Consider the following 144,179-nt stretch of genomic DNA (forward strand, 5'->3'; position numbering starts at 1 on the left):
TGCACGCAAAGATCTTAGAACTGGATCGCAGGGAGGAGAGCACGGTGGCTAAGATCCGTGCCCTGGAGAACGAGGTAGCCCTCCTGAAGAGGGATGGTGCTGTTTTTAAAGAGAAGCAGAAAGTTTAAAAGGGTGTATATCATCTGTGCTGGTCTGAATTTTTACAAGATGGAACGAGATGTTAATATATTCTTACAGTTAATTTGCTTTTGTAGACATGTTGCAAATGCTTTCATACAAACCTTACACAAAGCACACCAGAAGACGCTGCGCTTCAGTCATATGTCTGCTGGATTCCTTAATGCTGACCTGAATTTATGCGTACACACATAATAAAGTCAGACCAGCCTCAGACCATGCATATCCTCAAAGGATGAAGCCATGGCTGTTTTAGACAATTTAAACACAATTTCTAACAAAATAATATAGCAAATACCTAAAAAAAAAAAAGAAAAGAAATGACAATAATAACAATGTAATATATATTCATGTATTCATTTACAGTTTTAAAAATGTATAAAACTATAACACAGAAATAAGTGTAATGCATTGAAGAATGAAGAAAACAAAATATGTTTTACATAACACAAAAATGGGGGATACCTTTTACACACCTGTGATCATATCCCAGCTTTAAGTGGTTAAAATGGGGGACAGATAATAATAATAATAATAATAATAATAGTAAATAAGCATGGGATTGATGTGCTTTCATCATTGGTCCATTTATTGCGTCTTTAACATCAAACCTTTGTACTTCTGTCTGAACAGAAGCTTATATGATGTGGGTTTTTTCTCCTCTTTTTTAACCATTATGACTGCTGTGAACAGAATTCATGTTCAGTAAGCTGACAGCTTTCTCCACCATACACATCACCGTCTCTCCACGCATTCCTATATAGAGAAATGTGGGGTGGAACAATGTGGCACATGCCTGTTGGGTTATTATCAGTATAGTGATGAGGAAAACTGGCTGGTGTCCATGTTTGATTGAATGAATGAAAGAAGGCCATTGTGCCTCATTTTATCCAGCTCAGTGTTCTACAAAACAGTTCCCTGCTTCTGTTATTACACACGTGTATCAGATCATCTTTAAGGTTCCACCTGCTGGAGCTGGATTACAGCTTCTCAGTGCTTTGTTACAGTGCATAATTATTATTATTATTATTACGGGATGCAGTGCAGAAGTTTTAGGAACCTTAGATGTGGTATCTGAACCGACCCAAATTCTGCAACATGACTGCAATCCAGAGACATAAAGAACAAGAGCCCTGCAGCAGATGCGTCTGAGGTGCTGCAAAAGAGCTGGGGCAACTTCTCTGAGATGCTTGGAACGGCCTTTCTGCTGAGAAGCTTGAAAAACTGTGAAAGTTTTCCTGTTCTTGCTGTTTCAAAGTTGGCCACGCCAAAAATGCATTACTGCACTTTATATAAGTTTACTAAATAAAAACTATTATTTGCGAGAATGTTTAGTGCCTAAGACTTGTGCACAGTAATTTTCTACACTATCTTGTGATCAGTTTTAACTTTCTAACTTATTAATGGTTATTTGACTGCTGCCCTATGCAGCGTTGTTGCATTTCACTGTGTGGTCTGTCGGCAGCTTCCTTTGTTATACTCAGTTTGTTTGCTGCACAAGATTTAAGTGGTTTACATTTAATGTACTGGTGTGCTGCTTAAGTGCTACATGTTATACAATTAGTCATTTAATTGTGTTTTGTTTTAAGACTGAATTAATATAAATAGAACTGGACAAACTGTGATACCTTGATGTGCTGCTGGTAAATTCTCTCCATTTTAACTCTGTTGTATCAGTGCATTCATTCTTTTTTTTTTAAGTTTTTTTCTTCAAACATTTAGTCTGCAAAAAGAGTATTAAGTGAACATTGATGCAGGTGTATTGTGATGATGGCAAACTAAGCATATGATTCAGTTTTCATGCAGGGGCATTTTTTGTGCAGTGTAGATTCAAGTGACAAGGGTCAGGTGACCACAAGTCTAGATTTTCTGGGTTTGAAATTGAGCTGAAGACTACTGACAATGTGTTCATTTGTTTTTCTCCTCATGTTTTGAAAATGACGGTGATCCAGCTTAAGTATATCTCTTTGTGCTTCAGCTCCACCTGCTGGAGAAAGAAAATCATCATTGCTGTCTTTACACGATGCTTTACACGATAGCTGGCACCTATTTAAGCACAAATTGCTGCTGTTGCCTTTATGCCTCTCAAACTGGAATTGAAATAATGCTGCTGTGCATTTTCAGTATTGGGATACTGCTATATATCTCAGAGATATCTCAGCTTTCTTCTTCTTTGGTGGACCACAGTAAAAAGTGTTTTGAGTCATTGTTACAGCCTGCTTTAGCCTAAACTAGTAAAAGTCTGAAGAGGTACTTCAAGCCAGGTGTTTTACTTTCATCCAGCCATCCATCGATCCATTATTTTAATACTTATTCAGATTCAGGTACCACGGGCAGCAGTCTAAGCAAAGACATTACCACCCAGGCATTCCCAGGTCAGTCTAGAGACACTGACGCATTCCCAAGTCAGTTTAGAAAGCATAAGTGTTAGGGGTTCATTCGATCCAAGGGGTCAGTCAGTTCAGGGTTCGGCAGCTCGCATGACCCAGGCTCATCGTGCCCAGTAAAAAAACACATTTTTTTTTCACTAAGAGGGGTTCAGATCTGCGCATATGAAAGTACCTAGGGAACCACTGGTTAGACACCAGTTCCCAGTCCAGTCTGTAGACAGCTAGGTGTTACCAAGCCAGAAATGCCTCACCTAGGAGTCGTCCAGGAGGCATTCTAGTCAGATGCCTGAATCACCTAAGCTGTCTCCTTTCTATATGGAGGAGTGGCGGCTCTACTCTGAGCCCGTCCCAGGTGACCAAGCTCCTCATGCTGTCTTTAAGTGTGACTCCAGCCACCACACTCGTGCGCTTTCTCTTTTTTTGAAAAACAAAAAACACTCAAAAAGAAACAAAGGCAGACAGAGAGAGAGTTGTCTATAACTCTACAAAAGCTGTGCAAAAACAACAGTTACACATCTTTTGAGATATTATATATGCTATCAATATTCTTTTTTTAAACATCAGGATTATCTGCAGCATCATGACAGGTGAACTTTGTCCACGCTGTTCTTTTGAGATTAAAATGATAAAAGATTATAAAAGATATATCTAAAACTTATATCTAAGTTTATTTGAACACTGACTTTTTAAGTGTCAGCGAACCTGTGTGTGAAGTTCTTAAAACTTCTGTTTTAAGATGAAAATAATCATTTAAAAATGTCAGAGTCTCTTTAAAATGTGCAGGTCGATTGTTTTGTGTTTGACCTTGTAATATCTGCTATGACTAGGGAGATTTTAAAGGTTGTGCCCATATCCTTAGCAGACCTTGGAAACTCAGCGTACAGATAAGCGTCTCTCATAGGTCCAGACTTTTTGCATTTGTGATTTAGATGAGCAACAACTAGACAAATAGGATAAGCTATTGCTTTTTGGCTGTCCTGCTCCTCAAACGGCATCTTGTAAATTTGTTGTTGCTTAAAACAACCGTTTACTGTATGCCAAAATGACCTTCAAGCTACTGAAAAAAAGTACTAAATACCACGTATCTTTGTCTTAAAAAGGTTAGGTTTTGATGCAGTGACTTGTACTAAGAGCTACTAAGTAGTCATGCATATGGCTTGGTGGTAGTTTCCCTGGTATAATCAAAAAACAGCTGACATATAGACTGAGGATAATAGAAAAGTGAGATTGCATAAGAATAGCAGTAGATTATTGCCCCAAAATTAATGAATATAGATGCCTTATTGTCAAATAGACCCTCCAAAAAATCCTGCGAACAGAGTTTTTTTTCTGCTTATGTTTTAACAGAAGGGGTTCTTCAGTCTAAAAGTTATAAGTCTAAAAGTGTTTACTGTGAAACCATCCATATTGGAATGAGCTAATAGTGCAATAGTGTCGTGACCAGATCAGTAACATTACCTCAATTTGGAAAGATAATTTAAACCAAGCATTAATAAGAGCATGAGATAACACAACCTTAATGACTTAACAGAGATTCATCACATTGACTGAACCAAACATATTAAGTGAAAAAAATATTAACTGGAGAAAAAGAATTAATTGTTAAAGAACACAAAAAACCGTTTATTTGAAATTTCTTTTGAGACATTTAAAGAGACATCACTTATATCTCAGTCAAAGGGCAGGGGGGCTGTCAAGAAGCCATTCTTAATGAAGGGAAACAGAGACATAAGGCTGATGTATGCCAAATTACACAAGAAGCTTCATATGGGGTTGCCACAGCAGATGGATCCATAGATTTTTATACCAGGTGTCTTTAATGATGCAGTCCACCCTGATATTGTGCTCAGTCTTGTACCAAAATGTTATATGTCATGTGTTAAATATATTTGTTAACTACTAGGCTATTGATCCACTATCCTACACATGAAAAACCCAACAAATGTGACATTTTTGGTTCAAATCTTTGTCTGTATGTACAGAAGAGATGGTGGAGGCTATGTCATGGTTTAGAGACACACAGGGTGTTCCATTAGTTTTACCAAAATGAATGAAATAATGGACACAGAAAAGTAAAGATCATCAAAAGATTTTGATCCACCGTGCAATACCACCTGGAAAGTATCTGACTTTTTTCAACAAGACAATGATCCCAAACCTGTTTCCCTGTGCTGTCTTTTTCTTTCCTCTTTTCTCTTTCCCCCACTTCCCAACTGTACACGACAGACCCTACCTGAGCCTGATTCTGTCAGGAAGACGTCTCTTCTTGTTAAAATGGAGTTCTTCCCTCCACATTCGCAAAGTGCTTGATTATTGGATTTTTTTCTCTAATACTGCAGGGCCTTTACCTTACAATATAAAGAGATGACTCTTGTTGTGTTTTGCCACCATAGCACAGTAAAGAGGGTTTTGTTGAAAAGGAACTTCCCCCTTACTCTTTGTTGTCATTTTCGAAATGAAAACCTGTGGCTCTCAAAGGATTTCAAGATTTTAACTGATGTTGTAACGCTCCTCTTATCTCCTTATTCCTAATGTGTTTTTACTGACCTCTAGTGGCACACCTAAACCACTGCAGGGGAAACGGTCCGTTGAACTATGCCCACATGCGTAACTTCCTCTCCTCTTCCTGTTTATTTTTTTCTAAGGTACAATCCTCATACTGAATGAAACACTCCAGGAGCTCTGGGTTCCAGAAGGTGAGGAGACGATCTGCTCATGTTGCTATCACCAATAGTGTTAGAAAGGTAGGTGTTTTATGTTCACTAGTATTGCTGTCAGGTACCAGCGGGGTCACATGTTTACGTTTAGACGTCTGTTTAGTAAGCTAGCTTTCAGAAATCATGGGTCAGGTGCTTATTCCTTCACATAAGCGTGTTATATAAAATAAGAAGCTTTCTAGTCACTAATACGTTTGAATTGGTTCTGCTAACGCCTAGCGCCAAAACAAACTGTACAAAGCGGACCCAGAGAACAGATAATGGTCGTTATTTAGCCTTTTTTGTGTTTCGAAGTATGTGTGGTGGGGTGCTAATGAAGTTTAAAAGCACCGTCACAATGCAGAGCTAACACCCAGGAACTTAAGGAGCGATATTTTTATCTGCTGGGTTTAAAGGTCTACCATTCGTTGGAGCAAAGTCTTGTTCTCTATAACGTCCACCAGCCACTTCTCTCTAAACCTGGTCCTCCCCGGTGTGTGCACCAGTTTGTTTGACTCCACTATGAAGCTGACTTCCACTGGTATAGTTTGAGGTTTAACCTTCGATACATCCACGACGAAGTAGACGCTAGCTGTCCCCCGAATTGGCTTCCTCGGTGTTGGGGTGCTGAATCGGGCCCGGTAGTGGTGGAAGGTCCGGTGCTCCTCCTCGGTTGAGCAGACAAAGTCCACACTGTACAGCCAGCAAGAGGGGAGCTCCCACGTTTTAATGTAAGCCCCAATCTGCTTTCCCCCGACATTCACTGTGAAGTCCTTGCAGGCAGCCCATGGGATATCATCCATCTCAGCCTTCTCAGTGCGGTGGTGTCGGTCCAGCAGGGTTTTTACAAGCTGAGCTGACTCTGTTGTTAGGTTCATTCTTGTCCCCCTTTTTAACAGTATCTTGATGAAAGTTGCGGTCATTTGTATTGTTTGTTGGACTGTTTCTATAGTTACCGGTCAGACGGCGGCCTCTGTTGGCCAAATTTACAATGGCAAGCAAGTTAACCAATATCGCCCTGAGCTTCTGTTTGGGATGTTTTTGTTTGTTTTCTGATTTCACCTAGCTGTTCGGAATTAGTTTGAACTGATAAATAAAAGAAAAGCACTATATTTGAACTGAGAACATTTTTTTTTTAAGTATTTCCTCATATCCATCCTATAAGGTATATTTTAGCATAAAACAAAGTCACAGATTTACAGTGTTTAAAACACTTTATTAAGTGCAAAAAAGCCCAAATTTAAGGTTTCCATATGAGGACACTGGGTTTCCGGCTGATATACAAGTGTTCCTCTTTATATAATTTCCTTTTTATCTCTGTTTTTATCTTTACAGGTAGTGTGTTGCAAGCAGCGAACAATAAACTCATGGCAGAAAGCCTCCCAGAATGCTGCTGAATTTGCAAGAAGTTATCGCCTCATCTGTTTGCTTGAGGAAAGTATTTCTCTCCTGCCATCCCCAGTGAAACAGGAGACGTATGTCACGGATTAGGATCACACTTGACAGTGTTACCAAGGCAGTAGGTGGCACAGACTTCATCTCCAAGTTCTCCCGGCTCAAGGCGGGGGGCGGCGGTGGCACAGCTGAGAGCACCCACGCAGAAAAGTCTCGGGTAAAAGCCGAGACAGTAGCCTCAAAGGCCACCGCTTCACCACCTGAAACTACAATGAAAGTAGAAGATGAAGGTGAGGAGACAGATAAGGAGCAGCAGCAGATTACAGAGAAGCCCTTTGTTTCCACAAAGAAGTCCATGTCCACTTTGGATTCAGCAGCAAGTGTTTCTGCCCCGTCCTCTAATGTGGCAAAACAAACTATGCAGCTGCTCCAGCCGGCAGCTCTGTCTACCAACATGGATGAGACCTACAAAACCCTGGCCAACCACATTGACGCTTATTTCGGACCCAGCACAGAAGGAGAAATTGGCGAGAGCAGGCAGCAGCAGCACATAGAAGGGGGCGATCATGTTGCTGGACCAGTTCCTCAGTTTTCCTCTCAGAAGAAGGGGGACCACATTCCTGTTTTGTCCCCAGTAGGAAAAAGTGTTGAGGCGCCAGCTAAAATTCCTGCCTCTGCCTCTTCTCCTTCGCCTAGTCCTCCAGTAGAGGCTCCTTCTGCCGAAAGCGAAGCTGTGGCGACGGCCTCCCCTAGAAAAGGCTTCACTCATTATCTGTCCTACCCTCGGCCCAGTGTTCAGGCTTTTGTCGGCAGCTACATCGCACCACTGGTCCCCAAATTTAGAAGCGATTCCAAAAAAATGGCAGACACGTCTTCAGATGTTGCCGTGGATGATGCCACTCCAGAGAAGGAAGAAGTAAAGACGGAGAGTGAGGAAGAGAAAGCCGACAAAGCAAAGCAAGAGCTGCTAACTCAAAGGGAAAAGGTGAGGTGTTAAATGTGATGTTAATGACCGATCCATGCTTCAGAGCTTTGATTCACATTCACAAGCAAAACAGAACAGGAGAGGAGAAGCAGTACAATGAAAAATTTAAATAAAAGCTAATGCCAAAAACATAGATGAAATGTATTTACACTTTCTTCAGTAAATTAAAATAAGATGGAATTATTCTGGAGCGACGAGATCCTGTCAGAACTAAATAAGTCATGTAGAAGAATTAAGTTTGGAAGTGATCCAATCAGAAGTAATCTTCTTACTTTCCTTTGTGCACATTTGATTTGTCCATCGTAATTTTTTTTTTTTGAGAACAGGACAAAACATCAACACTTGTGAGGAAGAGAAGAGCAGGTATATGGTCACATTTCTAATTTTATGTCAAGGGAAATTAAAATGCTTTATGAACTGTGTATGAACTAAAATTAGACTAAATCTAAAAGAATCCCACTGACTAAGCTATGACCTTTTAGACTATGACTAAAAGATTATGACTAAAACTAAATCTATATTAACACTAGTTCTAAGAAATGAAGATTACACCATGTGGGAAATATGCATCGGTGTGTACTGCTCCCTTTACTGTCTAATGAAGCTGGCAGTTAAGGACACGTGAGGCAACTGTTTCTCAAACTAGAGATCTCTCATAGTCACGTGACTGGATCTTCCTCTTCTCCTCCTCCTGTCTCTCCTTTCATACCGGTTACAATTAGATCACCTCGTTGTGTGAAGGGAGTAGAATGAACTCATCCTTTCCTGCATGTAATAACCTTTTATTTCAAACCCACAAAGGCTGCCCCTCCACATGTCGAACTACCCATAATTATTGCTTCAGCTCCCAGATATATAAAAATGTATGAGGTAGCACAGCGTGTCTTTGGGCATGGAAGGGGTGGTTGATATTCCCTGAAAAATGTTATAAATGATGAGCTCTACTATTTGTCATTGTCATTTAACACATATCCAAACGGTTTCCACATTATTTTTGACCTTTGCTTTATTTTGTCTGCGTTTGTCACCTAGATAATAGCCAGGGTGAGCGTAGACAACAGGACCAGAGCTCTGGTGAAAGGCCTGCAGGCCGTCACCGACGTCAAACTCCTCACTGCTCGAGTGGAGGAGCTTAGCAGCCATCTCCTGGAATTCCCAGAGACTCGAGTTGTGGCCATCAAGGTTAGTGCTGTTTGTAATTTCAACTTGTTCTTGTAACATGTGGGTTGCATGGTCATTAAAGTCATTCATTTTCTGTGTTTACTATTGTGACTGATAGGAGAAAGCGCTGCCCTGCCTTCTACGACTGCGCCAGGCCAGAGATCTTCCTCTTCAGGCTGCTGTGAGAGAAGCGTTGGCCCTGACTGGCTACACCGAACCAGTCAAAGGCAGAGGAATTAGAGTCCTGTCCATAGATGGAGGGGGAACAAGGTGCGGCTTTTGGAAAAAAAGACAGACACTCAGATTATATTAAAACTAATACAGAGTACAAATCTACTGCACATGAATGTAAATGAAACAAACTTTTTAAACAAGGTGATCAGCAGACATCAGTCTGCCTAAAGTAAAAGTGTTGCGGACACAGACTGAAATATATTGTTAAACTGTTCCAGGGGATTGCTGGCCCTGCAGACTCTCCATAAGTTGCAGGACCTCACAGGGAAACCAGTCCACCAGCTCTTTGATTACATCTGCGGGGTCAGCACAGGTATGGTGTTGCCACCTCTTTCTTGTCGGTCTGTTATAAGCTTAATCCATCATTTATTTAATCGATTAAAGGATTTTAGGTGTCAGCTGTCCTCACTTGTTCCTTTCCATTAGGTGCCATTCTGGCTTTCATGCTGGGGATTTTCCAGGTCCCCCTGGAAGAGTGCGAGAAGATGTACCGGGAGCTGGGCTCGGATGTGTTCAAACAGAATGTGATCGTTGGAACAATGAAGATGGGCTGGAGTCATGCTTTCTATGACAGTGAAATGTGGGAGAACATCCTCAAGTTAGTCTGCAACGCTCTTTCATTGCTTATTTAAAAAAAAAAAAAAGGTCTGTTTTTTTTATTTGTACACTTTTTGCATTCTTTCTTTCCTCTCTTCAGTCCTCAGCTTCAAAGACACCAGGATAGTCTAGAGTATTTGTATGTAATTTTGTGTTTTCTTTAGAGAACGGATGGGTGATGGACGTATGATCGAGAGTGCCAGGGATCCCCACTGCCCAAAAGTAAGTGTTTGAGTGCACACCCATGGGATTTTGTTTAACATCTTAATATTTCTAATGTGCCTGTTTAGTTTCATTTTTCTCTTCTCATTGTTTATACCGCAGAGGACTTAGGACTTGAAGGGTTTCATGAAACTGATTTCAAAATTAAAAAGTTATTTTCATGCCCACTAGGTGTCAGCAGTGAGCACTATTGTGAATAGAGGTCTTCCTCTGAAGGCATATGTGTTCAGGAACTATCGACTCATGCCAGGAGTGAGATCTCACTACCTTGGAGACTGCAAACACAAGATGTGGCAGGCTATCAGGGCCTCGTCTGCCGCTCCGGGCTACTTTCAGGAATTTGTTCTGGGAAAAGACCTTCATCAGGTACAACATGAATGTGAGACAACTGGGAGGTGTTTGACTGTTCAGTTTATTCAGTTTATTTATTTATTTTTAACTTAAATTTAAGTCTGAACTGAACTCATCTTGTCCATCCACTCATGCTGCTAACTGCTTATCCACTTCACTAACTAAATCGCAATATATTAATTTAGTAGGGGTGCAACGATACACAAAATTCACGGTTCGGTTCGGTTCGATACTTTGGTGTCACGGTTCGATATTTTTTCGATACAAAAAAATGTTCATGCCTTTTTAATTTGTCATTTATTAAAATTATAAATATATATTTTAACTCAAAAGTACAGTTTTTAAATTTTATGTTGCTGAAACAAAAGTAATTAAAAAAATAAATATATCTCAGGGCTCTCAAAATTTCAAAATCCCTGGTAGCCCTTCGGGCAGGGACTCTTCAGTTTTTGGTAGCCCAAAATAAATGTAAGTAGCCCGAATAAAAAAGAGAGCAATTTTTTGATTAATGTTTTGTTTCCTTTACAATATTATACTTTAATGTATAATATTGTAAAGGAAACAAAACATTAATCAAAAAATTGTTGAAAAACAAATTACAACATTGTATAAAAATTACAATCATCAACTCAAATACTTGGTTCTAATTGAACAGAAATTTCTATGAACTTGTAAGAACTCTGTAGGACATGAATCAGTCTGTGTCAGATCCTGAATTTGAAATTTCCGCTGAAGTCACGGGTAAGAGACAAGTGGAACCAAGATCTAGGCCATTTGCTTTTTGAAGTTTGCAAAGACTGCTAAATTTTGCCAGTGGTAGTTCACTCTTTGCAACATAGTACGCTGTTCTAAACAGATTTTTCAGGTTTATTTTTAGTATGTTATTTGCAATTGGTGTTTGTTCTGGGAAAGATATTGCAGACTGAGCAATAATGCATTTCTTGCATTTCTCATGGCTTCTAATCGGGGCCTTTCTTAAAATGACTGGTCCCAGTAACAAAGGCGCTTGTCGACTCAGAAATCGAGAGAAAACCAACAACACACCCGGCAGAACATTATGTTATTTACACGGGTGCACATAAGTGGTTCGCATGTGCGCATTCGCTGTCAAAATAAAAGACGCGCACCAGATAAGAAGTTGCAACGCGCGTTTGCGTCCATATAAAAAGCACTGTTTTTGTCCGCTAGAGTGGGATTTTCACGGCACATTCCGCACCACATCTCTGTGCGTTCATCATTTGTTTGAAGCCAGCTCACCTCCTGCAACCACTTTTCCGAGAATACGCGCTTCTTTTGTGGTTCGGACTCCTTCTGACATTTCTTTGGAGGTGGAGGAACATCACAGTAATTGCTTAAAGGAGCTTCTTCGACATCTTTAAGAGTTTTAAACAAATATCTGTCCTCCTCCAGAAAATCTTATGTATGCAAACAGGCGTTGCAACTTCTTATCTTGTGCGCGTTTTTTTTTTTTTTTTTGACAGCGAATGCGCACCTGCGGACCACTTATGTGCAGCCCCTGGTTATATAGCTCGTCATATTGCAGCCACAGAAATTCTTTTGTCCATGAAACCATAAAGCTGCACTTTCTTTTTGCCTTATAGTCTGATTTGTCATAACTTTTCCGTTTTGTGGTAAGCTTTTCTTTGGCTGTCACTTCTTCACCCTGACCTCTCTTATTTGGCTCAGCAGAACTAAAATATAAATCCTGCTGCTTTTACACACACACACACACACACATATAACGGTCAGCGATTCTCTGCGCGATCAACCTCTCATATGTTTAAGCTTGCTGCGGGAGATTTCACTTGTCATGTTTGCATAGTAAGCTAACGATTGATAAGACGATGTCAGAGGAATTGGTGCACAAATTATCATCACTCACCAATCAGTGCTGTCGCTCTCTATACACAGTTCGCACGATTGCAAAGTGAAAGCAAAAAACAAGCGCAAATTCAAACGCGATTTCAATATGTCACATATTGACAGTGGCTCACCAATGCCAATGACATAATTACCCAGCTACATTTCCGAAAGAATGCAAAAGCATTGGCATATATTTTTCCTTCCTACAATAGCCCTACGGGCAGGGCAGAGATAGATTTTGGTAGCCCGACTGGAAAAATCGCTAGCTCCGGGATGTCGGGCTAGCGATTTTGCGAGCCCTGTATCTGATTGAGGAATCACTCATCTTTGGAAAAGAGAGTTTATTACAGAGAAATGGCTCTTTCCAAAATAAAAGCTATACTATACGCTTCTTCTGGGCTATATTCTCAGCAGCATATTGTAGCGGGTCAGGGCTGTTCGGGGTTCTGTTTGTACAGTTATGTTTTGTTTATGTTGCCATAGTGACGGGTGACGCCCTCTCGCTGCGACGGTGTGTCCTTCCGGGGTCAGAGGGCGCTCTGTGTGTTGTTGTTGTTGTTGCGGTTGCCGCGCTGAGCAGTTAGCTAGCGGCAGTGTTCTTCTGCAGATGTCAATAAACGGCTGTGCTCCCTGGCTAGCTCACGGGAAGCAAGACCAAACGACACCCCCGTCTCCTCCTTGTCTGAGCTCGCCACATTGGTGTCAGAAGTGGGATGATGGTGGCACCCCATGTTCTGACCCGAGTGACTTTTCCCCCGCCGGTCGTGACCGGCCGGTGCGCCAAAAGAAGGCACCTGGACATTTGCAAAGTGAAAGCAAAAAACAAGCGCAAATTCAAACGCGATTTGAATATGTCACATATTGACAGTGGCTCACCGATGGCAATGACATAATTACCCAGCTACATTTCCGAAAGAATGCAAAAGCATTGACATATATTTTTTCTTCCTACAATAGCCCGGCGGGCAGGGCAGAGATAGATTTTGGTAGTACGACTGGAAAAATCACTAGCTCCGGGACGTCGGGCTACCGATTTTGCAAGCCCTGTGTTACAGGCATGGCCCTTTAAGGATGAAGCCTGATGGGAAATGTATTCGGGATGTGTGTAGCGGGACTGCCTGGTGTGTGTGTGTGAAGAGAGAGAGCGGAGAAGGGGAAAAAGTAACGGTTAGCTACAGAAGAGACGAAAAGAAAATAAATAAAAGGAATATAATAACTCCCTCGACAGCCAGAGTTGTGTCGGCGATGCTCGCTGTGAGTAAACTGTTTCAGCCCACTGTACGCGGTGTTCGTGCCTTAGAGAAGAAATAAAGTTCGGTGAAGCAGTTTCCTACGCCTCCTTCGATCTTTTTGCTAGCGGAGTTGACCTGTATAGTAAGCTGTTGCCGGCTACGAGTCAGTTACGGAACCTTCAAGTAACTGCCAGAGGTTTCCTTACTACGGTTCGGGGCCGCGGATCTGGCGCGGTAACACCTGTATCTGATTGAGGAATCACTCATCTTTGGAAAAGAGAGTTTATTACAGAGAAATGGCTCTTTCCAACATAAAAGCTATACTATACGCTTCTTCTGGGCTATATTCTCAGCAGCATATTGTAGCGGGTCAGGGCTGTTCGGGGTTCTGTTTGTACAGTTATGTTTTGTTTATGTTGCCATAGTGACGGGTGACGCCCTCTCGCTGCAACGGTGTGTCCTTCCGGGGTCAGAGGGCGCTCTGTGTGTTGTTGTTGCTGTGCGGTTGCCACGCTGAGCAGTTAGCTAGCGGCAGTGTTCTTCTGCAGATGTCAATAAACGGCTGTGCTCCCTGGCTAGCTCACGGGAAGCAAGACCAAACGATACCTCCGTCTCCTCCTTGTCTAAGCTCGCCACAATATTAAACATATCAGGTCCCCATAAGGAGAATCATGTGCTAACGGCTGTCTAAATGACTCGGGTAAAGTTTGTAGCATGCTGCATGCTTGTTGTTTTTGTCTGCTTCCACTTGTCTTTGCACTAGGATGATGTCGGTGTAAATGTGCAGTCATATTCGTTGTGTTCCCACTAGTGCTGTCAGCGTTAATCTCGTTGAAATGACGTTAACGCCACAACACGGCAAATCTCCGTTAACGAGCTACCCCTGTGTGGGGCTAGACGGCCAACACGTTAACGAGCTAACTGCGCTAACACACTAGTTCCCACCCATGTAATTGAGCATTGCGTGGCACATCCAACATACTGTTTTACTTTAGTCCATGACGGGGTTACCTTCAGGGTCATACGTCACATGAAAACCAAAATAATTCCAAACGCCAGATCTGAATGAGGGTGGGGGAGGTTCAATTTGCCATGTTGCAAGGAGAGCTTAACTTCTGTCTCGCTAGCTTGCCCTGCGCTCTTCCTTCTGAGATGCTGTCTGTGTTGAACGCTCAGTGGATCTGCGCTCGACAGTGCAGCCTAGGAGGAGTAGTCGAACGCAGATTCACTGAGCGCTCAACACAGACAGCATCGTCAGAAGGAAAGTTGATAAAATAAATTACAAATTTTGTATTGTTCGATACATATGCGTACCGAACCGAAAGCACTGTATCGAACGGTTCAATATCGATACGAGTATCGTTGCACCCCTAGAATTTAGTTATTGTGTCTTGGTTTCAGTTGACCTCCACATTTTCAAAACCATAAAAATAATCTTCTGTCACAAATTAAGCCTAGAATTAAGCCAGTGTTATGGAAGTAACAGGGATTGAGACTGGCATGTGAAAGTGCACGTCTCTAAGAGGTTTGCTTTCCAGGAAATCTACCAATGCGCTTCTGCCACGATGCTGCTTTTTTTTAAGGGACCAGTGCCAAGGACACAGGCACTGCATGCAACAGCAGTGGCAGTTTTATTTACATAGAGCATTTTATTACCCATAAACTAAGCTGCAGTGCATCGTGTGTGTTTGTGCATCAAGGATATATGTGCAGATTTGTTCCACTATTTCAAACTCACAACCTTGGAACAGCCCCATAATTGGCTCTTCCTTTTTTCTGGCTGTCAAGAGCCTGAAGGACAGAGGGGAAAGTCAACAGAATGGGGTGGCGGTACAGAGAGAGAGAGTCCTCAGACCTGGTCTGTGACCTTAAACATCAATGGTATCCTCCTTTTTACACCTCGAGAGGCCTTCCTCGAGGGAAATTGCAAAAGTTTCTGATTCCCTATGAAAGAGAATATTTTAAAGGAACCGTGTCTGTGTGGAGCCTATTCCAGTTGTCACAGAGCGAAAGGAAGGGAAACACCCGGGACAACCCGACAAGCATGTGGGAGGCGAACCCATACGAGCAAAGTGAGAACATGCAGACTCTACAGAGATCATCAGTCAGCCCGTAATATTGCCCAATATGTCATTTAGTTTCTAGTTTGGATTCTTGTCAGATGTATTGTTTTTTTTTCTCATTTTAAAAACTGATTGCTTTTAATGTATTAGGTGGGGCTTAGACGGTGGCCCTGAGAGTTCAAATGTGCTGCAATTTAAGAAAACACACTGGTATTTTGCTGTACTCTAATAAATCTGGAAGTTGCCCAGAAAGACTAATATTAAAGTGTTATTTTGAAGTGGTATTATTAGGGCAGGATATCTTTAGACGATCTTACAGGCAGCAATTATCCTCAAGGCTTAGCTTCATTTTGATAACCTACTTAAGCAAAATTAGCCTTGTCCCTTCTTCTCTCCCCTGCCATTTTCTAATACAGTAGTCCTTGTAGACCCCCCCTTTTGTGTTTTTTTTTTTTTTTTTTTGGCCAATAACAGGTCATAATCTCCACCTCTGGTCTACATAAGCCTTGATACTTGTAGACGTTATTGGTTTAGAACCAAAGGCCTGCTCATTGTTTGCCCGGAGAGCTTTTTTTGTGGCACTATCCCAGCAAACGTGCTCTAATCTTTAGTTAACAAAAGCTAAGCTGTCTGCTGCTTTCTCTCCATTTATTAACAAGGCAAATATGACATGGCTGTAATCTCCCTTTCTATCCAACACAATTACAGTTACATTTCTGTTTGCATGTATAACGTGTGTGTGTGTGTGTGTGTGTGTGTTTCTGTTTGCACATTTCTCTCCTCACTTACACCTCTGCAGAAAGTATCTGTTTCCCATGCACTGGGCTGACAGCAGGGATGGAAAGACACAGACTGAGAGAGTTATGTGCGTTGTTCTCCAAATTCCTCTTGGAGCCAAATAGTGTTTCATCAACATTTTGAGCTACCCTCGCCACCCACTGATCTCACTCCTACTCTAGTTTTCAGCACTTGCAGCGGTATTTCTCAGGAGAGTTCTGCCACTGCAAGGGATTAAAAAAAACACACGAACACATTCAAGTCCATTGTTTTCATCATACAGCATTACTAAGGAGTTTCTTGCAGTCACTGAGATCAGAGGGGTTCTGAATGTCATTTAGTGTCAGAGTCAAGAGGAATCTGTGTGGTTTGTCTCAGCAGTGCAGCTTATAGTATACGAATATATATGAATTGCTTACACCTTTGTCTTAACAGTCACACAATCGGGCTTAAAATGACACTTTTAATGTTTTATTGTACCATCAGAACGCCTTGAGAGCAGAGCAGACCCATTAAGATCAACACTTACTGTGGTCTAATGTAATGTGCGGATAAGTGAAGAGCAGAAGAAAAGATTTTTGTTACCAGGAGCTTTCTGCTTTTGTTTGTTGTCCTGGTGCTACTGACCCGTTACAGCCTACGGTCACTCTGAAGAGTGAAACAGGGAACTCTCATCAGATGACACTTTGAGTCTGATATAAATGTGCATCCTAAAATGATTTCTCTAAGTCTTATGTATCCTTACAAACTAAACTACTGCATTAGTTTCATTGCTTTTCTGTTGCCCCACCACCTGTAGAAGAGTGGAAATAACCTTTTCCCACTTCTCTGCGGGGCAAGATGGAGTGCCACACTCTCACACTATTTAATCTCAGCCAAAAGCACTTCAGTGCTTGGATTAAATTCAAAACTGAACTTGGTGAAAGGCTGACAAAGAGCAGAAGCAGCAAAACGGTTCAGACAGCCATTGAGCTGGATTATTCTCTTTTTCTTTTCTTATCTTTTCTGTCGGCTCTGTTCATGATTCTGTCAAGAATCTGTTAACACTATTTAGTAAAAATGCACACCAAATGGGTAGTGCAAAAGCAATGGGATAATACAAGAAAGTTGTAAGATTAAAATCCTGAAACGCACTGTGATTTACCAGTGAAGCTACATTTGTACTGTAGGTAATTTCTGTCCAAATGATCCAAATGCAACTTATTTTTGAGGGCAGATAAAACCACTGTTTTCCAGGCTTGTTTACTTCGTTTTCCAGCACAGCACATCTCTCGCCCAAAGCTATGTAGCTCCAGGACAGCCTGTCCACTTCACCTCATTTGTCCTCAACATGCTGTCACAACAGATATATTTAAGTTAAAGGACACATACCAAAAAATCTTTCTCTGCACAATAAAAACATGGCAGCCTTTCTTCCTCTCTAGGATGGAGGACTCCTAATCAACAACCCCACAGCTCTGGCCATTCATGAGTGTAAGTGTCTGTGGCCAAACACACCCCTGCAGTGCGTGCTGTCTCTGGGCACCGGGCGATACGAGACAGCGGGCAAGAATAGCACAACCTACACAAGCCTCAAGACCAAACTGGCTCACGTCATCAGCAGTGCCACAGATACAGAGGGTAGGACCACACAAAATGTTGTTTATCAGTGTTTGACATCCCACAAGCAGTTATTTCTAAACGAAAGGTTAGAGGTGGTGTGATGAAAACCAGTATTGGACAAAACAAAAAACATGTCCCTCCATCCTTATTTCAGAAGTACACACCATGCTGGATGCTCTCCTGCCCCCGGACACCTACTTCCGTTTCAACGCCTACATGAGCGAGGACATCCAGTTGAATGAGAACCGTGTAGAGAAGCTGAACTTCCTCAAGAGCGAGGGCGAGCGCTACCTCGAGCGCAACGAGGCCAAGCTGAGGAAGGCGGCTAGCGTCCTGGGCCAGGAGAAGAGCGCCATGCAGCGACTGGCCGAGTGGGCCAAGCTCAAGGCCGACATGTACGAAGGTTTCCCCTTCGTCTCCAAGCTCTAGCCTGGTAGCAGTGTGACCCTAGGGGTTTGTTTTTTAAGGTACAAAGACACAGAGAGGGAGGCAAATAGACCCCCAATGGAATCAATGTTGTGGAAAAGATGCATACTAGGAGACAGTTTGAAGTTAAATGCCAAATGTTTACACTGTTTTACCGCAGCTACCTAACACTAAAAGAAAAGAGCCTTTGGTCATATTGATGTTTAATAATTAACAAGTGTAATACAATTTGCTGTTGGTGGGGAAGGATGTGTCTATAGTGGAGACGGAATGTTCTATTAGAACTGAGCAGGTTTTGACATTACAGCGGAAACCTTTACATGACTGAGGGAGGAGGAAAATGTAAGAAAATGCTGGTTTACTGGTTTTTGGGACGCACAAAGATGGGCATGTGATACCTGTTATACACAACAGTTTACCTATGGTTATTGGGTAAAGGAAGTGAGCTTTGTTTTCTTTTTCAGTAACTTGAATACATAAAGATGTAATTAATACATGATTGCACCGTGAGAACATGAGCGTGACTGTATCTGTAACACTGTACACAAGTTAACACCTCACGCACTTTTTAAAGGGTAATTCTTAGCCTCTCTGTTGAGAATGATGTAAATACATTTTGTGGTAATTATGACATAAGTAATTATGAAGTGTTAGAATTTAACAATTTAAAAAAGTGTGCACATACCGCTACTTTGAAGACTGATACTAAAGTAAAAGAAAGTGTTGTAATCTGGTAAAAAGCATGTCTATCCCGCTTTAAGCAGCTAGTTGTGGCCCCATGGTTAATATAAAGCTTTTACCTTGAACCTCAATCAAGCCTGATTTCTGTTTCTGCACAATTTATAAACTAAATAGACTTGACATTGTGAGAATCCTTCCTGCCCTGACCCCTTCCTTCATTACTTAGTGGAATGCCAAAAATGAACAAAATGTAATGATATAATAAAATTATACTGTCAAACCACTCTTCTTTCTTGCTTCTTGCACACAGTGTTCTTCACTCACTCAGTCTTTGTGTTTACACACTACTTTGAATTTAATCCTTAGTTATTATTAAACCTGACCCTGGTTCTGCCAGAAGTTTCTTCTTCTTTAGAGGGGAGTTTTTCCTTCCCACTGTTGCCACTGTGGGCTCATCTGATAGTTTTGATTTTCTGTATTATTTTAGCATCTTTACCTGTCACTCATTTATAACATTTGGGGTGTTAGGAAACAAACCAACAGACAAAGGAACACCCAGTGTATTGAGGATTGCGTTGAAATCCTATACCATGCAAGAATGGAAAATCATTTTGTTTTCAAAACTGCAGAAATGTCTCTCCTTAGTTCCTAAACACCTAAAGAGCAAATAGAAGTGATTTTGTTTCTCTTTGTGTTTGTGTGTTTGTGTGTGATGTATATCTGCTTTCAGTTTCTGCCTCAGTGTCATTTAAAATAATGACACACGCAAATCACAATGCGCCACACAAAAGACTTGTCAATGAAGAATGCCAAGTGTCGTCTTATGATGAATTGCTTTTCTTTTTCCAGTTGCGCGCATTAGGTTTTTGCTTTGTTGTTTTGATCTCATTGATTGTCGCTTGAAATTCCACGGGATCATTCCTCCCAGTCATGCTGCCGTTACCCCAATCAACATAAACGGCATGCCACTAAAAGCTGCACCTGCAAACCCTCAAAAGCTACAGATATCAGAGTAGTGCAAGTATTTCCCTGCATTGATGTCTCACTCCTGCATTCAGTGTGTCAACATCACAGTTTGACATGCGGATTGATGGACCTTTTATTTTTTTTTCTCTCTTCAGTACCAGCTTGAGATTGACCGTGGCCTCAGCCAAACGTCAGATCCTGATTTACGATCGTGCTGCCTACTCTCGTCCTTGCTCTAGAGTGATTTTTTTCATTAAGTGAACACTGATAACGGGGTGAGAGATCCTGCAGGGGTGTGTGCAGCTACCAGTGTGGCTGAAAGTGTCTTTCTGTGATAAACATGGCTCAAAATACTCTTTGAGTCAGGAATTCCCTGACTGTTTCAAAGTAAAAGTTCCACCCTTTTCGATATATTAACATGATTGATAGAGCGCTGATTTTTTGATTTTAGGTTATTTGTCCAAAATTTGATAGATGGCAGAGAATTCACTCTTCACTACTGTGGAATACACTCACAGCCCACTTTGTTTGGCATACCGGTTCAACAGCTTGCTAACACAAATAACTAACAGCCAATCACATGGCAGGATCTCAGTACAGTTAGGTTGCATGCTAAAATGTTTCAACTGAGCATTTACCCCTTAGTACCAACTGGCATTATTTAAACACCACAGCCTACCTGTGTATTTTCTAACCGTGTCCACCCCTTAATGACTACAGTGTAATCAATCTTCTGATGGCTGCTTCCAGGAGGATAACACACCTTGTGACAAATCTCAAATCATCTCAAACCGGTTTCTTCAACAGGAAAATGAGTTTACTGTACTCAAATGAACTCCACAGTCACCTGGTCTGAATACAGTAGAGCACCTTTGTACAGCAGCACTGTGTGTGCAGGAAATCTGCAGCAACTGTGTGATGCTGTCATGTCAATATGCACCACAATCTCAGAGGAATATTTCCAGCCCCAGTTTGTATAATTAAGGCGCTTTTGAAGGCAAATAAGGGTCCAATGAGTTCCTAGTAAACTGGCCAGTGAGTTTGTATATGAAGTAAAACTTTCATGCTGAAGGTGCTGCAATTTATACCTCAAGGTTTAAGACAGAGAGTGGGTCAGGGTTGGCTGCATTTCTACGTTTTCTGTTTATGTAGCAAATTAAAAATGTTGAAATAATTGCTGTTGCTCTTTGCTGTTCTTACATATGTTTATTTACAGATAGATAGATGGGGAGATAGAGATGGAGATATAGAGACTTGGGTGTCTTTGACAAGGGTGGTCAAGAGAGACAAACGAGGTGAATGTGACATTAACACTCACACGCGATTTTCATTCTGCTCTCTTCGGTGTTAAAGGCCAAAATGCCAGGGTAGAGTGAAGTCCGCCAAGCACTGTTTACATGAAGCGTCTATATAAATAGTTCATACCACCGCACTATAGCAAGAGCTGTCTGTCTCTACGCCTCCTGTTCCTGGTGTTCCCTAGCAACTGCTTTGGTTCCCATTGACAATCTTCTCAACGTATGTGTGCCCACGTTTGCTTAAAATTGCCTCAGATTTTGGCAAAAATGTGTTACGCAGCAGACCTGCTTTATTTCACTGCTATAGAAAGTCATTTGGAACTTAATAAATGTGTCTCTTTGAGTTTTGCTCAGTGTTTGAAGCATGTGCCAAGTTTCTCCTCTTGTTTTCAAGTTCACGCTCTTGGCTTATGTGATTATCAGATCAACGTCTGCCAGGATCTGCCATCTTCTTATACAAACAAAAGTGTAGCATGTGACCAGATGTTGTTACAAGGTGACTGACTTCTCTTTTATCGTGGCTCTACTCTGTATTGAGATTCACAGCCGCCACCCCCTAAATGCGAGATTGCAATCTCTGAGTCTAAAGTAGTTCCAATTGTGTGAGTGCACCCACGGGAAAAGGGGTTACAGGTTTCGAATTCCCTCATATGAATATGAATAAGGAAGAAAGGAGAAAAAAATGCCCCAGCACTCACTCAGTTTTTTTTAAGTGTATTTCCTTCTCACGATTCCCTGGGTTGACACAGGGCGAGTACTCTGAACAAGTTCATATTCATGCTATCCCAAATTACATATGAACTGAACTGAAAAATCCAAATATGAAATATTATTTAAATCTTTGTCAGTATATATGGGAGAGGTAAGGAAAGAAGTACAATAGTGAGTATATGCTGCTATTTGTAAAGCACTGTGGAGGCTCTATCATGGTTTGGGGCTGCATTTCAGCCAGTAGTGTTTGGGATCTTGCTAATACAGGGCCAGTATTGCAGATACCAATACCAGCACTGATATGTTTAACTTATGCAGGGCTGAGCAGTCTGAAAATTACTTATGAGATGAATAATCACCAATTTTCACATTCTGAACACATTTTAATGGCCACTATATCACTGTGATATTTTTTTACTTTCCACTATAATGAGTTAACGCAACAAAACAAACAAACATGTATTTCAAAACTGGGTTTTTCAGAGTATCATATAAATGTGCCTGGAATGTAAAGAAGCCTGTCTCCAAACCACTTTAGATCGATTTCTGTTATTAAAGGTATATTTTTTCATTTCCAAAGAAATAATTTATGCAACACAATTCAGTGGGCTACATACTGAACCTAAAGGAAAGAAACAAAGTATCGATCCAATACCAATACCAGCATTAGTATCGATACTATCAATATTTGCCCACCTCTAGCTCATACTGATGAGTGAGAAGAAGACTCTAGCTGCTTCTCTTCAGTGTAAACATTAACAGTGTGGAAATATATATCTGGTGAATGTTAAACATACACTGTCTTGCCATAATATATCCTGTCCTGTATAAACTGTTTTTAAATCATACAGTGGCACAGAGAAGCTCTGGTGTAGACCCCACTCCAAGTCCGACATATTTTGGCCTTAAAAGATGCTTGGTGATAGGAATACGATGGCTTTCCAGGACACAGAGAAAGCCTCTGATGCATGAAAATATGTTAAAGTACTGCTGCAGGAGTGTTTCTTCCACTTAGTGGTGTGTCTGCCAGTAATGTCGCACTCTTAAAAAAATTAAATAAATAAATAATCTCGTCTCGCCATGTCTTTCGCTGAGCGAAAACTGAGTTTGCACAGTGCCATTGCTCTCTGCAGGTCTCTGTCAGCCAGTTAATATGGAGACACACCTGCGCGCACACACACAAACATCCTACTCGCCCTGTGGAAATGTCAGACATCAGTGCCTGTGCCCACCGTTTCAACGTCTGCACGTCTTTAAAAGGATAATATCAGTCACACCCGTGAGCTGGTGCACAACATTCTCTCTGAGGTTTGAACGTACATGTACAGACACAGCAGCATATTTTTCATCTCACATTAAGTCGTGTTTGTTTTGGTGGTGGCCTTCCCTCAGGCCTTGTCACCATTACTGCACGTTACAGCACTCTGCACAGTGGTGAAGGCTAATGTCCCTCGGCCCAGATGAGTGTTACTTCATGCACATATCGTGGACAAACCGTACGTATATCCTTTTTCCCCCCTAAACAGTGTTGATGATCTGAGCCTGCCCTGTGGGAAGCTACATATGATTAAGCCACAGCTGCAAACTCCAAGCTCACTGTTTTTCTTTTTGCTGACATATAATGGTGAAAATACACTTCTCAGAATAATTAAAGGAACACTCTAAAAACATCAGATCTTTATGGGAGAAAAACCTCATGCTGGATATTATACTGATATGGACTGGATAATGTGTTGGGAACAAAAAGGATGCTACAACATTTGATAGAAATTAAAATGATCAACGTATAGAGGGCTGAATTAAAAGAGACTCCAAACATCAAATTGCAAAGTTGCATTGCAGCAACTCAAAATGGTATTCAGTAGTTTGTTTGGCAATAGATGGTGTCCCAAGGAATCCCCTCCCAGATATGAACCAGGGCATTACTGAGTTTCTGGTCAGATTGAGGTGCATACTATTGCCACGGCTTCTCCAGACTCTTTCATGTCTGGACATGCTAATTCTGGTAATATGGCAAAACACACGGTGCTGGGTAGTGAGCACAGCGTCCTAGAGTAGCGGTCCCCGAGTTGAGGCTCAGGAGTGAAATGTATAGTTTTCAGGGTTTTTATCTTTTTTTTAAAAATAGTTTTTATCGTTAAATGGGTTTCCCTGGGTCTTTTCCCATGTGTTATGAATAAATCTTCTTTTTTGGTACTGGTACAGCTTTTATTTTGTTGTATTTATCCGCGACACCTTAAAGGCCTTGAAAATATCGTTGGACATAAACCGGTCTGTGGCGCAAAAAGGTTGGGGGCTGCTGTCCTAGAGGACGTCGGGCCCCCAAGCCACCCTCAGGAAGTCTGTTTTTGATTCTGACACTGACTCTAGACCAGGGGTGGACAACTCCAGGCCTCAAGGGCTGGTGTCCTGCAGGTTTTAGATCTCACCCTGGGTCAACCCACCTGAATCAAATGATTAGTTCATTACCAGGCCTCTGGAGAACTTCAAGATATGCTGAGGAGGTAATTTAGCCATTTAAATCAGCTGTGTTTGATCAAGGATATATCTAAAACCTGCAGGACACCGGGCCTTGAGGCCTGGAGTTGCCCACCCCTACTCTAGACAAATGCAAAGCTGGTGAAAAAAATAAAAGTGGCATCCACCTGTAGCCTAAAGCTATTTCTGTTATAGGAGTTGTGTCATTGTTGCTCCTTTTTCAGTAACAGCAAAGCAACTGAAACTGATTAGCACCCCCCTCTGCTACTTAACTGTTCACTTCATTATACCATAAGTTTAACTGCTTACTCTGATTGAAAAGTGTTCCTTTTTTTTTAGTAGTGTATGTAGTGATGGTGAGTGCGAGAGAGATAGTGAGTCTGTAGATTACTGGTGTTGATGGCTGCAGTCTATAGAAGACATACTTCCTGTGTCCCTGACATGACACGACCTGAGTTATGTGGGATAGGTGAGGAGTGTTCACGCATACAGCTGTCATGTGAGAAGAAGGATCTGCAGTTTAAAATATGTAGTGGGATGGCGGGCCAGTAATGAAAATGTAATGTGCAGTGGAGTGTTTGACACCAGCAAGGCCTTGTTTATATCTGTATAGGCCATCTGTCCAGTCCAGGCACACGACACTGGGAAACATCTATTAGCAGCACACTGTGTTAATTTTATACTGCATGGAGACTTTTGAAGGTGCCAGTGAAAAACACTGGCAGCAAAGCCAACGTAAGTGCCAATGACTAAACTGCTCAATGTCTCAACATCTAAATCTTGCAAATGTAAGGTCTTTAAAAACAAGAGGCAAAACCATAAAGCAAACAAAGCTTAATGATGATTTACCAAAGTAATGGTTTCAGCGTTTTAGAAATAAAGCCTTTACATCCCGGCAGGACTGTTTGTTTCACGCACCTTCGCCCGCAGGCCCCTCTGCTGCGCTCATTAAAGAGGGGTCGCTGTAGTTGGGTGTTTTTTTTTTTTTTTTTTTTTTTTTTTTTTGTTGTTGTTGTTTTTGTTTTTTTTTAATCTGCGTCACATTGGTAACGACTGAAAACATTAAAGCAAAGGAGTCTCACTCTGATTTAAAAGAAAATAGTCTTCTTTTTGTGAGGTTTTAGATTACTACTAGTTTATATTAGACTAAAATTAATAGATTAATAATATTAATTAAGTACCTGACAGAGTATTTACCTGCCTTAGAAAGCCGACTAATCATATAGGGAGTCTGTGTTACCTTATTTGACAGAAATCTTAGCTTTTACTGTTGTTTCTCCATTACGATGAAAACATGCTGATGAGCTTCTTTTCCTGCTGGGGTAAATGGCATAAAAGTTTTCATGGCATGTAGGCCTTGTTTATACAATGTTTAAAGCACAAAGTCAAATGTTGGGCTAAAGCTTGGTCCCTTTTTTTGTGAGAGGAGTGCGTCATCCTCTCTGAGCGTAGACGATCTCTGTCGCTGCTGGTTTTGACAGCGGTAGGGGAGCTGCTGGGGAGAGCGGAGGACCCGTGTGGACCACAGCTTGCTGTAGCAGCGGCTGAGAGGGGGGGGGGGCGGACACGCACCAGCCGGACACAGACTCTGAAACACACACACCTACCCACAACACACACGCGCGCCTCTCTCAGCCTTTTCAGCAGCATCAACACACATTTCACTGACGGGGTGGAGGAAACAACAGTCGGGTTGTAGAAAACGGTGAGTGTTTCTCATCTCTTTTGCTTCTTTAAAGATGGAGTGGGGGGTGTGAAGGAGGGGGGGTGTCTTTATTCTTTCATCCCCCCCACGACATAATAACGAATAATGGTGCAGCGAGTGTGTCAAGTCTTGTCATCTGCCGCGATGTCCCTGTGATGCTGGCTGGTCCAGGATGCCCAGGTTTGCGGTAATACAGCAATATGGACGCCCGGTATTATTTTGGATGCCGCCGAGTATGAGGCAGACGTTGCAGTGCGTGCACTAGCCGCACTGCATCTTGAGGAGCAGTAGCATCAAAGCCACAGGAGGGGAGGGAAAGCGGTTTGTCGGTGGGCCCTGGCGCTGAATGAAGCTGCTGGTGCAGCAGGGTCGGTGCTGCCGGCCGGTGCGGGCAGGCCCGTGAAAGCGCTGAGCGGATTACTTGATGTCTGCTGGTGATGCTGCCAGCTGTAGCTCAGCTCCCCCCTCCATCCTCCCGGTGTCATTTCAAGTGTTTTGACTTAAAGGGAAGCTTAAGCCGCCCTTGATTTCATATCATAGATTTTGAGATGTAGGGTAAGAGCTCGACTGATTATAGTCGATAAAACGAAACCATTATGAGTTTGGAGGACAAAGGCACCCAGAGACGAGGACAGCCTTTAATATTTTTCAAGATTTGCTTGAAATATACATCAGCAGTCATATTAAACCCAATCTTATTATTATTATTACATCAGCTAAAAAAATGTTGTTCACCTTGCCATAATAGTAGCATTTTAGCAGTCCTTTGTCATTAACGATTAGTGAATATTACTGAGCAAATGTTGGCCATGTTCTAATGAACTTGTGAGTTGGAAGTTTGTTAAAGTGTAGACAGTTTAAGACAAAATGCTGTAAAATGTAGAAATCTATGATTCTCAGTGAGTGCACCTGAATACTGCAAAATGTGCATTTAGAAATAAAGAATACTGCAGTCACTGAAGGATTAGACAGCACTCCAACATCAGTAGGAATGTGAGCGTTTCTGCCATTCATCTAGACGTATTACAATGGTTATGTGAGTGCTTTGTGTGTTTGCACTTTGTTAGAATGGTGTGATGCAGTGTTAAGGGTTAATTAGCGATGGGCCATGATGGTGTAGATGCTGTAGTGATCATCTGCATGGAAGGAAATGTGCAATACAGCAGGGAGTTGTGACAAAGCTGATGTCCTGCCGCAGTCCAAGAAAGACAAGAAACTGAGTTTAGGGCACACTGGGGACGACGTGTGATTTTACTGTGGGGATTATGGTGGGCATGCTAAAAAAATAGTATAATGCATCCAAACAGCTGTCAGTATTATACATTAAAGCGTAGAATCAATACAGAACATTTCTGCTGTTGTATAGATGTAGGCAGGATGAAAAGTAAATAATTGTTTAAATTCTACTAGTTCTGACTGTAATTTAACAGACAAGTTGCTTACAGTGTGGGACTGCAGATGTGAATGTGCTGGAGACTGTTCTGAAGCTACAGTGTGGTCTGTGTCTGTGGATGAGATGAAGGTGGAGCTGAATAAACAGAACGTATTTGCTATAACAGCACAAGTGTGGGAGAAAAGTTGATATAGCATAGTATCGCAGTATTTTGCATGACGGTGTATCAATACAGGAACACCAAATAGCAGTATTTTTTAAAATAAATTAGATTTCTCTGTGAATATTATGAACAAGAGGGCTCATCTCATGCACCGCTATCCTGGGATAATGTTAGTTGAGCAAATTTACTTTAAATCTGCTCAGCCGAAAAACCGTCCCACTGCTGCCTCCTAATTCAGAGCAAGCTAATAGTTCAGTCACAAGTACCAGTTTTGGTTGTAATTGCACAGGTTGCTTGATAGGAGGCAACATTTCTGCAAACAGATGCAGTTTGACATAATTGTAACAGTTAAATGTGAATATCTGTCTATGTAGATATGATAGACAGAAATGTAGATAAGAAATATATGTAGATAGAAAATATGGGATTTTTTGACAATTTATCACAGTTAATTGTTGTATTATCAGGAAGAAATTGCATGAAATTGCTAACGTGATCCCATTCGATTGCAGACTGATATCTGATTGATATCAGATATCACCAAATGTTGATATTTTATTAAATAAAATATCATATCATACCATAATATCATATCATGAATGAACTATTGTGATAGTGTTCTGTTGTGGGATTTCCACCTCTACATAATATAGACTCAAATGTAAATGCAATGTAATGTAAATGACTGCAACCCTGATTTGCTTATTCATTGTGATTTCAAGGAACTGAGCCCAGTGTCCCTGTTATGCAGTGAAAAACAAACAAACAAGCACTGCTCTTTGCGTAGTGTTTAATTAAATGCACACATGCTTGTTCTATATGCTGCAGAAAGTCACTAGTGACTTCCACACCTGGCTGCAAAACAGTCCATGAGTGGGTAGAATCTTTTTGGAGGCAATAAGAATGGCACTGTGTGTCACTGCAGAATTTAAAGTGTGAGTTTTGTGGGGGTTTTCCTTGGGGTACTAACATTTGCAGCGTGATTCAATATGACTTGATGCCGTGTGCCCACTCTGACCCAGGGGCACCACCAAGGGGGGGCCAAGGGGGGCACTGGCCACACCCAAAATTTGCTAGCGCCCCCTGGCATGACTATCCAAAGATGGTAATAATTTTAGTAAATGTGAGCACAAGCGAGAGGAAGACAGCCTACAATGAGTTGAAACATTAACTTGTTATTTATTACTACATATGCAGAGTTTTTCAGAAAAAATTCTGAAAAAATTGACCCTGCATAGGAAAGTACTTTAGAGCACAGAAAATATTTGCAGGTTTAATAATTGTTGCAGTGAACAGGAAGCCTATAATTGTGCTGTGCGAGGCGGCACCAGAATGCTAATATCAACCTGCTAACCTACATTTCGAAAGCTCCAGTCAGCATTTAACTCTCTGTTCTTTTATAATCTCCAGGAAAACACAGCGAGAGCTAAGACTGCAAGAAAACATATCTAACTTTAACTGCCTTTAAGGTTTTAATTTCTTCTAAAACGTACGTGACGAAGCTCTCTGCAGTTATACGACCTCCTGCCAAAGCCAGCCCATGTTAGGCCACTGAAAAAAATACACAGGTGAGAATTAATAGAGAAAAAAAAAAAGATTGTACACAGTTGTAACTGACAGGTACCGAATTATATTAAAGCTTTTCACTGAAAACATTTTGACAAGTCACAGCAAGGAAAAGCACAGGTTTGAAAAATGAAATGAAAAGTCTGAACTACATCAAGACACTTGAATATAACAGTACCGCTATTACATATCACCTCAGCTTTTATATGACGAGTCAACAATTCCTTCAGGTCCTTTTCTCTTTATTTAAAAATGTTACCTAAAATAATCTTCTCTTTTAAAAGTAGCGAACACCGGGTTTGTTTAAATGTTCTTGCAGCTGTAAATAGTGTTATAATAATAGTACTATAATTGTTATCCCATGGCATGGCAGGTGTTGCATGTTGGCACTGTGGGCATGACTGCTGTTGGTGAGCTTTTCCCCCATGAGACATCAGACGACATACCTCCAGTCTCCTGTGAAAACTCCCCGGCCTGTCAGAGCAGTGCCAGCACTGAGCCATTACTCATGGCAGATGCACTGTCACCATCACTCTCCCGCTCTCCCATTTATCCACAGCCCATTAGACGAGAAGTCAGGCGATGGAGCTCGAAGTTTTGGTTTCGGTGTATTCTCATTCTAACCGCTGTCGACTTAAATGATCGAACGATCTATAAACCAGAGACAGGTATGATGTTGTTTTCAGACTGATTGGGGATCAGGGTTCAGGTCAGCTTCCTTATATAACACCAAGGATTTAAATTAGTTTCATTTTCTGAAAAGGTTTTCTTTTCCATAGTATAGCTGTGATTAGAGCTTGAGGTTATTACAGTGGAAAATAACCTCAAGGAAGAATTACAGGCATAATTAGGTCAACTTTTAAAACCAGAAAAATGAATGAAGAAAGAATATATGCGCATGAAGCGAATGGCCACTTTGTTAGATACACCTGTTCAACTGCTGTTTAACTAAATTATCCAAACAGCAAATCACACAGCGGCAACTTAGTGTATTTAGGTATGTAGACATGATAAATGTGACCTGTTGAAGTTCAAATTGGGATTCAGAATGGGGAAGAAAGGTCACTTAATTGACTTTGACAGTAGCATAGGTGTTGGTGGCAGACTGGCTGTTCTGAGTATTGCAGAAACTGCTTATTTACTGCGATTTCCCCCACACAGTCAACTCTATGGTTTACCAAGAATGGTCAGAAAAAGAGAAAAAAATGCATGAATGCACATCATGTTAAACCTTGAAGCAGGTGGGCTATAGCAGCAGAAGACCACAACTGGTACCACTCAAGTCAGCTAAGAAGCTGAATCTGAGGCCATGGTTTGCACAGCCTCACACACACAGCCTACCCGAGTGTTGTTGCTGACCATGTTCATTCTATCTGAAGCCTTCAACCATCTTCTGATGGCGACTTCCAGCAGGATAGCACACCATGTCACAAAGCTCAAATCATCGCAAAATGGTGCCCTGAAAATGAAATCAGCTCACTGCACTCAAATGGCCTCGACACTCACCAGATATGAATCCAATAGAGCACCTTTGGAGAGATGGAGGAGATGCATACTGTGGATGTGCAGCCAACAAATCTGCTGCGCCTGTGGGATGTTGTCATGTCAGTATGGACCAAAATGTGTGAGGAATGTTTCCAGCACCTTGTTGAATTTGTGCAATTAAGAATTAATATTGAAGGCAAACGAGATCCAACCTGTAAAGCAAAGTGCAACTAATAGTAATGATGAATTAATATAGTACATTTAATTGAATTTATTTTATTTTTTTTTACTTTGACATTTTTTAGGTTAATGTGATTTAATTAGTGACAAAATAATATGTTAGCATTATTAATACATTTGCAATTTTTTTCATAAACTTAATAGAATCCCATTGAAAAAAAATTACATTTACCGTTTCCTAATTTCAAATGTCTTTGAATTCCCGTTCTTGTTCTAACAGATCAAATTATTCCATGTAAAAATAAAGAAAAACATTGTAAAAATTACATTTTATAATCATAAACTTTGAAAAATAAACTTCTCTGTTGATTAGTTGTTAAATTCAACTGGAAAAACATACAAGTATCCTACTTTAACTATTATGAGGCTCCCATAGGAGAACTTGTACATTATTACCTCCAGTATGTATTTGATGTGTCATTTTTCTTTCAGAATTGGTGTTTAATATATTGAAATTGGAAACAACAAGGAAACATTGCTTCTTTTGTTAAATTTGTCTACAGAGATTGTTTTTTTTTTCTTGCCAGTACTACATAAGAACAATAAAGTATTCAGGTGCACATACTAATGAAGTCACAACAGGAGCATCTTGGGGTTTTGTCTTCAGACCGGATTTACTCATTCGTGCTGTGGAAGCTGCAGCCGAATGAACACAATTAGCATCATAGTACATCATAGATCCTTCGGTACTCTGTGGGTTAATAGCACCCTGCGGCGATGGTGGGGTGGGAGAACATAAACATCACCCCTCATCTTTGCTGTACCGCTTGGCTCATGGCTGAATGTGTCTGGGTGGCTGTTTTCATTAAGGGATTGGAACACATGAAAATTAGCATCAGTGGTTGAAGATTGATGAATTAGAGAATGGGGACAAGTTAAAGCCAGGGCGGGAGGGTGACACGTAGCTTCTGCTGGAAGGTCTCTGATAGAGCAGATGCTAGTGTTCTCCTCTCCTTTTTTTATACAAGACAGATGGTTTTGTAATTGAGTGTGTGTGTGTGTGTGTGTGTGTGTGTGTGTGTGTGTGTGTGTGTGTGTGTGTGTGTGTGTGTGTTTTCCATTTTTGGAATATGATGTTGTTTCGGGAAGATGGAAGAGACCCAGTTTTGCTCAGTGAGGGGCTTTGAGGACTACAGCAAATAAGCTGTGTGGTGTCAAGCAGATCTGATTTTCTGCAAGACTAAATTCAAGTATTTGATGTCTTTGCTAACATAAACACCAAGCTAGAGCTTAAATTAAAAACTGAATCTCCAGCTAAGGCAGGGCGATATCTTGATTTGCCTTGATATCTTTGATTGTGTCTTGTTTTGTGATCAACTCAATAAGTTGCATCGTTCCAACTGTCGTAGGGTAGACAGTGAGCTAGAACCAGATTTTCATTTAAACAAGTCAGTGCTTCAAGCTAGACATATGAAAATGGTGTCTATTTGCAGCTACCAGTAGGCACCCCCTCCTAAACCTACTTGACCCCTTTGAAAATGAGATGTTATATCTCAAGAGGCTTAATGCATTTTTAACTGCTCAGCAGACTGCATTCAGTGATAAACATTCAGGTTATGAAGGAGACATCTCATGGTTTTCTTAAAGAACTTCAAAAGCTCCAGTGTTGAATGCCATTAATAAAGTGGTTTTAATTCAGAAAAAAATGACGATCTAACAGCGAGTTAGATCAAAATACAAAATACTAAAGTCCAAAAGACAAGTCTTGAACTTATGTGCAGCTTTGAGAGTTGGTTAATTTACTCCTTTTCCACATATGCAGTCTAATTTTATGAACTTTGTTGCCATAGAAAAACAATGGCTAACTTTTGATTACCTGAGAGAATGAAACCAGGTCTTATTATGCAGAGACAGCCACCTACTGGCACTATGAGACTGATAATACTATTCACTGGGCTGACAACATCCAAACCAAGTGGCAGGGACTGTGTACAGAGTTACACACAGAAAACAATATTGTCCTAACTGATTTATGGGCAGGCTGATATTATTGGCTAATATTAAATATTTGCCAATTTGTTGGTGTTTTTTAATGTAAATAATTTAATGTAAAGAAGAGCAAGGAGAAACACCATTCAACCATGTTATAAGGGTTGATGTTGCATACTTTGTCCACAAGACAATACATGTTTGGAATGTCACAAAGACAACAACCAGTAAATCCAAGCAGAGTCAGGCAAAGCATATATCTCTATCTCTATATATATCAGATTTTTTACATCACCAATTATCAGTATTGGTATCGTTCATAAAAAACCTAAATTGATATTGCTCTGCAAAAAAACACAGCTACAGTGCAGAGAGCTTAAAAAGCCTTTTGTGGAATTTGAAAAAAAAAAAGTTAAAAATATTTATTAATTGAATTATGAAAGGAAATGAAAGGAAAGGAAAGAGAAATGGGAAGGCACAATGCTGGAGAATAGAGTGAAGGAGCACAACAAGACTAAGATTAATAAAAGGATGCATGGCATAGCAATCTTGAACTCCTGGCTCACATGTATACACACATATTGAATCCTGCATGTGTCCACTAATATAGTAACACAACAATCAAGGCTAAACGATAATCAATAATGACTTTTATTTGCCCCTGTCACTATCTGCCCCTCAATATTATTTCAGGCCCTTTTGAATAGAAAGCAATCAGTAAGTGTGACCCTGCTTGTAGACTGCAGGTGAGTTGCTTGTGGGGATCAGGTGGGCAACAGATGGTAGAGTGGGTGAGAGCAGATGAGTTGCCAGACTGGTGGTAGATGTCACTTGCTGAGTGTAAAAAAACAAAACAAAACAAAACAAAACAAGTCCAACATGTATTTCTGAAGGGCTGATTTGATTTCATATACTGAGACATATGCACAGTTTATTTAGATACGATTATCTTCACAACATAGCAGATGTCTCCAGATCTCTTAAAACCACATAGATTTCCACTTCTGACAAACTGCAAATTCTTCCAGTTCCTCTTATCCCTAAAGTTTTTAAAATATACTGTTAAGGAAACAAAGGAAGCATGCTCAAATCCCGGTGGTGTGAGCTTAATTCATTGTATAGGCAGCTTAAAAATAAAATTACCCCCAGGCAGCCGAATCTTTGTCACAGCTCTAAAATGATTAGTAAGGATTTAAGTTAAAGAAGCCATTAAAGAACCTCTTTTATCGCACCAGACATCCAATTGGTTCAAGGCACCAGCATCACATGACAATTGTGAACCAACCAGCCTTAACAATGACTATTAAGGCTGTATTTATAGGGTATAATTGAATCTGGCAGCTTTTCACTACATATGCAGCCGCAAATAACTGCATCATCACTTTATATAGGAGTGGAGGAATTTTATCCTAAAGTTTTCATACTTGATTTGCAGAGTGTGTAATTATGCATTGCTTTTTAAGCCCTTTCACTGACCTGAATCAGACAGTGCTCTTACCACACCTACACCAGCCCGAGTAGCCTACACCTGCATGGAAGACTGGAGTCGTTTCCTCAGGAGAAAGTGAGCCCGGTCCCAGTTGCTCGTGGGGGTTACTCTGAAATGAGCATCTGCTAATCGTCAGTATAGGAGTGGTAGAAGTGCTTCGGTTCAATGGAGCCCGCATATGTCCTCAACCCTGCTTGTCTGACCTCGGAGAAAGTCTCTTCTGAGCACTCCCTCAGTAAGAGTCCTCGGCTTGCACTCAAAGAATGGCTTTGTGGAGAAAAATAAACTGTGCAGTGAGCAGATGAGCAGGATCGAGAAGACAAGCGGTTCTCAGTGTGGAAAAGCTATCCATCAGCAGACTGATAAACCTATTAAAGACCCTCAAGTTTGTCGGCCTTGATGATAAGAGATAAAAAGAAAGGCATCTGTCATGTTAATATGTGTGTGTATATATATATATATATATATATATATATCTCTTTTAATACTTGTTTATTCAAACTTTAATTTTATTTGAACCGGATGAGTTATATGCTCAGATGCTTAAACTGCACTATGGAGAGACTGGAAATCCCCATGCTGTTTGAACCAACACAGATCTTCCATTGTCACCACAATAACATATATAAGGTACCGAGTTGCATTTAATCTGCTAATGCAAAATTACATACTCTATTACAATTGCTAGAAAAATTACAACAAATATACAATTTTACCTAAAAATATGCTTTTATGATAATGCTTTTTTTGTGCACCAATCCATTTAAATGTACTTCCAGCATATTTTTTTTGTTAGCTGACTTGATGAAAACCAGGCTGCAGAGTCTGACTTGCCAGAAAAGAAGAAGTCTTGTCCCTTTTTTCTTACTCAGCATTATTTTTATGCATTTGTGTGACTGCATTTATACGTCAGTAGCATTTCCCATCAGCGAGAAGGCTGCAGACTGTGACTCTAGCTGCTCTGACCTCTCTGTCTCCTTCACCTCCATAGCTGCTGAGCTGGTGTGTTTTAGGACTGCCAGTTACTCTGTATTGTCCTTTCAGTGCCAGGTTGTGTTACTCACCTTGGCTGACAAATGCATCATTGGCTATTGTCATAGCACTTTATCTTATTGGAGCTTCACAGACAGAAGAGAAGAACACTTTAATAGAATATGTCTCTAATGTATTGATTTTATATTTTTCTTTATTCTGCCTTAGTTGCTTCTGATAATGCTCATGTGTTCAGCAAGAAACAATTTTGTGAATCTCAGTGGCTGATACTGATCAAAGGATTAAACAGATTACAATCAGGCAGTTTCCTACTAAGTTAGCTACTAGATCTTCTGCAGTCTTTTGATCTTTTGTATCTCTCTTCTGTGGGAAAGAGATAACCATGAGGCCTCTGCTGCAGATATAGTCTGCAGATACTCACAGGAAGATTGAGATCAGACAAGCTACCTCCACGTAAGCAAACTGTATGATATGCTAACTATATATACTATAGTATATATCTATAAGCAAACTTCCTGTCCTATAACAAAATAATAGTGTTGGTGGTACTGGAAAGAGCTACAAAAATTAAATGAAAATGAGCTGTACATCCACCTTTACCTGATATATTATACCAAATAAAAGAAGGTGCAACAGATTTATATCAATATAAATTAAATTTGTATATTAAACATGTTAGTGACTTGCACCATATTCCAGTATAATTTTTACTTCATCAGATAACAGGACATCAATCCTTTACTCTTTTCCAATCACTCCCATAATTTTCCTTGGAACTGCTTTGATCGTTTGCTAATACCGAGGCTGCTGGCTTGTGGCTGGCTCTGAACCCTGGGTAGCTTTAGCCTTAGCCACTTTGTGTCTGTTAACTTCTTTAAAATTTTGCTTTTCAGCTGGGTGAAGGTGATTAGGTTTGCTGTTACAAACTCTGTGTCTTCTCTCACAGTGAGGAGCTTCCATGGTAACGACATTTCTCTGTGACTGTGCACTCTGCTAGTTGTATCATTGTACAAGCCTTACGACATCATCACCAGTCTGGGCTAAGAACACTGGAAATCATCCGATTGCGGTCTCTGCTCGGTCCGTCAGTGCATCTCTATGTACCAGAATTTTTTAAGTTGAAAAAATAATAATTTTAATTTAAGTTATGTAAAGCTTTTTTCCTCCAGCTGATATACGTCATATATTGTTACATATCTTCCTTTGGTAATTCTCTCAACAGAAGAAAAGTAACGTTATGAATTATGGGATTTGAATGCATCCACATTATTTAAACTATAACTACTTCCATGACTGGAGGGACTGCATACATCTCTGCACTTCTCAGTTTGCTGAGCATTCTTTTCCCCCTTGTGTCCTTCCAAGCGTTTTCCCACCGTATGCACACTGCTGGTATTGACCCACAACCCACTCCATCTCTCCTCCACTTTCAGCTGTGATCTGTGACTCACAAAGCCTATTTAACCTTTATTCACTGGCTGCAAGCTGTTTTTTTTTTTACTTGTTTGTTTCTTTGCTTCTAGTTTTTATGGAAATGTTGTAGAATGTGGCTTTTGGCAGAGTCCAAGTGTGTGTGCTGTATATCATGTGGGGCATTTAACCATAAAGACCTTCTTCCCCTTTAAGCTATTAAATGACAGCATAAAAGACCCCAGGTTGTGATAAATGCAAAGGCACAGGAAACCACTGTTGCTTTGTTATATATTATTTCAAGCCAGGCATCCGTTACAGCTATGTGATATACCAGCTGCAAGATAGTCAATCCACAAAAGGACCCTCAATAAGTGGAAGACCAGCTACATTTCTAAAGCCGGTATCATGTACTTTTCCCATGGTAAGCTCGTCTGGGTACACATTCATATAGGCAGGTAACACAAGCTATCAGGTGACAAGGGAGTGTCCTGTCAGGGTTGGATCACATTAACCGTCACTTTTTCGGTCAACAATGATAACAGCTACTAGTGCCATATCAGTGGTGTTATTATGGCCTTAATACCATACTCCTGGATTTTGTTATATTTCCTTATCCATTTGCCAGTGTTTATAATTTCTTTCAAAGCTGGTTATTTGAAAGAAGGCATGACTAAAAGAGTGTGTACCTTACATTAAGATGTAGCTCATTATGATTAAAAGACAGGATACAACACTCTTTGTGACATCACGCTCCTACCATTGTGGATCCTGTGTTTCATAAATATTGCAGCATTGCCTGTGCTCCTCCATCTTTACCTTTGTCTTTGCCTCTGGGCATAAAAAGTGAGAGAAATGTCTTTTACAAGTGTGTGTGTGTGTGTGTGTGTGTGTATATATATATATATATATATATATATATATATATAGCCATTAAAATAACCCAAACTGATTTCATACTGGGTCTTTATGGAACTCCTCAGTTCATCTGTCTGAAACAAGCCCCCCTTTCCCGCTTCCTTTCAGCCAACTTTCTTTTCATTGGCTGCTTTTCACAAACCAAAGATTTGAACGGCAGGTGGATGGGGCTTCAAATAGGTAGGCCCCTTATCTATGATATCATACAGTTCTCTGTACAGCACCGCCAGAGCCAACATGAGGCAGGGCATCAAACAGGCCATGGAGGTCATCAGGACGAGGATAGAGGCTTCTTCACAGACAACAACCCCTGTGAGGAGAGCCAACCAGGCCCTCATCTACTACAAATCAACTACAAATGCCAGAGCCCCCCCAACCCCTGACAGCAGCCTCAAACGCAGAGCAGTTAAACACCCTCTTTACTCAACCTGAGTAAAGAGGGTTCCTCTAGAAACATGAGGTCAGGAGGATGGTGAGAGGCTGGGGCTGTGGTTAAAGCCTGCGCAGACCAACTGGCAGGGATCCTCACCAGGCTATTCCACCGTTTCCACCTATCTGAAGGCCTCCACTATCATTCCCATCACCAAAACGACAGCCTTGATGAGACCTATAGCCCTCATGTCTGTAGTCATGAAGTGTTTTGAGTGGATAGTGTCTCAGCACATCAGAGACGGTCTACTTCCTCTGTGTCCTGAGGAAGAATAACCTGGATCAGAAGCTGTTGCTGGCCTTCTACCGCTCCTCAGTGGAGAGCATGCTCAGGGGTGGTTGGTACTCAGGGCCCACTACTGAGAACAGGAAGGCTGCGCAGAGGGTAATTAACACAGCCCAAAAAAACCATTGGCTGCCCTCTGCCATCCCTGGAGGCTGTCACCAGATCCTCCTGTGCACATTTGACATGAATTTTCATAAGTGCAATTTCCAGTTATATCTAAATAAAAATTATTTTGTGCCTCAGAGAGCAGCTTCTGAGGAGAATGGTAAATGGCCTGTATTTATATAGCGCTTTTATATAGAAGAGGCAGTAGCTCATGCCATGCGTTTTTAGTAGGCTCAGGTTTATGATGATGTAGCCTGTAATGTTCCTGACTTCAACATAGGGGTTTATGCTGTAGACAGCCTAGGAGCTATGACTGTAGCATCCAGGAAATGCAAAAACATGCAAATATGTATCTTATCTCCTTGCTTAGGAGCATTGCTTCTTGGTGAATCAAAGCCAGGCTAAAAGACACTGCACTGAATAATGAATTATTGAGTGCTTTTCCCCTCTTGTCACTTGCACTTGCAATCGTCCATGTTATAGAGGCACATTTTGAAGTGGTGGCGATATACTGTTGTTTGCCTCTCTGTGAAATGGTAGCTGGATACAGGCTCACATTAGGGTAGTGGTTCTGCTATTCTCTGTCTGAGAATATGTTTTTTTTTTTTTTAGTTTTTAATACTTCAAAATATAATCACATACTAGTATGTAGACATTTTCATTAACACCCTTCTGTTTGATGATGTGGACCTGGCATTACAAATCCATAAGTATCAGGACATCTAGTTGCGGATGCATTCAAATCACATCTAGACATGAAGAGTATTGATTCTGGGATTAGGGTTAGGGACCAGGAGTGCATCAGTGCAGCTGAACACTTTGCCCCATGTTTCCTTCACAACCTCATTAACACTGCATTGAGTAGAGTGGGTTAACTCAGTGTGTCTTTGATTGCCCAAATCTTTCCTGCTGTTATTATCATTGTCAACCATATTGCAATGAGCAAGAGAAAGCAGGACTTTCCTGCACAACACACTGTTTTAGTTATTTCTCTTTTGAACAAAGTATTATATCAGGATTACAAACAGCTAGTAAATAGAAGGCATTCTGTTGTGGACTGTCCCAATGTAAACCCTGAGCTGCAATGCTGCGAGCTACACTCATTAGTTCTGACAGCATCTGTTTTTAGTAGTACTAAACTGCTGACTAGGGTCATTCTATAGAGATAGCTACAGCCTCTCTTTTACAGCTGGGTCCATGCTGTTTCGCCTACCATGGGCTCAGCTCCACTCTCCAACAAGGCAGTGAAGCCCCGTGGGCAGAACTGAATAATCTCTGCTTCTTTGTGTGTGTGTTATGTGAGATGTGCTGACAGCATGCTGCTGGGGTCTGCTACTTTGCTAAGTCCAGTAGTCCTAGTTTTCCCTGGTGTTATTGATCTCGGCCAAACAAGTGACTAAGCCCATAAACTCATCAGGAAAGTGTTTTCACAGGACAACACAGACTTCTATAGCTCCTTTTCTTCCGACAAGGAAGCTAGGTCCATGTTTTATTCTGTCTATTGGCAAAGTATGATATTTAAAAGATGTTCAGTTGGTACTAACAGGGCCAAACTGTTACAATAAAATTATAGTATTCTGCATACCTTGGTTGTAATGGGGGGTTATTTGAATTACTGCAGTGTGGCAGTATTATTTAAGTGATTGTGCTCAAATAGTACTAATACTTTTTAAAGTTTTCATCAACTGTTTCACACAAATTTTCCAATGTAAATCCAAAGCAGTGTGCTCAAAGATGCTAAAATGCTTAACAGACTAAGTGCACTTTGCTTGCGTGGATTCATCACTATGTAAAAACTGGCATCTTTACATAAATGTCAGTAAACCATTTGCGACTTTATTGATATAACTACTTTTTTGTGGCATAGTATCCAGTCTGAAGTTACTTAATTTAACAGCCCTAAAATGTCACTCTAACCAGTCAGCCGTGATGTGTGGCCATGGTGAAATACAAAAACAAACTACACTATAGAATACTGAGAATACAAGTCATGAATATTATTAAACCATGCCTAGCTCGACACAGTTCAACAATGGTGTTAATCGTGCTTGTGACTTGTCATTACTCCTACTATGCCCATGTTTCCATTTTACTGGACCATTTGCTTTTTTTAGCAGCACAGCTGCCTTTTATAGTCACAGTGCTGATGATTTGCTGGAATGGACAGATTCGGAGACCTGGCCCAAAACGAGGTTTTTGCTAGTCTTATGAGGAATGATAAGAGGTTTGCAGAAGTGAAAGAAACAACACATGAAATCTTTAAATCTCCTCCATAAGCCATGGAAAGGTGTGAAAAGATAGATATAGCAAGTCCCCAATAGTACTGAGATTGGTGTCAAAGAATGAGGCTACTGGGACACAGACACAGTCTATTATCTACAGTGTCACAAATGTTTCAAAATATCTTAACAGCTTTATCCAAATGATGGCAGAAGTGTGATATTAGCCTGTTTCAAACCTGCCAATGTTTGATAGGTTTGTAGGTCTCAGACTGATGTTTGCTGTCTGGTTTATTTTGTGTGCTGGAATTTGACTTTAGATCAATGGTGTTTGATTAAGAATTTGTTTAATCAAAATCAAGGCAAAGGTAGGAACCAAATAAAGGAGGTTTGCAGTGTGTGTGTGAGCCAAGTGTATGCACTGTATGGAATCATCTGTGTCCAGTTCATGCAACAGTGGTCCTGCACACTGCAGCAAGGAAACAACAGCATCACTGTATCACTGAACCATGAAAGCATCCAAATAAGTTATACCAAGCGTCATAATTTTCTGCACAGGTGAGGGCATGACTCATGGCTGTCAGATAATAGGAAGGCCTCAGGCAAATTTGCACATTAGCCTTCCTTTGTTATCCCAGCTTTGTTAATGTTGTCACATTTACAAAGCCGAGAGCCACAGAACTGAAAGCCATGCGAGCGGCAACTGAGATTTATTTGACCCCAAGGCCAATAAACAAATATAGCACTTCGAAATGCAAAAGAAAAACAGACAAACATGTTAATGCATTTATGGCAAAGCTCTGCTGCTGCTTAGATATCCCCCTGCTTTGTTCTTGTTCAGTGAGAGTGATATGGAGCTCAAGTACACATTTTAGAGCTTTCCCCGGAAAGAGGGGTTCACAGAAAGACAAACCTAAATCTGATTGGTAGCCAGTGCAGCGACTTTAAAACAGGGGTCATGTGAGCTCCCTTGTTCGAACGGGTCAGTAGCCTCACTGCAGACTTTTGAACAACCTGTAGATGAGCTAGCTCTTTCATGTTTAGACAAGTGAACAGACTGTTACAGTAGTCGAGTCTTGTAGAGATAAAAGCATGGATTATCATCTCAAGTTCACTTGTTGACACGATGGATCTAAGTTTTGAAATGTTCCTCAATTGAGAAAAACAGGTTCTTAATATCTGATTTAAATGTTCCTCCAAAGAAAAAGCTTCATCAAAAATAACACCTAGATTTCTAAGGTTATGCTTCTGTGAGGAACCTAAATCACCCGGTCACTGTTTAATATCAGGTATTGCGCTGTCTGGTGCAATAATCAAAGTTTCTGTTTTGTCTGGGTTTAGCTGTAAGCAATTGTTGTTCAACCATTGTTTAATGTTGGTTAAACAGTCAATCAGAGCGGAGAGCTTATTAACTTCAGAAGGCTTAAATGAGTGGTTTAGCTGAATGTTGTCAGCAAAAAGATGATAAGATAAATCTTTTTACATCAGGAAACTGCTGTATTATCTTAAAGGAAAAATATATATTAAAAACAGAATAGGTTCCAGCACGGAGCCCTGAGGAACTCCACATATGAGTTGATTACCTTTACAAAAATATTGAAGGTTCATTTAAAATAAAATGCCTGTCACATACTTTTTAAATGTACCTAACATAAAATATGTCCTATATTGCATTAAAAAATGTAAAAATTGTAAACAAACATGCAAAAAAAATCCACATAGAATTCTCTTTGCGAGTATTTCACAAATGTTCATGAGGCCTGGCTGGCATATCGACTTTTTAAAGGACATTATCGTTCCAATAAGATATAGGCTGGGCTGATATCTTAAATAAACAATTAATTAATAGCTGAGCCACAGCTTGATTGAGTGTTTTCAAATCTTATTTAGTCACTGTTCAGATCCCTGAAGTGGCCTTTTAAAGCACTTAGCCACGGGTATTTAGTCCCTGAACATAATCCTTTTTAACATTGCCTCATTACACTGACTATGTAACATAAATGGAAAAGAATAGGTTAAAAAATAGGTGCTTAATATTTTTATTTTTAACTAGAAAAATCATTCATAACATAATGCTAGGGCACATGTATGAATACCACACCTGCTGTGCTTTCAGTAAGCACATCCTAATAAACACACTAATAAACAGGAGCTAGAGTCTCCTGTGCAGGATGGCTGTTCCTCCAAGGTGTTTGTTTGTCTGGAGTAAGACTGACAGGAGAGGGAGAAATGTGCTTCTTAGTCTGATAAAGCTACAATCAAGCATCAGTCTTCATGCGGTGCCTGTCTTAAACCAAAGGGAAAAAGTGATATCCCATTTGCTTTAATCTCTTGGTTACAGCACACTGCCAGGCAGATCTGCACTTCGCTGACACAGAAAGCCTTTGTATGAGCTTCTCACTTCCTCATCACAGCTTTAAGCCTGAGAACTTTTTTTTTTTTTATTTGAGGAGTTCTAAATTAATGAGATCACTTAGAGAAATCCCTCTCCACTTCTGTTACTAATATTAGGAGGCCTCAATCCTCATCTGTTCTTCTTCTGCCTTTTTCTGTGTGAGGTGGAAGACGTGCAGTCAATATTAGATGTCTCCAAGGCGTCCTATAGGGCCATATACCTCTGCTGTTTGCTCACCCTTTTTTAAACAAGCCTTTTGTTCCTCACACTCTCATTTCCACCGTTCTGTTTCTCAGTGTCCTCCACTCGTTTTCATTCTCATTGCTTAGTTCTACATCTGTCTCCATCTTTGCTTTTCCTTACATCCCTTTTGTGTTGTTGCTTTCGTTAAGAGGGTCTCCGGGGTTCTGGCTGTATGGACTTTTTTCAGCATGTTTCTGACGTGTTGCATCCTACTCTGTTAAGTTTTCATATGCTACTCTGTTTGACACTCTCTATGGCGACACTAGTTAAAGCTCTGTGCGGCCTAGTTTTTTATAGCAGTCATACTGTAATGCATATTCAAGATATTTTGAAACCAAATTGTTCTCACAATGTCCAATACTGGTGTAGACCTGTGCCTCATTCACCAGAAAGGGTGACTAAAAGGTCTCTTTCAATACAAATGTGCAGCTCTTTTACTGCGCTGCTTTACTTGTGATGAAGGCTGTGTTTGTGTAGTGGGGCCTACCCCAAGAACTATATAACCTTCAATATATCATTATATATTAGCTCTAATGTATGCTGAATTGATTAAAGCTGGTCATTTGTTGGTATGCCAGTGAAAATGGTGTTCTATTTCTTTAGTTGCATGCAGGCTTAATAGCCCCAACTTCACTGTCAACCCAGTACTCTTGTGTTTGTGTGGTTTTTAAGCCCTACATTAAGAGCTGTTGTTCAAATTTTCAGCCTTTTGTTAACGTTTACACAAGTTTTTTTAAATGGTGGTTTAAGGTTATTTATACACGTGTGTGACCCATATACTGTAAAAGATATAAAAGATGGGTGTGGAGTGCTGTTTTGAAGCTCTAATATTGCAATTTGTTGAGTGTGAACTAACCGTATTTGGAGTGGATATAACCAACTTGGTTAGTAAGATGCGCAGATAAAGATACTTGCTAATTAGTGCAGACGTGGATAAAATAATACAAAAATTTTACTGACCAGAAAGCGGAGCACTGACTTCTTAAATAGTATTTTTGATACAATGAATGAAACAGCAGATCCAAAATGCTCCAGAAAGTAACAGCACAGAAGGATTTGGTGTGGAATTTGTTTTAAATATAAAAGTAACAAAATCTGGTACTAGTACTTTCAAAGGAAACTGCCTGAAAAATGTCTGTGATGTTGACATGACTCTTACAGTGATAATATGTTATAATTTTACATGGTATTTGATTACCGATTAGAGTTAAATGTTAAGGTTTCAGACATACTATCTGACATAACATGTTTGTTTATGATAGGGGCTCAGCTTGATCTATGCTAGAGAACAGGTAGACTGAAGTTAGCATGCGTGTCAATGAATTTAGCTTCAAATCCAGTACACTCAGCTTTTAGTTGTGTTTTGGGTTTTACCAGGGTATTCTTCAGGTTGGATGCGTTGCCATATCCAGCTTTACATTCTGCAATAAAGATGTTAAAGAAAGCATTTTCTGCACTGAGTTTTGAAAAGTGTAACCACACCTGACATTTCAGTTTTTGGTTTGCCACCGCCACCATTGACCCACGTGTTTGTTTGGTTTCAACATGTCACAGGAGTGACCACACATCCCCTCGCTGTCTTTATTCCTCTAACCCCGGTGTGCTCTGAGGTTTGGAACCAGCTGATTTAGTGTGAAACGGTACTTTAGGAATGGCAGTGGATCATCTACCAAGGTTGGTAGATCGATCCATCGACTTCTTCCATCTACATGTTGAAGTATTCTTACTGAATGTTCAATTGAGCCCGATGCATCCATGTGTGAGTCTGTGCAAATGAGACTTTTATTAGGAAGTGCTTTTTTGGTCTCAATTTGAGAACAAAGGTGTTATATAAGTACCAGCCCATTTACCATTTAAGTTGGTACTCAAACCTACGGCTCATTGACAGATCAGTTTGGTTGAATGGACACCTACTGTAGTAGACAAACAGTGGTCAGCACAGACATGCCCATCAAAAATAATGCATAACTTATATAAGACATATGTAGCTGAAAAATAAAAAGTTGTCATGAAAGGAAATTTAGATTGAGAGATGAAAACTATATTTTGTACAACGCTATAACCACATTTATTTTTCATAAATAAATTTGGGCCTTTTAACAGAAAAGATTAGTTTATGTGAAGTCAGTTTTAAGTGACAACTAAAACAAACCACCATGTTGGTTTCATTCAGCCCCGATGTTGCCGTTTGGTTAGGACACTTAGTGTAAGCACTTAAGTGTCGACCGTGCTGGGAGAGCACTTAGCCTGCTAGACCATAAAAGACCACAACAAATGTAGTTCTTCAGTTTCACACCAAAAAAGGCAAATCCCTCAACAATAACATGGATTATGAAAAAATTCCTGCAATCTAAAAACTCCTATACATAAAGATTTTTGCAGTGTGGTCTTTGCTTTCATGTTCTAAGTTTGTTATTGAAATCTGTAATAATAGTTAATTTAGGACATCATAAGATTCTTGTCAGATTGATAGAGCAGCTGTTATCTCTTGTGGAGTGTCACTGAATAGTAAACTCAAACACGGTGCTTAATTGCATAGATCTGTGGCCTGTGAAGGAAGTAAAATGTTAAAGCTTTAGGGGTAGGAGTGCATGTTTATGTTAAATTAAGTTTTACAGCCCAAATGAGCATTTCCATATAAAGCCTGCAGGAATCCAGACACTCACAACCCTCTTACTGTGACTTGACTGTTAAATCAGAGTCAGAGTATTTCATCTACACCAGTTTTGGCTCATTGGCTCATCTTGCACATCATTTCTTTCCCTACAGTCGGCCTGTTTCTTCTTCTGCTGCTCCAAACACGTTTTTACTCCCTCCCTGCTTCACTCGTGCTTTCATCCTTCTGCTGGGACTTTGAGATGAGTTTGTTGATTGGATCAATCCCCAGAGAGCTCATACCTGGATTTCTTTTTTTTACAGTATGCATCACCCAGCTGCAGAAAGCTCAGTAGAGAATCAGCCAATGAAACTAAAAAGCTGCTTCCTGCTGTTCTTTAATCTTGATTTATCTTTCTTTCTCCTCCGTCTCTATGTGTATGTTTGACATTCTTGATGACTCCATTGTGTGCGCTGTGCGGTGTCGAGTGGGAAAAGCACAGATGGGAGAACTGCCTCTTTAACCTCTGAAGGAAGAAATAAACTTGCGGGAGGTTATAAATCTCTCTGATTAAAACCAGCTCCTCTTTGGCGGCCCTTTTCTGTGTGGGACTGGACTATGTGTGCTGTCTGTCATCTGAAGGATGCTCACAGACTGTTAAAATTAAAAACCCCTTAGAACAGTCATGGTAACCAACCCTCCCTTTCAGTCTGTGTCTCTAGCACACACACAACCATTACAAGGGAATGTATGGGTTTAAATCGTTGTGGGGGAGGCTTCAAAAGCAGTCTGAAAGGTCAAACTGACACTGACTTGTGGCCTTTTTTAATGTAGCCGGATCATAAGAAATACCATTATATAATTTCCATCTGTCTGGACTGCATAAGCTGTAAACTGAAAGAGGTTCAGCCTGACAGGAACTGGTGGTATCTTCAACATTTAAACTGCAGTACTTGTATTAATGGTGGGATTTGCTTAAAAAAAAAAAAAATCAAATACAGTTTTAATTTCTCTTTGCCCAAGGGAGCTATACATCTATACAACACTATGAATCGGTCCACTGAACCCAACCAGGCTAGCATCTTAATAAGGTCATTTGTCATTTTCTGTCTCTAAAGGAACATGTAGACTGATGTGCATGGGCACAATCACGGTAGTAAACAATCACAGCAAAATGTCATTACGCACAGATGGTATGTCTGAAAAAGTGCACAAAAAAAGCATCTATAGATAGACATTTGTCACTGTTCGGGTGCTACATCCAATGGAAGCACTCGTTTTTTGTTGTTTTTTTTTCTTCTCATTTCACAATGAAACCAAAACATGGTCGCAAATACCTGCAACTCTTTCTTATTGTTGTTGTGGGACCGAAAGCCTGTATTTGCTGCTCCCACTCTGGCTTCAAGTCAGATGGTGTGTGGAGATCAAATGCAAGCGAGTAAGACTTGATGGCACACTTGTCTGGACACAATATTTCACTACTTTAAAGGTAGGGAGTGAAGAGGCCAGGCAGTCAGGGCATGTGTTAAGTGTGCTTTTCAGGCAGCTGCCACCATCGCTGATTGCTCTGGCCCCCTTGGCCTAAGGGATTACAGCCCACACTCACAATTTCTATTCATGCCTGGGGTCAGTTATTCTATCACAGGATGAAAAATCCACACACCGATACATTTAGATGCTTGCAGTTTACTGGCTCCCGGTGGATTCATAAACTCAGAAGGCTAATTGAAACAGGAGCTAGATAATAAATCAAAGCGGTATTTCACCAGGCCTTGGCACATATATGACTTTAATAATCCAGAATGGTGATCACAGTTTAGTTGGTGTAAGCACATACGTAGAGAAACAGTGGCCTTCATCATCGGAGCTTACAGTTCACATACATACTGTTGTCACAGAGTTATTTTAGTTTCTTTGAGATAAGATCTGATGAATGAATCATGAATTCTTCTCAAGGTGAAGTGAAAATGTTTACTTAAGACTTTGTTCTGTGTGTGAGGTAACTTGTCTCTTGTCCTGGGTTTTAAAATAATTCCCATTTGTTTAAAATGAAATCAGTGAAGCACCTGGAGAAAACAAATTTTGGCAAATCACAGAAATTAAAAGATAAACAACAATGTGAATGTGAAAAATACAGATTTTTCTTACAGGAGTAAGGAAAAGGGAATTTGGTCAATAACCTCAAACAAAGCACAGTACATTTCAAAATATTCAAGAAAACTGTTACTGCTAAAGGTGGAAACAACAAACTTGTTACACCACTTGAGGTAAAATCACTCTGTTGAGTAAAACCAGGCTACAAAGGTATGCGAGGATGAGATGTTAGCAGCTGGTGATGTGTTTAAGAAAACAAAAAACTCAACCCAGCATCGTGGGATCGCTCATTCATGTGAAAGGAAAAGCAAATGGTGCATTGAAATTACTGATGCGGTTATATATTCTTTGGCTACGGATTTTGGTGGAAACGATGGAAAAGGAAGACTGCAAACAGCTGGTTAAACATTTGAAAATTTAGAAATCCCTGTTTTATGTACTGAGATGTTAATTTAACTTTTTTGTCTTAATTCTGTTCAAATATTTCTAACTAGTACATCTGCTGCTCTGACAAGGATCTTCTAGTTTCTGCTTTTTGGGGGTTTTTCTTTTCTTGTTGACAGGTGATATTGAAACCTCTTTTAACAAACTATTCTAAATTACTGGTTCTGATTTATTTAATGTTCTATTGAATTTTCTATTTCTATTTTTTTCTTTTGTTTGTTTGTTTGTTTTTTTTACCTTTACAAGCAATCGTGTTTCTGTTTGAGCCAAGTTGATCTTATGTTTTGGCTATGTATGTCAGCTGGCTCCACACTGAAAGGAGCCATCCATCCATCCATCCATCCATCTCCTTAACCCAGGTCTCACAAATAATCACTATTTTTACACCCAATTTATGAAGCTATTGAAACCAGATTTACTTTATGCTAAGTTAACTGTTTGGGGGTGCATGTAGGTTTGTGTTCAAAGTTTTACTATAGTTTGGTTTGGTCCCCATATGTTTAAGTGTTTTCTTGAAAGGGAAACTGTATTCTTTATTCTTCTCTGCATGTCTCTTTTTTGTCTCCATGGCAACCTGCTAGAGCATGGGGTCAGCTCTGCTAGCTTTGCTCTTGTAGCACCTCCCAGCTCTCCTCTCCTCTCCTTTTATACTATATGTGTATCTCTCTCCATCCCCCTCCTTGCGCTAAGATGATGAAGCGCTTTTAGATTTGCCGATTAAAAATGGATGCTTCTGATTCCCGCTCTCTCTTCATTTTTTAATGTTTGTTCTTCTTCTCTTTCTCTTAAAGCACTCTTTCCCCCTCATCGTCCTCGCTCTGCCTTTTTTTATATAAGTCTTGCTACATTCCTGCCTCCATTCATTAACATCTCACACTGTTTCTTCCTCTTTCCCTGATCTGTGCCCCCTTTTGTCTCAGTTCAATTTGTTTCAACTCAGCTGAGATAAGATCAATGCAGCTCAGTTCAAATCGGATCAGATCAGTTCACAATGAAAAATTCATTCAGCTTATCCTGACACATTTAAATCAATGCACTTTCAGTCGTCTTCATTAAGATGAAATCGATGCAGGGTTTGTTTAATTATAAGGTGAGGTTATACAACAACAAACTGCCTTCCTTTTTTTTATTGTTTACTTCCTTCAGATCACATTTTGGGCTTAGGCTGGAACATCCAGGTTCTTCCTCTAAGTGATAGCATCTAAGTAATAGATCAAGAACCCTTTCTCATCTTTTTACATCATCTAGTAAATTCAAACAGCTCAACCTCGCTTTATTGCATGACTCACCATCTTTCCCATCTGAGCTAACTACAGTTTTAATGGCTTCACGTCCAAATGTGCCACCGTCCTTTGTCTGTCACATTTGTTTTGCTAATATGAGATGAATGGAGTATCTCTCAGGAGATTATGATAATGCATTCACGGTCACGAAGGGACGCCCGTTTGGGGGAAGCAGAGGTCGCTGCGTGCAAGTGCGTGTATGGTGGTGGGTAACCTTTCATTTGTGCGTGTGTCCCTACTGGAGATAAAAGTAATAAAAATGACAGGAGAGATTTTGGTTATTGATTGAGGTCCTTGTGTTCAGCAATATGCAGTCATTTACTGGGTTTTCCCTGGAGAGATAAGTGGAGGTGCCCACGTATTTATGTAGTGCTGGTGGGTAACACTGGCCTTGTGCAATGAATGAATCAAAGAGGTCTAAATAAGCGTTTGCCAAGTGTATTTAGTTAATTGAAGCTTCTGAGTCTTTTTGAAATCCAAGGTCTTTTTTTGAGAGCAGTGAACACGTCTTTTAACTCCAAATCCTTCCCTCTAACATGATGCTGATTAGGTTTCTGGTCTGAGTTGGCATAAATGGAAGCTGTGATAGACTTTAAATAGACTTATAATTTCTTTACCAAATATTATGCAGTAAAAGCACCCTTGCTACATAATGTCAAAGGAGTCAGCGTCATTCCCCATGAATGCTTAGACGTTAATTATTTATAGTATTTCTAATCTGAGGTAAACTCCTTATTTATAGTCATTTTCGTCTTGTTTTTTCAGGTTGAAATATCCGTTGAAGACAAACAGCAGCTGAGAATAAATCCTCGGAGGTGAGTCAGAGATTGCTTCTGAGTATATTTTGACTGCTTGACTACATTTTCTCCACGATGTGCCAATTTACATTGTTCTCTCTTTAATGAGTGATATATTATTGAATTTAAAAGTAGCATAGAGATGTAAAAAATCATTATATAGGGAGAGGTTTAAGCCATTAATGGGTAGCTAAGATTATGTCATTATGTAGTTGATGATATGGCAGCATGAGAGGAGACAGCAGTCTGAACGAGTTCTATATATATGATGAAATTGTGAGTCTGAATGATGGTTGGTTCCGGTTATTCCAATGTGAGTGACATGTGACATTCTCGGGATGCTGACCCATTCTTCTTCTGTAAATGTGATTCAAAAATCTGTTTGTGTTACTCTTCTCTGAGAACAGGTTGAGCAAGTGGCTGCTTGTTCACATCATTTTCTTAACAATTGTGAAACATCTTTTGAAATGTTGATTTTAAATTTCCTCAGTTATTCTAATTGTTTATGTGTATAACTGAGAGAATAATGCTTCTACCTATAGAGTAGAAGAAGAGGGTCACCCAGGTTCAGTGACTATAAAAAGTGCTTATGCTTTGCTCTGATTCACTTGTAATGCTACTGCAGCTACATGCTACGTGTGCACAATGATGTTACTGAATGTGTCAGCCAGCTTCTTCTTCGAATACCCCAGCCCCAGTTTTTGCTGATGGCATGTCTGTTCTAGTGCTTTTTTTCAGTTGGCATTTCTTTTTATATTTTCGTCTTAGTAATATGCTCCCATTGTGTTAGGGTTAGTATCACTTCAAGGAGCTACTGCAGTTTTTGCAAAGCCATAAACTCCACTTGGTTGCAATTATACGCTAAATACATATTTTTTTCCTTTCTGACAGACGTATATATTACTCGAATGTATGACTCTAACAGACCTACAAATATAATTTGTAAATACACATGACAGATCATTTTATGAACTTTATAAGCGGCTCAATCCCTGGCTGTACTTCAAATAAAAAGGTCAGTTAGCATAGATGAAAAGTGCTGAGTGTTGAGCATGACTCACAGCTGGCAGTGACTGATACCCTTTGCAGTCTTGGCTCTGCCCTGTTTGTATCTGCAGTGTATACAGGGAGTGCAGAATTATTAGGCAAGTTGTATTTTTGAGGAATAATTTTATTATTGAACAACAACCATGTTCTCAATGAACCCAAAAAACTCATTAATATCAAAGCTGAATGTTTTTGGAAGTAGTTTTTAGTTTGTTTTTAGTTTCAGCTATTTTAGGGGGATATCTGTGTGTGCAGGTGACTATTACTGTGCATAATTATTAGGCAACTTAACAAAAAACAAATATATACCCATTTCAATTATTTATTTTTACCAGTGAAACCAATATAACATCTCCACATTCACAAATATACATTTCTGACATTCAAAAACAAAACAAAAACAAATCAGCGACCAATATAGCCACCTTTCTTTGCAAGGACACTCAAAAGCCTGCCATCCATGGATTCTGTCAGTGTTTTGATCTGTTCACCATCAACATTGCGTGCAGCAGCAACCACAGCCTCCCAGACACTGTTCAGAGAGGTGTACTGTTTTCCCTCCTTGTAAATCTCACATTTGATGATGGACCACAGGTTCTCAATGGGGTTCAGATCAGGTGAACAAGGTGGCCATGTCATTAGTTTTTCTTCTTTTATACCCTTTCTTGCCAGCCACGCTGTGGAGTACTTGGACGCGTGTGATGGAGCATTGTCCTGCATGAAAATCATGTTTTTCTTGAAGGATGCAGACTTCTTCCTGTACCACTGCTTGAAGAAGGTGTCTTCCAGAAACTGGCAGTAGGACTGGAAGTTGAGCTTGACTCCATCCTCAACCCGAAAAGACCCCACAAGCTCATCTTTGATGATACCAGCCCAAACCAGTACTCCACCTCCACCTTGCTGGCGTCTGAGTCGGACTGGAGCTCTCTGCCCTTTACCAATCCAGCCACGGGCCCATCCATCTGGCCCATCAAGACTCACTCTCATTTCATCAGTCCATAAAACCTTAGAAAAACCAGTCTTGAGATATTTCTTGGCCCAGTCTTGACGTTTCAGCTTGTGTGTCTTGTTCAGTGGTGGTCGTCTTTCAGCCTTTCTTACCTTGGCCATGTCTCTGAGTATTGCACACCTTGTGCTTTTGGGCACTCCAGTGATGTTGCCGCTCTGAAATATGGCCAAACTGGTGGCAAGTGGCATCTTGGCAGCTGCACGCTTGACTTTTCTCAGTTATTTTGCGCCTTGGTTTTTCCACACGCTTCTTGCGACCCTGTTGACTATTTTGAATGAAACGCTTGATTGTTCGATGATCACGCTTCAGAAGCTTTGCAATTTTGAGACTGCTGCATCCCTCTGCAAGATATCTCACTATTTTTGACTTTTCTGAGCCTGTCAAGTCCTTCTTTTGACCCATTTTGCCAAAGGAAAGGACGTTGCCTAATAATTATGCACACCTGATATAGGGTGTTGATGTCATTAGACCACACCCCTTCTCATTACAGCGATGCACATCACCTAATATGCTTAATTGGTAGTAGGCTTTCGAGCCTATACAGCTTGGAGTGAGACAACATGCATGAAGAGGATGATGTGGACAAAATACTCATTTGCCTAATAATTCTGCACTCCCTGTACACTCAGCAAGTACAAGTAAGAAAACCGAGAACACTAGAATAAACCTTGTGGATGCTGTAACCTCTGAATAGCTACGACAACCCCATTAGCCTATGTGCGAGTAAACTCTATGGGCCAAAAGCTCAAGCTCGAAACGCTCAGTTTTAGACTGTTTTTTCTACTCTTGGCTCTGTATGCTGTCAGTAAGAGTAGATATCCCTAATATGGTTATCTCTGGGACACAGCACCACCCATAACCCTGGTCAACCCTTTTGTTTACAATGGGGAAGCCAATCAGAAGACAGCTGGTTTAAAAGGAGTGTGAAAGTAGCTGAAGTGCCCTATTTTCGACAATTGTTTTGAACTGTGAAACTGTGAATCATGTAAAGCTACTCGAGTGCAAGACATGAAAATTATTATAACAGATCATTTAAGTTTGATTTTGTTTAGAGTAGTATGGTTATCTGAGACATTCACAGGTCAGACACGTGCTATAAAAGGTTTTTTGGGAACAGATTCAAGAGTAAACATGGAAAATCCTTAAGGTCACATAATAAAAACAGCCAAAGTCCCCATAAATCCACAGCCTAAAAGGCCAGCACGGGTTAGTGTAATTACTCAGCAACTGTTTGAACACAGGGGATTGTTTATGACTGGATAAATAGCAGCCACATGTCCTGGCATCATCTGCTGCTCACCTGATAATCAGCACACTCCAGTGCACATGCAGAGGACACACAAACAGACAGGAGCGTGGTGCATTGATGCGAATTAACACATTCAGATTAACAGTGCAGGGAGTTTTACAGTCATTATCAAGTAGTAATGTATAAATGTTAGAAGGCTGGAAAGAATGTGATTGCTTTTGTAATACTGAGCAAATACTGAGGTCCACTTAGGAACGTAAATCTGCATTGCAAGACAGGAAAAAAATAAATAAATACAAAATAAATAAATAAATACTGAGCAGCAAATATAATGGCTTGTGAGTGGCACAGCCAACAGGCCACTGCTATACAGCATTCTGGGGAGCAATAGTCTTAGTAAGTAGAGCACACTCAGCAATTACATAACACATCACTACAGTGTTTCCACCTTCCGGCACTATCATTGTTACCTCAATAGTCCCATGAGAGCCCTCTACTATATTGCAGTGAGCCATAATTTTAACAGTGAGTCATTATCGCAGCAGTTTATTTAACTGAAAAGAAGTCATGGAAAAGTGGTTTGAATTCAGTTATCGCAGGTTGCGATGATGGATCTCCTCTCCTCCCTGCCCTCTTCCTCCAGCTTCCTCTCTCCTCCTGTCCACCCGTCTCTATGAGTAATCCTTGCGAACAGATGGGTGGAGGAGAAAAAAAAGGGGCATGCCAGCTTGTTGCGCAGCTATAACACTGTCAATCAGTCCCCTCCCCCGTCCCATCCTGTCAACATTTCAGCCCGTTCCGCCTTAAAAATTTCCCACTTTCTTCTTTCTCCCTAATCATTTCATTCTCCCCGCCTGCCCCGATCGGACTGTCAGTTAGCCTGCCATCGGTTTGACAATGTGACTATTTTTGTTATGTCACCACTGCAAGAGCCATATGTGGGAATAAGTTAAAGGTGTAATAGTCTTGCCCCAAAGGATAAAAACAGCCACATGCTGGAAACAAAATAAATTATAGGACCCCACACAGTAAGTCATGTCAGAGTCACGTACCAAGGCCATGTGCATCTATTGATATCTTTTACCTAGCAGTAACCCCAGAGGAATACCAATGAATCTTGGCTCGGTTACAAGCCCAGCTGGGTTCATGCCCTGTCACATTGTAGCACTGTATTAGAATGAGACTGCCCATTGATTTTAGGGTCTGTTTTTTTAATGTCTAGTCTTTGCTTTTCAGTAAACACACTTTTTCACACTTTATACAGCCCCACCTTGAAGCAGAAGCCTCTGCAGTGCAGTGCTTTAATTGGTGTCAACTTATCTTTATTTTAAAACACTTTAAGATACATGATTTTAATGGTTTTCTGTGTAGTCGGAACCACTGTTTACTCTTCATTTTGCTAAATAAAACATTGCTTTTCATTTCATAGCTGAGAGATGGTGCAGATGATTTCTTTCCCATTTTACAAACTTAATCATTGATGGTAAAGACCTTGGCAATTATAGTAAATGCTTTGTGAAAGATCATTTTAGAATAAGAATACAGTGATTAGATGAAATGTTTTGGATTAACTGCAAAAAAGATGGATATTCATTACTAAAAATAAAGCAATTAAATGAGGCATTCATTGCATTTCATGCAGATCTTTCTGTAAATTATTGCAGCTCAAACTGACATTTATTGCAGTGAATGAACGAGTAAAATAATATGGCTATACAGGCTGTAAAATCTTTTGTTACATGATATCAACATATTTTTCAGGGTTATCGAGTTTTCCTCACACCACCTGTCACCCACACAAACACAAAAAAAATCACTTATGGATTGAGCCAGCACGGCCCCCGGCTCTGACTGAGCCCATGGCTTTTGACGAGATGACCTTAGACAGGCGAGACACTCGCAACTGATGCCTGCACACACCCAACCAGGCTGCCGGCAGCCAGCAGCAAGCATGTCCCTACGCACACAATATTCCAGATATCACAGCCGTAAAATGTGACATCAGATGAAGCGAATTTTAATGACAGCCATCGTTAATAGCTTCTGATGAGTTATGCATGGATGAGTACCCCCCGTCCTTGTTTTAAGGCAATTATCATTTACAAAGCCTGTATAGTTTAAGTATATAAACTTGGTTTGATGGTACAACTAATATCGTCTGATGTGGGTTTTTTTTTTTTCATGTTTCGATCTAAAAACAATCCCATTCTTAGTGCCATTAATCTTTTTGTCACAAAATGAACGTTGCAGTTTGTTTCCTTTGTTAGGCAGTGTGAATGATACCTTCAAAGTCCTCCCTAGCTATTTTCTCACTCTTTTACACAAATATGCCGGGAGCAAAGCTGTTAGCATTCACGTCTTGCAAAGGCAGGGCTCTTCTCTTTCCCTCAATAGGAAAAAAAGGAAAGACAATAAGATACTCTTTTGCTTTGTTACAGTCAAGCTTTTATATCATGGGATTATGAGGGGTTGGATATGCATGGGAATTTACTTCAACAGGGTTGAATTTGAAAGTGGTTACAGGGTGGGGGGGTCAAGCAGATTTACAGCTTATGTCCCCTTTTATGCAAGACAGATGTACAAACTGGCCAGTAAAACAGCACAGAATGACATTACATAAGCCTAGTTTCACTTTGACTGCTCATTCATAAATAGACCTGTTGTCGACAGCTTTAAAGGCTTGTAAGGCACGATGTTTTAATCCTCAGGCAAACAGCGACCAACCAGTGATAATCCCAGTATGAAATACGGGGGGGCTCAGGTGACACTCACCAACCCATTCAGATATATAGCTGCTATGAGTTCGATCACTTCATGTCACCTGCGTGCTCCTGCACACTAGCACAAAAATCACAATTTTAAACAGCACAAAGCTAAAAAAAGAAAGCCAAGACCATCAGTCAGTGTGCCATGCCTTTCAATGACATGAATATTCAGATACCTCAGAGGCAAATAAGGAAAAATCTAGTTGTGCGTGTTTATGACTAAAAACATACAACTAGTTTTGTAACTCGAGTGTTACCTTTTCTTTTATTTGACTTTAGCTTGCTGGGGCAACCATGGTTCAGGGGGTTGGGAAGCTCATCTTCTAACCGGAAGGTTGCCAGTTCGATCCCCTATTCTGTCTGTCTCGGTTGTTGTGTCTTTGTACAAGACACTTCACCTACCGCCTACTGGTGTTGGCCAGAGGGGCCGATGGTGCGATACGGCAGCCTCGCTGCTGTCAGTCTGCCCCAGGGCAGCTTTGGCTACAACTGTAGCTTGTCTCCACCAGTGTGTGAATGAATAGTGGAACTGTAAAGCGCTTTGAGCGTCTCGAAAAGCGCTATATAAATGCAATCTATTATTATTATTATTAAACTCAGTGGAAATATTTCAAAATGTGTGTTTGGTTTAAGGAAACACAACTGTGTCTATGTGACCATATAATGATCATACAGTCACACAGCCTGCATATGTATCATTTATGGTTATGCAGATGACACCATCCCTTATAAATTGCGTCATTTCTTGGACCAAGCAAAATTGATTATAAATCCATTTCCAAATTAACATTGAGTATCAAAACCAGGTCTACTTGTACCGACGTGCATTAGTTTCTGTCATCACAACAGTACTGGGTGGCACTGTGGCTACATCTTTTATTTCTGGAGGTGTGACCTTGTCCCCTGCCATTTCAGCATTATCCCTTTAGTAAACAACAGGAAGCACAATGGACATGGCGTGGCGCATGCTGACCATCAGCACTTCACAAAGCCTCAGAGAAAAGCAGGCGCTGGGGCATTGTGCGGATGGTGCTAGAATAACTGATCCTAAAAGGGAAGACCCACACTGTGTGTATGTGTGTCCGCATGCAAAAGAGCATTAGATAGTTTGCTTTGATTAGTTATCTGCGTGTGATCCGGTTTGGGGGGCTATTGAGGACAATGGGCCTGCCAGGTCTGTATTTTGACTGTAAAGAAGTGGTGTTAGTGTAATGAAAGCTCCCTCTACATCAACTTCCAAATAGCAGATAGACTCATAGATAGTCAGCAGTTAAATGATGAGGCTTTGATGGTGAAATCAGGGTAAACAAAGTTGGGTAAATCCTGCTGAAATGCTCTTTGGCAACAGACAAACTGCTCACTGCTTAAAAGTATATAAATTATATATATGTATGTATATGTATACTTACTTATACTCCTTTTCTTCCAAGTATACGACTGTGTGCATCTTAAAAATAGTGCATGTTAAGCAAGGTGAGGTGAGGAAATCACTGATGTGGCCTACTCAAGATAGTCTTGGTTGGTAACCTTCAGCAGTGTCACCAGCGTTTCACCCCTTAACCTGTACGCCTCACCTGAAGATGAGGTATAGTACCTCTTCACTTGCACATCTGCCATTTTGATTTTAAGATGATCTCATGAAGAAAACAGGACAGTTTCTTGGGAACTGTTTCCTTCCTTTTGTGACCTAATTTGTTTGAGTTGGTAGGTTGGGGTGGTATTTATTAGCTTTGACTTTATGGGTGTCCATTTGGCCATTTCTTTGAGCTTCCTTCTTCCAGTGCTTTGGAATAGGCAGTCAAGATGTGGTTCAGAGTGCATGGGCCTGCACTGCTTGCAGAATGGATAAGGCCCTAGGTTGGCAAGAGGTCAACCACAGCACAAAGGATTGAGGTCAAATTGGCCATGCCAGTGGTTCATCCCTGTGCAACTACTGCCCCTGGACGGAAACTGCTCCCTCTCAGATTCTCCGCACCACAACAAGCCTCCTGATTTCTTTCCTATAAAAAATTTACACGCACACACACATCAATAATATCTCATAGTAGGGGTGCAACGATACACAAAATTCACGGTTCGGTTCGGTTCGATACTTTGGTGTCACGGTTCGATATTTTTTCGATACAAAAAAATGTTCATGCTTTTTTAATTTGTCATTTATTAAAATTATAAATATATATTTTAACTCAAACGTACAGTTTTTAAATTTAATGTTGCTGAAACAACAAAGAGATAAAATAATAAATCTATCTGATTGAGAAATCACTCATCTTTGGAAAAGAGAGTTTATTACAGAGTAATGGCTCTTTCCAAAATAAAAGCTATATTATACGCTTCTTCTGGGCTATATTCTCAGCAGCATATTAAACATATCAGGTCCCCATAAGGAGAATCATGTGCTAACGGCTGTCTAAATGACTCGGGTAAAGTTTGTATCATTTGTAGCATGCGTGCTTGTTGTTTTTGTCTGCTTCCACTTGTCTTTGCACTAGGATGCTGTCTGTGTAAATGTGCACTCATATTCATTGTGTTCCCACTAGTGCTGTCAGCGTTAATCTGAAATGACGTTAACGCCACAACACAGCAAATCTCCGCTGCGCTCAGTGGATCTGCACTCGACAGTGCAGCCTAGGTGGAGTAGTCGAACGCAGATCCACTGAGCTCTCAACACAGACAGCATCGTCAGAAGAAAAGTTGATAAAATAAATTAAAAATTTTGTATTGTTCGATACATATGCGTACCGAACCGAAAGCACTGTATCGAACGGTTCAATATCGATACGAGTATCGTTGCACCCCTATCTCATAGGTATTTCATCAAATTCGTACCAGTTTGAATTTTTGTGCTTTTCTTCATTAAAACCTGCAATTGCATTGCATAGCTTCCCATTTGTGATGGGATGGGATTATGACCGGGACCAAGTACCGAGTACTGCTTCACCTTACAGTCCAAGCAAAGAGAACTACAGTGAAGCATAGATAAGTAAAGTAAATAATTCTAGGTTCTGTAAAAAGATATGAGAGCGTGCATGAATAGCACCTCATCTATCAAAGCTGATTAGTAAGGCAGTGCTACCAGTTATTTTTCTTCCACTCACAGTCGAGGCCTTGCCCCAAAGAACAGGCAGTTCATTGTCATAGATCGGCTAGAGAGAGAGAGAAATAGAGAACATGAGTCGAGCAGTCAGCCAATAAGGTTATGAAAGTGACAGATACAGCACTAGGAGTAGGTTGGTGTTTTTAACACGAGCCCTTTACTCAGAAGACTTAATAGGTAAGTGTCTCTTTCATGGTGTATCATTACATCTCTGGCTTATTTCCAATACCGTAACTTTCCTCTGGCGTTAGTGTAGAATAGTCTGTAGAATTTATCTATCTGAAGGAGCTGATGGAGACCAAAGCTGAGCTACAAGGATAATGATCATTGATCTTTTTCTTTAAGATGGTATCATTTACCTCAGGGACAGAAGAGCCTCTATTGTTTGTCACTGTTTGGTCTAAAAATTTGGGTTCACAGGCTGTTTATGTTTTAGTAGCTAAAAGGTTACAAAAAAAGGTTGTTAAAGTCTAACAGTATCACTGGATTATGTTTCCTATATTATAAATTAAAAAGATACTATTTCCTGATAGACTGACACCAGCACTTGCTTTTCATCAATAAGGTGGTAAAGTTCTATCCTCAGGCACTGGTAGCACAAAAGCAGTTGTTTGGTATCAGCCTGCACTGTTTTTGTATTTAGTTACAGGAAGCTGTCTCTGTCTTCCTTTCTCTTTTCTGGAACTTGGAGTAATATATTTCAGCTGCTGGTATTATTTCAGTATCATTTTTTAGACGTTCATTGATGTTTCTAAAGGATTTCACTCATATAATTATTGTACATCTGGGTACCCACATTGAAATGACAGTATAAACTCTGCTTTCACTGACTGAAAGAAACGCAGAAATCAAAGAAAATGTATCGGATGTCCATTCTGATTACATGGTGAACTGCGGCTTTTACTCTACAAACTGAACGTATGTTATTGTGATGTCAGCTATGTAAAAAGAGTGAACTATCTGAGTGCTGAGCTACAGTACAGATGAGAGAGCATCCAGTCTAGTCCAGTCTAGCTGAAAGCAGTCTGACTCAGTCTATTGTTCACAAATATCTCTGTCACTATGATTTGATGCGACTACAGATGATTGTGTTTTCCGTCTCTCCCTCTAATTCTCTTCCCGCTTCCCTTTTCTGCCTCACTCATCTCTCTAGTCAGGCTGTCATCTCTCAGTGTCTCTCAGTGTGACTGAGGGCTGCGTAGTGACCAACTTAGCAAGTTGCTTCAGGGTTTACGAACTAAGAAGACTGTTGGGTTTCTGTCAGCTGCCCTCACATCATGAAATGCTGACTCTGGTTATGATGACTTCTTTTGTCAAGGGTAATTTGAGTGAGAGTAACCAGGAGTTCAGTATCAATCAGCAAGTCCTCCAACTGTATGTTGCAAGTATTCATATAGGTCATTTGTTGCTACTTCCGTTGGGGTAGAGGAGTGACACCAAACCCTCAACCTGGAGACTGAACTTTCATTTGAGATCATTTGTAGGTTATACTTTCTCCCATTTTTACTTGTTTTATTAGATTTACATATAATAATTGCTTAGTTAAACACTTATTTACCTTCGGATACCATTCCATCCATCCATCCATCCATCCAGTCTCTTCCACTTATCCTTGTCTGTCGCAGAGATAACACATGGAGACAAACAACCATTCGCACTCACATTCACACCTATGGGGAATTTAGAATTACCATTACTATTATAAATTATAATTACAACACCAATGCATATTTACTCTTACATCACTACACCCGGAGGATCTTCTTCTTCTCCTTTATGAGTTGCCACAGTGGTTCCATCACACTTCTTCTGTCACACTAAGCCTCTGCATGTCCTTCTTCACCACATTCATAAATCATTTCTGTGGTCTTCCTCTTTTCCTTCTGCCCAGCAGCTCCATATGCAACATCCTTTGTCATTTGTCCTAACAGTTAAAATAACAATCCACATAAAATACTTATAGTGTGGTTTTTCAGTGGGAGAATGTCACTAATCAGTACAAATGGGTAAACTTGAAGGAGTGAACTTGATATCATATAATATACCTCATAAGTTAGCTTGGCCACTATTTGATTCTCCCAAGTCCAGAATAATCTTTTTTTTTGTTTTTTGTTCTCTGAATCAGGTGTGTTCTCACTACTGGTAACATTCCCTTTAGTTTTGGTTAGAGGCACCACATGACACGCCCTGGCTCGCTCTCAAATCTATGCTAAATAATACGCTAACTCTCAAAGCTGGGTAGTTTACCAAAGCACAGAGATAAGAAGCTGTGTGCTCATAGTGAGAGCGCTTTCAGTCCTCTTGACTCTGGCAAGAAGGCAAGCAAAAAGTTGTCAAAATCAAACTATTTTCAGGTTGCTAACGGTCAGTGTTTTGTGTACATGGATACAAGGATCTGTGTTTTGTTTTATGATATACACGGAACACTCTTTTCATTCACTCTGAAGAAAAAACAGGAGTACCTTTTGCTTGAAATGCTTAAAATATCGAGTATTCTACAGTAAAACTAAACCGATGAGATAGTGAAACTATATCTTGCTCGTGGGCTTGGTTTAAGAAAGAATTGGAGAACACAGTGACGATCAGGCTGAAAGAAAAGAGGAAAGGATAGAGTGACCAAGAAGGAAAAGGCAGAGCCTTAGGGTGACTTTTTTGACCTGTGGACTTCGACCTTTGAGTCAGTAAGAAGAGAAAAAAGAAGGATGAGAGATGACTTGCCTACTAGCCAGTCATCCCACTCATCCTCCATTGAGTCCTCTTTGTTTTCATCATCTTTGGCTTTTTTGTTTGGAGCCTCTGAAAAAATGAGCAACGAGAAACTATTTTTTTCCCATCTAGTTTCAGGAAGAATGTTCAGCTCTCTACATGTATGTGTGTAATTACACTTTTATAAGCGTCTTTGTGTGGATGAGTCTCCTGCCAGAGGAATATCTTCCGCCACGCTGCACAGTACAGCCTCGTGGCTTTAATTATGACAAATTCAATCAACAGGAGTCATAAACACATTCGGTGTTGACTGTGCAACAAATAGGTTTGAAGGACTGTTTGTCCTTGTCATGCAAAGATTGAGAGTTCAGTTTTATTGTACATGATCACGCAAGTTAAAGTTTCTGTATTTACAGTGTCTAAGCACTGTGCCAGTTAGACCCAAGTGAGTTCTAGCAGTAGAAATATGCAGATGCTGACATTTGTTGATGCAGCTAATTTTACGCATGTGTGTGTTTGTGTCTATGCTTCACTATGTCATCTGTGTTGTCTACCTTTTTTTTTTTTTTACCCTGCAGGCAATCTTCACTCTGGAGATGTGACTTAGGTCAGATATAAAAGCTGATTTTTCTACACATGTAAAAATCAGTTGTAAAGCTTGTAGCACTCATTTATTAACTAGCATGCTCTTTTGTCATCTTATATATGTAGAAGAGTTAAAGTGTAATAATCTTAGAGCCAACGCAAACTGGGCTTTCCCATGAAAAAGTACTGTTTTAAATATTCTAATCAAATGCACAAACTGATTAACTGATGTTTCATTTGTTTTTTAGTTTTATAGTTAATATCAAGTGAGAAAACATTTTAATAAACTGAGAATTTATTTGAAGGCAGTTGATATTTAATTATACACTACATGTATACTGCAGAGCTTCGTTTGCTGATTTAGCTGCGTTGTGTTGTTAGCTTAATTAAGCTAAAGGTACTTTTGTTAAATACTTTTTTACCAATTTAGCAAGCAACTGAATCTTGTTTCCTCACATTTCTCAAATGGTTACATGGTTTAAGGGTCATTGTTTAAGGCTATTTTTTTTTCTATACTAAAGAATTCTCTTTCAATTCTTCAGCATAGAAAACAGTAGCCTAGCGTAATCCGTAGCCTAGCTTAATGACAAATCTAAAGAGCGTGCTATTGAATGCCTAGTGAATTAAATCTGCTATGCTTAAAATGTTTCTTAAAATTTGTCTCCCCATATTAAAGGAGAGGAATAGGATGGTAAAATGGATGATTTAGCGTATTTCAGTCTTCACTCATGCTATAGGTATCATAATTTCAAACCCACGTTGAACATTCTCTTCATTCTTGGCGATTGATTGATTGATTGATAATACTTTATTCATCCCGAGGGAAATTGGGTTAAGGCTGCCAGCCGTGCCAGCGCCATCCTTTCTCTTTTTTAATCATTACCTTTTAGACCAAACTACTTCTTAAAAGCTTCAATCACTTTTGAATGAACTCATGCTCAATGTGTCTCTGTGGGAAAATGCTCCAAGGTCCAGCACAGCTCAGCATGGCTAGTGACACTGTGTGGGAGGCCATTACTGTTATAGCTGCATGGACTATGATCGTAATTAATCTGAGGATAGCCCATTACATTTGCATGATCATATTGCCTCTCTCCACAATGAGTTTCAAAGGTTTTGTTGTGTGCTTCTTTCTCCCTGGTGTCTCTCCTCTCGACTAATTTGTGAGAGGAATATCCAATAGGACGTGTCAGCGTAATTAGCTGTGTCCTGAGGTTGTATTAGCTCACACTCTCTGCCCTGTCACAATAGTGCACAACACTTGTGTCAGAGTCATTACCATACTTTTTCATATCATCAGACATGCTTCCTGTCCCGCAGAGTAGAGATAGCCTGAAGCAATGAGCCTGAAAATTTCACCTTCAAATGCCTCTGAGGACCTTAACCCCCTTCTGTCAAAATAATATACTGATGTGTTTGTGCGCACTGCTCATAGAATAGTGTGTATACAGAGATGCATGTGCTGGTTAAGAATAATCAACATGTCAGGATGCACGAGACATGGATCCCTTATTACATATAACTCATGTGTTCTTCTCATTTTAATCTGGTTAAGAATTAGCCATATAAGTGACTCTGGAATTCCATATACTTGTCTTTGTGATCATAACTGTTTTATCACATGAAACCTTTTGGGGGAAATCATATGATCCCAATGGTGATATTTGTTTGCCAGGAGTCAAAACATTATTGTGTGGGGTATAAGAAGGTTTTAAAAGTTCTGCAAAGCTTTCTCACGCCATGACTACAAACCTGTTAAATCCCGAACTCAATTAAATAGAACCTTTATGCTCCAGCTCCATATAGCCATTAGGGGTGCAACGATACTCATATCGATATTGAACCGTTCAATACAGTGCTTTCGGTTTGGTACCCATATGTATCGAACAATACAAAATAAATTTTTAATTTATTTTATCAACTTTCCTTCTGACGATGCTGTCTGTGTTGAGCGCTCAGTGGATCTGCGCTCGACAGTGCAGCCTAGGTGGAGTAGTCGAACGCAGATTCACTGAGCGCAGGGCAAGCTAGCAAGACAGAAGTTAAGCTCTCCTTGCAACATGGCAAATTGAACCTCCCCCACCCTCATTCAGATCTGGCGTTTGGAACTATTTTGGTTTTCATGTCACGTATGACCCTGAAGGTAAGCGCGTCATGGACTAAAGTAAAACAGTATGTTGGATGTGCCACGCAATGCTCAATTACATGGGTGGGAGCTAGTGTGTTAGCGCAGTTAGCTCGTTAACGTGTTGGCCGTCCAGCCCCATGCATGGGCAATCTGCGGTAGCTCGTTAATGGAGATTTGCCGTGGGAACACAACAAATATGACTGCACATTTACACCGACAGCATCCTAGTGCAAAGATAAGTGGAAGCAGACAAAAACAACAAGCACGCATGCTACAAGCTTTACCCGAGTCATTTAGACAGCCGTTAGCACATGATTCTTCTTATGGGGACCTGATATGTTTAATATGCTGCTGAGAATATAGCCCAGAAGAAGCGTATAGTATAGCTTTTATTTTGGAAAGAGCCATTTCTCTGTAATAAACTCTCTTTTCCAAAGATGAGTGATTCCTCAATCAGATACAGGGCTTGCAATATCACTAGCCCGACATCCCGGGGCTAGCGAAATCTATCTCTGCCCTGCCTGTCGGGCTATCGTAGGAAGGAAAAATATATGTCAATGCTTTTGCATTCTTTCGGAAATGTAGCTGGGTAATTATGTCATTGGCATCGGTGAGCCACTGCCAATATGTGACATATTGAAATCGCGTTTGAATTTGCACTTGTTTTTTGCTTTCACTTTGCAATCGCGCAAACTGTGTATAGAGAGCAACAGCACTGATTGGTGAGTGATGATAACTTGCGCACCAATTCCTCTGACATCTCTTATCAATCGTTAGCTTACTATGCAAACATGACAAGTGAAATCTCCTGCAGCAAGCTTAAACATGTGAGAGGTTGATCGTGCAGAGAATCGCTGAGCGTTATGTGAGTGCGTGTGTAAAAGCAGCAGGATACATATTGTAGCGGGTCAGGGCTGTTCGGGGTTCTGTTTGTACAGTTATGTTTTGTTTATGTTGCCATAGTGACAGGTGACGCCCTCTCGCTGCAACGGTGTGTCCTTCCGGGGTCAGAGGGCGCCCTGTGTGTTGTGTTGTTGTGTGTGCTGTTGCCGCACTGAGCAGTTAGCTAGCGGCAGTGTTCTTCTGCAGATGTCAATAAACGGCTGTGCTCCCTGGCTAGCTCACGGGAAGCAAGACCAAACGACACCTCCGTCTCCTCCTTGTCTGAGCTCGCCACATTGGTGTCAGAAGTGGGATGATGGTGGCACCCCATGTTCTGACCCGAGTGACTTTCCCCCCCGCCGGTCGTGACCGGCCAAAAGAAGGCACCTGGACATTTGCAGGACTTTGTGTGCGGTAATGGGGTCGTCGGGGACGACTGACCCCTTAGGTGGGGGCTATGTAGCGGGTCAGGGCTGTTCGGGGTTCTGTTTGTACAGTTATGTTTTGTTTATGTTGCCATAGTGACAGGTGACGCCCTCTCGCTGCAACGGTGTGTCCTTCCGGGGTCAGAGGGCGCCCTGTGTGTTGTTGTTGTTGTTGTTGCTGTGCTGTTGCCGCGCTGAGCAGTTAGCTAGCGGCAGTGTTCTTCTGCAGATGTCAATAAACGGCTGTGCTCCCTGGCTAGCTCACGGGAAGCAAGACCAAACGATACCTCCGTCTCCTCCTTGTCTGAGCTCGCCACATTGGTGTCAGAAGTGGGATGATGGTGGCACCCCATGTTCTGACCCGAGTGACTTTTTCCCCGCCGGGTGTTGTGCCAAAAAGTGATTTCCGGTATTTGCCAAAAATTGATTGCTCGTATTTAAACTGCTATAAGTAACTTGTTGGGCTATAATACATGAAACAGATGTCAAATGCATCCCTCATGGATGACATATAGTCATCTTGAGCCACAAACAACATCTGTGTAACAAGGTAGAAGCCACAATCAGTTTTTGGCAGTGACTTTTATATAACCTTTATTTTTGCAGTTAAAAACAATCTCATTAACATTAAAAATGTCTTTTGTAAGAGTAAGTTGGCCAAGAGGACAGCAGAAATGGCAGCAAATATTACAATAGTTCTTTAAAAATATTTTAAGTAGGGATAAAGGACCGGATTGGTTATAATGTAAGTACAATAACACAGAGTTGTGAAGATACTTGAAAAACTGATAATTTTTTAATTCTATATATAACCCCTTTGTAAACCCTGTTCACCGAAGTCTATTTACGAACATACGTAAAGATATTACACATAAAAAAATACACGGAAACATTGGAAATCAGTTTTTGGCAGACAATCACTTTTTGGCACAACACCCGGTCGTGACCGGCTGGTGCGCCAAAAGAAGGCACCTGGACATTTGCAGGACTTTGTGTGGGGTAATGGGGTCGTCGGGGACGACTGACCCCTTAGGTGGGGGCTATGTAGCGGGTCAGGGCTGTTCGGGGTTCTGTTTGTACAGTTATGTTTTGTTTATGTTGCCATAGTGACAGGTGACGCCCTCTCGCTGCGACGGTGTGTCCTTCCGGGGTCAGAGGGCGCCCTGTGTGGTGTTGTTGTTGTTGTTGTTGCTGTGCGGTTGCCGCGCTGAGCAGTTAGCTAGCGGCAGTGTTCTTCTGCAGATGTCAATAAACGGCTGTGCTCCCTGGCTAGCTCACGGGAAGCAAGACCAAACGATACCTTCGTCTCCTCCTTGTCTGAGCTCGCCACAATATTTTAGTTCTGCTGAGCCAAATAAGACAGGTCAGGGTGAAGAAGTGACAGCCAAAGAAAAGCTTACCACAAAACGGAAAAGTTATGACGAATCAGACTATAAGGCAAAAAGAAAGTGCAGCTTTATGGTTTCATGGACAAAAGAATTTCTGTGGCTGCAATATGACAAGCGAAATAACCAGGGCTGCACATAAGTGGTCCGCAGGTGCGCATTCGCTGTCAAAATAAAAAACGGGCACAAGATAAGAAGTTGCAACGCGTGTTTGCATACATAAGATTTTCAGGAGGAGGACAGACATTTGTTTAGAACTCTTAAAGATGTCGAAGAAGCAAGCTCCTTTAAGCAGTTACTGTGATGTTCCTCCAACTCCAAAGAAATGTCAGAAGGCGTCTGAACCACAAAAGAAGCACGTATTCTCGGAAAAGTAGTTGCAGGAGGTGAGCTGGCTTCAAACAAATGATGAACGCACAGAGATGTGGTGTGGAATGTGCCGTGAAAATTTAATAAATGACAAATTAAAAAGGCATGAACGTTTTTTTTGTATCGAAAAAATATCGAACCGTGACACCAAAGTATTGAACTGAACCATGAATTTTGTGTATTGTTGCACCCCTAATAGCCATATCTATTCTGGACTACCTGGCAATTCCCCACATGAAACTCAAAGTAAAGCACGAAGGAATTTTCCATGAAAGAAAAACAGGATGATGATTTCAGTTCATGCACACTGCATAGGACATGAAGGGGAAAAACAAACATACATAATGTCCTGCTCCCCATGGCCCAGTTTAGAGCAGCCCATTAATGCCAACACAATTCTGTGTGTTTGTGACGGCTCATCAATCTGCATCTACAGGGAGTGCAGAATTATTAGGCAAGTTGTATTTTTGAGGAATAATTTTATTATTGAACAACAACCATGTTCTCAATGAACCCAAAAAACTCATTAATATCAAAGCTGAATGTTTTTGGAAGTAGTTTTTAGTTTGTTTTTAGTTTTAGCTATTTTAGGGGGATATCTGTGTGTGCAGGTGACTATTACTGTGCATAATTATTAGGCAACTTAACAAAAAACAAATATATACCCATTTCAATTATTTATTTTTACCAGTGAAACCAATATAACATCTCCACATTCACAAATATACATTTCTGACATTTCAAAAGCCTGCCATCCATGGATTCTGTCAGTGTTTTGATCTGTTCACCATCAACATTGCGTGCAGCAGCAACCACAGCCTCCCAGACACTGTTCAGAGAGGTGTACAGTTTTCCCTCCTTGTAAATCTCACATTTGATGATGGACCACAGGTTCTCAATGGGGTTCAGATCAGGTGAACAAGGAGGCCATGTCATTAGTTTTTCTTCTTTTATACCCTTTCTTGCCAGCCACGCTGTGGAGTACTTGGACGCGTGTGATGGAGCATTGTCCTGCATGGAAATCATGTTTTTCTTGAAGGATGCAGACTTCTTCCTGTACCACTGCTTGAAGAAGGTGTCTTCCAGAAACTGGCAGTAGGACTGGGAGTTGAGCTTGACTCCATCCTCAACCCGAAAAGGCCCCACAAGCTCATCTTTGATGATACCAGCCCAAACCAGTACTCCACCTCCACCTTGCTGGCGTCTGAGTCGGACTGGAGCTCTCTGCCCTTTACCAATCCAGCCACGGGCCCATCCATCTGGCCCATCAAGACTCACTCTCATTTCATCAGTCCATAAAACCTTAGAAAAACCAGTCTTGAGATATTTCTTGGCCCAGTCTTGACGTTTCAGCTTGTGTGTCTTGTTCAGTGGTGGTCGTCTTTCAGCCTTTCTTACCTTGGCCATGTCTCTGAGTATTGCACACCTTGTGCTTTTGGGCACTCCAGTGATGTTGCAGCTCTGAAATATGGCCAAACTGGTGGCAAGTGGCATCTTGGCAGCTGCACGCTTGACTTTTCTCAGTTCATGGGCAGTTATTTTGCGCCTTGGTTTTTCCACACGCTTCTTGCGACCCTGTTGACTATTTTGAATGAAACGCTTGATTGTTCGATGATCACGCTTCAGAAGCTTTGCAATTTTGAGACTGCTGCATCCCTCTGCAAGATATCTCACTATTTTTGACTTTTCTGAGCCTGTCAAGTCCTTCTTTTGACCCATTTTGCCAAAGGAAAGGACGTTGCCTAATAATTATGCACACCTGATATAGGGTGTTGATGTCATTAGACCACACCCCTTCTCATTACAGCGATGCACATCACCTAATATGCTTAATTGGTAGTAGGCTTTCGAGCCTATACAGCTTGGAGTAAGACAACATGCATGAAGAGGATGATGTGGACAAAATACTCATTTGCCTAATAATTCTGCACTCCCTGTATTTGTTTAGAACTACGCAACAGTAGCCGAGGCTCATGTTTCATGTGTAACTTGATATATATGACACACTGGCAACGATGGTGCTTCTAATGTGATATGTATTTGCATGCATGTGCCAATCCGTGTGAGGCTATATCTGCAGCAGAACTGCGATCATTCCAGCCCAGTGCACTCACATGCCATATGTTTACAGGCACGCACGTGGTAGGAGGGACATCTCAGCAGTGCACATGCTATGTTTGAGTGGCTATTTTGTCTGGAGGTCAATAAGATGTGACTGCAGCTAGCGCCAAATAAGTCAACACAAACTGCCCAAGCATATTAGTCTGTGTCTGCTTTTTGGAATATAACACCCAGATGATTAATTCTGACAGCACCTACACTCGGAAGCTCATTGTGCCGGGCCAGTCTGTCTCGCTGGCATTTTCATCAGAAGAGAAAGTAAACGAAATGAAGAAGGACAGATGCATGCACACTGCTAAAGTTGTTTAAGTTGCAAGGATGGGAATCCGGTTTGTTTGGACTTCTCCTGCCAGTGTCTTTACATTGAACGAATGATAGCCTATGCATGACTATGAGTCACTTGCCAAGCATGACTCTAGATACCCAACTTTGGAAATAACCTCGCAGAAAAACTAAAGTAAACTTTCCATTGTAGTACAGAGTAAATATTCAGCTCTATTTACCTGTAGTTCATTTGAATGGATGGACTCTTGCTCACATTATTTAACCGTATTTGTATACATCTGAGGATAGTGCGTGTGCACTTGATTCTGAAATCTTTTATGCCATTAAAATTGCTGAGACAAATCTCAGTAAGTTTTTCTTAGTATTTTTTATTCCTCTGTGTAGTGCAGATTCAGACTTCTTCACGCTGTCTACAACCTTCACCTCTGTTGGACCTAGGGGAAAAGGTTTGCACCGTGCCACTGACACACCTGAGCATGGACAGGAATAGGAAGTGGGTGCCAGGCTTCGGAGCTGTGCTGCTGACACTCCTAAGTCACATGACTTCAGCACTTGAAGTGCCTCTTGATCGTAAGCGTTGCCTTTACATGCTCTGTGATTGTAAGACTTGATGTTACGCTTGTATAATTCTTTTCAAACTAATGGAATTTCAGCGAAATACTTTCATATTGTGGGATAAAGTGAAGATATTTTACCTCATGAAAATGTAGCAATAATCTATTTCTATTCTATCTATTCTATTTCAACTTTGCATGTTTCAGCATGGTGTTTTGCAATGAGATTTTAAGGATTTCTGTTTATCTTGATATCACACAATCTGTTTGAACCGTTGAACGTCTTCATCTACTTTTCTAGCATTTATTGCACCTGCCTTTCTAAACACCCTCCCCTCAAAAAGTGTGCAGGCTCAGTCAAATGCTTAAAAGTACCTGAATCTATTTCACCTGAACCTGTTGTTTAGTCCTTGCAAAAACTAACACCTTTCCTCAATATTCTATTACTGTGGTGTGGCATGTCATGGTGGACAAAAAGCTAAAGTACTGGAAGGATGTAAGTTTCCCCAAACACTGGTGTGGTTTCTGGTGTGGAGTTTTTTAATATTTTGGCGAATGATGTGCATGCACTTATTTCAACACTGTAAAAAGTGGTGCTTTGTAGATGTGATGGTAAGCTGCATGGAGTGTTTCATCTATAAATGTCTTGATTGTCGCTGCTTGTTGCATGCTGCTTGTACATCCTCTGTTTGAACACATTCAGCATTATTCAGCACATTCGGGTTTTGTTGTGCTGTGTATCTAAACTACGCTTCTTTTGGGGTTTCTTCAGTGCCACAGCCCCCTACTATAATATTACAGTCCCCAAAGGATTACATCTTTGATCCACGCGAGAACATTGTCATCCACTGTGAAGCCAAGGGGAAGCCTCATCCCAGGTGAGAGAGTCCCTGCAATGCCTAATGAATGATTTAGTGTCAAATTAGTAATTCAAATTTGCCTGACACATGAATAAATGTGCCATAACATCTTCTTCTGCTCCACGTGTTTCCTTCATGGCTCTATACTTCTTGGTTCTAGCTTCTCCTGGACAAGAAATGGGACTCACTTTGATGTGGAGAAAGACTCCAAAGTTTTAATGAAGCCCGGTTCAGGAACTCTAGTCATTGATATCAGCAGCGAAAGGGCTGAAGCTTATGAGGGAACTTACCAATGCATAGCTAACAATGAGCATGGCACTGCCGTATCTGACAGCATTGTCATCAGGCAATCCAGTAAGTCTTCTCTTTGTATTTAAATGCATAAGCTCTAAAAGCTTGGGCTTTAAAAGTGACGACTAGTTGAGTACAAATAAATATTATCCACTCTGCATTAACCTCTTGGTGTTGATGTTTGTGACTCACAGGGTCCCCCTTATGGTCAAAGGAGAGAAATGAGGCCATCATGGTGCAGAAGGGGGTCTCCCTTGTGCTGCAATGTCGACCCCCTGCTGGGCTGCCCCCTCCTGTCATCTTCTGGATGGATAATAGTGAGTCGTGTGTACATATTTGCAGACATATAAGGTGCAATGACTAAAGAATTTCACCTTCACAAACAAAAGATTGGGTCAATCCTTTCTGACCCAACTGATTTCTGAATGTAGTTGATAAAACAATCTCGTGAGCTAATGGAAGCTTTTTGCATTGTTAAGTTGCTTGTCTCTCACCCTCCCAGACTTTCAGAAGCTACCACTGGATAAACGAGTGTCCCAGGCCCTGAATGGAGACTTGTACTTTTCCAATGTTCTCCCAGAAGACACCAGGAGTGACTACATTTGTTACGCTCGCTTTCCTCATACACAAACCATCCAGCAGAAACAGCCGATTTCAGTCACTGTCCTGGACAGTAAGTCAAAACTGGTTTAAATAAGCAATGGATTTCTCCTTAAAGAAGCCAAAAACTCAATTACTTAAATTAAAAAAGTACCTTTTTCTGAATTTCTCACAATATTTTCTACTGAGCCAAGCTTAAGTCAGCTCAGCATAGATTTCCTTATATGGTCATCTCACATGAAAAGGCAAAGTTTACAAGCACTGAGTTCTGTTTGTGGAAGCCAGATTAGGGGCATCCAATCAGAAAAACGTAGGCTTTTTAATAGGAAGGAACTAAAACGACTTGTTTCAAATAGAAGAGGAACTGAAGGGTTTTTAAAACCATGCAAAGCATCTCAAATGGAATCCTAAACTATGAAGCTGTGCAGCTAGAAATAACTATGGAGCTAAAAAGGTCTGGTCTAAGCTTGCACAAGTCATTTCCAGCATTTCACATTTGAAAACTTTCAGTTTTTATTGTAAACTGAATATTAGTATTTTCTCCTTTGTCAGACACCCTTTTACTTTACAACTTCCTTACTTCACTCTTGCAAAACTGTTGTAGATAAATGTTAGTTTAAGTTTGTCTCCCCTGAGCTCTGTAAGGGCTTTGATTTTATAATGTCCTTATCTCAGTCTCACTAATAATAATTGTGTAATTATTTTTAATTTATTTTATTTATTTGTTGTTGTTGTTTTTTTCAATTATGGCTTTGGGTGACACACATACTTTGCTTTACAATGTAAACTAGGAAATGCATTGCATTTCCTAGTTTTGCATGCTTATGATTCTCTGTTATATTACAGTGGAAACAATGAATGAGACTCTGGCTGCTTTATACAATATCACTGATTTCTATAGTGGTGAGTGCTGGTTTATACCCATTCAGCCCCCTTCAGTGTGAACCCGGCCCTGCTTTTACTGCCCTGCATAACCATATCTGACTTACACACTCACTCACCTTTAACTTGGCCTCAATCCCCTCCTCTGTAAGTAACACTTGCCCTTCCTCAGGTTTCTCCTACTTCATTCAAATTAAACGTTAATCAGTACAAACAAGATACAAAGTGTGATACGAGGTAAAATGCAACTCTATCAATTAATTGTTACTGACAGTTTGTGGCCTTTAAGTAATTATCTATAGTCACAAATTAACGAACATTATTATGTTAACATTATTTTTTATGTAACATTGTTCGTCTCCACCTTGTGAAACTTGATATGGATAATTTGCCATTTTCTGACCTTTCCTGCAAATTCTGGTCCTTTGGTATTTGAACCCTGTATCAAAACATGCTGGCACTGTTCTCTTGACCAAGGCACTTGCTTACAACTGGAGTCAGTCCAGCTGTGCATTTATATGCATGGGTTGTTTACTTAAACAACTGCCCAGGTCTTTCAAAGACATCCCCTTTGCTCTGGTATTGTCTTTATGCTGTAAGTAAAGACTTTCTTTTACATTCTACTGAACCATCTCTCCTGTCCACAATTTGTTTTTCATCAACACTACATTTGCCTCTTCCTTTGCCCTTTGAAAATGTAAATCATCCCTGAGGTTTCTGCTCTGTTTTATAGGAAGAGCAGTGTTAAAGTATAATGTTTTGTTCTGTTGTTGATATGGTCTTGTGCTCTGACCTGTTCAGGCAGCCCAGAGGGCGAGCGTCGTCCTGGTTTTATGCTGCCTCTCGGCACCACCAGCACCAAGATGGTTCTGAGAGGGCAGACTCTGGAGCTAGAATGCATCGCTGAGGGCTTGTAAGTTGGCATATGCAGTAACTACTCTAAGGGTTTATGTTTACTCAAATTAGTGCCGCAGTGTCTGAAAGAGAAGAAAAACTAACTGACTGGAAGAGTTGTTTGCTGTAATCTCTTTTCTTCTGTGATAGGCCGACTCCAGATATCTCGTGGCAGAAAGAAGGAGGAGAGCTACCAAGCAACAGAGTGTCCTACCAGAACTTCAAGAAAACACTGAAGATTTCTGATGTGAATGAAAATGATGCTGGCAACTTCCGCTGCGTAGCCACAAATAACTTGGGCACTGTACACCATACCATCAAGGTCACTGTCAAAGGTAGGCAGATCAGCTCAGTCATGTTACTGATGCCCTTAAATTTGTTTTACAGTATTACCATATTTTATTCTGAACCCCAATTTTTATTCATAAATGCATTCTAATGCAAGCAGATAAATACACATTTGAATCTTCCATTTATAGAAACAACCAGTGTCTTCTCTCCTATATTACGTTGAAAGCTAAAGAAAGATTTATAGTGATAGCTTGTCAAGAATTTCACTGAGCATTTTCAGTCTTGTTCATTATCCCCAGCGGCTCCTTTCTGGGTCAGCATTCCCAGGAACCTGATCCTCGCCCCTAATGAAACTGGCGTGTTGACTTGTCGAGTCAATGGAGAACCCAAACCAAGGATAGACTGGTTTGTCAATGGAATTCCCATAGAGAGTAAGAAAAATTAGATCACTTCTAATTTAAAGCAGGCAAAATAGTAAACTTGATTAGCTGGGGACTGAATTCTCAGTTCCAGCTCATTTTCAATTAAAGATGATGATGTAGAGATCATCTTGCCCTGTGCTAGACACTCCTGAGGACCCCAGCCGCAAGGTGGAAGACGACACTGTGATTCTCAGCAACGTGCAGTCAGGGTCCAGCTCTGTCTACCAGTGTAATGCTTCCAATGAATTCGGCTACCTCCTGGCGAATGCTTTTGTCAGTGTTCTTGGTGAGTTAAAACATATTTATTTCATATTAGAACTGCCCCATACAAATCTTTAGTTAGAAACGATTTGGAAAATGGCCATATTAATGAGTTTTACCAAGCATCTTCTCTTTTTTTCCCTTTAAAGCTGAACCACCAAGGGTCCTCACTCCACCTAACCAAGTGTACCAGGTCATCACCAACAGCCCTGCATTACTACACTGTGCTTCCTTTGGCTCGCCTATTCCAACCATCACATGGTAACTGTCAGCTCATTTGAAATATTATTAGATTTCAAAGCTAAGATGCACTGTACTGTACTTGAGCCGCCTTTCTTGCCATTTCTATGCAGGTTCAAAGACAGTCAGATCAGCATTAAGAATACTGACCCATATGTAATCCATGAGAATGGTACTCTGGAAATAAATGTAGCCCAGCCGCTAAATAGCGGAAAGTACACCTGCATTGCCACAAACAACCTTGGGATCAAGGAGAACCATGTCTTTCTGGAGGTTAAAGGTCAGTATAGTCTAATCACAACTCAGACAGTGACATTGGTGGTTCAAATCTTCTTTGTCAGTGGGTATTAGGTTATCAGCGGTGACATAATGGTTATCCATTTTGCAGAGCCCACTCGTATCCTGAAGCAGCCAGAGTACAAGGTGGTGCAGAGAGGAATGAGCGCTGTCTTTGAGTGTAAAGTCAAGCATGACCCTTCCCTAATCCCCACCATGACCTGGCTCAAAGACAGAGGAGAGTTGCCTGATGATGAGAGGTACGCCCAACCATCGAGACTGCACTTATTCTGTTGACTCTGTAGAAATACCTGATGTTATTTCTTGTTAATACTTTCAGGTTCGAGGTGGACACTGATAGTCTGACCATCAGAGACGTGACTGATGATGATAAGGGGACTTATACTTGCATCATGAACACCACCCTCGATCAGGACTCAGCCAGTGCCATGCTGACTGTTGTCGGTACGTTCTCACCTTAATTTATTAACGTAGTTATCATTTAGCTCTAACACAGATCCAGAGGCTTTTTTGCTTTCCTGCTTCTATTGTTTGATTTCCCCCCCCCAATTATAACCCCTTTTGGTTCCTTAATTGCACTGAAACATTAGTTTTTACTCCTCAAGCTGTAGTTACATTCCTAAAATAACATTACCATTGAGATCTTTCTGCTGTTTCTTAAATGTCTGTCCCTAACTTCTAACCCTCTTCTTGCACTTTGCTCCTGCTTTTCGCTGTCAGAGGCGACTCCTACTCCTGCAATTGTCTACGGTAAACAATGTCCACATTGTCGCAATTTGTAGCTTCCATTAGCTTAACTCATTGTGTGTGTCCTTTGGCTACTTCCTTTCATGGTGTACATTACTTTTATACTACTTGAATTTTGGCAGTCTGCTGTCTCAAATCAAACACACAAGTAATTAAAGTTGCCTTTGCAGTGTTTCACCTGCTGCTGTCATGCTAGCTACTGCATTTTATGTACTTTTGCAAAGTGTAGTGCGTTTAACAATATGGAAGACATCATTTTAACACACACGAACACTAAATTCTGATGACACATCGTATGTAATGTGAGGTTTTACCTGCAACACCTGAACAAATCTGGTGCTGTTCGCTAACTAGCAGTAGTATCATCATCAGTGTTGTCAGGTTGGTCACAGTCAACTGCTAAAACTGTACAAAATTCTACAAAATAATACTATTTTCAAGTTAATTAAGTAATTAAACTGTAACAATCATAGCTTAACGGGTGGGCCAGTCTGAACAAAACTTTGCAAAAACTTTTGTCACACATGCAGCGCTGCTTAACATCTATTTGGTTTGTTTTTTTGTTTTTTAAAGATTTATTAAAAATCCCAGTTCTTGATTATTTTTATTTATTTATTTATTTTTATTCAGCGTATGTTGCCCGTGTACAGAACCACCCATAGGGCAGGCTTTTGCTCTTTTGCTAGTAACTTTTGATGAGCTGGTGTTGATGATATAAAGCTAGTCCTGGTGATGAAGATCACACAGGTTTTGGTCAAGATCATTAATTAAAAGCTGTTTTTTTATTTAATATATGAATGGAAATGCCCTCTTTTTTTTAATGATATTACACAGTTTCATTTGGTCTAGTAGTTAGTTTTTAAATATATGTTTAATGTTTTTTCAGTTTGTACATACATACATCACAGAGCTTATATGCAACATACATATTTGCATAAATGAGACACATTTTGACATGTTTTACTCAATTATATAAAAATGCATTATTTTAAAAGTGCCTGTCATAAAAAATGATAAAGTTGCAAAAACTGTCACAAAAATTTGGATATAACAGTCCTAACTTTTGCCAATAATGTGCAGCGTTCGGCTATTTGACTGTGATTGACCCATTAACCTTTTGACCCTGCAGTCTGATTATTTCTGGTCAATTTTGTCTTAAAACTTGCCATAAACTTTAAATCCCACCATACTTGCATAGAATGCATGTGAGCATTTTAAAAGTTTTTCGTCACTGTTAATGATCGGTACATTTGCACCCACGTTTTCAATATTTGGACCTCTCCTCAGGACTGTGTGAGTGCATGCAAACTGTTGACTGACATTCATGTTTTTTAAATAAGAAAAACACAGTTAATGATGTAATCCGGCTAACAAATGTTGGTGTTAACCTCACTAGCTACCCATCAAAATACCTGCTGTACATTTCATTTACTGCTGTTATGTTTTTAATTGTGGAAAGGTGTTGTATTGGTGCCAAATTTTATATGGAAACAGAAGCAAGGTACTAAATTTCTTATTGCATTCACAGAGAAACCTGACCCTCCGACTGACCTGGAGCTGACAGACCAAACAGAGAGGAGTGTCCAGCTCACCTGGACCCCAGGAGATGAAAACAACAGTCCTATAGAGAGTATGAAATTCTTAGTGTTGGAGCAGTTTGCTCAGACTGTACTATCGGCAGAGATGATTTAACCTACAGTAATTATGACCTGTACAAATGAAAACAAAGTTTCTGCTGTTAAAAACATTCGTGACATCTGAATCTTTTATCTTCTCCAGAATTTCTGATCCAGTATGAGGATCTTCTCCACCAGCCAGGAGTTTGGACAAACCTGACAGAGGTTCCTGGTACTAGCACCACAGCACAGCTGCACCTCTCTCCATACGTTTACTACTCCTTCAGAGCGCTGGCTAAAAATCGTGTCGGCTATAGTGAGCCGAGCCAGTCCTCACGTCAATATAGGACCAACCCTGCAGGTAAAAGTCACTGAAAATAGAAATATGTTAATCATCTTAACACAAAAATAAGTTCAGACTGAACCAGGATTCTTTGGTTTTCTCAGCTCCTGATGAAAACCCATCAGGTGTTCAGGGAGTAGGAACCGAGCCAGGCAACTTGGTCATCTCCTGGACAGTGAGATGGTTTTAATTATATTTCAGATTGATTTGAGTGTTAGCCTAAATGTATTGTATAGATGGAATATGCAAGTACTAATTAACATTACTCTCTGTGTAGCCACTCACAGGACTCCAGTCCAATGGGCCCGGTCTGGAATATAAAGTGCAGTGGAGACAGAAGGATGCTGAGAAGGAGTGGTCAGCACAGAATGTGGCCAATGTATCCCAGTGGGTTGTGTCTGGAACTCCAACATATGTGCCCTATGAAATCAAAGTTCAAGCTTTCAACGATTATGGTGTCGGGCCTGAACCTGAAGTGGCGTTTGGATACTCTGGAGAAGACTGTAAGTGCATTCTGTGGAAATACGTTTCTTTTCGGTATTAGATCAGAACTATGGAAGATAGAAAAAGATAAAGCAGACTGGGAAGTTTGAGAATGAGCATCTGTTGTTTAAGGTTTCAATAACAGGCGCTGTAACCCTTGTCATTTTGTTTTATAGTATTGGTCAAGTCATAAATAAGTCTAGTTATGTGACATACTATAAAACCTTACTGTGTTTACTATTACAAGACCACGATCCATCACCACAGTGTTTTCAAACTGGTTCAACTTAATATTTCATATTCTCTGTTGTGCAGTGCCTTTGTCTGCTCCAGAGAGTGTGCAGGTCATGGTTCATAACAGCACACTGGCAGAAGTACACTGGGAGCCCATATCACCGCCCTCTGTCAGAGGAAAACTACAGGGATACAAGGTATTGTCTTATGCCACATTTCCCCCTCCATCACAGAGATGTCAAAGTAGATGTCCCAATCTTATGACATTAATGTCACTTATAAATACAACCAACACTATAGATACTATGAAAATAGTCCTTCTTGAGTAGTTGGGTCCCAGTTTCCCTTGAGAAGTACCTTAATTTTTTTGTGGCATAGATTCAACAAGGTGCTGGAAACATTCGTCTGCTGCCCATTTTTCAGCTGCACAACCAGCTCAAAGTATGCCAAGAACATTTTCCCTACAACACTACACCACCTCTAACAGCCTGAACCTTTTATACAAGCCAAGATGGAGTCATGCTTTCATGTTGTTCACACCAAATTTTGACCTCAACATTTCAATGTTTCAGCAGAAAACAAGATTCATCAGGGCAGGCAACATTTTTCCGATCTTCTGTTGTTCAACTTTAGTCAGACCATGTGAATTGTAGCTTCAGGGTTCTGTTTTAGCTGAGAGGACTGGCACCAATTGTGGTCTTCTGCTGCTGTGCTTTCAGAAATGGTCTTCTGCAAACCTTGGTTGTAACAAGTGGTTATTTTTAAGTTCTTGTTGCTCTCCCACCAAAGCAAAACCAAAACAGTCTGGCTATTCTTCTTTGACCTTCTTCTTCTAGAATCAACAGGCATTTTTTCCCCGAGAACTGCCGCTTACTGGATATTTTCTTGTTTTCCTTTTATTGCTATATGATTTTTTTTTTTTTAAATCATTTTTTGTATATTCTAAGAAGTAGTTGATCCCAGCAGATTAGCAGCATCTGGCACCAACATCCATTCTGATGCTAGGTTTGAACTTCAGCAGGTCATCTTGACCATGTCTACATGGCTAACCCTACGAAGGTGCTGGCATGTGATTGGCTGCTTAGATATTTGCATTAACAAGCAGTTGAAAAGGTGTATCTAACAAAGTGACTGGTGAGTGTATGTCTGAATGAGTGTAGTATAGGAAGTAAGGAAAAAGAAAGAAAAAAGTTACTTTGAGCTTTGAAGGAGAGCCAAAAAGCTTTTCTCTGTTTTTTTTTTTACTGAGAATCACTTTAATTCTCCTGTTTTGTGTTGGGGAACCTGGTTACAACATCACAATGATTCATTTAACTCTTGGTGTGTTTTTCTCCAGGTATACTACAGGCGAAAGCATGGTTTGCATGAGACAGAAGAGGAGACTGATCAGGAAATGCAAGTTTTGACTTTCAGTGGAAACCGAAGTGAGGGACGATTGCCAGGCCTCCAGCCTTACAGTGTCTATAGTCTCTCTATCAGAGTCCTTAATAACAAAGGAGAAGGGCCTTCTAGCCAAAGCAAGACATTTGAGACACCTGAGGGAGGTGTGTATGTCTTTCGGTCCAAAGAAGAATAAAAAAAAACTTGTACTGTAATAGGATGCCAAGTTCCTCCAAATTTTAAATGGATCACCACACTTTGAATGTTGCTATACTACAATATCTTAAATGTACATATTAATACAAAATATATATTTTACCTGCTGCTAGTAGCACTGTTTGTACTAGTAAGACAGCCTACCAAATACAAGGGCACACAGAGCCAACATCCAATTAAAGCCTTAACAGTCATACAGGTTCATGTACTCCTTAGCCACTATTATATGACCTTCAAATATAAAATATTTGTATCCTGCTCATGTAGCCAACAGACTCAGAGTTAATTCTGGTTTTGTTTTCAGTCCCAGGGCCTCCTTCTTTTCTCAGTGTAATCAACCCTGGTTTGGACTCTCTCACTCTGGAATGGGGCCCACCAATTAACAACAATGGACGTCTCACTGGATACATTCTGAAATACCAACCAGGTAGGATTTGCAGTCCCCTTCAACTTTAAGTATCGCCACAGTATTATGCAGCATTTTTGCTTTTTCCTTTCAACTTTCATCTTTGCATTTTCCAATTGTTGGCTGTTTCTTGCCGTGTCTGCAGTCAACAATACCAGCGAACTGGGACCAGTCCAGGTCATGACCTTTCTAGCCAACGAGACCACCATTACTCTGAGTAACCTGAACTCCAGCATGCTCTACAAGTTTTACTTAAGCGCAAAGACAAACAAGGGCTCTGGCCCCATCATCACAGAGGAGGCTTTCACAGTCATGCATACAAGTGAGTCCTGTGTCCAAGAACTTGAAGTTTAAGCATTTAACTTAAGGTGAACCAAATAAAAGCTCAATAGGAAGAAAACGTTTTAAAGCAGCCTAACCATAGCCACAGTGCAGTGACAGATGTCAGGAATTCTGTAAAAATGACAACCCTGAGGAGGTTCTGTCTCTTTCTCTTTCTCTCTTCCTTGAAGCTCGTACTCGGCCCACTGTAGAGGCAGGCAAAGGTAACCCAAGTTTGCCACTGGAAGTATCTGCATGCTAATTACATTAATGGATATTAGAAACGAAAACAGCCCTAGCATAGATGTCATGTTTATTGTACTTTTCCCTGCATGTTAAGGTAATCCAATAATTGTGAGAAACCATGCTTGTGTCCTGTTCTGTAAGAATAGGTCGTTTTTACACAGTCACACGGTGTGAAATATAGGATTTCTATGTTGTAAAATGATATTTTCTTTCATCTTTTAGTATGTCTCTTCTTTAAATGAGCAGATTCCTTTTGCATGATGGTTTGAATTCCAGCGCTAACATTTATGCTATAAACTGACTGTTTTTATAAACAAAGTAGAAATTTATTTGCTGCAGAGTTGCTCATTTTTCTTTGTGTAGATACAGAGCTGGATCAGGTGCTTCATTTTAGCTTTCAGTATTAAGAAGCGTTGCCACGCTTTAACTCTCCGTGTCAGTACTGTATGCTCTTTGTTGTGATGCTTATGTATTTTGTCTCACTCTTTTCCGTGTTCTTTCAGGCCCCACAGAGCCCCCTCACCCAACTTCCCCCATCACTCAGTCTCTGCATTCCCCGTTTCACAAGGGTACAAGCACTCCCTGTGTCCCTTACTCCCTCCCCCACTATCTCCCCATGAACTCAGTCCTGCAGAAATGATCCATCTTAGTAATTTTAGCTTAGCGACTTTACTCAAATGTGATTTCGTGATGGTAATGAACTAGCTTATCACTGATACAATTTTTGTCATTTTGCCTCTGTGCACCACTACAGTGGATTTTAAATCAAACAATCAAGATGTTATTGAAATGCAGTTTTAATTTATGGGGTTTAACAAAAGTATTGTAATTACTGTTTAGGAATAACTGCGATTTCTTGCCTCTGAGAAAGTCTTCAGCTTCAGTGAAATGTTTTACTGGCTTTTCAGACTACTGATGGCCTCCTTTATTTGCATCGACAGTCCGCATACTGAGACCTCCAGTGAAGAGATATCAAATGCAAGTTCAGCACTTTGGCACCTAAGTCCAGATTTTTCATTAGCTAAATTTCTCATAGAATAATGAGCAAAACAGGTCTCACATGGCAATGAAACTGCTTATGAGTCAATTGCGTCTCAGAAAACAGCTGTAATTCCTAAACAGTTAATATAATATTGAAATTCTGAACTTTAATCATATCTTGAATGATTGGTTTAATATCCACTGTGGTGGTGTACAGAGGCAAAACTGCCACAAGGTCACAAAAAAGTAATTAAAAAAAAAAAAAAGCTCAGAAAATATTGCTAGTAATATTAACCACCTGATTGGTGTTTTATTGAGATGGACATTTTTGTAGCAGCTAACCTGACCTGTTTTTAATAATGTAACAGGAGTTTAGAATTGCACAGCGTTGTTACTTATTTTGTAATTCTTTTCTTGATTTTATTTTGTAACGTTAAAGCTACAGTACTTTGTAGACTTTTAACTTTAAGTTTCCAAAGATAAATGTTCACTTTATATATTGAGCCAAAACATAACAACAATGGCCTTTTTTAAAGCTTGCCTGTGGTCCACTTTACCACATGTGGTGGAAAAAACTACCAAAGACACCAGCTGTTTAATACATGCTGGCAAATTGTTCTGGAGATGTTCATAGATGTAAACATTGATATAATTTTACTTATTTTACTGGATTTATTCTAGATTAATGTAATTTAGTAAGTTGAAAATGTAGGTGTCTTCAAAAAATGTGTACTTTTTATGTTTTATATTAGCAAAAAACACATTTTCTCTCTCTCTTCGGTGCCCAGCGCCTCCTGTGGGTCGTGCTTTTGGTACAGTTAACACTTCTGTATCAGAGGACAGTGCAGTGATCAGTTGGGAATACTTTGGACACCATAAGAATGTATATGTGGAGTATATTGTTGAGAACAGTAAGGCTTTCTCTTGTATTTCAAAGCATCAGTGCATGTCTTGACTTGCTTACAACTGACTAGATCTGATTTTTCAAAATTAGCATTTATCCCAGTATCAGATTCCTGAATCTAATTCCTTTCCACTGCCTCGATTCCAGGTAAAGAGGAGTGGAAAAAGGAGTTTGCAAACGGTTCACACTCACATACAATAAAAGGTTTAAAGCCGGGAACTTCCTATAGGGTGAAAGTGATAGCTAAAGATGCAGCCGACCCGACAGTCCACAGCACAGACGAAATGTTGGTTACGGTGCCAGGTGAGGCAGCATGCCTCGACATAGATGGTTTTTGTTTTCAGTGCCTGCTTCATCTTTTTTTTTTCCCCTTCATCATCAGATTTAGTTTGTTACACTCAGACATGAATGTACGGTAGTTAGTTAGCGTACAAGCATGTCAGGAGTTGCCATCAGTAGCCTCTGGTCTAATGCATGTCATTTAAAGTCGTCACCGCAATGCCCATTATTACCTTTGTAACTCTTTTAATTTTGTTGTGTTAGTGCCTACATGCATTGAGGATCAGAACTGCTGAAATAAAAAATTAACAAAGACAGAAACACGTGACTCTGTAAAACAAAATAATACCCTCCACACCCATATTTCTTTGCCCTTTTTCAGGCACTTTTAGCTTCTTCATCTTGCAAATGAGTGACTATCCAGTTTAACTGAACACCTCATTTTTCCAGTAATCTTCACCAACATAAAAAATTAGACCTCTAAGGTGCACACTTTGCACACAACGACAGCAACCTAGTTTCAATACTAAAACAACAATGTCGAAAAAAAATCGAAAAACAGAAATAATTTAGTCTGGCTAAATAAATAGGAAAATGTAAAGGTAAGTATATATGAAATTAATACAATTGAAAGTAGATAGAAGCAGAAAATTTATAGAAAAGTAAATACGTACAGAAGTAAACACATCTTACTGTGATCCACAAGGTCTCTGCTTGTGGATTATATGGTCACGCTGTCTGACAACCACCCAGCAACAGAAAAAAACATCACAGAACAAACAATATTGTTGCAAGAGCATGTATCAATGCATTAATATTGTGTGTATTTGTGTTTTGCATTCTTTTTCATGCATTAAAGACAATTTTGATAAGGAGAGATCATTTGGAAGAACTGAATGTGATTTACTGAGATACAGAATTCAATTAAGCTACTTGGTGATTAGACTCTGATAACCTGTCATAGCAGGACAGAATCTCAGCGGTGATAAGAATTAGGACAAGACCCACCGTAGTGTAAATGCTGGTGGTGGTGAAGATGAAGATGAAGGCTTGGATGAGACGGATTGCACGAAAGCAGATTGAAAGAAGAGTGCTGAGATTTGAAGTATGCAAAATAGAGGCCAATTGGCTCTGTTCTGTGGGGTGGGGAAAGAAAATGATTGGACTAGAGTAATGATGTCAGCGTTGTCAGTTTGACACCGTAGGAAAGTGGAAGTGATATAAAGAATAGGCTAGCAGTTTGAGCACTGACAGCAGTAGTGATTACAGATCTTCCTTATTGAACATCACCATAAGCGTCATAATAATTTATTTAAAGTCATTTATTTATTCCCCAATTATAGATTTTTTTTTAAATTTTGGCTGTTTTGGTCCTCCATATAAATCGTCATATTAACCCATTTCACAGTTCCATCCTGTGTTTACAGCTTCTGTTAATCTCAGTGTTGCTCAGCATGAAGAGGACAGTTTCACTGTTATAGGAGCCTAGAAGTACATTTTGAGCTGACACTTAATGTTTATTTTATTTCTGTGAACTTCTCCCCACCCGTTTTTCTTTCTTTCTTTCCTCTTTCTTTCTTTCTCCAGCTGTAGCCAGCCGGCAGGTAGACATCGCTACCCAGGGCTGGTTTATTGGACTGATGTGTGCCATCGCTCTCCTCATCTTGGTGCTTCTAATAGTGTGTTTCATCAAGAGAAACAAGGGTGGCAAATATCCAGGTAAACCACACATTATCTGTGTGCATTATGAGTCCAAGCCTGTAGTCGGGAATGCGCAGAAATTTAAATCAATTGCTGTTGAAACTGACAGTGAAAGAAAAAGAAGACGCTCACCAAGACCCAGAGATCCAACCCATGAAGGAGGATGATGGGACATTTGGAGAGTACAGGTGAGAGACGTTCTTCAGTCAGAGAAGCATGGTTAAAATAGGACCAGAGCAGTGTATGAGCGTTCTCTTTGTGTTGGTCCATTGTGTCCTGACTGGGCTGTTTGTATATGTAGAACATTTTACCAGGCTGCAGAAACACTCCCCCCTCCAGACTCGATTACCAAACACTCCACAGAGGCAAGGCGAAATCCAAACTACTCTGCTTTGACTCTTACATTTACCAACTCACCTGCACATTGCCCATCTAATATAAAAAAAGCTTTTTCATATTATACAATATGTAAATTTTAACAAGTTGTTTCATCTCTGGCCTCTTAAATTGTATACTAACTGCTCTTAAAACAAATGAGATCTTGCATGCTTCGACTAGCAGAGCTGAAAGCGCTGTCTGTTTCCAAAAAAAGCTCACAAAAAATAGACACTCACCGTGGCTCATGAATTGCTTTTCATGTGTCCTTCCACTTTTATCTTTCTGTTTTGTTTTTCGGGGGGGAGGGGTTTAGGTCGATGGAGAGGTAAGACAAGATGCGATAAAAGCAGCATGCAATTCAAGCAACCTATAAAACCTCCTTGAGTTTCTGATTAAAGAGAAAATGAAGGCAGAGACTACTGTGTCATGATGCTCATTATAGTACCAGCATTAACACTCCAGATTTACCATTTAATATTACTGCTTTAACTGCTTCTAGCTCCCTTCATTTTATTGTTTTAATAATGATAATGTCTTTAATATCTCCATTAAGTGCTAAAGTACTTGTATGATCCTCACTGTAGCTGCCATAGTATTGAATAAAACTCAATGTGTTAATACAGGTGGAGCGTGACAAAATGGTTTAAATGATGCTGTTTGCATTTTGGATCCCTGCATGTAAAGCGAAAGCATATTGACTGAAAACGTTTCAGAAATTGCATTCGGATGCAGGTACATTGCAAAGGACTGAACGGCACGTATTTGCAAACTCCTCTTGCAGCGCTGCACCCGGACTTGAACCACCACAGCACTAACACCCTAAATGATATTTAACTGAGCTGCTCCACTGTACAATAACAGTGCCACAACATGTAATGTATCACTTACCCCATGATTTTGCTCATTTTAAGTTTTTAGTTTAAAAAAGTAATCACTTGTGGATGTATTTGCACACTTGAAGTGACCTTCATCAAAATGTGTACCAAAGATGGCATAAAGTTGCAGTGATATTGTCACTGTGGTAAGGTATGCTTGTGCAGTGGAAAAGCCAGACTGCTTATGTGCTTGAAGAGCCTGTTTTCTTTCTAAAAGGTTATGAGAAGTGCAGAAGACGTTCTGCAAGCTGCACGAGTTCTTTCTCAGCCATCTTCCTACTCCTTACAGTGACACTGAGGACCACAAGCCGCTGAAGGGTAGCCGGACGCCGTCCAACGGGACGGTGCGGCGTGACGAGAGCGACGACAGTCTGGTGGATTACGGTGAAGGTGGGGACGGGCAGTTCAACGAGGACGGCTCCTTCATCGGCCAGTACAGCGGCAAGAAAGAAAAAGACACGCATGAAGGCAACGAGAGCTCGGAGGCCCCGTCGCCTGTCAACGCCATGAATTCATTTGTCTAACAAAGGGCCACGGCCTGGCTGCAACGCTTGCTTCAGCCACTCCCTTGTCACCCTGGCAAATGTGACCATCTCTGTGGTGACAGCTGCTAAGGTGACAGTTGTTGTGGACACCTACCTTAACCCCTTGGTGGTTCTCACTCCGGTGGCCATGGCTAACTGTCACCAAGACTGCTGACACGACCTCATCCCCACACCTGCCAGCCCCGGTCACACTGTGACCTCCACTCATCAAGACGCACTCAACATGGCAAAGACCGGCTCCACATCACCCATAACCATTGAAAGAAGGTGTGAAATGAGGGAAGGAGAGAGCAAACAGTACAGAAAAGCAAAAGGAATGTACCCGAAGGGGTTTTTACCACTCAGACTGAGCACGAATCTTTTAAGTGTGTTAGTGCCATTTGATATCCTTTGCAAAATATACAAGATATGAAATATCAAAAAAAGATATATTATATCAAGCTACAATACATAACCAGAAGGCAGGCAAAAAAAATGCATCCAATCCCATTCATAAACATGTGCATGGAGTAAATTGTGATCCTAATAAGCGTTTTACCACACTCGTGTCAGTTGTTGCAGAGGTAAGCTGCGTGTTGAAACTGTATACCATGCACGCCTACAAGCAGCTGGGTATGTCTTTTATTGTTTCCTTTTTTTTTATCAGTCAGAAAGTGTCAAATCACGTATGATATATAGAGGGAAAAAAAGACAGCAGTGTCTTTGCAGAGACTGCTGTGAAATGTGTGACTCCAAGTAGAAGCTAGCATAGGTTTTTGACCTTTTTTGTACATATGTGGTAGAAGAAGAAGAAAGCTATATTTTAAGGACAGGTATGTCTATTTGCGGTCATTAAAAACCTGGCTAGACATTAGATAAGCTCAGCTTTCAGCCACTTATCACACCAGCCAGCTAGCCAGACCTCCCACACTTAACTGCAGTCGGCCTCCCATTCTTTTCTTTTTTGCAGTCTTTTGTGTTTTTCCCAAGCCTGCGCTTCTTCTCACTGATCTCTTAAGTGGTGATTGATCCAGTGTCATTGCCAGGTGCTTCCACCTCGAGTTGTGGCCCCTGCGCAGGCCTCTGTTTTACGTGGACAGAGCTAACCGCTACCCCAGCACTGCTTCCAATAGCATTCCTTCTTGCATATGTGCTGTGCGTACTGTGCTGCAAATATGTCGCATTTAGAGAAAGGTTCACAGAGAGATGGTGCAGCGGTGTCTGGATGTTTGGATGTTAATGATTGAGAAGCTCTCAGCACGGTTTCTAGTGCCTTTGTAGTGAACGGCAACCTGATTCATAGTTACATCCTTCCTTCATACATGAGACAGACCAGAGCTCAGAGCAGTTCAAGAAGTCTACAGCTGCGATGCATTCAGAATACCACCCGACCTTACCTTAATAACAGCTTTAAAAGCTACGCGAGTGTTCAACACCGCAAAAAAATGCGCTTCAGGATTTCGCTGATAATAAAGTTGTTCATAGGGGAACATTAAAACTAAGACCATTTTATCAGCTGTAATGCCACTAAATATTGTATGTGGGCTAGTTATTTAAAAAAATAGCCTCTTTCATTTTGGAGTCCAGGGTTCCTACACAGTGCTATAAACGTGACTTGATTTGAACAATTTTGATGTTACACAGTGGCGTTTGTTGTGAGGGATCGCTTCCACCTATAGATTGCTATGCCCTTGTTGACAATCATATTATCCAGCTACCATCGGCTCACAGTGTATACGCATCATATAATCATACCATCCAGCTATGAACACTCGATAATAAAATGGGAAAAATGTGTCATGTGTACATTTCAAACTTCTCCCAACCTGTTGGGAGCACTAAACAACTGCCAACCTTCTCACCAGGTAACCGCCAGTCGGAACCAGACTCAACATCTGGAATAGACTTACATTTGCTGGTAGCGCTTAGAAACGACGCGGTCATAAAAATGATACTGAATGTGAAAACAGGTGTATCTGTTCATGTGAAAATATTGCTTGTTTCACTCCAAATGGTAAAACACACTGGTGACTTCGGTTTATGCATTCAACCCTTATGCTGTATGTCGTCTCAGTCTGAGCGCAGTGAGTTTTATATTACTGTAAAATGAATGAAGCTTAAGTGTGAATGTCCGGGTGCACGAGAGTGAGCGTGTGCACCACATGCATGCTACCGCGTTGCAGCGTGCCCAATGTATGCCGTTGCTTTCTGTTTCCATTGGTACCAGTCTATAATTCCAATGTGCGTCAAGCAGTCTGCTCCCACTCTCAACAGGACATGCAAAACTTTCTTTCCTTTCCTTTTCTTTTTCAGAGAACATTTCCATGTGTTGGGTTTATCATAACTTGCATCAAGTTTTTAGGTTGCAACGTGTCAGCTTTCCACGTGTAGATATTTCTGTTGCATTTTTGTAAATAATACTTTGAATTGAGCACGTTGAGGTCAAAGGTGAGAGCTAGACCTCAGTCAGTTCAGTGTGAGATGGGACTATTTACAGTTATCATTCTTTTTCATTTGGTGTGAAGTTATTTTATATTTTAACCCGTCAGGTGACTTTGCAAATGTTTAGCCGATCAGGTATCAAAGGAGATTATTTAACTTGTGACTGAGCTCTTGTGACACCTGTATTGTTTCTGTTTTAGACAGTTCATGCACATTTTCTGTATTTTTTACAAATAAATTAAAAAAAAAAAAAAGGCACACAGTTAAATAGGCTATATCATTTAAAATAAACACATGCATCTATTTTGGGACAACACCGTGTGGGTGGATGTAGCTTGCACAAGAACTATTGTCCTAAACTAGACATCAGTTAAAAATGATATCCTTTTAAAGCGTGTGCATCCAAAAAGAAGACAAAAAACCCCAGAATTAATATTAATTGGGAGCATATGGAAATATGGTCAGCATGGATTTATAACCGAACTGGCAAATTGGAGTGTGAATACACCAGAAACGATGTTCTAGTTACTGGTTAACATACAGTAGGCTACACAGTATATGATATGACATTCTGGTTAATGTTAACGCTACACGGGAAGCATGAAAGGCTGTCAAAATGGTTTACTCTACGATATAATATTGCAAAATATTTTGTATTTTAAATGAAGTTTAAAAAAATGAAATAAATGTTGGTTTCAGGATTCCACAACTGGTATGTTTTTCTTTGACTTTGTACAAGGGGTAAAACATAAAGTGTGTATGTGCGTGTGTGTGGCGCCACCTAGTGCATGATTTGTCTTTTCTCCAGCTAATGACCAGCAGAGATTAACAACTGAAAGTTAATCCTCACAAGATTAACATACATCTGGGGCACCGCATGTGTGGTGTGTGTGCTTTATTCAAATTCCTCTGTAACACTGGTTTCCATTGAAAAGGAAATCCGTGTAAATATGACAGCTATCAGAGAAGATGACTACAAAATTCAAAACCCAGCATATAGGCATACACAGTATTAAGGCAAAAAAGACTGGAAATCCAAATTTGAAAACATGTATACAAATGATGACAACACACATTAACAATTTTATTAGACCTTCATCCAGTGTAAGGCTTATCCCACAGCCTAAATTGACAGTATTATTAATCACCAGAATAATTTTTGATTCACCAGTATGTGCAAGCGCTTTAATCTGAATTATATTTTTAATGCTAAAATATAATTATTGTCATCACCCATGGCTTTTCAAATGTGCTCTTTTATTTTTTTTTAAAAAGCAAAAAAATAAAAAAAAATGTAAAACACTATAATATTGTTTGATTATGATGCCAAACTACAGTTATTCACTTGTATACTTGTAATCAAAAATATTTGTGTTTTCTTGCTTTTAAGACAGGTGGTCTGATAAATTTGTTAAACACTGTAAGTGCATGCAGTGGACTAGACAACATATTTATTTTTAGGCTAATGTGTTAGCTATTCTTTAATCACACTGTGGATCAAATCATTTTCTCCCATAAGTCTCATCCTGTAAATCCTGTGAGGAGGACTGTCTGGAGGACCCTCAGTGTGTAAAAGTGCAGTAACTGCAGTACTGATACAAACATCTGATATACTTCAGTTTTTCTGTTGTGCTCCTTTCTACTTCTACATTTGTATTAAAGACAGATTATCAACAAAAATGTGTAACTAAATCACTTCTTTTCATTGTAAAATTAGCTAGTCATAGAGTAAGAACTTACTTGAGATACTTTAAGTAGTTTACTTTAATAGTTTTGTACTTTTACTTAAAAAAAAGTACAAAACTTGTAGGATAGGTAAAAAAAAAACAACCTAAAACTGTAGGATTAATTATGTTTACTAAGTTTAGGATGATCCCCCCCGCAAAAAAATAAAATAAAATAAAATCTTGCCCCCACCCTGGAACCACAACTTATTTTATTGTATTGTAAGGAATCCTTGTACCTCGCCTGGTCTGCAATCCACCATTAATAATTAATCTGCAGGTCATTTAAGATGCACAGCACATGGCCGCATCAGCTATAGGAAGCTTTCCTTTATGTCTTTTTTCAAATTTCCCAAATCCCTTTGTATTATAATAAATTTCCAAATTCCTGCGAAATCTTTAGTGCGTTGGAGTGCCAAGTTATAGCCTGCCCTTGTACTTGTACTTGTATTTGTACTTTATATTCAATCAGATGACAGCAATTCAATAACTCGCCTTAATATATTTCCTCCTTTAATTTTATTGATTTATCTTTAATACTTATTATGACTTAACCAATTGTCTTTTTTCCCCACTGTGACTTTATTTCCCTCGTCTGGGATGCGCACAAGCATGATGCTCGCATCCCTCCCATCCTCATCCTCCCTCTCTCGAAAGCCAATCGCAGCCGCCTCCTCCCCGCTAACCATGACCTGCCACTCAGCCTCTCTCATCCAATAGAAAAGTTCATCTGAACGGGACGCTCCGGCGGGGTGGGCTCTGTGGCACGTTGCGGTTCGGGTCCAGGTGTGCCATGAAGACAGTGCGCTGAAATTTCTCATTCCGCCTCAAAAGGTAAGAACGACACCGCAGACGAGCGCGTGCATGACACAATTGTCTCTTTGTGTCCGGAGATGTGAGAATAAACCGGGGGTGCTTTGAGAGCTGGAGTGTGGAAATGGACCGGCTCTGGAGTACCGCAATGCAGAGCAGTGAATTACCGGTGCCGCTCAATCGTCATAGGGGTGAAGTGATGTAAGGAACTGCGCAGTTACTCTAAAAGACTGAAGACTGCGACAAAGTCAGCGCTGTCTGGCTTTGCATTTCACTCTGCAGGTTTAGTTCAGAGTGAATCGACTGCAGCACATGCTTTTTAAAAAAGTGCATCAGTGGATGCAGGGAGGAGACTCAAGGTGAAAGTGTCTCATACTGGATGCGTCAAGGGCGCAGAGTGCAGTGGATCCATTATGGCATCTGCTTGGGAAAGTATTAGACAGGGCTACTCCCTTATTGGCCCAAACTGCTGTATATATGCGCTGGAACATCTGTCCTCTTAAAACATTAATTCTGAATTATTGTTAAATTAAATGTGTATTGCTATAGAGCCACATCCTGCATACCCTTTGAATATGAACTTAACAGTCAGCCAGATTAGTGCCGCAAACGGCCTGCACTGTAGTGTTCAGTGTATTTGTTGCATAGTGTGAAAGAAATGGAAGTAGCTGTAAGAGTCAGTATAACCAAGGTAACTTCAAATGTGTTTGCTCACATCGCAGGATTGTGTCCCTCCCCTACACTTTCTCTCTTTTCCCCTTGTCTGCTGGGATTTTACAGATTGTAAAAGATGTGACAGTGTAACGCCTCCTTTCAGATGCTGAAAAGTCCTTCACCAAATGGATTTGGCTGCAAGATTCAGATTATTCCTTATTCAGCCTCGTGTGTCTTTATTCTGTCATTTACATCCCTTGTGATCCAAAAGCCCGTGCATAAGTAACCCAGCAAACTCAAGATTAAAGCAGCATTACTCGAGTGCCCTGTTGCTGAATTCTAACATTACTATGAATGTGATTTCTGGCAGCCACAAAAGCCGCATGCAAACATGGTTATCCAGTCAGCCCCCGAGAGAGACTTGAGGCTTAATACGTGTGCTGACCTAAATTTTTTTCTGGTCTGTCCAAAGAGGATGGTGGTGGGATTATTGCCAGCTGGGAATCGCATGAAAACAAACTCAGATGAATTGATCAGAATTTCCATTATGACAGATTGCAACTTTAATCTGCAAAGCTGTATGAAAGTACTATATATAAAAGTGATTTCTGAATGTGTTTGCACACTTTCAATGTAGCCTGTGTACAGATCTGTGTACCCATATCGAGATGCAAGAGGTGTACTTTCATCTTAGGACAAGATGCACAGACGCATAGCTGTGCAGCTATGGTGACATTAGTGCTGAGTCATCATGAGGGCCTTTGAGAAGTCACTGCTGCAGTCTCTGCATGTGGATAAGCTACTGGGTGTATGCCTCTGCTCTCTCACTCCCTCTTTCTGCTTGTTTGAGACAGATGCTGCTAACTGAGAATGATGGCTGTTTGGTCCTTTCTAGGTCTATTTTTTTGCCACATTTTTTTACCGTTCAGCTTCAATTTGCCTTTTAAAGTTTGCATTACTAAAGTGAAGTGCATGTTAATTTTAGTTTTCGTGCATACAGTATATGCCTTTAACTATATAAATGTAATGTTTAATATGTTCAGTTTAATACGGCCTCATTCCATGTGACAGTGTATGAAGATTATCCATTGTAAGCCTGAGTTGATGATGGTTTAGAGCAAATTGAAAGATTTCCGATGCATTTTGAACCAGCGGCAGATACAAAAGAGAAATCTGCAGCTCTTGTATCCTCAACAAGTCAGCAGAGACTTCAAGGAAATTTATAAATAGTATTTGGCTATGTAAAGTGAAGTAACTTGCATACATAGCTGTAGTAGTTGTCTATTCTGTGCCGAACCAGTGCACTTTGCAACACTAATACAAAAATGAGAAGCTGCCAAAATGTAGCATTTACACCCACTAATCCCACAACAAGATTCGTCACAATTACAGAGTCAGGCTTTTCCTTCATTCCTTTTTTAAATATTGAAACCTGAAATGTAAATGTCATATAAGCAACAACAAGGTCAGCCTACAGTTTATAACAGAGTTGCTTAAAATACAACTAAAGATTTTAGTTGTCATTCTTATGCAATTTTTTTTTCCATATTTCCATCTATATTTACAGTAAACTGAAATCACAAAGGGGAAGAAGCCTTTAGTTAGCTATCAGTGGGCTTACACAAAGGTTGCTAACTAAAGCAGCCTTGCATAAAACAGTATAACTAAAATCACCTCTGAGATGGCTTGTTTGCTTATTAAAACCAAATTCTATCTACATACTAGGTTGTAGATGTGGCTTTGCTGATTTAAAACCTTAACTTTAACTTACTGTTTTTGCATCTTGCTTTTTTGGAGCATGAATTGATCGTAGTTAAAGGTAAGAATTGAGGGCTAGTAATAACACACAAATAAAATGGTAAAGTTGATGACAAAAAATAGACTTATTGGAAGAACAAAACAGAATATATTATCTTTTAGATAACGATGGTGAGATCAAATAGATAGCTAGCATGTGCAAAGCTGTAAACCTTAAATGGGTTACATTAATCTCTACCCCTACAGTTGTTATGAAGACATAAATTACCCATTAATACTAAAAAAGAACCTATCTGCACAGGGCTGTAAACCTGTGTATTTCTGTTGTAAATAACAGTATTTTAAAATGGGAGTTATGGTCAGGAGTGCACATAAGTGGTCCGCAGGTGCACATTCGCTAACCCAGATAAGAAGCTGCAACGCACATTTGCGTACATAAGATTTTCTGGAAGAGGACAGACATTTGTTTAGAACTCTTAAAGATGTCGAAGAAGCAAGCTCCTTTAAGCAATTACTCTGGTGTTCCTCCACTTCCAAAGAAATGTCCGAAGGAGTCCAAACCGTAAAAGAAGCGCGTATTCTCAGAAAAGTGGTTGCAGGAGGTGAGCTGGCTTCAAACAAATGATGAACGCACAGAGATGTGGTGCAGAATATGCCGTGAAAATCCCACTTTAGCGCACAAGAACAGTGCCTTTTATATGTACGCAAACGTGCGTTGCAACTTCTTATCTGGTGCGAATGTGCACCTGCGGACCACTTATGTGCACCCCTGGTTATGGTAACTAATTGGCTCTTGGAGTCAGCCTCAAGTGGCCAGTCCTGGAACTGCATTTACTGGTTGCCACTTGGTCCCCAGCACAGCTGCAAAGTAGCAAACACTGCCAAGACAGGGGAAAAACAGACAATCATACAGGGATTCCTCAATTTCTTTATGAGATAATGATATAAAATGTGTTCTCCACAAGAGATTTTAAAACTTTACACAGAGATATCCAATTTCCAGCTTAACCCATCCTGTTAACCAATCCAAGGTCATACTTTACATATCCATGCCTCTGTGAGTCATTTCTTCTGTTTTTCACACTGTGTCATGTTTGACATAGTTTTCTGCTGTTGCAAACACACACACCAACACACAGCAGCAGTACTGTCATTTCATCCTGTAGGAGTGATGTGTAAGCATGTTTCATGGCACTGCGGGAGCCCTTAAGTAATGCTGAGCTACAATGTGTTTTGTTCATATGCAGGCAGTTGTGGGGTTTCAGTGTTTGAGCATGCACTCAGACAGTGCAGGTATGTGTGTTTGTGCAGGTGCACTTTCTTGTGGTTGTGCACCCACCCAGCTCACACTGCATTGTACTGCTGAGTCACTGACATCCTGAATCATTTATATTCACAGGGAGGATTCCAGCTTGCTCTGCACTGACTGCTTCTGGTCTGCAAAGTCCAGTAAATAGCATGTAGTGTCATTAGCCTGTTTTGAGTGACATAAGTGTTTTGAAGAAATAAAATAAGTTGCACTGAATAATGAAACAAATGATGACGTAGATCCTGAAGGAAAAGCTCTCCTTCCTCCCTGTCTCTTTCAGCCCTCCCCGGTTCATGTCCTGTCCATCGACTTTTCTCTCCATCCACCTCCATCCATCTGAGTCAGTCTGCTGACTGCCATGGCTTCCACTGCTTTATTGCTGCTGGCTCTCTCCTCCTTCCCCTCCCTCACAGGTAAGAAAACTAATGATGCCTAAAAATAACACATGCTCTCTCAAAATGAGGTTGAGGGGAAAAAAGATATTACTGTGCAGCCTTTAATGTTTAATGTTTCTACTCTTCTAGTGGCAGTTTTGTTTGGTGAGCCCAGAATATACGGTGGTGAGTTGGTTTTGTCATAATAAAAGGACTCTAAAAGAGCTAATTCAGGATTATTTTTGATCTAATATGTATGAACTAACTAATTTGTTCTGTATCAGAGGATGCTACTGGTTACGGCCCCATATTTGAAGAGGAGCCTGTGGATGTGGTTTACATCGAAGACTCACCCGATGGGAGAATCTCCATGAACTGCAGAGCACGTGCTAACCCCCCAGCTACATACAGGTTACAAGCCGGTGCATGATAGTTTTCCTAAATAAGGAATACATTAAATTACATTACAGGATGTCACATTTGAATTGCTGCTAGGTGGCGTCGGGATAACTGGGAAATCAAGCTCAAGGAGCAGCCGGATGAACACTACAGCCTGGTGGGGGGGAATTTGGTAATCACCAATCCAATCCAGAAGAAACATGCTGGGACGTACGTCTGTGTGGCCAGGAATATTTACGGCACCGTTATCAGCAAAGAGGCCAGAGTCAAGTTTGGATGTGAGTATAATGTTAATATAGTTAAAACTGAACTAAAAACTAAAACTATATGTAAAAAAAAACCAAAACATTTTAGGTCACTCAAATAAAACTTTAAACTAGACATTTGAAAAAGCGAAATAAAACTAACTCAAAAAATATACAGGAAAGATTCTTAGTTTTTGTGTTTGTTAATTTAGTAAAGAGTTGTTATTAAAACTTGTCTTTTAAGGCTTTGATGGTCATATTTATTGACATTTTGGATGCCTACAAGAATGTGAGTCAAGTTGTGTGTTTTTATTCTATTAACTGTATTGACTTTCCTAAGTCTTGCCTCTGACGTATGCCTTCCATACAATAAAAAATAATAAAGACCAAAACTGCTTTTTAAACTAAACTGAAACTGAACTAAATTAAAAGCAAAAAGTCAAAGAAATAAAATTAAAAATGTATTTGAAAGTGAATACCACCAAGCACGGCATTCCTGCTTAAGTTCAGTGTTGACATCTTGAGCTGAATATGTTCTTGGCTTTAGCTTCAGGTTCGACAGCGTGTCTGCTCACATTATCTTCAACTCATTAAGGTTGTGACGATTGAGTTCCTTGACTGGTCCAGATTATTTTAGTGTTGATATTTATGTATTAATTTCAACTGTAATGTCCTCAGGCTGGCATACAGATAAAGACTAAGTGGAGATCAAATGGAAAAAACCTAAACCAGGTATGGCAGTTCCAAATCACCAAGGCTGAGGCTCAGGTGGTAGAACGGGTCTTCTACCAATCGAACAAATAAAAGCTACCAGTAAATCTACCAGTACAAGAGCGGTGCAAATGTGTGTGTGATTGCGTGATAGAGACCTGTAGGAAAAGCAAATTGAACGTTTAACTACGTAGAAAGGCACTATGTAAGTACCATTTACAGAAGAGAGGACAACACAGACTAAAATCTAGAAAGCAACACAGCAAGTTTTCATCTTTGAGGGAATGCTCTTTGAATCATAATACTTATCAAACACTGTGTTGACTCATTGAGCTCCTTAATGACTAAAGCTTATTCACGCCTTTGAGCAGTTTTGCAGTGGCTGAACTTTGACCCCCGTGTACTTTCTGTGTAGTTCTGGGCGAGTTTCCTGATGAAGAGAGAGAGCCAGTTTATGTCAAAGAAGGACAGGGAGCAGTTCTGTTGTGTGTACCTCCAAAAGCCTGGCCACGTATGTACATGTCTTCAAGAATTACACCTAAAATTCATCATTCAAACAGTGTGTAGATTTCAGAGGTGCAAACAAGAAAACGTGGCCCATGCATCTCTCCCTCTTTCTGTTCCCTTTCAGAGGAGGTTACCTACCGCTGGATCTACAATGAGTTCCCAGTGTTCCTGAACACAGACCGTCGTAGGTTTGTCTCCCAGAAGACTGGGAACCTCTACATTGCCAAGGTGGAAGCTCAGGATGCGGGAAACTACTCTTGCTTTGTTTCTAGTCCCGTCTTAGGAAAGAGTGTTTTCTCCAAATTCATCCCTCTCATCCCCTTACCCCCTGAGGATGGTTAGTCACCGTGCTGCAACGATACCGGAAAAGGATTTTTGCCTGCTTTATTATTGTATATATAATGAAGCCTTTTCTCCCAGGTGAGGAGAGAAAATACCCAGCAGACATCAGGGTGAAGTTCCCAGATACGACTGCCATGCTGGCCTCTAATATTACATTAGAATGCTTTGCTCTTGGAAAGTAAGTTTTTCTTAGTATAATTCATGTACACATGCAAGCATTGGATAACACTGATGCATTCAAATACCATAGGAAAGAGTTTATGTGGAAACAATAATGGAAATAGTTGACTTTTTTTTTTAAACTAGGCAAGGTAACATGAGCACACATTTGATTCCCTTTTACTGATAATATCAATATCAATTGGTATAAATGTGAGCAGATGCCACGTAAAAACAGCTTTTTGCAGTCATTTGTAAGTCATTTACAGAAACTGGACTTTCAATAGAAATACAATCACATGCAGAAAAATGCAAAGAAGAATGGCTCAAAAAGAAAAAATGTTTGGATTGTTAAATGACTGAGTCAAAATGTATATTTAAAAACCACTGAAATATTATAGTCCTGTTTCAAACTCAAGAAAACCTGGAAACAGTCTGTAACTAAAGGGGTTGTATACTTACGTATTCCAAATAGGAACGTTATATCTTTTGAATATCTTGTGTTATATCGTTTAAATTATTCTTAAGTTTGCATTCATGTACAGTGCCTAACCAATTTATTCGACTAACTGTCATAAAAACAAGAAAATAAAACTATTCGAGTGATCTGTCAAAAACCTGTGTAAAACTAAAAACTGTATTGGCAAATTACAAACTCAAATCACATTCTTATGTTCAAATTCAGCCTGTTCTCACTCCCGAGGTGTAATACAGTGATGATTTTGTCAAGTCCTGAGGTGTTCCTTCTGCGTTCTTATGCTACGTCTGGGTTATGGATAAAATCCAGTAGAATGACTCTCCCAGGGTAATACACGTCCCAGCCATGTATTCCAGCCCTAACCCTAACTTTATTCCTAAACTAGTGCTGTCAGCACGGCGTCGATGCATCAGCGCGGTTAGCTCATTAATGCGTTAGCGCAGTCCAGCCCCACACGCGGGGAGATCCGCGTTAACTCACTAAAGGAGATTTGTCGCATTAATGCGGTTATGGTGTTAACGTCATTTTAACAAGATTAATGCTGACAGCACTACCTTAAACCTAACCATAACCTTATCCCTAACCATAACCAGGACTTTAGACATTAGATAGTGTTTTCCAAAGCGATTTAAGTAAAACGAATGCAGATTAATTCCAAACGGTTCCCATGTTTCCTCATTTCCTCATCTCGTAAAATAGGGAGATCTCATTAAAACAAATTTTTCTGTTCAAGTATGCAAGTAAAAAACTGTAATTTTGCTTCTTAATCCAAAAATAATAATGAGTCTTTTCTTTTTTTTGCTTTTTTACAACAGTAAAATTGAAAATTTATGGAGAACAATTATATTTTACATTAAGATTACTTTGTACAAAGAGTTTGTGAATATTCTTGGATTGCCTATTACAGAAATAGAAAAATGATTTGGGTAATGAACAGTTCTGTTAATTTAAACTGGCTGGTGGTCTAAGACATTTTTTTATACTTTTTAAAATACTTTTATTTTTTGTATACCTTTATCTGTAGGGACTGCATCAAAGAAGACCCTCTGGTTAGTTTGCTTTACTATCACATCAACAAACTAACTGTATTTTCTGCACAGTCCCATCCCACATATTGTATGGAGGAAGGTTGATGCTACAGACCTCCCAGCTAATCATGAAATCAGTGAATCGGGGGCCGTGCTTCATCTGTTTAATGTACAGTACGAAGATGTGGGATTTTATGACTGTGAAGCCATCAACACTAAAGGAAAGGACTGGCACAAGGCCTGGCTCTACGTGGAGTGTAAGTCATTTGTCAGAGCTCAGTGACTTGCCTGTCTGTGTTATCCAGTAATGTATAGTGATTCCCATTATATTTTTCCAGCTGCTCCGGAGTGGGCAGAGACCATCAATAACACGATGAAAGACATTGGCTCAGAGCACACCATGCGCTGTGTGGCATCAGGGAAACCCTTCCCTTTCATCCGCTGGTATAAAGATGGATATATGGTAAAAACTCTTTGACATGTTGTGTGAAACTGGGCAATATGATATCTCAGCTTGGCTTTACAGTTGCTGTGTGTAAGTCTTCTTTGGCTCAAGTACACGTTTGGGTTGTGTGTTTTCTAGTATGGTAAAGGTGAGCTGAAGTTTTCCAGCCTGACTTTTGCTGACTCCGGGATGTATCAGTGCATCGCTGAGAACTACTGGGGCATCAAATACGCCAACGCTGAGCTGCGAGTCATCGGTACTCTGATTTAGTGAATTTTGACATTTAAAAGCACAACTGAACTGCTACATTATGGTTTAAGACAGGTATTAAACACAAAATGACACTTCTAACCTCCCTCCAGCCTGTGCGCCAACATTCGAGTTCAACCCTGTGAAGAAGCAGCTTCTCGGAGCTAAAGACGGACGTGTGGTGATTGAGTGTAAACCCAGAGCGGCTCCTAGACCTCGATTCACCTGGACAAAGGGCAAAGAGCTCCTCTACAACAGCTCACGGTCAGCCTAATACCTCAGCTTTACTCCTTTGCTTGTTGAAAAAAGGCACATCAGGAAGCTTAACTGCTTATGTCCATATTCACAGCATTTCAATCATGTTTGACGGGAGTCTGGAGATCTTGAATGCCACCAAAAACGATGAAGGGGTTTACACCTGCTTTGCGGAGAATGACAGAGGAAAGGCCAACAGCTCTGGCTATCTCACCATCACAGGTCAGCGCATGTATATGTGTGCATCTAAACAGAGTAAAGATCCCACAATCTAGAATGATTTTTAGGTGTATCTATAATATTCTTTTGCTTAGAGGCTACCAGCATCACAGTAGCACCTGAGGACACTGAGGTTAGAGTTGGTGACGAGGTGATTCTGAAGTGTGAAGCTTCATACGACCCCATGCTGGACATCACATTTATCTGGGCTATAGACTTCAGAGTCATCGACTTTAATGCAGAGTGGCAACAATATGAACGTGTCATGGTAGGGTTGGTGATTTATTACAGCCATATTTATGTTAAACCTTCTTCGAAGATGCAGACTAAAGATCCTCTGTATACTTCACCCACTTTTCTCATTATCCTTTTCTCCTTTGGGTTTCCTTCCTTCTATTATGCTGTTGTTTCCTGTCATTTAGAACGAAGATGGTGTTGGCGACCTGAGAATATTGAACGCTCAAATTTGGCATGAAGGTCGCTACACCTGCACGGCTCAGACTGTTGTGGACAGTGACACTGCCTACTGTGATCTCAAGATTGTAGGTCAGTCTGAGCATGAGGTGAACACAGATGTAAAGAGTCAAGTTTAGTCTTAGAAAGCTATGAAGGAAAGTTCTCAGTGCCAGCCCACATCAGCAAGTGATGGCAAAGCTGTAACATTTTCATGGATCCAATGAGGAAATCTCATATAAAAGTATGCTATGTAAGCTGCTGTAGCCTTCCTAGTGTTGCTGCAGATCTGCAAGCTACTTGGGAACCCACCCCCAGCTCAATATTTTTCCATGCTAGCAAATAGGCATGACATCTTTTGCCATTAAAGTCTGTTCTGAGGTGCTAGAACAAAGCAACACTGCTGAATATAAGTGACTACAGAAAAACTGGAATTATTTTTATCATATTATGATTATACCCCTTATACTCATTTTTCCATGTGTTTTCATTCTCCTCCCTCATCTGATCCCCAAACCCCAGGTGTTCCTGGTCCTCCTGGTGTGATTCGGGTGGAAGAGATTGGGGACACGTGGGTGAAGCTGTGGTGGACTAAAGGAGCTGAGCATAATAGCCCTATTCTCTACTATACCATTCAGACCAGACACTACTGGGCTCTATATGAAGATGACTGGAGGAATGCCAGCACTTGTGAGTACTGCTCGCTGCCAGCAGGGGGCCAACTCACGCCACAGATATGATAAACTAAAGCATCCTTTACTATTTTTAGGCTCTGAAACAAATGAGTATGATCTGTGATTCTTTTGGATATAAATTACTTAAAAAAATAATAGATATATTTATTATTATTATTTTCATCATTTAAATGTTCCTTCTGTCCTTCAGCTCCAACTGTTCTTGATGGCAGTATGGAGAAAGCAGAGGTGACAGACTTGTATCCTTGGATGGAATATCAGTTTAGGATCATTGCTACTAATGAGCATGGCTCTGGAGAGGCCAGTATCCCCTCCCTCAAGATCAAAACCTGGGACGCTCGTAAGGATAAAAAAGAAATTGAAGTTGTGATATGTTAGATATGCTATTTTAAAAATACTAATGATAAACTATTTTCTTGCCCTCAGCACCAGTTGTGTCTCCCACCAATCTGGCCGGTTATGGAGGTCGAAATGGTGAGATAATCATCACGTGGACAGTAGGTGTCTCTGCTTGACTTCCTCACTCGCAAGTTCCATTTTAACAGTTGAATTTTACTGGAAACTGTTTCAACTTGTGACCTTTAGCCCGTGGAGCCTTGGTACTTCTATGGTAAGAAGTTTGGCTACATCGTCGCGTTTAAGCCTCACGATGCTTACGACTGGTGGTACGAGACCATCTCGGACCCTGAGACGAGACGACACGTTCACAGAGACACCTATTTCATCCCCACTGAGGAAGACTTCCAGGTGCGAGAGTTTCAGGTGAAGATCAAGTCATTTAATGTGAAAGGAGACGGACCCTACACCCTCACAAAGGTCATCTACTATCCACGAGATGGTAAGACCTTTGCTTTGGGCTTGATCACATTCCTGTTTTTATTACCGTGGAAACTATGAGCACCTTTTTCAATTTCATTTTTCTCCATCTTCTTCAGTACCTACAGAATCTCCAACAGATATCTACGCTAGGCCTGTGTCCTCCACTGAAGCTCTGGTTTGGTGGCTGCCAGTGGTTGACACTGGAACAGGCCTACAACAGTATATTGAGGGATACCAGGTACAGAACCGCAGAGAGATTATATAGTTGCATTAACAATCAGTTGAACAGGGGTCCATTCCATAACAATCCCATATCCTGTCATCTAGGTCAGATACTGGAGAAAATATGATGATCCGGAACCAGGTGCCAATCGTATTTTTGTCTCAGCCTCAGTCAATCAGACAAGGCTGGAAAATATGCTGCCAGATTCACACTACCTCATCGAGGTCCGTGCCTACAATGGAGCAGGCCTCGGACCCCCTGGAGAAATGTGTGAGATGTTCACCAAGAGGCCACGTAAGACAGACGACTCACGGCATAACTATAATAAGATTTATAATAAGGAGCAAATCTGCATTTGGAGACTCAATAAATGATCTCTTTACAGCACCACCAGATCCTCCCAGGATGTGGCGATACATCAGTTGGACAGGGAAATGGCTGTATGTGTGGTGGGATCATATCCAGTACGACTGGTTCGGTAATATTTCCTTCCCGCTGTACTACAAGGTTTGTAAAGTGTTTCTCTTTTAATTAGAGTTAAAACAAGTTTCTCACGTCTGTCGTATAGCGATAACAGGATTGCTGAAGACCTTCCATGTTTCTCATCATCTGCCAGGTCATGTTCAGAAAGTCAGGCTACATCTATGGGAAGGTCTACATCACTGGCTGGCACTTCATGGACTTCCCCATGCCTCAGGTTGGAGATTATGAACTGATGGTGCGCGGCCGTTATGAAGGAGGAGATGGCCCAATCAGGAGGATTAAGATTCTGGGTAAAGCTCAGAAAAATCATTAAATAAAAATGAAAGTCTTCACCCATTTTACCTACTTTTCAATCACTTTTTTGTGTGTTTGATGTTGTTTCTTCTTCTTCCTCAGGTCATGCATCCACAATCACGCCCACCTTAAGCCTGGTGTCTTTGGTGCTGCTGGCACTGTGCGTTGTGGGACTGGAAATTTAAGCCTGCCTCAAGCAACATGTATATAACAGACTCTGGGAAGCAAATACACGGACCATATTGAGGATCTAGTCTTTATTATCAAACAGTCTTCACATTGATGCTCACTAAGATGCCACATCTTGCATCCCTCTAGCTTTTGTTCAGGTGTAACACAATACTGGAAAAAGAAAATTGTTTCTCAAAAATAAGATTTGTTGTTAATCCAAATGCTTTTCTAGACAAATTACCAACCATATTTGTATACCATCATATGACCTAGATCTAAAATGTCTTGAATGAATTATATGACAAGGCACATGATTCTCCAAACACTTTGTAGATAGAAATAAATATGCACAAGGAAAAGAAAGTTTAAGTTGTTCGTCAAGCGAAAAGTGCGATTTTCCAGTCTCTTAAGTTATTTTCTATTAATTTTTTTTTTTGTTGGAAAAATTATGATTTCTTTTTACACAGACAGTCTCCATCTCTGTTAAATCAGTCATTAGTATGTAGACAAAAATATAATAAGAAATGCTTTTGGTTATTTTTAAAAAGTGTTTATGAAAAGTATGTAAGTTATTTGTGAATAGCGTTTTTTCTTCTTCTTTTTTAAATTTATTTATTGAAACAGGAGTAATGCTACCAACGATGGGGACAGAATGTTGGTGGGGGAGCTGTGGGTTTCGCAATGACTCGAAATTGTTATTCGGAGTTATTAACAATGAAAGACATATCGCTTTGACATCTACTACTGTATATCACCTGGATCTGTACGCTAACTTCTTTTGTGTCAAGCTGCAAAACCATTAAACCGAATGCAACAAACAAATGACAACTGTGTACTTGTGAAATTTTCTCAATGCGTCCCAACTGAGTCCCAACAAATGACACAACTTAATTATTTTTGGAGGATTTGTGGAAATGTGATGTGTGTTTTCAGTCAACAGATGGCAGTACAGCCACATGTTGTTAGCCACTGTTTTAGTTACCCATCACTGTACTTGCTAAGTGTTTTGTTCTTAACCTGAGTAAAACTCAATAACAGTCACTGCTTGTAGAGAAAACAGGGAGAGCGCTTGGCGGGTATGTTAGCACACATACTGCTTATGCTGCTTTGCTTATACTGGGTTAAGACCTTTGTTGCTTTAATTCTTCATGCCATAGATTCAACAAGGTGCTGGACACATCCCTCTGTGATTTAGTTCCATATTAACATGACATCATTATACAGTCACTGCAGTTTGCCTAAAATCTCCTTTCCACCACATCCCAAAAGTGCTCTACTGAATGACGATCTGGTGACTGTGGAGGCCAGTGAGCTCATTATTATATTCATAAAAACACAGTTTGAGATGACTTTAGCGACATGGCGCGTTATCCTGTGGTCATAAAGGAATGGGCATGGTCAGCAGAAATACTCAGGTTCGTTGTGATGTTTAAATGATGCTTATTTGGTATGCCATGCAATCATACAACCACTGTGGCCTAAACCACTGATAATGGGCAGCAGAAGTAAACAGTTATCACACTAGGCAATGTTTTCGGGATCTGTGGTCTTCCACAATCTTCTGGTGAACCTTTGTGAGTTGTAGCTTCATTTTTCTATTCTTAGCTGATAGGAGCGGGACCCAGTGTGGTCGTCTGCTGCAGCAGAATCTCTGCTGGCTGTGTTGTGCACTTAGAAATGCTCTTCTGAATACTTTATTTGAGCAGCTATTTGAGCTATATTAGTTACTTTTGCCTTCCTATCCACTAAAAGGAGTCTGGGCATGCTGCTCTAAATTTTGTCACCAACAAGTCATTTCTCTCATCTTCAGACCATTCTCTCCAAAGCCTCTACAGATGGATGTGTAGAAAATCCCAGTGGGTCAGGATTTTCTGGAATAATGATACCACCCTGAGAACCACGTTAGATTCAGAGTCACTTTTCTTAAATCAACATTTTGATGCTCAGTTTGAACCACAGCAGATTGTCTTTCCATGTCTAAATCCCTAAATGCACTGAGTTGCTGCTATGTGATTGGCTCGTGAGATATTTGCAGGTGAACAGGTGTACCTAAAAACAACTGGCCAATGGCACTGGAAACATATAGGTCAACCAGGTGAGTAGAAATTGTTGTTATGTGGTTAAAAATGTTGATTGTCTCTGTTTTAAGTACTATGGAGGGATTTTTTGCTGTTGTTGTTGTGACTGATGTTGTGCAGTTTTGAGTTCTCCCCTCCCCAAAGCCTGTCAGCAGACAGCTGACCCACTGCATGACCCTTTCCAAAACAGCCCCCACACCTAAAGTAGGGAGTCTGTTTATTAGGGTGTTGGTCTAGTGATGTAGTGACTTTGATGTGTGTAGTCAAGAAAATGGAAACAGTGACCTGTTGACCCGTGCTGCCCACCCCTGTGCATCCACCAGAACATTCTGTATCCGTAAATCCTAGACAGCGAGACAAGGGTGGAAATAAATACATTAATAAATGAAGAACTTAAAAAAAAAACATAGTTTTCTATATTTATGTTATTTATAGTATAGATTTTATGGTATTTCCAAGCTAATAGAGAGACGAAGAAGGAGGGATTCACTGCATCCCAGAGGGACTTTTGTCATACAGCATATTGCTTTGCTTAGTCCAAAGCAGTGGCTACAGCATGACCATAATATCTGTGATGCTGTTGGAGAGCAAAAGGAGGCTTTTGTAAGTCCATGCTTTTTACTTGTGCTTTTGCTTGTATATAGTACAGTAGTCTCTGTGGGTGGCTTTTATCTCTCCTGCAGCCACCTTCATTACCAGTTTTTCTCCCATTTTACCTCCTTCCATTCAAACAAATTACACAAACACTGAAAATCCCATGCGAGGCTGAAATCAGTGCTGCAGTCATTTACAAACAATCACAGCAGATGTGCAAAGGTGAGTCTTCCGTGGCAGGGGAACGAGTCGTCCTCCAGAGAAGGATATTGAAAAGCCTGTTGTGATTCATGGTTCCTTCAGCTTTTATTAGCATTCTTGGTATAGATCTCCTCTGGACAATGAACACAAATATATTGTTTGTGGCTGGGACAGCAGTAGCTCTGCTAAATGGTATTTTTGTTGGAGTTTGTTGCAGTGAAATTGTGTTTAGTTTGTCAGCAGAACTTGAAGTTGTGTTGATAAATGAGACTGATTTCCGACATGTATATTCAGAAAATTACATATAGCAGCTGAACACTGTCACTTTGAGGATGTGTTATACTGAACATCGATATGTGCAGGAAGCACAAAAATCCTCTGGATCATTACGGTAAATGAGAAAGGCGATTGGGTTACATCACCTGATGAATAATACATATGCAGACTGAAGTCCAGCACTGATATCTGTGAATATGCTTTCAATGAATTCATTTGAGCAATTGATTCCATTTATTTTACTTGAACAATTATTTAAAGCAGTCTATGACAAACATTGGACTTCGGAGTTTATTTATTTATTTTTTTATCATAGGAAACCTGCCACACACACACACACACACACACACACACACACACACACACACACACACACACACACACACACACACACACACACACACAACCCCGTTCAGCTATCTTAGTGAGGACCTTCATTGACATAATGCTTTCCCTAGCCCAGGGGTCAGCAACCTTTAACACCCAAAGAGCCATTTGGACCCGGTTTCCACAAAAAAGAAAACACTGGGAGCCGCACATACTTTTTGACATCTAAAATGAAGATAACACTGTATATATTGTTTTTTTACCTTCATGCTTTGTGTGAACAACTAAAGTGTGTTGCTTATAAAATCCATGAAGTGCTACAGAGAAAATTACATTTTATTTATGTAATTAACACATTTTGAACTCTTGAAGAAATATAACAAAAGGAAAGACACCCAGCTGAACTAAAATGATCCATGTAGCAAACAAAAACTGTTATATCGCCTTTGGGCTTTTGGAGCCTTGACCTGTCTTTTAAAAATATTTGGAAAAAAAAGCACCATGCTGCTAAAAAATGAAAAATTGATATTTGCAAAATTCTGCCTAAATATGTATTTTACCTGGTTAATGTGTGGCGGGGTCTGCAGTGCCGCTGCATGGGAGTCAGACGCACCGGAGCGGCACCCGCAATCACTCCTCGCCGCCTTAAAGTCTGTACTCTCTTTGCTGTTGTGTTGTCAGGCTGAGAGCTGAAAAGCTACAGCCGACTGTGTGCGTACAGCAACCGTGTGTGAAAAGTGGTCAATAAAGACATGCTGAAAAACATGGTCATGGAAACATCGTTGGGTCTGCCGTGGTATGTTTACGATGGGACTTCTGCTCCTCAACCTCTGCGCACAGATTCTGCAAATCGGGGCTGTAAGATGTCACTTTCATCTTTACGCAGGACTGTAAGCTGTCATCTGTCATCTAACATAGTTCACGGTGGACAATAGCTGCTGCCATAATGTGGATCCGAAGATCCATAACTGGCCTACCTGGGGTTGAAAGTCTCGATAAATGCACGGTGTTTCGGCGGGTACACCGGCTTCCGCGAGTGTGACGCTTATTTTGAGCGATGAAAAATAATAAAATATAATTTTATTTTTATATTTCAACATCACAATAATCTTCCAATTTAGAACTACAAGTTAAACAAGAACTAAACACAAATAAAATACACTTCAGCTAAATACTTCTAATTTAGAATAGAATAGAATAGAATAGAATTCAACTTTATTGTCATTGCACATGCACAGGTACAGGGCAACGAAATGCAGTTTGCATCCATCCAGAAGTGCTTTAGTGATATAGATATATTACAATATATATTAGCAATAATATAGATATGTGAGTATATTACAGAAATGGGTCTATTATGGTATGTTATAATGTACACGGTATGAAGTATGTTGTGAATATTCTATAACTATAAGTATGTACAGGCTGTAGTGAGTACAAGCTATGTACAGGATATGAACAGGATATAAATATGAAAAACTATACAGAATATGAAATAAATAACTTTACAGAATCTGAGATATACAGCTATACAGAAATGGGAACTATGCAAGTTGTAAACAGTTGTAGGATTAAAGATTATCGAATGTACAGAATGATTATTTACACAGAGCTATACAGTAGTGCAGTTAAGATAAGTGAGGGTGTAGATAGTTTCTACAGAGGCTATATAAAGTGCTAGTGGTTGTGAGTGGTGGTTCAGTCCATGTTGTTATTGTGTGTTTGAGGGTACAGTTGTCCATTGTGGGTGTGTGTATGTTCAGTCCATGTGTTAACGTGGGTCAGATGTCAGGAGGCAGAGTTCAGGAGTCTGACAGCTGTGGGGAAGAAGCTGTTCCGGTACCTGGTGGTCTTAGTCCGGAGGCTCCTGTAGCGCCTCCCAGAGGGCAGGAGGGTGAAGAGTCCATGCGATGGGTGACTGGGGTCTTTGATGATTTTCCCAGCCCTTTTCAGACACCGCTTCCTGTAGATGTCTTTTATGGCAGGAAGTGGTGCTCCGGCGATGCGCTGGGCAGTTTTCACGACCCTCTGCAACGCCTTCCGGTCCGAGGTAGAGCAGTTCCCGTACCAGACTGTTATACAGTTGGTCAGGATGCTCTCGATGGTGCAGCGATAGAAGCTCACCAGGATGTCTGAGGACAGGTGGTTCTTCCTCAGAGTCCTCAAGAAGAAGAGGCGCTGGTGAGCCTTCTTGACCAGCTTGGAGCAGTTGGTCGTCCAGGTGAGATCCTCGGAGATGTGGACTCCCAGGAACTTGAAGCTGCTCACACGCTCCACAGCCGTCCCCTTAATGTGGATGGGTGGATGTGGGTCAGCATTCCTCCTGTTTATTTATTTTCCCAAACCACCCGGAGCCGCAGTATAAGGACAAAAGAGCCGCATGCGGCTCCGGAGCCGCAGGTTGCCGACCCCTGCCCTAGCCCCTTACCCTAACCATTAAAAATGAATGCCTAACCCTAACTAAATACAACTTTTTCTTATACCTAACCATAACCTAATTGTAACCCTAACACTAAAACCACATTTTGAGCCTCAAAAATGCCTTTAAATGCCTTCAAATTTGTGAGGGCCGGGTTGTGTGTCCTCACAAGTGACTGCTGGTTCTCACAAGTATAGTAGAATGCAGATGTCGGTCCTCACAAAGATAGCTAGACAGGAACACACACACACACAAAGTAGACAATTTAGGAGTCAAGCCAGGAAATTACATTTCTTACTTTTGAAAGGAAATTAATAAATGAATTATTGTTATAACCGGTGAGGGGAACTAAATTTACTGACTGAAGCACTGCAGAAACGCTTTGATGTATGTCTATTTCAAAAACAACAGCAAAAAATTCTTGTAGAAGAAATCGTCCAGAAAATAAAATGAGTTTAATCTTAATGAGCCAATTTTAAAGTTCTGTATAATATATTAGGGATATTAATGATCCATTGATGAAGCACTACTGTGGACAATCAACATAACAGTTTAATATTTCTTTCATTTTGTAGCCAATGCATTGCTTAAAGCAACATCCCACCTCCATGAGATAATTTTAAGAATGGGATGAAGTGATGATGAACAGGTGGAGGACCAGACACGGGTGAAACTGATTAACATCAGCACAACAGAGACAATGAGGGTGGGAAGTATAACTAATACAGGACACCACTGAAGATTAACCTACAAAGTACAATGGAAATAACCTGAGAGAAACTGTAGTAGTCTGAATACTAACACTTAACAAGATGAACAGAGAATGGAAACACAAAGGGAAATTAATACAGACTGAGATGGAGGAAGGATGATAAAAGCAAGACTCCAAAAATCACAACAACAAAGCTCAAACATGAATGAAAACCAAGAGCAAAAGGAACGATGAAAACCAACAAACAATAAGAAGCCAGAAAAACTACAAGAAAATCAAAAGCCCTTTATCCAAGACCCAGGACTATGACAACAATTAATAATTTAACATAGCAGGTTAGGAACCACCAACCTAAGGTGTCCACAGATCACTGCAAACTTACAGATCACTGAAAAAAAGGAAAACTAACTGCATATGATAGATACAGTAAATAAACTCGCACTGAATTCTTTGGGATGCTGCTGATTATTTATATATTAGATATTCCCTTTGCTGCTTTCCATTTGATCCGTTTGCTGTCAGATTGAACCTGTGATGGTGTGAGGTACATAAATAGACTAAGTAATAGAGCTGGAGCCCTCAGTGCTCAAAGCAGGTTCAGCATGTGTGACTTCCTGCCTCCAGCATGTGATTGTTGCATTTTTATTGACTTTTCTCAACCCTTTTAGTCCTATTTCCCTTCTCTAAGCTATCCCCATCCTTATCCATAAACCAGAGACTGTACTTTGTGCAGCAGCAATCTATAAATGTAAGCAGGGTTTTTCTCAACTACTAGTAGTTTGATTGCACACAAGGTAATACTATGAAAGCTATGAGCACTAGGTAAGGCTTAAAATAAAGAGCCAAACCAGGACATATGCAAAGTAGCCTGCACTGGCCCATAAATCACATGCGTTTGGCAGGACTCCCTGGCTTTTTAGCTAGCTATCCCTGACTAAAGAAGTCCCTACTACTGGTCCCACAGAGCAGAGAGGACTACTGAGCAACATCAGATGGCTTCCCAGGATTGGAAGGAGGCACACTAAATCTCCCCATCCAATTTAGTGTGACAGATTTAGCCTGAGTTAGCAGCACAGCTAACCTGGTTAGCAGCCTGTAACACCATGGATGCTGGTCCCTACCGCTGTTTGATTGGCTGAAATGGGTTGTTGTGTCAGGTCAAGAAGTAATTGCCTCATCTATGGATAGTTTATGACCCTGTTTAGTCTGTGAGGAATAGCTACTTCACATATGGCTCTTTTTGATGGTGGTACTTTATCAGGCTAATGGTTTATGTTGGTGCTGTCTCACTATTAGTGAACAAAGAATGTGCACCTTGAGGCTGAGGGGAACCATTTTAGCTGTACTGTGTGGCATTGAAGGGGAACTGATTGCTTACTGCGCTTCGTATTCCCTCACAGAAAGCACATTGCCTAAATTGTGAAACTTACACATCTAACACCCAACAGTGCAGTCTGTATTCTGAAATAACAACCCACAGGTTTTACTACTGTGTGACTTGGTTTTGTGTAGCTCATCAGTTCCCTGCCAGATTTGTGCTCACTCTGCACCAGGACCCCCTAGTCTGCTTTGGCAGACGCACAAAATCCTCTCTGTTTTCGTCTCTGTCTTGTGCTGGCAGACCTGATGCTTGCTGATGCTGATGCCAGAAAAACTGCTTCCAATCCTTTTTTAGTCCAATTAAAGATTAACACAGAGCCAGGAACCTTTCTTGGTATAAATACCTTTTCAGGTTTGTTTTGCAAATGTTCATTCGGCGTGATTGCTGAAATGGCAAAACAGGCAGTACGTACATAATAAACAATTAAATGGGTCATAGTTTGACATCTGTAGCAGCACTTTTAAACAGAAAGTATATGTTGAGCTCCTGGGTGATATTTAATCTAAGGTATATAGCAGTGTGCATATAAGCCTCCACCTCACCCAGTCATGTTAAAGGAAAGTATTCAGGTACACAGTAGCTACAATAGGTTGTAGAACCAATGTCAGAAGCAAAAACATGAAGTAATCATTTTCCATAGGACTGTATCAGTCTCTCGCATCACTGTCGAGGAATCTTTTTCCTCACTAATTTAGATTGTTTCTTCAGTTCCTTGAGGTTTGTGGGAATTTTTTATGCGCAGTCTCTTAACGTTCTGCCACAGCATTTCATGTACGTTGCTTCTTTTGTTTTACAGCTGTTCTGTTTTGTAGAATTGCTGGTGTGCTTGGATTTATTGTTCTGTTGCATGATCCCATTTGGGGCAGGTTTTAGCTTTTTAGATTTGACTCTTTGAGTGCTTTGGTACACAGAGGAGTTCATGGTGGACTTCTTAACTGCAAGTTGCCCGAGTACTGCAAAACAAGCTCATATCTTTACCCCTCTACCAGCATACTTGACAGCCAGTATAGGGTGGTGGTGTTTGTTTTTAGAACTTTATAATGGAAAACTCTAAACAAGCCACATTTGTTTGATCTTTTAATATGCAAACCGAGTCCTGTAGAGTCTGAGAAATAGTTCTTGTTTATTTTACCATGTCTCTGAGCACTGCACAGTCTGAGCTTAACGTGAATTTGCCAGGACGTCCACCCCTAGAAAGATTGTGGCATCGCCTTTAAACACACCTGAATGCGCCAGATCAGCAAACTACCAGATCTTCTGTTTTAATACCTTTACTCTTAATTCTTGTGGAAGCAGTGACAAAAACCTTTCACATGACTGTGAACATGATGAAAATAGCAGTCTGTCTATTAGTGTCAGAATTAGCCTTGTGATAATGTTCCCATTTTAGTGTTTAGCTCAGAGCTGTCCCCACGAAGCACAACCTTACAAAGCTTCAAGTCTAATTCATTTATTATTTAGCACAAACTAAGGCGCTTATATAGGATATGAACTGTCTGCTATTAACATAATGATTACGAGGGAGGAGGAGAGCAAAGTGTTGAAATTACTCACCACTTAATGTTTTTTTATTACTTCTAACAATGCATTTATTAAATTATTTCCTTATCTGCTGGTAACTAAAGTAAGTAAATTTTTAATTTCTTTTTGTGGTTGAAAGGGAAGTGGAACACTTTGATATCTAACATGTAAAACAGCTATTTAAATTACTTGATATCAACTTGAGGGAAATGACACAAACAAGATTTAATCATTTGATAGAGCTTGTTATCAAACCTCTTTGAGGTTGTACAATATCTGGATTTCCAAATGAATATAAGTAGAAACTCACCTATTAAATGTCTGATATTTATTTTATCTTTCCTGTTATATATCAGTGCAATCTTGTCTTGTTTGTGCTGTGGACAGGGGAGACAGGCTCTCAGCTGCCGCACAGGAATAAAGGATGAATGAGCGGTTGATAAAGGAGGAATGTGATACCTGTGTTGTTTGGAAGGACAAGCTGGAGGGATGCAAGCAGGGAGGGGCAGAAAAAAAGAGAGAAATAGAAGGAGGGAAGGGGAAGGAAAGTCAAAATGACGTTGGGCTCTATCAGTCCCCGTGAGGCAGGATGATCACCTCCATCCTCCCCTTTACACACCCACTGTATAATGGCAGGATTTATCACACAGTCCCTGTTCACCGGGTAGCTTTCTCCAGCAGTGAGGAGATGATATGAAAGTGCAAATGTAGTTATAGTTTAAAAGCAGTGCCTAGGTACAACCTCCAAAAATATCCTGCCCGTGTGCTCCAAGATGTCTGTCTGTCTGGAAGCTGTGATGAAAATGTCGTCTTGAAAAGTCTAAAATGACTTCATCCAAATCTGAAGTGGGAACAGATGCACAGCAAGATGGGACCTGTGCGGTGTCTTTTAGTGTCTGCATATTTTGTTTGTGCATGTAAATTTCCTTTGTCTCTGTTTTAAAAGCAGCTCTTTGGGGGATTTTGCCTTTTTTCCCTCCCTGACAGGAAGCCAAATGAAATCATTTTTCCTCGCATACACACTCACTTCATCTTAGACTCGTGTTTGCAAGGCAAGCAGATTACACCAGGTGTTATGGGCACAAACAACCTCAGGTTCAGCCCCCGTGACAAGCTCTATTGTCAAAAGAGTTGTTACATAAAGAGTGATTAGTGATATTGCATTAAATGGAAGATGCAGCCTGTCACCTGTACACAGTGGAGGCTGTCCACCTCAGTGAGAAGTGTTCTCTGCCCTCAGCCATAAAATTTTATCTCTACAGAAAAAAAACAACAACACAACAGTAAATATGTCACTTCCTATGAATGATGACTTCCCTTTGTGGGCCAAACAGTAGCAAACATGTTTCATTGTCAGGTTTAACAATGGTACCCCATTCTTTATCTGAGTATGTGACACTGATCTCAAACAGCTGTAATGGTAATGTCCTGCTTGGGTAGATAAGTAGAACACGGCTACAGATATGACAATCGTGTCTTAAAGCCAAGCTCTTTGCCTTTCGAAAGGGACGCTTTCACTCTCACTTTGACACTAGAATCAGGGATTTCTGTGACAGACATGCAAATGGATAGATGCATACATTTATTTCCAAATTACTATGTAGTTTTTGTTAAACCTGCAGTTATTTCCTGTAGAAAGCAATGGCAACATCAAGTGTCTGCTGTGTCTTTCAGAGCTGGCAGCATGCATGTTGAGTTCTGGTTCTTGTGAGTGGTTTTTGGTCTTCAGATTACAGATTTAAAGTACTCTAATTACTTTTTTTTATTACGATGGAGTCCAGGGAATTAGTTATTTAGTTACTGCTAAGGAGGTCCACGTTTATAATTTGAAAAGCACCTTCAAGCTAAGCAGCGCTTCACAGCGAGGGTAGTGAGAACTGCTGAGGGGGGAAATTATGCTGATGTTATGGCTACAAAACAGCAAGCTTTAATTTGGTTGAAGCTGCTGCTCTGAAGGGAAATGAACAAACTTGTTGTTCCTAATGCGATGGAGGAAGTGCTACCAATATCAGCCTTCTATGCAGAGAAGTATTTACTGGTTGGAGACCAACACTGAAAATGTGATATCGCAAATTATCTGATCGGTCAAATACAAATGCAACTCAGGCCTGTAGACATGGTGAAGATGACCTGCTGAAGTTCAAACCAAGCATCAGAATGAGGAGGACAAGAGGGGATTTGTGTGATTTTCAATGTGTCATTGTTGTTGTCTGGTGTGAGAATTTCAGAAACTCCTGATCTACTGTTATTTCTTCCCACACAATCATCTCTAGGGCTCATATAGAAAATGGTCTGAAAAAGAGAAAATATCCAGTGAGAACCAGTCTCTTTCAGAAAATGCTTTGTCAGAGATCAGAGAAAAGATCCAGAATGCTTTGAGCTGATAGGCAACAGAAACTCAAATAACCACCGAGGTGAGCAGAAGAGCATCTCAGAATGTTGAACTTTCAATCCCTTTAACTCTAAAGAAGACAACACCAAGGTGCCACTTCTATCAGCTAAAAACAGGAAACTAAAGCTACATTTCAAGCAGGCTCACCAAAAGCGGACAACGCATCTCAAGCTAGTTTCTTGAAAATGACAGTGAGTGCACACACACTGTCACCACATGTCATGAGAGCACTTTTGGGATGTGATGAAGCAGGTGATTTGCCTCATGGGTGTGGATTCGACAAATTTGCAGCAACTGTGTGATGCTGTCATGTCAATATGAACCAAAATCTCTTCTATCTGCTTCTAGCACCTTTGCTGAATGTATTAAGGTAGTTCTGAAGGCACAAAGGAGTTTCAAATCAGCAACTAATAAACTTTTAAGTGTCTTTTGAGTGTATAAAAGTTTTTTATATCCTAACAAATTGCTTGTCACAGGAGGTAGTTCTTTAATATAGCAGTTTACTTGTTAATGGCAGAAAATTAACAGTTGCTAAAAAGTTAGGATTCTTTTTTAAAAATAATTATTAATCCACAGAAGGGAGTCTGGATATAAACCACTGAGTGTTGTGCCAAATATTAAAAAAAACAATATATGCTTGTATATTAGAGAGAGAGAATTTCCAAAGCAGGTCTGTGGTAAATAGCAATCACATATGGTTTCTGACAGGTACAGAAATGTGTCTATAGCTTTATCAAACATTTGTTAATTAGAGGAAGCATCTGGACCTGCCACGCAGTTTTGCCAAAACTCATTAGAATGCCATGCAGATATTTGTTCATACATGCCACAAAACAAACTACTGGACAACCACAAAAGTCTGCACCAAATATTATGATTCTTTAATAAATAGCAGACACCAGCACCCAAAAGTCAACAGCAAATCAGAAAGAGTCAACCTCTGGGAACCCTGTTTGTTTAGTTTGGGCCAAAAGGTCGACCAACCAAACAACAGAGAAACTCCCCTTCCCTTCTGATTGCACTCCACCACCCCAACCCTCCAGAAAAAAGCTAAAATTCAGACAGACAGACTGTGACCATTAGTTTGTAAGTGAAAATCTCCAAAACCTATATGCATTCTCATAACAACCCGGAGATACTCCTAGGCTGTTGCCAAATCTCCACATGAGCAACAGAAGATAAGGTACATTTACAGACTTTGTAAATGTACCTGTGCTTAGTAAATGCAAAAAACAAAAGGTGAAAGTGTGCCTTGTGAGGGAATAAGTTCATGCGGTACTGCCTTAATTGAGACAGATGCATTTTTAATGACCAGTCCTAGCTCAAAGCAAGAGAGGCATCAAATTATGCTAAGTTAGTAAAAAATGCTAATGGCTCAGCCATGATTCTGGCTTACTGCTGAAAGATGAAACTTACTCGTAGCAGTCCTTTCCCCCAGGTGAAATCTTTTAACTTGCATTTGGTGTATTCCTGAAAAGCTGAAAGGGTTGGTATGCAATTTAGAGGCTCCTTGTGCAGACTTACTCCCAAGACATAATTGTTTAATTTACATTCAAACATAAACATTTGTATGACATGCACAGACGTCAGCTCATGGTTATACAAATACATTTAATGTTCACTGCTTTTCAGTCCAGACACATTTTCAGTTTCCTTCCCTAGTTCAGTGGGATTCATCTCCAAGTTCTGGCGACACTCAAGATGTGGCATTTTAACTCGGTTGTGACACCTGGAGAGAATCGTGCAATATCAAAGAGAAGGCGTTGCTATGTCGCAGGGACCACTTGTCAGATACAGACAGACACAAACTGATGTTAAGATGAGTGCACATTTCTTTTTTTTCCCCCTTTGGATATGTGATGCAGAGAAATCTGCACATACGCATACATGCATAGACAGGTACATAGACGCGCATGCATCCACAGCCTGATTTCCCTTTGCTGCCATCTGTCAGTTGTTGAAACCTCAAGGGAGGTACGGTTGGCTGCAGCCTGTGCCACAGTTGGGTGCTAAAATGAACAGCACAGCAGATGTTTGAGTTGCTTTTTTGAAAGTTCCTAAACCCATCTTTCCAAGAAGACTGCCAGTTTCATTCCACATGAGGCTGCTTAACGTTCTCTTGTCATGAAATAATGTCATTTATTTAATGATGCCCCAGCAAAATGGTTGGAGAAGCATCTGTGTTCTGTTTATGATTGTCTTTGTGAAGGATGACCCGTGTAAGCTGAAAAAAGTTAACTCAAGACCTTTGGAAGACAGCCCAGCAGGACTGTCTGCTCAATTCATTTCAGGATTATTTATATTACACCCAATCACAACACTCGCCTCAAGGTGCTTAATACTGCACGATAAAGATCCTACAGTATTTCAGTGAAAAACCCCAATAATAAGAAGTTGTCCATCAGATGGATAGGCGACAGTGGGAAGGAAAAACTCCCTTTTAAGAGGAAGAAACGCCCAGCAGTACCAGGCTCAGTTAGGTAGATGTCTGCCCCTTGGTATGGGATTGAGGTAAAAGAGAAAAGAAAAAGTAGATCTGTAACATCTGCAAATAAACAAATAAACAAAAAAAGGAGCTGAAAACACTAAAATGCACTGTAGGCCTGGAAAGCAAGATGTCTGTGATGTCACTGTAACATCACACTTCCTGCAATGGTATCATTTCCCCCTATGAAGGACTGCACAAATAACCCACAAGAGCCTTTTCTATACCAGCAGCCCATCAGGGTGGTGAAGACTGATGAGAGGAGGAAAAGGTTTCACTCGTTTCACATTCACACGCCCGGTATGACATCACTACCTCATTGTAAAGAACCCCTCAAACAATAAGAGGCATGTCCCGTTAATTCCCAGCTGAGGTGATTCTACAGCCTTGCATTAGTCATTGATGGATGACACAGTGAATCCTCTCTTTCCATTGTTCCTGAACATTAAACAAATTAGCTGTGTCTATAAGCCTTAGCCCTGCTGATGTCACAAGAGCTCTTCTGTGGAAGTAGATTAGTTGCTTATATGATCTGGTGGAAGGAGCAAGCCTTCATAAGCCGTTTCTTTGAAAAGAGATATCGAATTCTTCTTTTGGATTGTTCTATTTGGATAAAAGATTGCATGAAGCTCAAAGTCAAACAGCAGGGGTCTCTTTCTTTTTAGATATAAAAGAAATGTGAGCAAGTAGGGATTTAACGCCTTAACAAGAGTATTTTATTATTTTGCATGTCTTCCAAATGTGCCCTGGAAAAGGACTAAAAGTCATACTGGCTGCTTGCTGAGTAAAAACTAAATAATCAACTCAATTTACCTCCACCACCTGCACACTCTCTCTCTACCCAATTGACATGGAGTATTCATATGGAAGGTTTGTTGCATTAAATGCTATTTCAAACTAACAAGAATCAAATGGGATTGGTTATAACGCCCTCCACCACCGTCTGCTACAAGAAAGTGGACTGCCTGTTTTGTCTCGGAAACAGAGTAAATCTACATATAAATGTGTGTTCCATGGAGTTCACTGACTAATAAACATCATCCAGCATTGACTGCCTGTGTACTCCCACCTTAACTACTAAATATGCCATGTGCGAGGGTGGCAGGGTGAAAATGGGAAAGTGCCATAATGAAAGCATGCTAACATGCCTGCATGTTGACTGTAGAAATGTTTACTGTACAGTGATCATCAACCTACTTTGGTATGTAAACACTCACAGAAGGTACATCAGCAAACTGCTGGTGATCGCGACGAGTATCACCCGTCTTTGGGATTGATTTTGCTCTGCTGCTTCCAGCAACCTTTAGCAACCACTTGCCAACTAGTTGGGGAATACACATTTTTCCATAGCACCCAGAGGTTATCAGGGGGTCCCCGAACGATTACTAAGCATGTGTGACTTTGGCCTACATTAAATTGAAAAATAACATTTATTTATTTATGCTCTCAGCAGTGAAACAAAAATGGCTTCAATAAAATAGCTAATGTTTAATTTTCATGTAAAGATATCCAGCAAAGCCAGGTCATTCATAGATCAGCTCACAGAGAGACAGCATATTTCACTTCAGACTTAAGTCTGGTCTATGATTGTGTTCACATGCAAATCCTAAAAAGCAGACCTTTCTCAACAAGCCATTAACCATCTGCACAGTAAGCCCTCGTCTATTGATTTCAGGCTACCTTTTGTCAGATGTGATTTCTAAACCATTTTCTTACATTACTTAAATGTAGAGAGGATAGCTTGCTGATCACTACACGTGAGCCTATTCAATTTAAAGACAAAGAAACCCCACATATCAACAAATGGGGTAAAACAAAAGCTTACGTGAGGATGAACAAGTAAACTTTCTGGCCTTAATTCTGTGTAATGGTTAAGGTTTTTTCCCTCTGTGGGGGGATATTCTCCCACTAGGTTTAAATCTGGGACTCCCCACCATTTGACCTTAGAACTGAAGAAGCTTCTCAGATGAGAGGTGAAACATCTTCAAGCAACTTAAAGAAGTCCAGACGCTTTTCTTTGCAAGCTCCTTTGACTACAATGACCTGGATGACTGAGAACCTTCACAAACAATGGTTAAAGTAGTGAGAATAGTGAACAAGGGGTATGATCCTAGAGTGTACGGAAACGTCAGGATGGGGTTAAAGGTCAGAGGGCAGGGTCTTTGGGCTAATGAGGTCAGGCAGTGATACATCACTGTACTCTTAATGCAAACAACTTTCAATGAGCTGAAAAAACAAAAAAAGCATGCTTATTATGTGCATGTTCATTTGCTTACATCAACTTTTGGTTTGGGATCAGTTCTGCAGCATCTAACTTAAAAAATATTAAAAGAATAAATATAGCGTCACTATGTCGATACCATTTGTTGAATTATCTTTCTTAATATTTAACACTATTGCTCATCTGAACTCAATCAAGCATCTTGCAGTCTTACACAGCTGCTTTATGCTTTCATGCAAGCATGCAATCACGTTCCAATCAGTTCTTCCATGCATTTTAACACAGTGTGGCTTAAAAGATGCTCTTATGGTATGAAAAAAAAAAATGATTAAGATTATTTCTTGACCTTTCAACTTTCAGAATGAACCCAATGACAGCTGAGTTGAAGATGCAGCTACCAATGATGAGTAATTATAGTTATTAACCGTTGTTAGGAAAGACAGGGGAAAGAGGGGAGAGGGACGTGCTGCTGTGAATCCATTCTTCATCAATACGTTTGACAGGTAAAAGCAGGCTGCACAAAGTCATTATTTTGCTGCAAATTCTAGCCTAGCAAAATCAGTCTGACACCTTCAATGACTGCTTTATTTTACTGCGTTTTCTCAGCACATTGTCACACATACTTTGGAAACATTTGCTTTCATATAACAAAACAATCTGCCAAATTCAGGAGCAAGAGCTTGTCACTGAAAATCTGACATGGCACGTAGCTGATGAATCGCATTTGTCTGTTGAGAGGTACAAAGCTGTTGTGGTGCGTCTGGAGCTTTTTGAAACGGTTCCTAATTACAGGTAGCATCTGGACAAACCGGCCCAGAAAGACATTAAACGTCAGGAGACTGTGACACGTTTTAAAAAGGCTTCTTGTTCAACAGAGAGTTTGGATAGATCAGAGTTTCGGGTGCTGAGAAGTGCACTGATGATGTTGAACAGTTTCAAATGATTTTTTTTTGTGAGCAGCACAGTCCAACCTTTTATTCTATAATGAGTGATATCTAAAACCTCTGCGAGAACTAAAGATAGAAACCATTGTTCTGAGGAGCATATTTGCATGTGCAGTGCAGAACGAAACTGTGACCTGAAGACCCCGAGACTGATGAAAACGGAGCCACACGAAAGAGGCTCTGTATGAGAACCTGTTCTTGAGACAACAAGACTTACAATTATCTCCACCGCGGGCCAATCAGACATGCTGCACTGAGGTAAGAAAACCACAATCAATCTCCAATGCTTGTAATGAGAAACATATTTTTGTCTGCCAGTGAAAAGATAATCAGCAGCTGAACAAAGGGGTCAACGGGTTCCCGCTACAAGGATGTAGCGAAACAAATAACACAAATCTCTATCAGCCTCTGTGGCTTCAGTTCTGAATCCTCAAACAAGGTTACCTTAAGACCAGCAAAACCTTAACACAGCTACTTGCTGTGGTATTGATCAGTGAGTATGTGTGTGCGAGCTATCTGTACTTCCAGCAGTTTTCCTGTGTATGCTATGTGAAGCATCCATTGATTTAAACACGTGATATACAGTAAGACTGTGTGATAATTGCTTACTCCAGTACTTTTTAACAGTACAAGAAACATCTACTCTGCAACTGGGAGAAGAGTTAACATTACTTAAAAAAAAAGAAAAGTGTAAGATGTTCTCATTTAATTAGTAATTTAATTAATTCTCCAAATTTCCTGTATCTGCACATTATGCTGCAAAAACGCCTTTCAAGATTAACCAGAGGAAAAATCTTTCTTGAAAATCAGTGTTTTGTTTCACTCATTATTCATTTGACTACCTTTTGAAGTTACATGTTGGCACTGTACTTGCCTACATTAATTTTTGCTTTAGGCTATGAAACAAAGGGAATGTGCAGTACAGTGATCTTAAATCTCTCAATAAGGCCTATTGCCGTTTAAAATAGGCTTTTCAATCTTACAAACAATACAAAGACCATTCTGGTTAAAGCAACTTTTTTAAAACATTTTTCTTTTTGGTAATAGAACTACTCGCTCATATTTTTTAAGAATATGAAGCTAGCATTAGCTTGCTAGCTTAAGGTTAGCAAATACCCCCCTCTGCTTTTCTTTGTGCTAAACTAAATAAGCTAGCCCACTCACAAGCTAATCTGTGAAACAGAAAAGTATCGTGTTATTCCGTTAACACACACAAGAAGCTGACTCATCTGCTTCTTCTATTACAACAACAGTGAAGGAAAAGAAAGGGTTGAGCTGGTTTCGTTCTCTGTGCTAATCTAATCACAGGAAAGGGGCAGTTTCATCTGCAGAATTGAAAGTGCTAACAGTCGATTTGTTCAACTCTTAACAAGAACACATACATATTTCTAGAAATGTTGAATTATTTCTATACCACACTTTGACATGATCTTGTCTATTATACTGTAATTACTGCATATACGCAGCCATACACTCAACAGGCATTTTTAGTAGGTACAACTTTCTAGTACCAGGTTGGACCATCTGTTCCTTTGAAAACCATCTGTAGATTCAACACGGTGCTGGCGAAACTTTGATCCACATTGACGCTGTTTCTTGATTTGTTTAGCTGTGCATCCATGAGATGGAACTGTCCCACCACATCCCAAAGGTCTTCTGTTGGATTGGGATCTAGTGGCTGTGGAGGCATTTGAGTACAGGGAACTCATTGTCTTGTTCAATAAACATGTTTGGGATTATATGAGTTGTATGGCATAAGATGTTATCCTGTTGAAAACAGCTATCAGAAGATAAGTTAGCAAGCACCAGGTAGACTCTGACATTTAAACATAGCTCACTTGGCATTAAGAGGCCCAAAAAGTGCCAAGAAAATATCAACCACACCATTACACCACATTATGCAATCACCATCCTGACACATTCATACAAGCAGGTTACTGTAGATTCATCTGTTCCATATTGTTTATGCCAAATTGCGACCCTACCATCTGAATGTTGGAGCAGAAATCAAAGCTTATCAGACCAGGCAATTTTTTTCCAGTCTTCTCATTGACAACATTTGTGAAGCCTAAATAGCGATTTTTTGTTCTCAGCCAACATGAATGGCACCTTAGTGTGGTCTTGTGCTGCTTTAGCCCATTTGCGTCAAGGTTTGCCCTGTTTTGTGTTTAGTGGTGTCTTTCTGCTAGCACGGAATGATTATTTGAGTCATTGTTGCATTCCTATCAACTCAAAGCAGTTTGCACAGCCTCCTCCGACCTTTATAATCAACAAGACATTTTCACCAAGAGAGTTGCAGCTTACTGAATATTTTCTCTTTTTCATACCATTCTCTGTAAACCATAGAGATGCCCCAGTGAGAAAATCCTAGTAGATCAATAGCTTTTTTTTTCAGACCAGCCCATCTAGCACCAACAGCCATGTTATGTTCACCCGAGTCACCTCTCTGCCTCATTCTGATGCTTAGTTTGAACTTAAGCAGGTCTCGAACATGTCTACATGCCTAAAAGCATTTGCCATGCTGCCATGTGCCATTGGCTGATTAGATAATTGCATTAATGAGTAGCTGAACTAGTAATCTTTATAAAGTGCCATTTGAATGTATGTATAATTTGTCATCTTCAAAGATGATGAAAAATATATGCAACATTTAATTACCCCGTGTTTAACTGATATAAGCATCTCACGATTGTGCCAAAAATTGAACTCCATCAGTTGATCTGTATTAATTATTTTCATTTGTGAGGCTCTCTCTTTGTAATCTTTCTCACCATGCGCGTGGACTGTGTATGCCTGTGTCTGTCTTTGTGGGTGTGTGCCAATTTGTGGAAGTTAATGGATCTTGTTTTAGTTTGTCACTGTTTGTGAGTTCAATTTCATATAATTTGAATCAGCTCTTGAAATCGATGTTGCCACTTAAATTTCTTTCTGTGGGTTTTATTTGGGTAATTAGAGGAATAAATCGGTTTGAAAGTTAAAAAAAAAAAGAAATCCTTCATTCCTGAAAAGTAGAGAAGAAAAACACACTAAATAATAAATTCACCATGCTCTTCTCTTTTATATCGGGTTAAAATTCAATATCTCATTTTTCATTCCCTGCTACAAAGCCTTTGAAGCTTATATAGGTCTTTGTAATTTGAAAGCAGCCTAATTATTTCACAGTTTTCTACAAAGCTGCAGAATATACTGTTAAAGATTTTCCTTATGAGCTGCAATCATTTTTTATTGATTCACTTAACTCATAAACACAAATAACAAAGAAAATGTTGATATTAATACTATAGTAATACTATTACTGTAAGAATCTCACAGAATTTCTCAATATTTTCAATCACTTTATGCGGGCTTGATGCATGCTGATGATGATAAATACAAAAGGATGTGCTCTGATGTGACCTCTGTCCCCATCTGACCTTATGTGACTCATGAAGTATATGACCTGCGACACTGCTAAAAGGACACAAAGGCTTCTGACATAAAGAGACATAAATCCATATTACAGAGTGTTGTGGGGGATAATTGGACATCGTACACAGCCAGTGTGTACGGCTTGCCGTCTGATTCTGTTTGTACTAGTGTTTTATTTTTTCTTTGTTTTAAAACATGCTAACTCTCTGCTTGTATATGATCGTCAAATGCTGCTGGCTATAAGATCCTCTCAGTTAAAAACTCTTTATTGCAATCGTGGATATCAGGGAACCTTCTCCCCACCACTCCTGTCAGGAGTTCCAGCTTGTCTCCGTTGCGTTCCGGCGCTACCTCAACTGAGAGGGCGCCGTAGACACCGTGGGAAACGCAGTGGCTTATTGGTGAGAATGAAGGCTACCTGGACACGGTTTCGAAAAATACCTCACCCTATCCCGACTGGATTTGACAGCGTCAACTACTGGCACTCTCTGGACACGGCTTACACCTGCCTGACACCTGTTGTCGGGCTTACGACAATAACCCCGCGCCAGCGTCCCCCCATCTTCGCTCAGGTGGAGTAAACCCTCAGAATCTACGGCCGATAGGCCGGGCACCCACATCGGCCGCTGAGCCACCTGTACCACTGAGATTAAGTCTTGTTAATGCACGATCGCTAGCAAATAAAACTTTTATTCTTAAGGACTTTTTTACCGATCGGGAACTGGATCTAATGCTTTTAACGGAAACTTGGCAGAGAGTCGGTGAGTCCAGTTGTTTTACTGAACTTTTACCGCATGATTGTGAGTATCTTAATGTGCCGAGGATGACTGGGCGTGGTGGTGGAGTGGCAGCTGTTTTTAGGAAGAAGCTCTCTTGCAAACAACTCTTAACTGACTCATATTCTAGTTTTGAACTTCTGGCGTTTGAATTGGGGCATCCCCGCCCGACACTCGTTGCAGCTGTATACAGACCTCCAAAATACCACAAGGATTTTATCCAAGACTTTTCAAACTTCTTAGCTGGAACTGTGCCAAGCTACGATCGAATCTTAATCGTTGGAGATTTTAATATTCATGTGTGTTGTCCCTCCAATTCGCTGGCCAGAGACTTTTTAAGCTTGATAGACTCCTTCAGTCTTGCTCAACTTGTGTCTGGGCCAACCCAGAAACAGGGTCATACATTGGATCTTGTGCTGTCTTTAGGGTTACCGGTCCGAAACATGGAAATATGTGATGCTGTTTTTTCTGATCACTGCCCTATTGTGTTTGACATATTTTTATCTCTCCGCCATTTTACACCTCTTATTTCAACACGTCGTTGTCGTGTTTTTGACCCATCTACAACAGAACAATTTTCTATTGCTTTTAAAAAAGTTTTAAGATCTCCCCTTGGCTTTGGTACCGAGGAAATGACAGTTAATTTTTATGATAAATGCAAAACTGTCCTTGATGAGGTCGCTCCTTTTAAAACTATAAACTCGAAACCACGACCAGACCCATGGATAAATAAGGCCACTCGTTCAGCCAGACGAGAGTGCAGGAAGGCTGAACGTAAGTGGAAAAAAGACGGGCTGCAGGTGTCCTTTCTCATGTTGAGAGACAGTCTGTACAGGTATCAGGACATTGTTAAAGCAGAAAAGTCAAGGTTTCTTTCTAATGTTATTGAGAATAGCTCCAATAATTCTCGGGTTCTTTTTTCAATTATTGACTCTGCCCTGAATATTTCCCCAGCTTCTTGTAGTTCCTCAGACACCTGTGAAAGGTTTTTGAAGTTTTTTATCAATAAGATAAAACAGCTTCGATCTATGATCGCCCTGCCTTCACATGACGTGTCTAAAATATTCACCTTCTCTGCTGTTTTTGATCAGTTTGAGCCTGTGTGTCTTGATCAGGTGGAGGAAGTATGTAGTGGCACAAAGACATCATCGTGTCCAAATGACATTATTCCAACACATCTTCTAAAAAAGATTTTTAAGGTTGTCAGTTCTGACATTTTAGCTATTTTTAATAGCAGCCTTAGCTCAGGTGTTGTGCCAGCCTGTTTTAAACATGCTGTTGTACAGCCTGTACTTAAAAAACCTAATCTTGACTCCTCCGTCCTCACTAACTTCAGGCCTATTTCAAAGCTCCCCTTCCTGTCGAAAATTTTGGAAAAGATTGTGTTTGTTCAGCTGCAATCTTTTCTAAATGGACAGAATGTTCTTGAGAGGTTTCAGTCTGGTTTTAAAACTCTTCATAGCACAGAAACTGCACTTTTAAAAGTCCTTAATGATCTTTTATTAGCCACTGACTCAGCTGTGCTTCTGCTTTTAGATCTGACCGCTGCCTTCGATACTGTTGACCACAGCATTTTAATCTCACGGTTGGAGCATTGTGGCGTAAAGGGCACCCCATTAGAGTGGTTCAGGTCATACCTGTCTGACAGGACCTTCTCTGTGAGCTTTGGCGATTTTATCTCTTCCTCAGCTCCCCTTACTTGTGGTGTTCCCCAGGGATCTATACTGGGGCCAATATTGTTCTCCATTTATATGCTGCCTTTAGGTCTAATTTTTAGAAAATACAACATTTGTTTTCATTCATATGCCAATGATACTCAGATCTATCTTCAATTGAAGGGAAACAGTCCTGCCTCACTAGAACCCTTACTTCAGTGTCTCGGTGAAGTTAAATCCTGGATGGCCTCTAATTTCCTTAACTTCAATGAGAACAAAACCGAAGTGATCATTTTTGGACCAAGCGGCAATCCCAACACTTCTAATTTTAACCTGCACAGTCTTGAGCCTTTTGTCAAATCACATGCCAAAAATTTGGGGGTTATATTTGACAGCAATTTCACCTTTGAAAAACAAATTAGCTCAGTTGTACAGCGGTCTTTCTTCAAACTGAGGCTTTTATCTAAGGTGAGATCATTTTTATCTTTTAAAAACTTTAAACGAGCGATTCATGCTTTTATTATATCCCAGCTGGACTATTGTAACTCCTTATATGCTGGAGTCAGCCAGACCTGCCTGGCAAGGCTGCAGTTGGTCCAGAATGCTGCAGCTCGTCTTCTGACACGTACTAAAAGATGTGAACACATTTCCCCGGTACTTGCCTCCCTTCATTGGCTCCCTGTCCGCTTCAGAATTAATTTTAAAATTTTATTGTTAACTTACAAAGCCCTGAATGGACAGGCTCCCGGGTATTTGTCTGACCTCTTGCAGACTTATACCCCCCTTAGATCTCTTAGATCAAGTGTTCTTTTGCTTTTAGCTGTACCAAGGTCGAGGCTGGTTCATAGAGGTGATCGAGCATTTGCAGTCGTAGCGCCTAAGCTGTGGAATAATTTACCCCTACACATCAGACAGGCTCATACTGTCAATCTTTTTAAATCTTATCTTAAAACGCATTTTTATTTACTGGCTTTTAATACAGCATGAGAGTTGTTTGTTAATTTATATTTGGTGTTTGCTTTTAATACTCTAAGTTGTTTTATTATGTATGTTGTATTCTTGTACAGCACTTTGGTCAACGCTCCTGTTGTAATTAAATGTGCTATATAAATAATTAAACTATAAACTATCGTGTTTTGGGTTACATTTGACACTTGCTACATGCACATGATTGGTATCTTTTGCATGAAAATGCAAACTGATGGGGATTAAATACCTGAAACCCTAAACTGCATTGGTTATATTTAAGTTTTTACTTTTCATTATCTTAGTGGTTTGCATCGTGTTTTCTTTTTTTTTTTCTTCTTCGTGTTTTCAGACACAAATATCCAAATTTTATTTTTGTGTCCCTGAACATGACTTTTTTTTCTGACTGGCTTCTCCTGGTGTTTATGAACACAAAATTAATCTTTACTCTTTTTAAAGAGCTTTAAATCTGGAGGTTGGAGGTGTAGGCAGTGGGGTGCTTTATTCACTTGTTTACACTGGAGACCATATTTTGAATCCCACATATTACAGAATTTTACACTGTATTTACTTTGTATTTTTTTTTAAATGGATTATTAACACAACCCTATTTGAATTCTCATCCACTGTCAGCACTCACTTCCTCACACACAGACTTCTTTCACACTGATAAAATAGCACATACAGCAACAGACAGCCTCTCATACAATTTTACTCAAGTGTGTAACAGCTTTTATAAAGTTTTGATAGCCCAGTCTCACTCCCAACTTGTTACATTTAGACAGGATCCCTAGTGTCATGTTACATGCTATTTAAACATATTTTTCAGTATGCAGGGTCAGTATTGCAGACAAGTGTTTTGCACCTAAATCATAATTTTGTCCCCCTAAAGCTTAAGTAGTTTTGATGGTTTCCATACATTACAGCCACACTATTACAAGACGTTTTCCAGCCACAGTGTACTTGTCCAAAGCTGAAGTTTTTTGCTGGCAGGTTGTCATTTCGTGGAGCTGTGTGTTTTATTGTTTTCACAGTCTGGAGCAGGATAATTGCCATGCATTGGAAGCAGCGTAGCATGACAGGCACCGATAGATGGGGAGACAAACTACATATATATACAATGTACTATATACTGACTCAACACTGCCATTTGTCTTATATAGGGCAGGGCGAGAACAAAGCTGTACTTTTTGGGTTTTTTGTTTTTGGGTTTATTCTGTCCCTCACCCTTTACCCCTTTGCTTCTAGTCCATAAATTTCCCGTTCCACCACATCCCAAAGGTGCTCTGTTGGATTAATATCTGGTGACTGTGTAGACTATTTATTCAAGAAACTAGTTTGAATACTGTGTCTATACTAAAGGGACCAAAAGTCTGCCAAGAAAATACCCCCACACCATTACACCACCAACTGACCCAATGACACACAAGGTAGGATGTTTTCATAAATAGTCCAAATTCTGACCCTCCCATGTCCCCACCAAACCAGACAATATTTTTACATCTTCTACTGACCAGTTTTGGTAAGTTCACGAAGGTTTTGCTTTAGTTTTGTGTTATTAGCTGCCAGGAGTGACATCAGGTGTTGTCCTCAGCTGCTTTAGCCCATGTGATTCAAGATCAGATGTGTTTTGCATTCAGAGATAATCTGCTGCATTCCTTGGTGTACCAAGTTGTTAATGTTTTGGTTATTCCTGTTTTCCTAAATTGGAACCTAGAGGCCTAAAGTGTGCCAAAAAATATCCACCACAGCAATACACCACTAGGTTTTTTATGTAAGAAGTGATTGTTTTTACTGTTTTTTACTGATACCCTACCTACTGTAGCTTTTCTGTTAACTTAAAGCAGTCTGACATAAAGCATTTTCACCCAAAGAACTCCTGCACAATCTATGTTTTCTCTTTTTAAAAACATTCACTGTGAACCCTAGAGATGGCAAAGTGGGAAATTCCCAGTAGAACAGTTTCTGAAACACTCAGGCCAGCCCATCTAGCACCAAATTGGCTGATCAGATATTTGCTTTAATGAGCAGTTGAACAGGTGCATACAAATTCTGTCTCTGTAGTTTTCTAGAAATGCTGGGAGCAAAATACATGGATGACTGGTTTAAATGGTGTATTCAAAAATAGCCAGTGTAGGAAAAGAAATAGTGATGAAATGTTAAGAGCTGGCGAAGCATGTGAGCTGACATAGAAATGGCCTAATAAATGGACCTAATGCTCTGCCATTAAGACCTATTACATTGAGCTGTGACTATGTTTGGTATGATTAGATGCTGGGACCTCTAATAGACCTCTTTGTATTTTTATCCCTCAATGCTCTAAAAGCTTTGAGTGGTCTTGCTCGCCATGGTAGCACTTGAAGATACTTATGGGCGCTGCAAGCCCAGACCAAGTTGAAATTATCATAAAACAAAAATGTTGCCTCTGAGGTCAAGCAACCTCACAGATAACCCAGATACTTAGCAGTGAGGTCGGAGCAAGCTTCTCACTTTTAATCTTGGAGCGTTTTATTTTTTTTATTGGTTACATCATATTTTCACACACTTAATTTTTTTCTCATGTAAAAAGCTTAAGAATCAGGCAAAAAAGCAATTTCATCATGCACTGTATGGTGGCAATATCTGGTGTGAAAAGGGTGAGATTCCTATACACAGACATATTTTGCACAGCTGCCTGCATGTTTTAGCACCACACTTGTAGTTCCTGTACCCTGTATAGAAAACATAGCAGAAAAATTACTGCATTGCACCACTGCTCCAACGCAGTAGAGTTTTTAAAAAAAAGAAAAACAGCAATAAATCCATGAAGTGAGATGTTTCTGCCTTGAGAATGCTGAAGAATCAGACCAGGAGGAATGCAGCATGTTGATGGTTTTACCCTCATACTGTGTATGTGACAACCTCAGTTCTAACCTTCAAGTATTTTGTCTCTCTGACTGTAACAAAAGTCCTTCTCTACATCATCTCACCTGGTGAGTTTGTTTTGATAGAACTTACCACCAGAAGATGAAAGCTAGAAAGAAGGCAAGAAGGTTGAGTGGTGCTTTCTGATCTCTGACACTTCACCGGACCTGTCTTGGAAGAGCTTCACCCTCATGAGATTAAACCTCTTGAACATTTTGATCTTTGTGACCAAAGAAGACACCTCCCCACTGGGACACAGGGTGACCCCAACACGCCCTAATGATCTGTTCAAACACACTGACCACTAAAGGTCAAACAATGAAAGTGCTTCCATCAAGACTTAAGTGACAAATCTCAAAACACTCATTAAACACACAGTTCTGTTCAAATGTTCCAACAGTGTGTTTTTGAGGTGGACAGCCAGAGGGAATACAGTCCTAAAGTATTTTAGAAAGTGCTATAAATAAGACAAAATTCTGGCAATATTTTAATTTGTGAATTTTTTGTGAAACTTTAATTGGTGAAACAGTTCCACAATGTCCACTCAGCTCCACACTACTGTGCAAAACTCTTGAGTCAGAGAACTAGGTGCAGCAGTTTATCGAACGTGCAAACATAACGATAAATTGAATTACAGCATGTCAGGCAAAATTAGAGCCTGTACAAATCTAACAAACTTGAAAATCAATACTTAGTATGACCACATTTATTCTTCTTTCTATATTTTCTTCAGGAATAGTTCTCCAGGTTTCTTGGAGGACATTCCTCACTCTTTTTTAATCGTTCAGTAATGTTGAGGACTAATAATGTTCCATTCCATGTTTTTATACCCAGGTATGCTTTTACTGCATAGACAGTATGTTTGGAATCATTGTCATCAGGTGGCTTCCAGATGATATTGCATGGTGAATTAAAATCTGATGGTACTCCTCCACTTATATAATTCCATCAATTTTCTTTTTTTGTGACTGCAAAGATACAGTTCAAAACAGGTTCTTTGTTGAACTGTTATCCTTTGAGTTAGGCGCCTTTTTGTGCTTAAGTGATTAATAGGTCAGTGTTTAACTGGCTTAACAAACAAACAAACAACAACAACAACAACAACAAATGAGTGGACTGAAAATGGGTATAAAGCTGCAAACGTCCAAAGAGAAATTTTGAAAGACCTTCAGAAAACCCTGGAAAACGACTGCTCAAGACCAAAAAATAAAATAAAATAAAACATTTATGCCACTTGTAAAAATCCTGCCTCGTTCTATATTATCCAATCCAATCCAATCCAATTTTATTTATAAAGCACTTTAAAATACCCAGCACAGGAACAAAGTGCTGTACAGAAAGTAAGTTAAACAGCAAATTAAATAAATAAATCACATAAGACATAAAATTAAAATTAAAACAGCCCTATGTTAAAACAAAACAAGATAAAACAGCATCGAGTCACCTAAAAACAACTAAAATAAAATAAAAATAAATATAAAAACCAACATCTCATGTGGTGTCAAAGGCCAAAGTAAAGAGGTGGGTTTTCAAGAGTGACTTAAAAACAGGTAAAGAAGTGGCCTGTCTAATCTCTAAAGGAAGCTCATTCCACAGTTTGGGAGCTGCTACAGCAAAAGCACGATCTCCTCTAAGTTTACGCCCAGTCCTGGGTATCTTCAGGAGCAGCTGATCAGCTGACCTGAGAGAGCGGGTGGGTGTATAAGGCTGTAGCAGCTCAGAGAGATAAGATGGGGCGAGGCCATGGAGAGCTTTGAAAGTAATAAAAAGAATTTTAAAATGAATCCTAAAAGAAATGGGCAGCCGGTGAAGTGAAGCTAAAACAGGGGAAATGTGCTCAAACTTTCGAGTGCCAGTTTAAAAGACGAGCTGCGGCATTTTGCACCCTCTGTAGGTGACTAATATATAATGCACTGACCCCTATATAAAGTGCATTACAGTAATCCAGCCGAGTGCTAACAAAGGCGTGGATCACTGTCTCAAAGTGCTGCCGTGAAAGAATTGGTTTTATTTTTGCCAGCTGCCTGAGGTGAAAGAAGCTAGATTTACCACTGCCTTAATTTGATTATCAAACTTTAGATCACAGTCCACTTTGACCCCCAGGTTTGTGACAGTTGGCTTAACATACTGTGCCAGGGAATCTACATACACATTGGGGGTCTCAGTGGGGCTACCAAAAACCATCACCTCTGTCTTTTTATCATTGAATTTTAAGAAGTTAGCAGACATCCAAGCCTTAATATCATCGAGACACTGAAGTAATGGCTGTGTAAGGTATCTGCCTTTTTTCTTTAGAGGGACATAGATCTGACAGTCATCAGCATAAAAGTGGAAAGCAATGCCGTGCTTTCTCAGTACAGAACCAAGAGGAAGCAGATATAAAGAGAAGAGGAGGGGGCCTAGAACTGAGCCCTGTGGGACACCACACAAGAGGGGAGCGGAGGACGACGCATAGTCACCAAGGCTGACACAAAAAGTTCGCCCCGTCAAATAGGACCTAAAACACTTGACCCCAATGCCCACCCAGTGCTCCCAGAATAAATGGCAGATCCACGGTCAACCACTGTCAATCAAAAGCACAAGACAACACAGTCCCAGCTCAGTTAAAAATATGCTTAAACTGAAAGGGCTGATCAGTGTATAAAGGGTTAAAACCAGATTGGGAAACCTTAAAACATTTTGCTTTTCCAGAAGCCATTATTTGTTGTAAATACCTTTTCAGAATTTGGAAAGAAAGTAGTTTGGAAGGCCTGTAATTTGCAAGACCTTAGGATAAAGGCAGGTTTTTTATCAGGGGTTTGACTACTGCATGTGTTAAAATCTTTAGGGACACCCTGAAAAACGATTTGACCAGCTCAAGACCAAAGACAACTTAGTAAACACTCTTTTAGTAGCCTTATTATAGGGTGGGTTATTTGTAGTAGCCTGTAATTGTGCTCTTTTAATATAAGCAGCTACACAATATTGTTTTGTGGCTTGTTAACAAAGATGACTTTGCCACCAATTGCTGAATTTTTTTGGATTTGTTTGGTTATTGAAAAAAAAACCCATTTGAAAGTACCAGAAGCAAAATTTTGCTATGTTCATAAAGGATATCATTGGCACTACTTTAACTTTTGCATTGCTTTTTTGAATGGATGTTTGAGAATCTTTTAATCAAGACAAGGTCCCATCATGTATTTAATTGTGAATGTGAAAAGCCAAAAATTGAAAAGATGTAATTTTAATTTCCTTATTGTTGAAAGTAGTTTAACTTCAAGTAAAATGTGACAGCCATAAACTAGAGGGACTGTCAGTTCCAGTACTTGAACACCACACGCAGGCCTTACAGCACAAAAAGGGGACTCAGTCAACACATCACAACTGAAATGTTCATCCCCGGTGTAAATGCGTCACCTTATACCGCCTCCACCTGAAACATCTAAGACCTGAAAAATAAAACGTACTCTGCTTTTTGTAAAGACTGTTTGCCAGACAGGTTTTATTGTAGCAAGAGGTCTTTCTGCAGGTTGCTCATAACCTTGACTTTCAGTGAAGTGAAGAAACAGAAAAGCCTTATTAGTTTTTGTCTGCTATCAGTAGATGACACACCAGCAAAGCACACTCGACACCGCTCCTTTGTCATCTTTCTGGTGAAAGGAGAACTCTCAGGTCAAATCAAAGGAAAAATGCTCAGGCTTTTTCTGTGGACACAGCAGAACAAGAAAGAAGAAGTAATGACACGTGCGCGCACATACGCAGGCTGACAGGTATACACATCATTATAGCATGGCTCCCCCATATGAGGCTATTTCAGTGACAGATCTCCGCTTAGCTCTCCTCTGTCATCAGCTCTGTCATATTGCATGGTTGCTATGACAACCACAGCATGATGTCAAGAAAGGGAGGGGGGGGGGGGAGAAAAAGGTGTTGGTCCCCGGCACCCTGTTAGTTTTAAACAAGACTGATTTGATAAACATATGGTGCATAATGCACATGCAGGTGATCTGCATTAAGCCGTGAATATATGACAAATCCAATCATATCTGACTGAGAATTGTCTTTAACAAGCAGTCAAAGTGCTGTAAAATGCTTCTGACAGCATCATGACTTACACCATTGGTATGTGCCAATAAAAACCTACACACTGACTGTCTGTGCTTTTTTTCTCCCTCTGTCCACGTTGCTAGTAAAAACAAAAATGCTCGATATTGGACCATAAACAACTGACAAGGCTGCTGTCGGATTAGAAAAACAAGTGATTTTTATAAGGTAAAAGGGAGCTGTAAACATCCAGTGGGTGGATTTTTTTTTTATTGCTTACCTTGTGAGAAGCGGTGTTAAATCCAGGTCACGCTAGTATCAAAACATATTCACATTCAGAACATTTGACTTTTGTTTTCATTTAAATGTAATTCCTGCACTTTGCAAATTCAGTAAAGGCCACCCAAAGCAGTTTTATGTGTTTATTTAAACTTTGAACTTTAACCAACTTTATTTTTATTTTTTGTCAATGACTAATTAACAAGGGCAGATGCTAGATTGGATCACCTGGAGGGATGCAACAGAGAGGAGCTGTGATGATTAACTGGGTCAGGGTAGATTAGGTCAGACATCAGAGCTGAGAGGATCTAGCACCAATTATTAGCAGGCCATGGCAATTAATACTGAGAGAACTAGAATTTAAAAAAAAAAGAAAGTCAATGCTCTTGTGAAATAAAATAGTGTAGATGTAACAGCGTTACAGAGAAATTAATAGTGTATCTTTTTATGTGATGGTCACACTAGGAAACCAGTGGTTGACCAACCTTCCTAAAGATTATTATGAATTTGAAATGACTGCTCCAAAGTTGGGTCCGGATCTGTGACCACTCGCAAATCAAGTGTGTTGGGTCAAGATGGAGATAAGAGTGCAATTAGTCTGCTATTAATTAACGACTGAATGGAGGTCAGGTTTGCAATTTGCAATAATATGGCAATTGACTTTAAGGTCTTCACCTTATTGTATAAAGCTCCTTGAGATCTGACTTTTTTTGTTTTGGTGATAAATAAACCTGAGCTCAATAGAATAAATGGGCTAAAAATTACAAATTGTTACCAACCTCAGATATGACAGAGAGATTCCTCCACAAAAAAGTGATGTTGATAATGCTGGATGCATGCAAAATAACAGGTATTCAGTAACCTTACTTTTATATATGAATATAACCAAAACATAACGAGTTGGCAACTAGCTGAGTCAAGTCTCCTTTTGCGAAAAGACGCACTGGAGACTAATCATGGTCATCATCAACAGACCCATACTGATTACAACATGTTGGCAGCCTTTCTGTGTTCATAATTTACAGCGCACTTATTTGCAATCCTTTGCCAGTTAGCCTGAGAGTGATTTCAGTCAGATGGTGATTGTCTAGAGAAAAGTTGCTACTCTCACCAGGTGACCTATTGCTTGCTGTATCTACTTATAATCGGTCAACAATAGCAACAAAATTTTAATCCAATTACAGGGCGCTTTTTTCTAATTGTAAAGAGGTTGCAGTGTATTTTATTAAATAAAATAGTGTGACTGAGCCATAAAAAAACAAACAAGCTAAAGAGTTTGCTAGCTATACATTTATAAGCACAAACATAAATTTATTTCCTTAGTTTTCATTAAATATATTGTCTTACACAAGTGAAAAAATTCTCTGTGGAGTATAAAAAAAACACAAGTGCCAGCTCATGCTCTCCATACTTCCAGACTAGCTGGCTAGCAAAGCCAGCTGTCTGCTAGCTAGCTAACCTTTCATTTATTGCCACCAAGCTTCAAAACCAAATATTACACAAACACCAGCTGTGTCACACTCCGGTGTGTTATGACTTTAGTGGTGAATAAAATAATATTAGCTTAAAAGTAAAATTTTTGAGATATAATTTAGGTTAAAGGTCAGTAATATATAGTCAATGTAAAATCCTCTTTTAGCTAGGCTACTTTAAAAATAGATGCATCCTTGTGTATAGCGGGTCTTTAGACACAATCCTCATTAGCATTCTAAAGACGGAGGCCATCTGATCCTTCCATCTCTTTGACCTCTGGGGTCATAACAGAGCTGGTGACAAAGCTTTGTTCATATACCAAACCATCTGTGCTCAAGCTGCTTTTTACTGTCTGTAATACACAGAATGACCCACAGTAGCTCTATACATCAGTGCTAAATAAATCTGGCGCACAATGTTATTTTAGAAACATTCTTCCTGAAATTCCTCCTAAAGTTTTTCTTTTTCTTTTACTTTTTATTGAACATAAAAATGTGTACCATTTATCATTTTATACATATTGTGTACCACCTACACCACAATAAGTAAGTAAAACTTTTACTGTTCCTATTTCATGTTAGAGATTTCGGCTTTTTGTTGTTGTTGCTGCTGCTTTTTTTCTTCAGATAAATCTTGGATTTGCTGTAGAATAAAATGAAACTGTTCCTTTCAACTTTGATTGGTCATCTTCTTCTCGTAAAGCAATATTTCACTCTCGTATGGGTGTCAAGGGGACAGTAAATTTTTTATTAGTCAGTTTGGAAAAAGACAAAGACAAGCATGGTGCTACTGGCGTGCCCACTCAATCAAGCGATCAGTCAAATTTATTTGTGTGTAGATCATTTTGAAGACCAAGAAAGAAAGAAAGAAAGAAAAAAGATTTAAGTGGCCGTATTGTGAGAAGGCACAATTGGGATATTTGTAGACGTAGACCTCCTGCGGCTGTCCAGCAGATCCAAACAAAACAAAATAAAATCCACAATGTGGAATAAATTGAAAAACATTTCACCATGGTTTTATTAGAGTAATTTTCTAGCAACAGCAACTATTGCTTTGCCTGAAACACTCAGTCTTCAAAAACATATCCCCTTAAAGCTAAAATGTACAATAGATTTTACCTTGAGGAGTATTTTTATTTAATTGCGGGATTCAAAATGTGTGTTTCTGTGGGAGGTCATCCTTCTTCATAAAACAACCACATTAGTTGGTTTTGCACGCTAGACTTTTAGCCAGACACATTTTGACATGATGTATTGAAGTCCCAAACAACATCCTTTTCAAAACCTATTCAGGCTTAGGTGCCCAAATGTCACCAAAAATAATGTGACAACAAAACTTGAAATTCTTCTCCTCTGCATTTATTAATTTTCTTTCTAAATTAAATTCAGAGTTCACATTGGAAACAAAAGATCTGTTTAAGGAAGTATCTTTTTAATTTTGCATCTCCTTTAAGGAGAAGTTTAAAGCTTTAGTTTCATTACACCTTGCAGAGTAGCTTGGACAGTGTTTGTAGACAAGGCCGTCTCTTCCATTTAATTTCATGTTCCTTGCGAATGCCATCCACTTAGGGCAACTACTCCTAACCAGCTGATGAATACTCATTTTTTCCCCTCCTGGTTGGTGGCAGCCAGATGGTTGCCTATCACTCTCTAAGCTTTTGTGACTGGGGCCTTATACACTTGATCTTACACTGTCACCATGACTGGCACAAATCTAAAACGGCACACAAGTTAATGTCACATGGTTAGTGGTCACATGTCTGTAGAACCGCAACTGTCAACTTTTGGCAATGTCTTCGAGGAGTTATGATAAATGATATTATGATAAATCTGGAACTAACATTTTTTCTATCAATATCATATCATGTGTCACTTAGAGCACATAGTATTTTCAGAGAGAAACCTTGCTTTATATTTGCAGAAGGTGTCGTGTATGTGACCCTTCACACGATTGCAAGACTGTAATGACTTTGCAGTTTAACATGAATCATGTAGAAAAGTGGTATTGAGGTCATTTGCTCTAAGTTACACTATGATTAAGAAAACAAGTAATTAAAGGATAGACATTTACATTTGTACTACAGAAATTCCCAGCTGACCTGTTATATGGATTTGCCCACTATAGATCTGTGTTCCTTGGGATTTGCCAAATTACTCTATGTTCTATAGTGTGTATCTTATTGAGCATATTGACTGTAAGGACAACCCATTGCCAGTTAGACCAGCAAACCCGTAGACTGAGATCAATACACTGTGCTTATTCACTACATGGGCTCAGGCCCCTGTTGTAATGGATGCAGTGTGGCAAACACAAAGCCTTCACGTGTGATCTCAGTGAATGTTTCTCCTGGCTTGTAAAGGAATTAATATGCACTAAGCATTGGTCTGGTGTCTGTGATTGATCATGTATATGGCCCCAATTTTCTCCAACTGCTAAGAAAGGTCTGATTATAAGTACAAAATCAAACTCAAGCTACATGACTGAAGGATATTACCTTAACATGTGTACTTTTGTGTCCTTCTCTTCCAGATGGAGCTATTGTGGCCTGTTGGGTTTTTCCCCCCTGTTCTTACTACCCCACACCGTTAGCACGTTTGCATAAGCAGCACCTTAATATACAGACATAAGGATGATCACGGTGACAAAAGACACTTTTTATCTTCCTGACAGGCAAAGGTTTTGTCCCACAGTCAGGATTAGACAAGAAAGGGGGCACCAGCAGCTGGTATCAAGAAGTGAGACGGCAGGCAACACTGCAGACCCCACTTCGAGCTCAGTGGCGTATGACTAATCTTGTGTCCTCTGACCGAACATGCTCTGTCTCTTACACTGCTTTATCACCGTGTGTGGGGCGCCAGATTAAGGCCACATTAATTCACAACAGGGAAGCCCTTTTAAACCAGAGCGGGGCACAGATAAAAATCAAAAGTGCTGTGCTCGGCAAAGGGAGGAAGTGCATGCACAAGAGGTAAAAGTAAAAGGGAGGACCTGCAAGTTTCTGAACTAAAAGTTTCAAAATTAACATTTCAGTGTATTCAGCAAGGGAAAATGACATGTGGGTAACGTAAACAATGAGCAAGGAAAAACTTGTTAAAATTGCAAATCTTAAAATTAGAATTTCGATTACCTATAAGCGTGCAATCACATAAACTAGCAAAGTAAGCAAAGAATTGAATTAATCGTTTTCTGCATTACTATCAGTATTTCACATCATTGATGAGGAATTCTGGCCTGCTCCTCTTTACAGCATTGCTTCAGTTTATTCTTTGCAGTTTTTTTATGCACTGCTTTTTTTGGGTCCCGCCAAACCATTTGAGTCAGGTTGAGTGGGCCATTGCAGCACCTTGATTCTTTTCTTTTTCTGCCATTCTATTGTAGATTTTCTGCTGTGAGTGAAATCACTATTCAGCTGCATGGCCAAATTTCAGCTTTAGTTGTCGGACATAAAGCCTCATAGCTGACTCTATTATACCTTGGCATACAGAGTTCCTCATCAGCTCAGTGACTGCAAGGTGAGAGGTGTGTGCTACCAAACAAGCCCAAATCATGACCCCGCCACCACCGTGCTTAGTATTGGTATAAGATGTTTGTGCCGATATGTGTTGTGTTTGGTTTTTACTAAATGTGATTCTTTGCATTATGGCCAAACATCTTCACCTTGGTCTCATCTGTCCAAAAAAACCTTTCTTCCAGATGTCTAGGTGTTCAGATACAACTTTGGAAACCTAAGTTGTGTTACCGTGCTATTTTTCAAGAACAGCTCTTCCAAACAAGCCATAGTTGTTCATCTATCCATCCATCTATACATTTTCTTCCATCTATACATTTTCTTCCACTTATCTGGGGCTCGGCCGCGGGAGTAGCATCCTAAGCAGAGGAGCCGAGACCTCCCTCTCCCCATCCACCACCTCCTCCTATGAGGGAATACTGAGATGTTCTCAAGATAAAAGATATATAAGACATAAACGATATAATGTCTCCATTGTGTCCTGGGTCTGCCAGCAGGGCAGCAGGACATACCTGAACTTGTTCCAACTAGAGTTGAGTGATCAATCTCTGATGAAAGAAAAGGTAACTGTTAGACAAACTGCTGAAATTGTTTGGGAGTAAAATGATCAAAGTTTAATTTAATGGAATTGGATTAAGGTTGGAAAATTTGGTATTGTTTGTGACGATTGATCATAAATAGTTTGTGTTGATTTAACATACGCTACTGCCAAAGCAAACAATCTGTGTGCCATCGGTGTCCACTGCTCAAATGAGTAGATTTAATGTGTAACTCTTTTAAAAATACACAGGAGTGAGAGAAAAAAGAGAGTGAGACGCTAAAAAAGTATTCTTCAGAAAAGGAAATGGAGCATGATTAATAGCAATTGCTGATTATACTAAGAGTTATTTTGATATAACAAGTTACTCAAGGTCATGGTTGCCATAATGACAGAACTCTATTTGCACAATAAATTCCTTGAAAAGGTTGGGTTTTAATCAGAATCACCAAAATGTTCTAATTTTGAAAATTACCATCTCCATCTGTTGATACTTCTGCGAGTATATTGTGTAATTGTCCAGTATAAAGGTCACATAAAATATTTTTTTTCAATTCCAGACTGAACGAGAATAGGCTACATATCAAAAGTGCTCCAGACTGGAAAAAAGTAAAAAAAATTCCACACTGACAAAAAGAAATGAGAAAAAAGGGAAAGTAAAGGGTTTCATATATTCATGTCAGATGGAACCACAAGAGACCTGATTATAGAAGATGAGCAAAACTGTAAAGCGTTAGCAAATTCATTAAAGGTTTAATTAGTGACAAATTATGCTTCGCATAGTATCTCACACGGTTGATGTGAGTATATTTATCTATATGTTATTATTATTTTAAGGAAACATGAAGCAAAAATAAAGTACAAAAAATGAATAATGTTAGTTTGTGTTAGATTATTATAATTTGTTTTAATAAATATCACAACAACTGTAGATTGTCTGGGGTTGTTCTGCTGTAGCATATTTCTGCTGGTTGTTTACACCTTTGGGTAATATTGAACAACCCAGTAACACAGTATGTGCATGCTTGGCCAAGCATGGCTCTAGTCCTTATCCATAAAGCTGAGGGATGATGTGTCCTTGAGCTTCTCAGTCTGCCTTTGAAGTTTTAGCTAAAATCTGTGCATGGGAGTGCCTGGATGGGTATGAGTATGTGTGTGTGTGTGCCTAGCCTTGTGGACCTCTGTAATCCTTTTAAGCACCTGGACAATAGAAGAACAGCTGGCTTGGCCTTCCTGTGCTCTACAGCATGGAGAAAAGTAGGACATTAATAAAGTGGCCAAATCTAAGAATATCTAGTCATCTATTTTTGTTGTATCAACTATGTTTAACTCTGCCCATTGTTCTATATTTGAGTTTGTCTTATGTGGCTTCCTCCCTTCATACCTCATGGCCCTGGTGCTCAATCCATCCTTATGGTTCAATACTGGCACAGATGTTGTGGAAAGTTTAAGGGGCCCACTTGTGCCATTAGTCCAGCAGCAGGGTCTGGGAGCAGCAGGGGAAGACTTCTCTAATCAGTTTTATTGCAGCTATGCTATTGGGTTAACACAACAGGGTCAGGCCCAGCAGCACTCCAGTGCAAATGTGTGTGTGTGCGCGCGTACACAGGGGGAATCTTTGTATGCTTATACCCTAAGGCAATAGCATAGATAGTAATGCCTTCCTATCCATTCTCTTTTATGCTCTCTCTCTTTATCTCTCTCACACACACACACACACACACACACACACACACACACACACACACACACACACACACACACACACACTGGTCAGAGTGAAATGTGAGATTCACATGTGTAAGGGCTCCATTTGGTTTACATTCTGTGATCAAATAACTGCATGAAATCAGAATGTATATTATTAAAATATGATTAATTAAAATAACCGTAGCATGAAAAATAACAAAAGGCAGCAACGCAGCAAGTTGAGCAAGATGAGGTCTTTGAAGCTCTGCTTAACCAGATCACCCACATGCTAATGTTAACATGCTCAACACATACAGTGTTTAGTTATAGACTGTGTGTGAAAGACAGACAGTTCATGATTTGCTTAACTGACTGATTTGTGCATTAGCTAACTTGCAATAATGTAATATTAATATCATCTTAACAAGATTGA

The 144,179-nt window shown here is 40.2% G+C and overlaps 4 protein-coding genes across 16 annotated transcripts in view; all 4 read left to right on the forward strand.

Moving 5' to 3' along the window:
• The window catches only part of LOC120736069 (THAP domain-containing protein 5-like), a 4,044-nt gene extending 1,653 nt beyond the window's left edge, over nt 1-2,391 (forward strand). The window contains exon 3 of the mRNA XM_040036023.1: nt 1-2,391. This exon is cut by the window's left edge and continues 577 nt beyond it. Coding sequence (XP_039891957.1) covers nt 1-128 — 128 coding nt within the window. The 3' untranslated portion in view covers nt 129-2,391.
• A 2,089-nt stretch (nt 2,392-4,480) lies between these two features.
• On the forward strand, nt 4,481-19,096 carry pnpla8 (patatin-like phospholipase domain containing 8). 2 transcript variants are annotated; one of them, XM_040036035.1, is made up of 10 exons: nt 4,481-5,272; nt 6,560-7,604; nt 8,637-8,786; nt 8,884-9,035; nt 9,218-9,312; nt 9,426-9,597; nt 9,761-9,818; nt 9,990-10,184; nt 17,529-17,724; nt 17,861-19,096. In XM_040036035.1, exons 2-10 carry the CDS (start codon nt 6,702-6,704, stop codon nt 18,133-18,135), a joined length of 2,196 nt encoding a protein of 731 aa, XP_039891969.1. In that variant the 5' UTR covers nt 4,481-5,272; nt 6,560-6,701; the 3' UTR covers nt 18,136-19,096. The 2 variants fall into 2 exon arrangements, with proteins under 2 accessions (XP_039891969.1, XP_039891970.1); XM_040036036.1 differs by having other exon boundaries at nt 4,481-5,224.
• A 6,655-nt stretch (nt 19,097-25,751) lies between these two features.
• Nucleotides 25,752-90,875, forward strand: nrcama (neuronal cell adhesion molecule a). 12 transcript variants are annotated; one of them, XM_040035149.1, is made up of 33 exons: nt 25,752-25,971; nt 50,417-50,466; nt 70,886-71,071; nt 71,534-71,551; nt 71,828-71,933; nt 72,076-72,269; nt 72,401-72,523; nt 72,709-72,879; nt 74,490-74,601; nt 74,733-74,917; nt 75,173-75,304; nt 75,438-75,581; nt 75,706-75,817; nt 75,910-76,076; nt 76,185-76,332; nt 76,413-76,537; nt 76,814-76,843; nt 78,369-78,470; nt 78,620-78,817; nt 78,904-78,974; nt 79,077-79,302; nt 79,598-79,713; nt 80,853-81,060; nt 81,417-81,539; nt 81,664-81,840; nt 82,031-82,063; nt 82,589-82,654; nt 83,855-83,977; nt 84,118-84,273; nt 85,837-85,968; nt 86,060-86,138; nt 86,642-86,653; nt 87,493-90,875. In XM_040035149.1, the coding sequence occupies exons 3-33, from the start codon at nt 70,978-70,980 to the stop codon at nt 87,725-87,727; spliced, it is 3,918 nt and encodes a 1,305-aa protein (XP_039891083.1). In that variant the 5' UTR covers nt 25,752-25,971; nt 50,417-50,466; nt 70,886-70,977; the 3' UTR covers nt 87,728-90,875. The 12 variants fall into 12 exon arrangements, with proteins under 12 accessions (XP_039891083.1, XP_039891084.1, XP_039891085.1 ...); XM_040035150.1 differs by having other exon boundaries at nt 70,891-71,071; XM_040035151.1 differs by lacking the exons at nt 25,752-25,971; nt 50,417-50,466 and adding an exon at nt 65,015-65,049.
• Nucleotides 90,876-92,598: 1,723 nt separating this feature from the next.
• Nucleotides 92,599-105,798, forward strand: cntn1b (contactin 1b). Its single transcript, XM_040035157.1, has 24 exons — nt 92,599-92,727; nt 96,708-96,840; nt 96,952-96,987; nt 97,086-97,212; nt 97,297-97,478; nt 98,572-98,667; nt 98,788-99,000; nt 99,084-99,183; nt 100,743-100,927; nt 101,009-101,133; nt 101,254-101,371; nt 101,478-101,628; nt 101,714-101,841; nt 101,934-102,106; nt 102,261-102,384; nt 102,814-102,981; nt 103,177-103,326; nt 103,413-103,483; nt 103,572-103,824; nt 103,922-104,043; nt 104,133-104,322; nt 104,414-104,535; nt 104,645-104,801; nt 104,908-105,798. The coding sequence occupies exons 2-24, from the start codon at nt 96,786-96,788 to the stop codon at nt 104,988-104,990; spliced, it is 3,129 nt and encodes a 1,042-aa protein (XP_039891091.1). The 5' UTR covers nt 92,599-92,727; nt 96,708-96,785; the 3' UTR covers nt 104,991-105,798.
• The last annotated feature ends 38,381 nt before the right edge of the window (nt 105,799-144,179 follow it).

This window comes from Simochromis diagramma, unplaced genomic scaffold (assembly GCF_900408965.1).
Source record: "Simochromis diagramma unplaced genomic scaffold, fSimDia1.1 OVJJ01000816.1, whole genome shotgun sequence".
NCBI classification, from domain to species: Eukaryota; Metazoa; Chordata; class Actinopteri; order Cichliformes; family Cichlidae; genus Simochromis; species Simochromis diagramma.

Coding starts and splice junctions, on each gene's coding strand:
- pnpla8 (XM_040036035.1), top strand. CDS start 6,702: ATGTCACGGATTAGGATCACACTTGACAGTGTTACCAAGGCAGTAGGT. Junction 9,313..9,425: donor CATCTGCGGGGTCAGCACAG/GTATGGTGTTGC, acceptor CCTTTCCATTAG/GTGCCATTCTGGCTTTCATG. Junction 9,598..9,760: donor ATGTGGGAGAACATCCTCAA/GTTAGTCTGCAA, acceptor TGTTTTCTTTAG/AGAACGGATGGGTGATGGAC.
- nrcama (XM_040035149.1), top strand. CDS start 70,978: ATGGACAGGAATAGGAAGTGGGTGCCAGGCTTCGGAGCTGTGCTGCTG. Junction 79,303..79,597: donor TGGATACTCTGGAGAAGACT/GTAAGTGCATTC, acceptor TCTGTTGTGCAG/TGCCTTTGTCTGCTCCAGAG. Junction 85,969..86,059: donor CAAGGGTGGCAAATATCCAG/GTAAACCACACA, acceptor TGAAACTGACAG/TGAAAGAAAAAGAAGACGCT.
- cntn1b (XM_040035157.1), top strand. CDS start 96,786: ATGGCTTCCACTGCTTTATTGCTGCTGGCTCTCTCCTCCTTCCCCTCC. Junction 97,479..98,571: donor GGCCAGAGTCAAGTTTGGAT/GTGAGTATAATG, acceptor CTTTCTGTGTAG/TTCTGGGCGAGTTTCCTGAT. Junction 101,629..101,713: donor CTCCTCTACAACAGCTCACG/GTCAGCCTAATA, acceptor CCATATTCACAG/CATTTCAATCATGTTTGACG.